Raw genomic sequence first — 123584 nt, forward strand, 5'->3', positions numbered from 1 at the left:
GAAATGCAGTGCTGAGCTGCCTCTGGATCAGAGCAGGCTCCTGCTGTGTCAGCCCAGAGCATGGGCAGAAGTCCTCTGCTGTCTGCACTCAGCTGCCAAACAGATCTTAGACTGGCCACAATCCATACGGGTTTTTGCTTTAATCCTATCTGTCACAATCTTTTCAAGTTTCTTTGGATTTCTTGTGGGTGGAGGCAGAAGAGGCATGGCTGCATGCTCTCCTGAAGAATGAGGTGTGTGTGAGCAGAAACTATTTGCTTTGTTGCCCTTGAAGATGAGTCCTCACCCACAATGGCTCGTGTGAGAACAGAGCTCTGTCGCCTGCCATGGAGAGCTTAGGAGGTGAGTTTCACTAGAAATCCACTCCCATAAGCATTCAGGAATACTCCAGACCTGGGAGAGCTCTTCAGCACTGATGTCTTGCTTCGTTTACCTCAATCAGTTTCTCCTGCAGTTGGCTGAGCACCAGATTCAGACACAAATACAGAAGCTTTTGTGTGCAGGCTTACAGGCTCAAATTTCCTGTCCCACGTGTAATACTAAGCCTCGGGAATCCTGTTTGAAAGTGCTGCTGGAACTCCAGTCTCATGGGCTTCTAGCAGGAAAGAAACATGATGCTGACTTGAACACCATGTTGAGCAGAGGAGCCTAACTTGTTGCTGGTGAAACAGAGGGCATGTAAGGGAAACTGAACAAGACAAATGTTTGGACCATGAAGCTTAGAGTCCCCAGGCATCCTGAGCTGTTCTTGAAAGGTTTCCTGAATTAATGATGCTGATTAGATTACTAGAGAGGAACTTGGAAGAACCCACATTACTGCTGAATTTGCAGTCTCCTATCAGCGTAGCATTGCCAAAGTTTGCTCCTGAGCCAGGCTTGCTCCTTTCACAGTAATTTCCTGTAAAGATTATTGATAGTGAGGAAGTTCCTCTGATAACATGTGCGACTCCTTTTGCTATTTACTGGCTGAGAAATCATCATTACTTTTGGGTATAACACATAAAATAGTGACTACACTGATGACCCTTAACAGTATGAAGGCACCTAAGTCTGTTTTATATGAATATGATTTTAAGGTTCTCAGCTGTCCTTGGGAGTGACTGACTATGCAATACACCATGGAATATTTAATTCCGTCCCAAATTCTTTTGCCCATCGTTTGCATGCTGCATTACTTAATTGGAGCAGATCTGCATTCTGAGAAGCACTGCTATGGGCAGGGCTCAGCAACCGCAGCATTTCCCAAGAGTTTCATGACTTTGTCTCTGCCAGGCTGATGTTTTCCTAGCTGAGTACTCATCTGCCACACTTAGGAAGCCTTCAGTGAAGATGATGTAAGCTTTGCAGGTGCAAATCAAAGATGAATTGAATTTGGCCATTTTATTCCTTGTTGTTTAGGACTGACATGACTGATAAGCTGAGGGGCAAAAAAATATTGGAGAAAAAAAATTAAACACATCTAAGCTTTCTTCCAGTCAGTCCAAGCACTCAAACTGGTGCTGTCTGCCTTTACAGAAACCAGCTGTAGTAGGCTGGGAAGTGCTCTCATGTTGCCTAGGGCATAGCTTTGATCAAACAACCTCAGCTTGCCTTTCACAAAGCTTTTTTAATGTACCTGATATGGGATCCTGCCTGAGATAATGAATCATGGTGCATTTAAAAGAAATTAAAGGATTAATGTCAAACTCTGCCTCTAATCCAAACCAGCACCTTAATCATTCCTCCAGCGTGCAGAGTGGTGGGACAGCAACAGTCCTGGGCATCAGCTTATGGGCTGAGCACCCACAAATGTAGGTCACTGCCATCTGAGAGACAAAATCAATATTTCAGGGTGTATTGCTTCCTCTAGCTTGCGAGTTTAATGGAAGGGGTAGGAGAACTAAAGTAAATTTTTAAACAACCTGACTGGAGGGCAAACTCATCTTAATTAAATCTCATTCACTCTTCCTCTGATCCTGCCTGCAGATGGTGTGTCCCTCCTGCACTTTGAAGAGGTTAGCCCAGAAAGACTTGCAGAGAGAGCAGATCTGAGACTCTCAGAGTTTACTTTCAGACAGGTTTCGACAGCAGAGATCACTGATGCTGTCTGTAGACCGACACAGAATTTGAAGACAGCAGGGAGAGGGACATGCTCCCAACTCTCTCCTTCCATGGTGAAAATAAAGGGGGTGTCATGTATTTTTAGGTTTTTTTCCTCTTGTGTTTGTGCTTCTGTTTATTCACTGAGTTTTCAGCATAACTGTTTACACCCTGGGCTGGCTTTCTCAAGAGGAGGTGCTGGTGAAAGTCCCCAGGACAGGGAGCTGCCACACAGCGCTGGCAGTACCCAGCCAGCACATACACTCATGATACCACTTTGCATTTGGCTTTGTCTGTGGTTCATATTTTCAGGCTTTATTCTCTGAAGCTAGAAATAGGTTGCTTTTTTTTTTATTCTATTAAAAAAAAAATCTGTGTGTTTTTCTCCTTTACTTACCTGCATGGAACTGGAATTCCCAGGGCGGGGGGAAATCCAACTGTTAGGAGATTTGTAATAAAAAAGGTTGAGAAAACAGCTTAGTTCTCCCATCTGTTCCAGCTTAAGTGTTCATTCTGTATTGCAAACAGAGCTGTCAGCCTGGCTTCCCCGAACACCGTGTCCTCCTGGCCCCAGTGAACCAGTGGGGCAGAAGTCAGCAGCAATACCAGAGTGTCCTGCAGGGCTTCTGGGCAAAGATACCCTGCCAATGCACCCTGCCTCTCTGCCAGAGGCCCCTGACGTGGTGGAAACGAGTGGGGAAGGAGGAATACATTAGTCCTAACTCATGCTGTGAGGTTAAAGGCTGGAGGCTGAAAGGGCAGCTGCATTTCAGAAGAGAGAAAAGAACGCAATTCGGTGGAGGAAAGGGAGAGCCAGGGAGGAGGGAAGCCAGGGAATGCTTCCCCTCTGGGGGCAGTAGCAACTTTCTTTTGAAGACTAGAAGCAGTGCATCTTTGAAGTCTGTTTCAAACTGAGTACATAAGAGCTCTGAGGGTGTTCACAAAACAGAGATGCCTGGCAGTACTTCCAGGGATTGTGCAAGGGCTGCCATGAAGTCAACCAAGAATGACACGAAGGAGCTGCTCTGCAGTTAGAGCAGTGGGATGAGACTGCCAGCCAGGGACCCATCCCTCACCATCTGAAAGGGTAATGTGGAGCAGCTGAAAAACCACCCTTCCCACTGCAGAGAGCCCTCATTCCCACTCCAGAAGAGCCTGCCCACAGCCAGGGGAGTGGCTGCCCACCTTTAGCAAATCATTATAGTCAGGCTCCCTTCAACCCCTGGATCACAGGATGTTAGCCAGCATTGTATGGGCCCAAGAAAATCTAAATGCTGCTTTTTTAACCCATTTGTAGGACATCTTTAAGCCCCTGGTCCTTATGGGACACCAGATGCCTTCAGGAACCTCTGGCCACATCCAACCATGACCATGGAAAGGCCTTTCTGGCGTGCTATAGTTTCTCTGTCTGACCACCAGCACTTCCAGCCTCCTCCTGTCATGCTGGAAGACACTCATGCCAGGCCACTCACTGGGTCCAGTGATATGCATGATGAGCATGTGGGGCCAGGGACAGACTGCAAGGGCCACCTAGTGCTTTGTGTGTGGCGTATGCTGGCATGAGTGCCCAGAGCAGCCAGCTCCTCCATCACCCTGAGGAGGGGACTCTGGCCCCAGAGTAGGAAAATAGCTGAACTGGGTGACTGTTCTGTGGGTGGGACACAAAGCAGTGCATGAAGGCTGTTGGTAGATCGCCTGCCAGCTCGCATGGATGTGAAATTACTCTTTATTTCCACTATAATCAAGATTTACAAAAGCTATTGATATGTCTCATGCAGATGCAGCATCACTCAATATTGCCAGCACTGACTTACACTCATGCACATTGTTAGGTATGTTTACTGATGCTTATCAAATGTGTCCTGAACATGATGGCAATATTGAAATGTTCCTAACCTGCTGATTGCTACAGCCTGGGAAATATGTGGGCAAAATATGGTGTTTCTGCCTTTTCTGTATAGTTTTTACCTGTATCCAGTAGATACTGCTTTGATATGGCTGTCAAGGCATGCCACATGTATTGTGTAAATGAATGTGGAAAATAGCTTTTCTGAGGAGTGCTGCCACACGTGCCACAAACAGCTGGACCTGCGAGTTACGGAATGTGGTGAAATGTTTCCACGCCTGTTCTTACCTAGAGGTATTTCAGTACCATTTCCCTGGTGATTCAAAACCTGTTTCTTCATGCTTCAAAACTAGGTTCTACATGCTAGGGATGGCTTGCACAATCTGTTTCCAACTGCAGAGTTCAAACATTTCTAATGCTTACATGAAGAAGAATGGAGAAGACTTTCATGTTTGCCAGTGCCACACCTCAAGCAACTTTGTTTAAAAATAGTGATAATTTTACAAAACAACAAATACTGGATTGTTGTTATCTTAGTAATTCTGATTTCTGAGCCTTCAGCATATGGCTAATCTAAATTTTCCTATTTGCTTTGTGAATATGAGTGCTGGATACCTTCCTATTAATCTGAAAGGATTTTACTCTTGCATAACTGTGGGTGTGCAGTGGTTTAGCCTTTATGGAAAACATCACAGCTTTGAAATTCTTGATAAAAGGACAAGATATAGCACAACTCTAAAATAAAAAAAAAAATCTTTATGTCATCTAACAAAACAAAACAAAACAAAAAGATCATTTTATTTTTCTTTCATGTGTATACCTTTGAACCGAAGCAAGCCAGGAAAATTTGAGTCTTTCCAGAAAAGAATTTCATAAGATTTTACGTGTAACGAAAAAGGGGGTTGTATCATAGTACATAAATGACAGTATTTGCTGCCCAAAAACTTGTTGGGTAATAGTAGATAGCTCAGTATGTGGTTGATGACAGTGACATAGGTTAAAGTTCAGATTCATTTCAAAGAATATGACCCACAGGTTAAAAGAAATACTGCAAGTAGTAGTTCAGTTAGAAAATATACAGAAAAGTCTATATAATTAAGGATGCTTGATTGAGCATTCTACAGAAATACATGCAGTTATACTAAAGACTAAATGGTGAATTAGATAGTGATGACTATTGAGTTTATGAGTAGATAGATGGATTCCATGCTTATGGGCTTTAGGCACAGCTCATTGATTATTCTTGTTGCCTTCTAACTTAGGGGCTGGAGGGAAAAGGCAGCACAAAGGCTTTAATAACAAATCTTGTCTTTCTAATGGCATGGCTGCACACATCACTGCCCGGCCAAGGGGAGGTAGGAATTGTCTCTTGAAAGTAGTATTACTTCTGTTCCTTTGGCTTTTATTTAACTTCAGACCAAACTTTCTGTGGGTCTCTAGTGGGTTTGTGAGGTGAATGAGCTGCCACATTCAACTTGATCCATGTTTGAATGGTTTAGCTTAATTTGAAAGACAGTTCAGGAGCTGTATGGACACATACCTGTAGTGGACAATTATATAAAAATTTACCCATAGGGGTAGTTTGCTGTAACCCCAGTTATTCACAACGTGCCTTGGACTTTGGTATGTGAAGGGTTTATTTATCACTGGTAATTATCACTGTGCACAGCAAAGTACAGGCCACCAGCACCACTCATCTGCTGTACAATCAAGGAGTACCTTGCCAAGGATAGAAAGATCTTGGTCTCTTCTGAGTATCAACTGGGTATCTTGTGGCAGGGATGTCACAGATCAGTTGGACATGTTTCCTGGCCTGCATGTACATCACGTACTTCATGCTTGAGCAAAAAGAGAAGCAAGGTAGGACTTTGTCCCACAGCAGTAAAATGTGGTCACTGTTTCACCAGGTAAATAGAGTAATTCAGAGTACTAGAAATACTCTGTATATAGCCCTGGGGCTTCTTTGTGTCCTGCTGCCACCATCTACTACATGAGCTAACCACTGCTTAGGTAGCAGGTTGGATTTACTGCATTTTGCTTTGTCAGTGAGGAGCACAAATAGTACCCATAACAAATTCTCAGAAAAATTTCTGAATCACTGCTCAATCAACCTACTGGGGAATTAGAATGAGCAAGTCTATGTAGAAATAAGTAAATAGGAAGGATAAATATCAACATATATTCCCTATAGATTTTAGTCCTGTGCCTATAATGATAGTTACCTCTTCTTTTGGCTTGAGCAGCAGCACTGATTTCCAGGCAGGTGAGCTCCATCTATCCACGTGCATGTAGGGCAATGATTTGCTCTTCACCTTAGTTTTTAAGTGTCATGATTTTAAAATCACCTCCAGGATCCTTCATCGAAGGCTTCTGTAACAGAGTGTATATCAAGTTACTACTATAACAGGAGTATTGAGAAGGATTACAGAGTCCTGGAAGAGGCAGTAAGGGACTGAGGAGTAGAGGTTTTTTTATCAGTTCTCCTGGTCAAAGGGAAGGGTGTTGAAAGGACCAGTCGAAACTGGTGACTCTACAAATGGTTACAGGAGTGGTGCCACAGCCAAGGGTTTGGCCACTTAGACCATGGTCCCACTTTGAGAAACCTGGGAGCTGATGGGGTCAATCTGTCAGAGAAGGGAAAGAGCATCTTTGCTCAAGGGCTTGCCCAGCTGGGCTTTAAAGTAAAGGTGCCAGGGGAGGGCAACCTCAGTCCTTTCCAGTCATACCAGTTTGATGTCCCCTACCGGGGACAGCAGGAGATGCCCAGAGCCTGGAAAGCAATCACAGGTCAGCAGGAGAGCACATGGAGAACAGCACAAAGAAATTCCAGACACTCCAGCCAGTGAGGCAGCTTCATGGGGACCCAACTTCACTGCCTCTCTATGCAAGTGCACAGAGCACCGGGGATAAACAAGAAGGAATTAGAGACAAGCACATGCCTGCAGGGTTGTGATCTTACATCCTGGGATGGCTTCTGTGGCTAGAGTGTTGGAATGGAAGGATACAGATTCTTTAGGAAAAACAACCAGGGAAACAAGGAGGGTATGTCATCCTCTGTGTCAATGACCAACTGGAGTGACTGGAGTTCTGTCTGAGGGTGAAAGTGGAGCCAACTAAGAGCTCATGGGTCAGAACTAAAGGGAGGGCGGGCACAGGTAACATTATAGTGGGGGTCTGTGACAGCTGCCTGGCCAGGAAGGCTGAGCATATGAGGTCCTCCATGGGCAGATAGGGATGTTCTCACATTCAGAAGCCCTGGTCTTCATGGGGGACTTCAACCACCCTGATATTGGAGAGGCAACACAGCAGAGCATAGTAATCCAGGAGATCCCTGGAATGCTTTCATGTTAACTCCTCTAAGTGATAGAGAAGACAACAAAGACAGGTTCTATGATGGACCTTGTTCTTACCAACAAGTAGGGGCTGGTGGAGCATGTGAAGCTCAGGGTCACCCTGGGCTGTAGTGACCGTGAAATGGAGAGTTTGAGATCCTTGGACTAGTGAAGAGGGTGCACAGTAAGCTCAATACCCTGGACTTCAGCAGAGCAGACTGGTCTATTCAGGGATCTGCTTGGTAGAGTGTCAGAGGATAAAGCCTTGGAGGGAAGAGGGGTCCAAGAAAGATGGTTAATATTCAACGGTCACTTCCTCCAAGCTCAAGAGTGATGCATCCTAACAAAGAGGAAGTCAGAGGAACTGGGAAAACGAAGAACTACGAGAAGATCAGGTTTGACACCATCTAAGGTCATCTGAAGCTGTGCAAGTCCATGGGACCTGATGAGATGCATCTGTGGGTCCTGAGGGAACTGGTGGAGGAAGTGGGTAAGCCAATATCCACCATATTTGAGAAGCTGTAACAGTCCAGTCAAGTTATCACTGACTGGAAAAGCAGAAACATAATCATCATTTTTAAAAAGGGAAAAAAGGAAGTCCCAAGGAAGTACAGATTAGTCAGTCTCAACTTGGTGCCCCGGTAGTGTTCAAGACCAGGTAAGGGGCTCTGAGCAACCTGATCTAGTGCAAGGTGTCCCTGTCCATGGCAGGAGGGTTGGAACTAGATAATCTTTAAGGTCACTTCCAACCCAAACTATTCTATGACTCTGTAAATAATCTTAGGACTAAACTGAAATATAGTGATGGCTCTCAATTTGCAACATGTGTACTTTGCCCTGCTCAAATATGAAAAGAAGGATTTATTAGACATCTGTTAAAAATGATTGACAGTTAATATCTGTATCTGCATGGATATAATTCTAATCCGTGATCTTTAATGTTTCCGTGTTTGCTATAAGGAGGGGCTATGGTTAGTTAATCCAAGAGCTACGAAGTGCCCTGTCAATGCAGGAGGTACAATATGTCACTTTTTAAAGTTCTAAAACAAAACAGTTTTCTGCAGAGGCCTCCCAGACTGTGGGTTTGGAAGCTGTGCTTGGGAAACAGCACCTCTCAAGTCATTGCTCAAGCCAATGAGAACCTGCTTGCTCAAGGTGTGTCTTATACACACCCTGTTCTGCTATATAATTCATGGTAATTATATGCTCGCTGAAAACACAGAACAAAACCGTAACTAGGAACAAACAGACAGTCTGGGAAAAAAAAACCTTTGGTCTGTAACATTTTTAAATAGATGCCATTTGTTTGCTTCTGCAAAAGCTATCATCATAGCACAGCTGGACTCTGGCTTTCTGCCTGCAACTAGCCTCGCCTTTGCTGAACTTTCCTGGACATGTGGCCATGCTGTCAGGTTATGGGAAAAGACAGAGGTTCCCAGAGGAAAACTTACCCTCCCAAATTGCATTAACACAGGTATATTTTTTAAGAGGTGGGGGCTTGCTTCCCTAGACCCTGACAAGATGTCTGGCTTGTGTGTGAAGCAAGCAGGGGGAAGGAGGCTTGAACAGCTGCCAGGCACAGCACAGCAGGGCTTGCCCTCTCCTTGCATGGCTGTAAAGGGAGTCCAGCACCACTCAGTTTGAAGGGTAGGATTGGTGACCTTGGCTTCCTTCTAAAACAAAAAGCCAAGGTGCCAAACTGGGGAGGGCAGAGCAGCAGGCCCTTGGTGACAGCAAGATCTTACCTACCTCTGGGTGTCATTAACATATGGCTATACACTCTTCTCCTCCCATGAGGCCATAAACCTTTATGCAGTTGCCAGAGTCTCTTATTGCTCTTGGTTTACTCATAGCAAAGTATAAATTTGCTTTGAATTGGTGGGTTTGGTTTAATTTCTCAGGAGTTTGTTTCCTGAGGAGAAAAAGCATAAACTTATAACTCTGTTAGAAGTACACAGGCTATTTAATTTACTGCAGTTGCAATACCATATTTTTAACAATTAGCCCCCACTAATTAGTTAATTACCCCATCACTAGTGTAGCTATGAATAGATGTTAAGTTCTATTGCTGAGTATGATGACAGAATTAAACCCACGTGCAATGAGATAACACTCCCTAGAGACTCTCCCATGCTCCCCACAGTTGTTACTACAGAAAAGATGCAAAACCAATGCCAGCCCTTTCCAAAGTATTTTACATCATAACCTCATTTTAAAATTATGCCCCTTAAAGAGCCTCGATGACATCCACTGGTGACCCACAGCAAGCAGTGCAGACATGGACATTGGTGTTGCTTGGACACGCCAGGACAGGATGGTGTCTTCAGCAAACCCCCAGCCCAGCTGTGGATGTTCATCTCTGCACAGCACTTGTATCATTGCAGGATCAGCTCTTGGAAGTCCCTTTGCATATCTTGGGTGTGTGCTTGTGGAGGGAGCACTGCATCCTTGGAATATGACACAACATACCAGGCTGGTGGTTCCCATGAATCAGAAACTGATGCAAACAGCTACAGGTGTAAGTCCTATGTATCCATAATCAGATGAACATGTATCCATGCACTATCATGTTTTTACTTCAGAGCCATGGGAGGTTGAGATAAAAAGTGTGCCTTTCATATGATAGTATACAAGTATTTTCAAAAGACTGGGAGGAGAAAGTCCCTTTGTCTGCTGAAATCTGTACATGGTGCAGGTGAGACTCTAAATCTCAAGACCCAGAGAACAGAAGATACAGAGCAGTTTTACTTCTCTGCCAATAAGCAGCTGAGACCTGCCCAGTAGGAAGGGGAACCAGCATGGCTACAGATGCCCTGAATCAAGCTTCCCTATCAGACTCCATGTTGGTATCCATGGAGGCCCAGCAGGACCCAGGAATGATCCTGCCATGTCTCTAGGAGAGGTGGGCACCAGCAGTCCCCAGACTGCAGCCTTTGCAGCTACAATGGTAATGGTCTGCACCCCTGTAGCTTTAGGGGAACTAGAGCCCTGCAGACATGTGGTGTTTGAAACATTAATGCACACCAGCCACATACCACACACAGGCACCGTGGCTGTTTCATGAGTACACACACTTTGTACCACCCTTATTTAATGGCCTGTGCATATGTGTACTAGAAGGACTATAAAGGGCAGAAATATAAAGCTCTGTGGACTAAACCATGTTTTGCAAATCAGAGGATGTGGAAAGAATTTGAATAGCTCAGTTTCACCATCTTCCTGTTGAAATGGTGGTGAATGCTGAATCATTTCAAGCAGAGAAGAAATAACTCCATTATTACAGAAATTTAATCTGGCCGTGGTAGCATAGTGTCACTGAATATCACAAATTTAGATGGAGTAACACATTTAAATGGCATTTTACTATAGACGTCCATATGTAAATTAACCCACATAACCGATGCTACATGTATCTTCAAGTCTGGAGCTATTTAAATAATACATAACGATAGCTGATGCAGAATCATTCTAAGTTGATTTACCTGTTTCTTACCTTCTTTTGAAATTCTAATTACATTATGACAGAAAACCCAATGCTGTGATATACAATAGAAGGCCTTGAAGACCAAAAATAATAACACTAACATAATGTAGATTGATAATCAGAAGAAAACAAAGCCAACAGTACTGGATTTTAACCATAAATGCTGAAAAAAATAATTAAGGTTACATATGATCTATCATCATGATAATGAAGGCAGCAGTTACGTAAAGCAATGTGTTTTTTTCAGACCTCCCTCCTGGATATTTCAACTCAACCAACCAACCACCCAAACCCCAATAAAATAAAACAAACAAACAAAACCACAACAGGCAAACAAACAAAAAGTGTACAGCTTTCACATTTCTAAGAAAATCTTGAAAGTTTTATGTGAATGCAGGATCAGAGAGTAAATGCAATGAATCCCCTCTTTTTATAAGTGCAAGCATTAGAAGTTTGGTCTTCTGGTTTCTTAAGCCTGTCCTGTATTGATTAACTTTCACTCGACTGAAAGCAGGGAAACTTATCTGTGGAGCACATAACTCCACTGTGTGAGTAAGGGTAGTAGAATTTGGCCTGAATTAATCAGATAAATAACCATAATTATGTTAACTAGGTGCCTAAGGCATTACCTTAGTGTGCACAAAACTCTGAGGGATGTTGAGCTCTTGATGAACCAGCTACTCTTATTGAGCCAGGATGCTCACTGATGCTAAGGATTAATTCCTCTCTTGGTGGATAAACTGCAGGAAAACACTGAAATCAAACATCCAGAAGATTAGAATATATGGAGACACCTCAGCATTAACAAATAGCATTTAGCACTAGGTGGTGCTCTTTTCTCTACTAAATCACTATTCAGTTGTGAGGGAAATGTGGAGTTTTTTCATGACACTGCCCCATTTTTTGCAGTAGGACTTCACTCAAAGAACAAAAAACTCAAAAGCAAAAACATAAAGCAAATAAGAATCCTTTATTGTGTTGATTAGTCATCATCCATAAGCCTAGAGACATAAATAAGGTCACGCAGTACATTTCTGTGAGTGTTCACTGCTGTTGCTCCTGGTCCTCTTTTTGCCAGTACTATTTGCAGCGCCCCAGCAGTAAGAGATTTCTTGCTTCCCGAAAAAGATTTTCTTGGATATGTACGTAGATCACTTTAATGAAATTTATTCATGAGATCCTCTATGTTCCCTTTACTTTTGTATTCTCAGTCACAAGCTGTGTCCCACCATAAGTCATGCTTCATTCATTCCTTTCATATATTTCTGTTCTTTAGCTATGTGCTCTGTGGCTATTAGTTAGCCAGGGATACACACACATACATAGGAATTTACTTTAAGTCTTTTCCCTGGTGTCAGTCTATCACATATTATATGTCTTTCTCATTCCCGTTATTTTTCTACAAATGTCCTCAGATTAATGAAGGTTTTGATTAGCAGAGCCTCATAAGAATATCTGCTAAGATCTACATTTTCCATGAAAAGCCAGATAATGGAAAAATAACTTCAATAGTTACAAAAAGGTCTAGAAGAATCTTCTAATACAGAATGACTCAGTGATAACAAGTGGTAAATTAAATTAGGGCACAAAAACAGAGGAGAAAATGGTCTTTTATTTTACAGGGTAAACAAAACAAAAAAATGTCATTATTACCATATAGGAAGAAGATGTTAGAGGGTGGATAACAAATGTCAGCTCAGTGCCAGTCAAACAGACAAACATAACTCAAGACTTGCAAAAGAACTAGGAAAAGCTGAGCACATCCTTGTGCTAGGGGAAGAATACATGGGGCAGCATAATCTTGAGTGTAGCTCCAGTCCAGTCTTCTGATTTTAGGCTGGAGGTATCAGAGATGGAAGAGTCCAGAGAAAGGCAGTAGAAGTACTCAAGAGGATTAATCAAATGGAGTTAGAGTCTTCAGCTGGAAAAAGAGACAGTTGCAAAGTCATGGCTAGTTTGACATCCACTCTTCCTTTCAGTGTCACCCCTGACTATATGTTTTCCTGTGCTTTTTGGAGAGTGAGCCCCTTTGATGCTATCCCAAACAATTATCAAACTCATACTGTATTAACATAATTTTTTTTCTTCCCCCATCTGTATTTTCCTGAGCCTTGGTGAATGGTTTGTTAAAGCCAGTTCTTTATAACTCCTTTCCAACTCCACCATGCTGTTTGCCAGCCTCTTTGGTGAGAGCAGCACCACCTATGGCTTAACTCATCAGAACATTAAGAAATGTTCTGCAGGTGCTATTGCTGCCCATGATGGCACTGGTGTAGCTGCATGGGTGCTGACCATGTGCCCTGGTTGAAGAAGACCCTAGCAGTGCCTTCAAGGTCCCCCATATTCCTAGCAAAACATTGACTGAGACAGGGCAGGCAGATCCAGAGAGCAAAGCCTGGGGAGTGACAACAGGAGATGCTGTTTAGGAAGAGCACGTGTACCTGGCCTCTTCCTCCGGTCCAGTCTCCTAAGTTCACAGACATTGGTACTGCCTGTTCCTTTTATTATCTGTTAATAGAGGCATTGTTCACAAATCTTGTCTAATCCCTTTTTATGCCTGCTAATAGCCTGCTTTCCCAACCTCCTGTGGCAATGAATTCCGGAAGTTCATTACCCACTGTGCAAAGAAGTGCTCTTTCATTTCAGGAGCAACTGTATGCTTCCTGTCCATATATATAAATTTAAATAAGATTCAGCCTGTCACTGTGGTATCATCTTTTAGCCTAAGTATTTCCAAGTGATATGAACAGAGTAAGTGGTACAAAAATGAATTCAAATAAATATTAAAGAAAACAAGGCTCAGTCTGTTGCATTTTTCCAGGGGAAGGTGAGAAATGGTTGCTTAACTATGGCTACTACCTGGATAAGTGAACACTTCTTCTCCACCTTCATGTAGACAAGCCCAGAGATGGAAGTACTAGTTTTCTTGTGGGAAGGGGGGGTGACGTTGCAGCCTGCTGCAGAGCTTGGGACTGTGGCCCTGGCTGCTGCTGCCATGGTAGAGCACGTGATCCTTCTGCAAACCTTGTTTGGGAACTTCTGCTTCTCAGTTCTCCCAGCTTGTTATATCACCATTTCAACTAACCATCTTTTTTCATGAGTCTGTGTGACAGTGCCAAGCCAGGCTGCACACAGAGAGTGTAAAGCAACCTGTGCCACGTTTAATCTACAGCTGTCATCCCTTAATTTATAAATTCCATGATGCTATCAAAATACAGACTCTCAGTTTTGTCTTGCAAGACCTATTCTTTACCCGCCCAGCCCTCTGTTGTTCAGATGACTCTCCACCCACTTGCTCTTCCCCAAGCTCCCTTGCTGCCTGTGGCTTGTGGTCCAAGTATTGTCTAGATAATTAGCCATGTCTTCACCCACCTTCCATCCTTATTTTTTTGTTATTACTATTTATTGTTTTAATTGCGGTAATGCCTAAGGATGCCAGTTAGGAAATCGGACTTCATTGTAAAAAATTGTACAACAAGCTCTAAGCCAAAGAACTCCTACCTGGGTCTTAGGCACACCATGTCTAGTGAATATGTAGAGAAGTGGGAGGAAGCCTGGGAGAACAGCACAGGAAAATAAGGTGTTTACACAGAGTAATCAAAGAACAGGTCAGCAACTTACCTCTGCTAGTAGTCATTAGCAGGCTCTGTAAGGAAACAGAAAATTTCCTGGCCTCATTGGAATTAATTTCATCTGGGTATCTTACCAGAGATGGGGAACTTAATATTGATTTAATCTGAAATGTGCTAGGGTTTTGATGCTTGTCACGTAAATATGTAAAGTATTTTTTTTCTCTCCTATGTAGGGCAGATTGGCAAGGCTGCCCAGAGGAGGCTGCCTTGCAACTGTTAATGCTGTCTGTGCTCACCACAGACATACAGAACTCCTATCATTCAGTACCTTACACGAGGCTGAACCAAAAACTGAAATCATGGTGGTGATGGGGGAAGTGGGAAGGACAGGGGAAGGATGAGGATACTCTTGGGAGGGACATTATGAAAAATCCATCGTGTTGGGTAACTGTATCCTTAAGGCAAAATTTGTGTTGTGCAACTGTGACACGTTCAAGTCTGAACAGCTGGTTTGGGTGAGAGGCAGCAGAAATTAATTTTCCGTGCAGCTTTTGTATTAATAATTCATCTCATTAAGGTGTGGTCTAATAGTGTTTGCACAGGCACAAGAGTCAGCCCTAATACAGTTTTTGACAACCATTTCTTCTACAGGCATCTGTGACTCACGTGTCCCTCTTGCCTCAATTTCTCCATACAAGCTTCGGTTAAGATCTGTAAAACAGGTGGCTACTACTCAGTTACTTTGGAGATATTTTGTAGTCCTTTGCAATAACATGAAGAAAGCATAAAACTCAGCCATCCTGATCATGTTGGATTTATTTCAAGGCATTAGGGAATCAGGGCCAAGAATCAGGTTGAAGGACAAGATTCTGACCCACAGGATTAAGTTCCTTGCAAAAAACTACAGGATGTGGCTAATCTCAGGAGATATTTAACAAAGACCCAGTAAGGTCTTGTCCTGCTAAGACTTGAGCTATTTTCTTCTTCATACTCTACTGAATAGTGTTATCATAAATTATTAAACTAAATTACATTATTGTAAAGGCTACTTTCTTTTGGTTTTTTTGTCCTCATCTCCATTATTCAGATTGTTCCTTTAATACCTGAAGAGAGTTCCAGTTGCCAGGGTGCACTTGGAAGATTTTACTGCAAAGCAACTGATCTCAACTTTCAGTTAACCAACAAATTCCTAAAACACAGTGACATAAAAGGGATGTTAATCCTTGGTGATATCCACTGATTTGAGTCATGAGTCTGATTAAGATCACATAGGGGAAGTTTTCTCCAGAGATGTGGTTTAGCCCTGTTCTTTTTCATGTGTTTTCTTCTAGTCTAGCAGTGTTTATTCAGTGGGGATCTAATGTATATGTGTGTTACATGGCATATAATACAATGCATATATTCATATCAGAATATTTACCCTGATATGACCATATTAATGCAGATAGCAGTTACAGTAGTACAAACTACAGCCGTCCTTGGGCCCAGAAGAAAGATAAATAAATCTATGGGTATAAGCACATTTTTGTCATATAACACAACCACTCTGGGCTGCCAGGAGCAGAAGAAAATGGTACTGCTTTGTTAACAATGATATAGTAAATACAGTAAAATTTTCATGAGTAAAAAGCATTGGTACAAACCGAAATTTTTTCTTTCTTCATCAAGTGTAATAGTGTAGCTAGCAGCTGTATTCACATTGAATCCTCTGCTCAGCTCCAGATATGACCCCTTTATTGTGTGTTTTCTCCTCTACAGTTCATTCATTTTCTGGAAGGTACTGGAAAAAACCCACCTCCTTTCTTCTCACTTCAGAGGTGTCTGATGCTACTTTTCCTTTTGTGCTGATCAGCTCCAGAAACAACCCTGCAGAGCCATTGCTTGGCTTTGACTCCAGAGATCCCTCTTCCTTTTCCATGCTGTGCTTTCTGGTTTCTCTGCCTTCTCTCCACACACATCTGTACTAAACCAGTCTGTTTCCTTTCCCTATCTAGTGTTATTCTGATTACATAAACATCACCTTATACTCCTTTTTTCCTGCTCAACTTTGAGGTTACTCCCCCCCATATTGTCATGAGCCAAGTGATGATTTCCTTCAGCAACTTGCTTTCTTTTCCACAGTTATTGGAAGCAGAGGCTCCCCTGTTCCACATTTCAGCCTGCTGGTTTAGAGTAGCTTAACACTTCTCTTTCCTCATTGTTATTTAATCAAAAGTCTCAGTGAGTGATGGGAAGAAAATGGAAAGCATTTGAAATGTCTTTTTAGGCTTGACTGCTTTTCAAGACCTGTAGTTTGAAATGAGAAGCCAGTCAGAGAAGAAAAAAACTGCTTCTAGAAAGTTGCTTAAAAATCAAGATGTAACAGCTTTTAGTTTTGTTCGTAGTGAAGATCTTTTAAGAGATTATGGAAACTCCTAGGTTTCTTGTAAGCTCAAGGCATCATACAGAAAATGCAAACAGAAGTTTCACTGCCAAGTAGAAACCTGGAAGCACTGTATATATTAATGTTTCTTAGATAAAATGGAGTGATTGTTGCTGAAGCATGAATGTTGCTGACTTAATTTCCATAGGCAACAGCTCATGAAACCCAGTTGCATAGGAGTCTGGTTACCTTTTCTGTGTCAGAAGATACTGGAATACAAGGAGTTATCAAGTCACAGAGTTCATAGGACAGACATGGACAAGCAAAAAGCTATAGAGAAAACCTGTGGTCACTTATATGAGCCAAAATATCTAAATTTTTCAAACTATCATGTGAATGAATATGACATAAATTTTTCCTCATTTTAATGTATATGTTATATCATATTTGTATATACATTTAGGCTTCACAGTGTGTTATTCCAGAAATCACTGAATAAATTGTGGCTTGGCTAAAAAGAGTTTATTTAATATATACATTCAAGAAAACAATGGTCACTAATATGATGGTATGCTAGCTGATTATGTTGTGTGTGTGATTTCGATGAAACATCATGAACTATGCAGACAATGAGATTTAATGACATTCAGAACAAGACATCAATATTGTTCTTTCATAGCATTTGAATATTTCATGTTCCACTGTCTGTATCTGAAAGAATATCTGCCTCCCATAATGGTGGGCAGGTGCCCAGGTCAGGTGCTTAACTTGTCAAAACCTCATAATTTTCCTTGAAGCCTTCTAGAAGTCGTGGAACAATTAGTTTATTTGACACAGATTAATCAAAAATTAGTGATTAATATATTATTGCCCATCTTAATGAAACAATGTCACCTCCATTACTCAAAAGAATCTCTTCTCCCAAGTAAATGATATATTTAACAGGGCAAAGAAATAAGCAACTAACAAGTCAAATCTTTGACTAAATTGGCTTATTTAGCACTGGTAAACTATCACAGTTAAAAAAAATGAAGTGAGGAGTCTTTTATTTTAAGTGGTCTATTTTAATTAGATATTTCAAAACCAACTGGTACAGCATAGCCACAGCCAACACAACTTGTCTGCAAACATACACAGGTCAAAGCACAGGGCTCTGACTCTGGAGTGGAGTCCACTTGGCTCTCTCAGGTTGTGTACAGCTCAGTGATTTTAGGCAGCTTCTGATGCTTAAAGGAACTCCATGGGCAGCTTCACCATCTGTGCAGTGTGTGCGTGTGTGTGTCAGTCAGAGCACTCACCCTTCCAAACACAGGTTTTTGTTTGGTTGCCCAGTGAATGAAGCTCATGGTGCTGAGTCATATGGCAGGGGAATGGAGGCGGTGAAAGTGTAACAGCAGTCATCAGGGACAGCTGCCAGGGAGGGATGTTCTTAGCAGTCCTCTTCTAAGCACAGAGCAGGGACCAGAGCTGTGAACTCCCTCCCTGCTTCCCTGCCTTGCTGTTTGTCCCCTCTCTGTGAACATCTGCAGTTGATCAGGAGGTGACCAGAGGTGGTTGTTACCTTGTGGTATTGGAGCCACAGGAGAGACAGGGTGCTCTACTGCAGGCCCTACCTATAGATGTGCTGACTGAGGAGTATGAGCAGAGGGGACCTTTTGAAAAACGTCATTCATTAGCTGGGAGATTGCCCAAATCTGCAACTGTTACCATTTAGCTTATACAGCTTTATATATAAAGATAAACAAGACATTGGCAGTTTAGTTACATACTTGGACAACTTTTTAAAAGAGTTATTGTGCCCTTATTTATTCAAGTTAATCAAACAAGGAGATGAATAGGATGTTGGAAGGCAGAGGCCACTCACGTTATAAGAAAGGAAAAGCAGGAGATTTAAGTTTCTTGGTGCAGCCAAGTTAACAGTATAGCACACTGCTTGTTTATACCGGACAAGTTCGGAAAAACCAAAAGAAAAGCTCATTTGACAGAGGGGTTGTATGCTTTCTGGAAATGGGGAACACAGAGAAAACTTTGCTATTAAAGAAACAGGAACTTTGTCTTTTATCTGCTTTACATCTAAAGAGATGCAAATGAGGCAATTTGCATAAAACATGGCAAGAAACTAAATGTCACTTGCTATATCAATTTCAGAGGAGTCTGGAATTGGAGTGAAATATTTAAGATAGAAAATATGTAATACTGTAGGACTGAAATAACCATAACTTAGAATAGAATAGTTTTACTATAGCACCAAAATTTATTACTTCCTGTTTAAGCCCAATGTAGATAACAAATCTTGTCATTAAGGTCTGAAATCTGTGAATACCAACCCATCTATGTACCTAACATTAAACTCAGGAGGACTTCTGCCAGACTTTTTAATTTGCTAACTTCATTTTCAACGTGGAAGAGAGAGGTCTGGATGTAGTCAGGCAAAAGCAAATGTCTAAGGGCATACAGAGGCCAGAAAAGAAATGGCCCTGGAAAGATCTAGGGTATGATCCTGGGTTTGAGCGTCCTTTGGCTGTTACTCCCCACTGAGTTTTCAGCACAGCTTATGGCAAACTGGAGACACTGACTTAGCAGGATTTCATGGGCATGGGCAGTGTGATGTGGATGAGCTTTGCTGTATTGGGGCCCATCCAGAAAAAGATGCTGTGAGAAACAAATGCAGGAGGATACAACCAAGGTATAAATTCGGCTTGAGTATGCTTATTACGTTAACCTTGTAACTAACTGTGTCAGCTGAAAAAAATGCATTGGATACTTTTGGATAAGAAACAGCGACCTTTTCCATAGTTGTTGAAGTTTTATTGTTAGCTTGATTTGTAAATCTGGTACAACTAAATTCTGAGAACCTAATTATGCCATAGGATTCCACTCACTGTGAGTGGGTTGCAGGGTATTTTCAATACAAGACCCACAGATGCATGAGGCAGTCACGAGTGTTCAGTCCCTTCTAGCTGGAAATGCCCTTGAACTATGAGACTTCTGCCACTTTCATTTCAAGGCTATTTTGTATGAATGCCAACACAATTCACCTGCAGGAGCTTTTTCTTTATTTATCTTGCCCATTCCATAATACATTGAGGCAAAAGGTGGAACAAAGCATCTGGCCTATGGCATTAAATTAGAGAATAATGAGCTGAGAAGCCCAAGGAAATGTAGTCTTTGCTCTGCTTGTATCAGATTCCCTCAGTGATTTCATACTGAGCTATCTGGATCTCCATTTTTCTGCCTTTTGGATAAATATTATCTCGGTGTACCTCAGCAATATGATATGTGGCTTAAGTTCCCCGTATTTGCAAAGGTTGTTGGAGATTTGTGTGCTGATGCTGTGTAATTCAGAAGAAAGCAGAAAATCATCAGTTTGTATAGCAACTTCCAGGCAGGCCATTTTCTAGAAACAATCCAATTTCTAAATAAATAGAGAAAAATAGAAAAGACAGAGAATAACTATGAGAAACATGCAGAGTTACTATAATACAGTGGGTTTCTGCTGAGAAAGAGAGACTTTTGAAAGATTCAGGAGCATGGTTAGAGGCCCCAGGAGATCTCACCTGCCCATCTGTGACCAAGGCTGGGGCTTGGGCGTGAACAACCTTTACTAACAGAAGCAAAACAACTTGAACTGCAAGGCTTTTAGCATATCATTACAAATTCAAATCCGGGCCTATTCTGATGGAAAATCTTCCCTAAGAATGTGAATTGTTTTGGGCAAAATAGACGGGCTTGTTTCCTGGGAGGGATACTATTTGCATCAAAAATTAGTGTCATCCGCCCACTCAGTTTCCAGCTAAAACCCAGGCATTTCATTAGCGAAGTGAGAACAGCGATGCCTGGCTCGAGCAGCCAGGGCAAACAAACCTGCCGGCACAGCCAGGAAGGTGGGAGAGCTCTGTGCTCCTGCAGGCAGGGCCAGCACAGGCCAGGGGAGGAATGAGGAGGTCTCATTCCTGCCCAGGAGAGGGAAATATGTGGAAGGGCAAACGGCCCGGCCCTGGCAAGGGCTCTCTCCCAGGAAGGAGGCCTCGAAAGCTGTGTGCAGCGCTGTGCGAGAGCCGCGCATGTTGACCGTGCGAGTGGAGAGTTGCGTGTGGGCGAGCTGTGCAGTTGTGTGGGAGCGCTGAGTGCAGGCGTGTAAGTGCCACACGTGTGTCCGTGTGGGCGAACAGGCTCGTGTAAGCCGGGCACCACGATCGGCCCCATGTGCGCCCACAGCCGCCAGCGAGGGTGTGCGGGCCAGAGGCGCGTGTGGAGCCCACACGCGAGGGCAGGAGTGAGAAGAAGGGCTGCGTGCGCACGGTGGGCAAGCGCCACCCGTGCGTGTGTGCAGAAAAATGCCAGGAGTGCGTGTGCAAATAACAGGTGCGTGCGGAGACCGCACTGTGTGTGTGTCTGTGTGTGTGTGTGTGTCTGTGTGTGCGTGTCTGTGTGTGCGTGTCTGTGTGTGTAGCTGGGGGGGAGGCCCGTGCGGGGCGGCGGCCGCGCGTGTGCGCAGGGCCGTGTGCCCGCGTGTCGCCGGGCCCCCCGCGCCCGCCGCGGCGGTTGCCCGGGGCGGGGCCCGCTGACGCACTGCGGCTGCAGCGGGCGGAGGAGCCGGAGCCGCCCGCCCGGGCGGCCACTGACCGGGACCGCGGCTCGGCCCGCCGGCGGCTGACTGACAGCGCTCCCCGCCCAGCGACTGGGAGGGCCGGGCCGGGAGGGAGGAGGAGGAGCGGCGCGAACCGCTCTGCACTGCCGCGGCTCGCACCTATTCATTCAGTCACCTAAAATGGCTGGAGAGAGGAGGTGGCGGAGCAGAAGGAGGAGGTGAGGGGGCAGCTGCAGCGGTGCCCCCACCTCCTCCGCGGCCCGGCAGCGCTCCCGGCAAGGCTCGCGGCCGCCCCTCGCCCGCGGCACCATGTCGGGCGGCCCGGACGAGAGCTCGGTGCGGGTGGCGGTCAGGTGAGGGCCGGGGTGCGGGTGGCGGTCAGGTGAGGGCCGGGGTGCGGGTGGCGGTCAGGTGAGGGCCGGGGTGCGGGTGGCGGGGGGTGACTGTGCCCGTGCCCCCGCGGAGGTGCGGGCTCCCCACCCGCTCAGTGACACCGTCGAGGCACATCTTCCCTGCAGAGAGGGGTCGCCTCGCCTTGGCTGCTCCTGCTGAGGCTCTTTTTTTCCTCGCAGCAGTGGGAAACAGCCAGAGGAGCGGGGGGAAGGACCGCCACCATTCTGAGGTCTTTCTCACTCGTTTCTCTCTAATTTTGAGCAGTGACCCTAAAAATATTCCGAGTAATTATAGCTCGGTGTTGCTAGTGCTTACTCATGGAAGCTGGGCAGCCCTTGAACTGTAGCGATGCCGTTTGCATCACGGAGCTTTGCGGGAGTGGATCCTGGCAGACTGATATTTTTAGAAGGATAAAGGCTTTCATCCCGCGGAGGTTGTGTCTAACCTCACACACTAGAGGGATGAACTCCCATAGGGCTGCTCACAATGCATAGGAATAGGTATACATAGAAGTCTTAGTGGGAGGGGAGCTTAAATAATTTTAAAACATCAGTTAATTCAAATTACTCTTTAATCAGAGATAAAAATCTACTGTTCCTCGGAGAACTCTTGTCTCTTGTCGGTTTTCTTTGTGAAAATACTGTTTTATTGTTTGGAGAACTTCCAGATTAGCACACAGATGCCTTAATTTTCAAGATGTCTTTACATGATTCAAACATGAGGAGAAACATATATGTGTGTGTATATATCTGTGTCTATTTATGTATATGTATGTCAATATTTGGGGCTTAATTGTGATACTGAATGTTGATTTATGTCTTTACTTTTAAAAAGTTTCTTTATGTTATATGCTGGCACACTTGGAATATTATACCACAAGAAATCAGACTTTAGGGGAAAGTCTGTTTCTTCCAATGGGTCTTTGGAACCATTTCATACATCTTACCTTAGAGACTTCAAGGGTTGTTCAGGAAGACCAAAGAGTGGTGGTTTTGTTTTCTTTCTTTTTTTTTTTTCCCCCCGAAGGATGTAGAAATAAGTGATGTTACTGTGTGCTATGGTTGGTACTCGTGTGTAGGGGGAACGGTGCAATAACGCTTTCAGTAAACAGAGGAACACCGCCCCTGCATGATAACATGGGGAGTATGCTGCAGTTGGTCATTAAAGTCTGATTGCAGTAGCATTTTTCTATGGAGAGAGATGCTTTTGTGAGTAGTATCTGTTGAAGCATTTTTCACATGATGTACAGGGAGGTATTATTCCAAAGCATAATTAAGTTGTATTTTTAAAAAGGAAAATATGAGATAGGTGTGAACCTAAAAACAGGGTGTGTTACAGGTTTACAGACTGCTCTGTTGTTTGAAGAAAATATTAAATATGTTCTGAGCCAAGAGAAATAGTGATGTAGAAGTTAATTTACAAATACAGAAAGTAGTTGCAGCCTGGAATTAAAAACCTACTGGTAGAAGTATTTTTATAGTTGTGTGTGATGATTAGAAATAATATATGCCAAACAATTTGTAGAAGTGAATTAAAATCATGCAGCTGTAACTCTTGATAACAAATCTCTAATGTTACAAGGTGTATTTCTGCACTATAATTGTCTAACATCTTGTGTCTGAGTGCAGTTTGCTAGTAATAAAGAATTGCATCTTTCCTCCTGTCTGCTTTCTTCCTTTTGGCAGATGAACTATTCGTGCACAAGATTTCTCCCTCTCTGTTTAGCAGTCATGAACAAAAGCATGCGCAATTATTTTTTTTTCCCACCAGTAGCTCTTTATAGATGGTTTTATTTTTTTTCTGATTGTGTATTTTGTACAGTCCTGTAATTCAACTGATTTTGCAGCTCACTATGTATGGGTGCCATGCTGTACCATGCATTATGAATATTACATTATGTTTCCTTGTTGGTTTTGTTCTTCAGTTCTTTCTGGCAACTTGAGCTTAGTTCAGTGATGATCTGCGCTGTTGTGATGAATTAGTCGTTGTGTTTTGTATGTATGTTTCCTGAACAAGGCTTGCTCTACAGCTGGACCAGCTTTTAGTTTGCAACCCTCGTGTTTGTTTGCAAGATACTGCAAAGGTAGATTGCACTGAGTTTACTATGAAGATGAATTTGCTTAAACTTTAAACATGGGTTATAGAATAGACATCTGAAATTAGCAAATTGTTTTTCCAGAACCTGATTATCTCACCTAATTGTATACAACAGGGTTCAAAAATATTTCATTCTTTCCAATTAGCACCACCTTTAAGCTATCATCTTGTATGCTAATTGCTCCCCATTTTCTTCAGTGTAATAATGGGTTTGTGACTGATGAGCTAAATACTCTGGTTTAGTGAAGCATGAAAGCTGAAAATAGCTTGGCAGATAATCCAGCAACTAATGTTAAATTCTCCAATTAAGAAAATATTTCTTTCTCTATTGTCACCCACCACTGAAAGACATGTGGGCTTAGTTTTGATGATGGTGTGCAACTTCAACAAAGAACTTTGCTCTCTGTGTGACTGTGTAATGTCTGCTTTCAGATACAGAGCCCCCACTATAGTTATCTAATCAAATGACTGTTTTCTTTCTTTTAAATGTGAAAAAATATCCTTTTCGTAAATCTAAAATAACTGTCTTTTGCAAGTGTCTTTTCATATGAAAAGTAACTTTTGACAAGGCTATGAAATAGTATCAACATCATAGGGAACTGTTTCAAGTTCACAAAAGGATGTAGATTATAGTTTCTGATTCTTGCCTCTCTTGCCACTTCAGTGATGTCCGCAGTGAAAATGCAGCAGGTAGGCTGCTGGCACGTTGGGTAGACGAAGTTCTCGCCTAAGATTTAGATCCCCACCAGCCAGTGGTCTGTGTCTGTTACTGAGTTTTAGAGTCCTTGTGCTACCTGAGGAAGGGACTGGATGGGTCACGGCAGTCAAAGGTGCACTTGCTTTTACCCTTTAACCAACTAGACCTGAGCTGGGTTTCAGGAACTGAAATGGCTCCAACAGTTACTGCCTGTCCTTGCCCCATGTGGCTTGGAGCCATAGGGTTAGGATGTCCTAGGGGTGCTGATCTAAGAAGATAAGACAGTTGGATTTCAGTCCTTTGGATACATGCTGAAAAAGGGAACTTTTGGAGAACAATAATGTTTGGATAGAGCTAACCAGAAGCCTTGCATGGAGCTCTACTATCTGATAAAGCATGGAAGTATGTCTGTTATGTCTTCTCCGTAACAGGATCCAGATAATAATGTAGACATTGAAGGAAACTGCCTTCTAGTCCTCCAAAGGCAAAAGATGGCCTTGATCCACTTTGAGGCAGTGGAGATGCCAGATGTATAGATGATAAGCTTCAGTGTTGATTTGTTTGAGATGCTGTGTTAAAACAGAAGAAGAAATAATGAAGTACAATGTGAAAAGATGAATAGCTGTGAAAACTGACCAGTAGTCAAGAGGAGATGATTGCTTCAATATGCTTGTGTGACACCTCAGATGGAGTGGACATTAAAGGACACGAAATACTAGCTGATGAAATGAAGAGCTTTGGCATTGATTGTGTTCTTGTGAAAGATGGAGCCCAGCTGAAACTGTGTTAATGGGCAGAACACAAAGAACCAGGGGAGAGAGAAGTTTTAGGGGATGATGTTTTATAATCAAGTATGTTTAATTAACATCAGTAAAGAACAGTTGTGAAAGTTCCCTCTTTTCATCATCCTTGGTAGTCTCTCTATGTGCCTTCTTCCCTACTTTAGCAAGAGTACTTCACTGCTTTGCGTGCTTTGTGTTTCATCCCTCAAACAAGGAAGGGGAGTGTTGCTACTGTGCTCACTTGGGTAGAGAGGCTCTGAGATCCAGCCACCCACTGCCTTGAATTGTCTAAAAAGTTCCCTTTTCATACCCACCCTGGGTGCCTGCCACATGTTGTGACACTGCTTCACAAAGGTGAAATGACGTTTGCCAAGTGTGGAAGTTATGTGTGCAAAATGTAATGGAACTACTGCTAAATTTTTTTAATAACAGGTGCAGCTGATGAATGGAAACCACCCAGCCTCTGTTTCTGGTGTTCCAAAAGGGAGATGAAGTATGCTAGAAAAACATATTGATTACTAGTGCAATTTAGGAATAGAGGTTTTTTGCAACTAATCAAGCTGATTGTGGCAGGACATAAGGATATAGTGTTGACTTTTGATTAGGCAAATGGGATATGTTCATCACTTGTAGCCTTAGCTTTCCACTGCAAAGCTTTGTTCTGGGAATGCAGGATTTCTTTTCATACCCCCAGTTTTTGAACTGTGTGATCAGTTAGACATCTATAGTTGTTTTTTTTTCTCCTTTGTTAGTTTCTGTGTGGTTTTTTTCTCCCCATATGGAATCTGCTGTTTATTGTTGTCTTGCCTCCCTCTACCTTTTCAAAGTTGCATTCTTCTTTTTAAGGATTTTCTTCTAATAGCTTTTATACTGAAGTTTTCCTATGTCTTAGATCCAGCTACTGTTAAATACACTAGGAAGGAAGCAGCTGAGTGGAAGGAACCTGTCTTTAACAGGTGTGTTTTAAGGCACTTTGATGGCAGCTGAGATTGATTTTCTTTCTTGGGCTGCTCTTTTGCAAACAGTTACAGCTGTGTTTAAGCTATCCTCCATGAATGGCTCCTCAAATGTCAGATGAATGAACATGTATGCTGTGGTATATATTATAAGCTCTGGAGGGCAGATACTCATTTCATACTTCCGATACAGTGCTAAGCATTCTCATAAATCATTCTGTAACTAGATAAGCAACAACAGTAGGCTACAGTACTGTCCACTGGCTCCTTAAAATGAACCAAAGTTTTCCTTTTAATAGACAGTAATTACTACCTATCTGTAGTCATGTGAAGCTGGGACAGTTTTTTGGGGAAAATATCTCAAAGTAACTGTGTTAACAAAGTTTAGCAGTTTATAAGTATGCAAGCATGCCCCATCAAAGAAAAGAAAATTATCAACAGTATTAAATAGTAAGGTGTTGGAAAATAAGTCTTTTGCCCAGAGTCTGTTAAGGGAAAACTACAAAAGAGATCTTGTTTTTGGAAAGCTCGAGTTGCATATCTTTTTGTTAGTTTTGGTGTTTTTCTTTACTCCCTGACTTAAACAAACATTCCCTTGTCCTTCACCGAAACTTTACTCCATCTGTATGTTTTGCATTTTAGCTGAAAAAAAGACACGGCACCATCTGCTGCTGAATTAATTCTGGTTTCACAATATCTAGCTTGATCATCCGTTACTGATATTGCTTGGGGTAGGCTGAAATCTGTCATCTTACTTTCTAGGAAATAAACTTTCCACCAGTCCTGTTGTAAACACAAACTCATTCTTTGATGGAGGGGAAAGAAATCCTACTTGGGCCTTGTGTCTTGAATTTAGGAAGAAGAAAAAGCAGTGAGTGGTGTACATGGGTGGTCTGTTCATGCTTGCGGGTGAATTATATTTTTAACTTGCCACTTCCCAAAGTTTGTAGAAGACTCGGGAGTTTACTTTGCTTTGAAAATCCATTGAGTTAGTCACCAATTTCCATTTAATAGTGTTGTCTTTGCTACTTACGATCTGTGACAAGTTAGGATTTATATTGTTGGTCTAGACATGCCTTTATTACTGAACTCAAGGCTTCATATTTTCAGGTTTACTGTGTGACTTCTGTAAATTCTTCTACAGTAGTTGAATGACCCTTATGCTTGGGATCAAGGGATCCTTCCCTCTGCTTTCCCTTGATTTGCTTTAAGTGTTTTATAGATTGCCCTTGCTGCCCACTCAGAGATGGCTGCTGCAATTCTTGCTTTAATGTTCTGTTGCCTGATTAGTGATGGGGAAATAAAGCCATTTTAAGTTTTTAGGTGCCTTTTTTTTTTTGTACCTAAAGAAAATATTCAGTTTTCTGCTGTATTGTGGCTGCCAGAGCAGAGAATTTTTTGTTATGCTAATATTATTTCCATGTAAAATACTTGTGCAAAGTTAAGTGTCATTTGACCTGGTGAACAAGGAAGTTTAATTAGAAATCAAACCTGATCTGAACAAGTCTAGCAAGAGTAACTGCATGAGCTGTGCCTTTTTCTTTGCTTGTGCTCTTTCTCTTCTCTTAAATTGTTTTAAATTTTGTTCATTTTCTTCCTACCCTTCCTTGGTTTTTTTGTAGTTTTCAGTGTTTATTTCCACTTTTCCTTGGTGAAATATATCTGCTCCTGTATAACTACGGGGAGAAATGCTGCCTTATTTTTCAAAAATGGTCTTGTTTGATGTGTTTACTATAGCAACAAGATACAAATGCAGAATAGTAAAAAGATTTTAAGGTAGTGTCACACTGAGTTTGATGCATAGAGAAGCAAAATGTTCAACAGGTATTTTAATATGTGAAAAACTGATTATTCAGAGCTTATGATTGATTAGCATAAAATATTTCCTGAATAGACTCTGAATGGAAATAAGGAGTGAGTACCATCTGGTCCTTTATTCTAGTTAGTGTCCTCAACAGATTTGGCAAAGTTGGCCACTGCTGGAATAATTAATTTTTGTGTAAAGAACTTTTTTCTTTTTAAATCAGCTGACAAATGCTTGGCTTGCTGTTTGGGACAATGCACCCTTTAAGCATCTTTACATCTTTAAGTCTGCTTAACAAAAATGAATGACTTATCCCTTCAGCTTGTTTACTCTGGAGCTTCAACACAGAAAACTGAGAACAACAAGACCCTAGTAAAAGGTTATTATATGATTGTTCTATTATACACAATGATTTATATGCATTCAAATGGAATAGTGCACTTCCATTGTTGGCTTTAAAAATGGATTAAAGGATTTGTTGTTTAGGTAAATCTTAGTGTCTTAGTGGTTCTTGCATTTGTGCTGCTGTAGGAACTCTGCATAGTTCTGTTGGTTAGCAAGTATCTAACTCTTTGCAGGACATTTTAGATATAATTTTTCCATACTAGCTCTTAAATACTCCAGGTTTCTTGAAATCTTTTCCTTTGTACACTGTAACTTTGAAGGATACTTATTTTCACTTTCATCTACATTCAGCATAATTGATCCTTTAAAAACATGACTAAAACATTATTTTCAAGGTGAATAAGACTTAAAAGACTGTAGCATGCTATAGCATTAGGGTTCAGCTACCAGAGCTGAACACAGGGAACGTTATCAGTAATAGGACGAGACAGAAAATGTTTCCCTTTTGTGAGACATCTCAAAGTCTGACACTTATCTTTTCTTCTGTGTTCCCTTTTGATAATGGAAGAATTTGATCAAAGAGGCTTCTCTGTTTACTGGTTCTAATCTCGTCTGGAGCCTTGGAAAAAAGTATTCCACATCTTGAGTCAATTGTCCAATCCCTCAGTTACTGTCTTTAAGCTGTGTATTTTTTCATTGACTGTTTTTTCCTTCCATTTATAATCATGTTAGTTGTCTTTTGCTTAATACTGCTAAGACAAATTTAAGGAGACATATTAAGCTGAAAAGCTACATAGCCATGGAGCATTAATGTCAGTCAAGAGACCGTGTTAAATATGGGACTTGTTAGTAGTGTTGCTTAAGAAGTTGTGCAAATCATCAGTAATAGGTTAAAACACAAAAGAAAAGAACATCTTCTAGAAATATATTGCAAAAAATGAAATACAGTCTTGCATAATTGTGGGGTCACTGGCAGGATTGCTAAGAAATGTCCCATGTACAATATAGCCCTTAGGATTGCGTAGAATGGAGAAAGTGGCTTATCTGGGTTCCTTTGAAGCATTTGGTGAGAGGTTGCATGTGAGACTTCTTGGAATAAAGTGATTCGAAGGTAGACTGACTTAAGTAAGATGTGTGTTTATATAATTTATTCAAAATACTGAAAATTGAGAAGTTACTTTTCTAATTAACTTTGCTTTTCCAAGTCAGTAATCCTTAGCATTCATTTTGTTGGACATTTCTTTTCTTTGGCATGGGACTAATTGAGAGATGAGTCCCGAGACCTTTTGTGTCATTCCAAGTAGCTCATTATCCCAAGGTCTTAGAGTTGTTAATCTCTCTCTCAGTAGTATTGATTTGCCAGCTGCAGCTGTGCCTCTTAGTTTGTGCTTGATTCTGCCATAGGACACAATCTCTGTGCGTCCCCATCTCCACCCTTATGAGAATATGAGAGGGGTATGAGTGTAAGTAGTGAGTTGGGTTTTTTTAATGTTCTTTTCCTGCTTTTACCTCCCCATGGTCCACTGGCACTTTGTTTATTGTCATCTTAGAATTATGTGATAAGGTCCTCAGGCCGAAGATGTAGCATCAAAGTAAACACGATATAAATAATACACGGAATAATATCATGAGAAAAGCAACTGCTACTAAAACATCTGAGTTAGTCACTGAAAAGTCTTACAATTAAAAATTCTATATGTTTCTCCCTCTCCCCATCACTTGTTTTTATGAAGGGGAAAAGGAATTATGCCTCTACCAAACACTTTGATCTCCAGGAAATAGCTGACTGCTCTTTTTTTTTTTTACCTGCTAAGCAAACATTGCTTTAGTTGTCACTCTGCATAAGTTGTCCAGGTAAAGTTTATTTTGCTCCCTAGTCTGAAATACATTCTTTTTGAAGTCTGATCTTTAATTTTAAGTACATGTGAAATAATTATTTTTAGACTCTGTCTCTGTGATACCTTTTGAATTTTTCTTTAAGAAGTGTTATCTATACACATTACTTTGCAGGCTAGGGATGTTGATACCATTTAAACTTCTGTATTTTCCTAGTTAAAATTATATTGTGAGTGTGAATTACTGGTATATTTGGGAAAGGTTGTTGTGAGCAAACTGTTTGAAATGCATTGAAAACCAGAAAAATATTTTCATATTGGGTTAAGGGCGATTAAATATCTGAATGTATATTTTCTAGATGTGATCAAAAAGAGAAGGATTTTACTTGTGTTTGAAGAGGCAGTAGATCAGAGAGGAGGCCACCTGTTCAATCTATATCACTTAGAGCACAGCTTATGCTTCTGTCTAATCTGATCAGTCAGTCCATCACTCAGGAACAATAAAATTGCCAATCTGATCTTCATTTGCAGAACTGTGAGTTCAGCAAAAGTGGGTTGGTGTTCAGTAAACTCTAAAAATGAGATGTGAGATAGGGCTGAATTGGTATTTGCAAGTAAACTATTTGGGATTTAAACATCCGTATAATTAAATGTACTTTTTTCTTTTTTTGTACTCCTAAAAGCTTCAGACTTTCAGACTTTAGGGTTTTGTTGGGATTGTTGTTATGGTGTGATGGGTTTTTTTGGTTTGTTTTTTTTTTTGTTTGTTTGTTTGGGTGGTTGGTTCATTGGTTTTATTTTTTGTTGATGTCTTTTTTTGTTTGTTTGTTTTGTTTGTTTCTTTTTCTTCCCCACACAATCCTCAAAGTGATCTGCATTGGCTGGTCAACCCACTGCCTTGGCTCTGCATTTTAAAATATAGCTGTAGATCTGTTTCATTATCATTGTTAGCAAAGCTTTTAGGAACAGATGGACTTTTCCCATGTTCTCTAAATGTCAACAAATAAAACTTTGGTAGGCCCCAAAAAGGAATCATAGAATTGTCAAGGCTGGAAAAGACCTCCAAGAAACATTGTACAGCTGAGAGCTTCAGATGAAAGTGCTTGGTTCTGTGCTTGCAGCCCTAAAAGCAGTGCTTCTGTTAATTTTTGAACTCTGACTGCTGAGTGCAGAGATGCCTCTTTGGGAAGAGGAAAATGGTGTTGCATAAAATGGTGTTGACCTACATCTTGGTTGCTACTTGACTGAACACAAAGGGCTGGTGCACTGTCTGCTGCTATTGTAGGCAGGTGTTCAAGTGATTATGAATAATGTGTAAATATTAAGTATGAAACAGCAGTGTTGTAGCAAAAGAGGAAAATTAGTGTAATAGAAATTGGAGACCTTATGGAAAGTACAAAGAAATCCATACACTTTGTTCAGTACTGCTGATATCTAGTGTTAGGTTTTGGGTCCTCCTGTTAAAGAAAAATGTGGACTAACTGAGGGGGATTGAAAAGAGAAGGGAAATGACTGTCTAGAAAACACGACCACTTCCATAGTGAGATATGAGGAGGGAAGATTGGTAAGAGACTTGTACTGAAATACGTAGAGTCAAATATGGAGTGGAAGGGAATAAAATGTTCTTCATGCTCAAGGTGAGATCTATAAAAAGTAGTAGAATTAAATTCCAGTAAGAAAAGTAAAAGGAAGAAAATATTTTCCTATTGTAAGAATGTATGTCCTGGAATGATTAGCCTGTGGAGATACAGAATTGCCCATATGGGAGACTTCTGAAAGCAGTTCAAACTGATAACTGCCAGGAACGTTTTGGATCAAGTTAATGGCGCCTTGGTCCAGAAAGGTAGAGTGGGTAAATAAACTCTGACCCTCTCAGTGTTTTTTCCACCCCAATTGTCTGTGAAGCTGCATGTTGAGTGCCAGGACCTGAATTCAGCACAATCGAGTGATCCCATTCAAATGTCAGAGTGTGTTCACAGAGGTGTGACGGTGTCCTCGTGAACAGTAAAGCCTTACGGCTTTGGAGGGGTAAGCTTAGGTTAATCCAAGTTTGAAGTGACCTCAAGAGGTCATCTGATCCAACCTCCCACTCAAAACATGGCTAAAACTAAATTCAGGTGAGATTTCACAGGGCTCTATCAAGTTAGATCTTGGAAAAACCTCTGAGGATGGAATTTCCCCGGTGTCTCTGGGCAACCAGTACTTGACTGTCCTAATGTTTGATGGTCAAATTCTTTTCCTTATGCCAGGCTGGGAAATTTTGTGCTTTGTTTTATGATCAGTGCCTCTTGTCCTCCCAGTGTGAACCTCAGATAAGAACTTGGGCCTGTTATCTTTGTAACCTTCTGTTCTATATTGGGAGAGAGCAAACAAGGCCTAAAAGCCCTGAACATATTGAAGAACTCTGTGCCTATGATCTGTTGGAAAAGCGAGATACAGGGGACACCTTCAGCAAAGGAGGTGCAGTCTCTTCTCCATGTAAGTTCAAAGATGATAGACGGGATTCTTGAGGGACTGACCAGTAGTGCTGGTGATGCAGCTGCTACTAGGAGGAAATGTGTTGTAAGCATACACAACGTGAAGTACTGGCAGCTTTAGTTTGTTTGTGTGGTATCTATAATTCTGTTCCAAATTCTGTACATTCACCTCATATGATCCTCCCCTACTTGCTTTGAAGACTCTTTCATCGTAAATGTGATGTTGCTGCTGTGAAGGCATTTGGAGTGTGATTCAGTTATTGATAAGTCTGCTTTCCTCTTCTCCCAGGAATATGTGGTGCTCACCTTCTGCCTGTGTTTTCTTTGCCACAGTTCAAGCTTACTTATTATTTTGACCAAGCTGACTAATAAGAATAATTAATCTCCATCACTGTTTAATGTTTCTTTGCTTTTCAGATGTGCTCTCCTCAGCCATCTTGTAGAATAATCGTGTCTCTTTCTCTGTCTCCTGCTGTTCATGTTTCATTCTTTCAGTTCTTCTGGCTTGTTCAGACAGTAGATTCTGTATGGCAGAAAGAAATGCGTACAATAGTCAGTGGTTCATCACATGAAGCATGTGATAATCTTGTGAATACAACCCAAAAGCATCAGTTACTTACCTTGGAGTGGTTTCTTAAGACTCTTTGGAAATTAATTGTAATTTGTGCATTATCTGTTTTTGTCTTGTTTTGTCAAATGGGTTAACTTGCTTTATTTCTTTAGATTTGTGTATTCATAAAAATGGATGTGGAGCACTGGGCAAAGTTAACATTTAGCTTGGTTTGCATTTTTTGTATTGTTGGATGTCTGCCTAGTATCTGTAAGAGTTGTCTGGTTGAAGTTCAATCTTTTTAAAAGAGAGAAATGTGTTGGTAGACTGAATGAAATGCTTCAAAGCTCATATGTGTCTCTCTTGAATTTATATACTTTTGTTTTCTCAGATTGTAGCTAGGAAATGTTACTAGATGTGTCAAGGAAATATGACTAATTGTGGTCCAGCTGGACAACTGACTGCTCTTTCTATGTATGTATTCTGTAATTTATACATGCAGTTTTCACCATAAGATTAAACTTTTGTGCTAGGCTATATGTCTATCCAAGGAATATCCAGTGGGGCAGAATGCTTGTCATCTACTGCACTGTTGTAGTGATAATTGCTCTCCTGTTTTGCCACCTCCTTAGTAAAGAGGGGGATTGTCACTCCAGCACAGCAAATGTGTGTGAGGTCCTCTCCTTTGCTCACAAGTTACTTGAGTTGGCATCATGTTTTTTTTCACATTGTGGTAATAAAAAAATAAAATGTAGGAGATACTTTCATGTTCAAGGGGTCTCTCTCTGCTGCAGCTGTTACCAGTACTGGGAATCCTCTGGATATACTTTAACATGTAAGGCTGGGTGTTGCCATATACCTTATGTATGTGTCCTTGCTTCTGTGTGCCAGTGTGAGCAAATGCCTAGTTAGGGGACCCTGGCCCCCTCACTTCCAAGATTGGAAATAATTAAATAATCTGTGTGACTTGTTTTAGGTATTGGCCTTCAGTACAGGGTTAAGCTACAAAGACGTAGACATCTGCTGCTGTTTATAGGGTCAGCTCTGGTGTTGGAGTAACAATGACCCCATGGGAAGGCTCCTATTGCTTATTGATCTAGGTACAATTGGAGCACAAAGGTATGGTATATCTTCAATTACTTTGGACATAGCTGAAAAGTTTTGTTCTACCTTTCTTCCTTCACAGGTAGGTAGGGATGATGAGGGGGTGTAGGCTTTTCAGTTTTATTGTGAAGTCTGAAAGGTTCAAAGAGAGCCGGGATTTTTTTCTTTTCTTCTAATCTGTAAGTCCTTCTGGATATTCTTATTGTGTGCATTGCATATTGGACTTTCTCAGTTCAGTGTGCTTGTGAAAACAAACAAAAATCAGAAGAGCTACACAACGACCTCTCTTATGTGGGGTGTAGAGTTTTCGTCTTTTTAAAAGGAAAAGCTATTTTTGGCTATTTTTTTCTCACTTGAGTGCTGGTGTAGTTTGTTTAAATTGTTAGCTAGGATAGGTAAGAAAGGACTACACTTATCAGATTTCATTGCAGTGTTTTTGGTGTTTTCTTTCTTTTGTTTGTTTGTTTTGTTTTGCTTTTTTGTTTTTCTTTTTTTTTTTTTTAAAGGAAAAAAAAAAGCCACGGTACCAGCAAGAATTGCTAGAGGTACTGAAGCTAGCAGTTTCTTCTGTCAGCAAGTTTTAGGTGGAGTGTCACTGCCAGACTATTTTTCAGCTGCTGGGTCTTTGTGTTACTCCATTTTTGCTGTTGTTGCAAGGCCCTTCTGCCAACAGTGCTGCTGCAGATTAAACAACTTAATGCGTTGCAATGGCTGCCTGGGAACAGAGGGCTTAAGTCTTGTTACTCTGAGCTGAAAACTGTATGTGGTAGCTCCAGATCAGGATGGTGATGGGTAATACAGGAAAAACACAAGAGATTGTGTTCAGTTTTTTTATTCGTTCTGACACTGATCTGACGTATTGTGTAACACCAGTCAGCTGGATTTGATTGAGAATCCATTTATGTGTTTAGTTATAAACACGATTGTGTTTGAAGTGAAACCAGTCCTGGTGTCCTTTAATTTGTGCTAAGCAATCCTGCTCCCTGTCCTGAGTCTTTCTCACTTCACTGGTTTCAATTTGCCTTGATTCCGTTCTTCAGCCACTGGTTCTTTGTTCAGTGGTCTAGAAACGGTTAACTCTAGGAAGCAGAGTTGGGAAATAAGCTATTTGTAGTTTCCTATGGGCCTTGCTAATTATTCATGTGATAGGGCTTATGTAAGGGCAAGGGCTGCACTGCAGTTGCACTTCATTTGATGACAAAGTTCTGTATTTCTGTGTAAACAAAAGTCTGTTGATAAGGCATGGGCAAGCAAAGTCTATAGTTGAAACTAGGGAGAAAACAAACTTTTCTGGGAGGATCTTAAGGTGCTACTACCTGCTTATCTGTCATATTTCTTAAAAAAAACCCCAACAACACAAACAAGAAACCCCCCCCATAAAACCCCAACCCTGACAGGATTTTATTAAAAAAAAAATTTTTTTAAGACCTTCATTGCTATCTTCCTTGTATTAGCCTTTCTTCAGGTTCAGTGTTGAAAACACTTAAATCATAAAATTAACATTTTCTATAGCATGACTTAGCAAAATATTAACATTTAAAACAGGGCAGACTGTTTTCTCTCTTTACCTTTGACACTGAAATGGTAAAAGCAGACCCTATTAGAAAAAATTAGAAGTACCTGTTTTGGAGAAATCTGGAAATTCTAGGGAAAAAAGTATTGATCTACTAACACCCTTTTAAGCCCATGTTTAATACTTGCCAGCAATTTCTTTAGAACACCAATTAGCTTGAGAAGTTTTGTCTACATATTCAACCTTTTTCTTTCTAAATATATTACCGTAGCATATGCTGGAATAAACAGCCCTGTACCTCTTCTCTCCATCCCCCAGATGTTGTCTGTAGTGCTGAAGAAAATTCTTTAAATGGAAACAAGGTTGGCCAAAACACTAGAGCTTTGTTGTGGATGAATTATGGGGGTTTTCTGTTGTGCCTTTTTTTTTCTTCTTAAGTTTACTGTAAGAGTGGAGGTAGTATGTGGTTGAAGCTGAGTGCAGCCATGGAGTGGAAGTCAGTACAGGTGTGAGAGACAGCTGTCTGATTCATAGCAATTGGTGATGCAGAGTATGTGGCTTGTGTTAACATCCAGTCTTCTGGCTTCGTGGTGCTGGTGAGGAAAACTGTCTGAAACAGCCTTAAAGTTATGGACTAATATATAGATATATCTGTCTCTATATAGCTTTTAATAAATGCGTGACCCATTGTGAAAACTTTATATAAGCCTTAGTGTAATACCCTCCCTGGCCTTGAGGCATTACCAGTATGCCATTAACACATTATTTCGTGAGAACTCGTAGCTTTCTGTTTCCTGGTGAAGTTCCTTCTTAGCTTCTGGAAAACCTTGTATGCACCTCCCTTCATGCACTGTCCTGTTAGGTCTCATTTAAGCTAAAGGAGCTCTTCTCTCATTGGATACTAAGTGCTCCAAGGAAAGAGATAAGTTTAATAAATTTTGTGGCATGGACTGTAGCCATCTCAAATGGTTTTACTGTAGTCCTTATCTGTAAACAGTTACCATGAGCTTAAATTTCTAAGGCAATTTGAAACAGTTTATATATGAATACTTGTTTAGAAAGCATCTGTGCTACCTCCAGTGCATGAGGGACTATGAACTCTGATACAGACAAACCACAGGTAATTTGCATTGATGATTTCTGAGAGCAGCTGGGAAATGCCTGATTTAGAAGTATCAGGTGCCAAGAAGAGCTGATTTAATCGAGTCAAGACAAAGAAAAGGGTTTTGACCCTAAAGAAGCTTGTCAGGACAGACTTTTCTCTATGTCCCCAAGGAGCTGCAGCCGAGTGTTCAGCAGACAGAAATGATCCCAGGATCAGGTGTTGCTGCTTTCTGTGCACTGGCACTGAGGGAGACTGGCAGGGCAGTGCCCAGGCCAGCAGCTGTGCACAGCAGAGGAGGACTGTTCCAGAAATGAAGCCTCCCCTGCCTATGATGTAAAATGGAGACAGTTGCTTTTAATTTGTGTGAGCTATCCTGCTTCATGATTTTTTTTTTTTTTTTTTTTTGAAGTGACTTTCCATTAATAGCTTTGGAGTTCTGTTTGGATTTGTAATCAGGGAACCTGAGACCTAATGAGAAATTAAGCCTACTGGTAGGACATGAAATAGAAGGTGCTTAGCCTTGCTGTTAGGCCAGCATAAATAATGGTTGTTTAAAGCAGGTATAAGTAGTAAGGAAGTAACTAGTTCTTTCTAGATTTTATCAGAATTTATGCTGTGAGTCCTGTGCACCTGTCGGTTTACATTGTGGTGCGTTACCAGGGTACACTTGTTTCGTGGACCTGCTCTGTCCTGGAGCTAAAGTTTTGGTGAAATATACTGGTATTAATATTAGTGGTAATTCCAAACTATAAGCTTGCTAACGCGGTGAGGTTTGCATGCCAGTACCTATTAACCAGGAGAATGACTATTTTCACACTCAGTTTGTTTAGCCTAGCCAACAGGGAGTTCCTACCTGCCCTGGAGTTGGAAGCTAAACTGTTAGAAAATAAACCAGCCTTTTCTGTTTTGTATATTATCAAAAGTCATGGTATTTGTTCTCAGACAACTGCAAGAGAAGTGTAGGGAACAGAACAAAGGTCTCTATGTAACCTTTGTCGACCTCACCAAGGCTTTTGATACTGTGAGCAGAAAAGGTCTGGGGCAGATTTTGGAACGTTTAGGTTGTCCCCCCAAGTTCCTCAAAATGATCATCTCTCTCAACGAGGATCAGGACGGCCAAGTCAGATATGACAATGCACTTTCTGAGCCCTTTCTAATAAAGACTGGCGTGAAACAAGGCTGTGTTTTCACTCCTACCCTATTCACAGTCCTTTTCAGCATGATGCTCCAAAGGGCCACAGCAGACCTCGATGATCAGGACGGTATCTACATTCGATACCGTACTGATGGAAGTCTATTCAACCTAAGGCGACTGAAGGCCCACACCAAGACCTTAAACCATCTTGTCTGGGAGCTGCTTTATGCTGATGGCGCCGCCCTTGTTGCCCACACAGAAGCAGCCCTGCAGCGTTTAACATCCTGCTTTGCAGATGCTGCTGAGCTCTTTGGGCTGGAAGTCAGCTTAAAGAAGACAGAAGTTCTCTATCAACCTGCACCTCAGGAAGTCCCCCATCATCCCCATATCACCATTGGCCAATCGGAGCTCAAATCAGTCCAGCAGTTTAATTACCTAGGTAGCCTCATCTCCTCGGATGGTAAGATTGACAGAGAGAGAGACAACAGGTTAGCAAAGGCGTACAGTGCTTTTGGAAAACTCCACAAAAGAGTATGGCATAATAAACACTTGAAGAAAAGCACCAAGATCAGTGTTTACAGAGCCATAGTGCTGTCTGCTCTCTTATATGGTTCAGAATCATGGGTCATCTACCGCCACCACCTGCGAGTCCTAGAACGCTTCCATCAACGCTGTCTCTGTACAATCCTAAACATCCACTGGTCAGATTATGTGACCAATACATCTGTTCTAGAATAAGCAGCAGTCACAAGTATAGAGGCCATGTTGCTGAGAACACAGCTGCACTGGGCAGGGCACGTCTCCAGGATGAAGGACCACCGCCTCCCCAAGATCTTGCTTTATGGTGAACTTGCCACCGGCTGCCGCATGAGAGGAGCCCCGAAGAGAAGATACAAGGACTCCCTGAAACAACATCTCAGCCTTGGCCATATTGATCAACATAACTGGTCTACTCTGGCCTGAAATCAGGAGGTCTGGAGACACACCATCTATAACGCAGCTGTCTCCTTTGAGAACGCACGCAGGATCACTCTCGAGGAGAAAAGACAACGCAGAAAGAACTGTGTCTTGCAGAATATACCACCTAAGGAGTCTTTCTGCTGTGCCTTTTGCAGTCGGTTATGTCTATCTTGTATTGGCCTCATAAGCCACCAGCGTGCTTGTAACAAATGTGGATAGAGCCTTCCTTAATCTTCCCTCGCGAAGCCCAGCCATGATGATGATGATTATCAAAAGTGAAGAATATGAAATCAGCCCATACTTTCCTGACGAGGTAGCAGAGCATGCACTTTCACTTTGTTAGGTTTAAGTCTCCAATGATATATTGTAGGGTATTGTAGTCAGTAAGTTATTTGAATAGTTTTAATGAAGAACTAGTAGAAGTGATATGGAAGCATCATATCTTTAACTGCAGTCAGGTTAAGCATCAGTCAATCAGTTTTTGAAAGTTTTCTTCAACTTAAGGCATTCTCTAGTGTATTTCTCCCTCTTTACATAGAGGATGTTCTTCTGTACTGGCAGTGAGAAAATTTAATACCCTAGGCAATGTGGAAGAAGCCAAAGTACCTGCAGCTTTTTTGCCCACTGTAGATATCATTCTCTAGATCAAACAAATAAGAGATGAAAAATTCCAGTTATTAATATACTGTTGTGGGTTGACCCTGGCTGGATGCCAGGTACTCACTAAAGCTGTGCTCACTCCCCTCTGCAAATGGACAGAGGAAATAAAAAACAGCAAAGGATTCATGAGTTGAGGTAACAGCTGGGAGAGGTCGCTTAGTGATCACTATCATGGGCAAAACAGACTCAAAGTGGGGATATGAATTGAATTTCATTACTAACAGGGTCAGAGCAAAAGAGTAAAATAATTGTAAAAACACCTTCCCCCCACCCCTCCTTCCTTCCATGTTCTCCCTCCTCCCCCCCCAGCGATGCAGAGATGTTATGGTCAGTTGTTGTTTCTGCCGCTGCTCAGAGAGAGGAGTCCTTACCCTGCTCCCATGGGGTCCCTCCCACAGGAGACAGTCCTTGATAGACCTCTCCAGTGTGAGTCCATCCCTAGGGCAGCAGCTCTTCCCGAACTGCTGTCCCGTGGGTCACTCCTCCATGGGGTGCAGTCCTTCCCGAATGAGCTGTACCAACGTGGGTCCCCTACAGGGGCCACAAGTCCTACCCGGGAAAAACCTCCTCCAGTGTGGGCTCCTCTCTCCACAGGCCACAGGTCTCCAGCAGGACCCTGCTCCATCTTGGGCCTCCCACAGGGTCACAGCCTCCTTCATGCATCCACCTGCTCCAGCATGGGCTCCTCCATGGGCTGCAGGTGGGTCTCTGCACCCTGATGGTCCTCCATGGGAGGGGCACAGCTGCTCCACCATGGTCTGCACCACAGGCCACAGGGGCCGCAGCTCCGGCACCTGGAGCACCTCCTGCCCCTCCTTCTGCCCTGACCTTGGTGTCTACTTTGTTGTTCACATATTCTCACTCTGCTCTCCCCTGGCTAGAATTTTTCACTGCGTAACAACCTTCTGTTCTTAAATATGTTATCACAGAGGCGTTACTGTTGCTTCTAATTGGCTCAGCCTTGGCCAGCGGCAGGAAGCCCATCCTGGAGCCGGCTGGCATTGGCTCCACCAGACGGGGGAAGCTTCTAGCAGCTTCTAACAGAAGCCACCCCTGTAGCCCATCCCCCACTACCAAACCCTAGCCACAGAAACCCACAACATATATTTAGTAGAATATGAAAATGTTTAGAGAAGACTTCAGCCAGAAAGTTCTTTTCCATGCAGGATCCACATTTAGGCACGTTTTAGGTCTTCATTTTAAATCCAATTCCCAATTTTCTGCCAGAATTGTTTTATTAAAAAAGCTTTTGATTGTACTGGTTTCTTGTCTTTCTTCAGGGTAATACATCTATGTATGCTACAGACATAGAACTGGAGGTGTGTAATTGAAGAGATTTGAAGATGAGAAGTTACTACCCTGCACTTACACAGTCCCTGTGTAGTGTCATGTAAGGCCGTCTGGACTGGATGAAAGGATGAGCAAGTGAAATGGCGACAGCTCAGCCCCTGCTGCAAGTGTTGTTGCAGTGGAGAGCTCTCTGTCTGCTAGCTTTGGGCTGTGAATTTGTGTGTGGAAACTGGCTTTCCTGTGAGGTTCCAGATTCCACTGGATTTCTTGCACAGACAATGTTGAATGAGGCTCAGATATAGCAGTACCAACTCCAAACTTATTCACCAGTCAACTGTGATAAGTTCCATTCTTTTGACTTCCTGTTACTTAAGCTCCATTTATTGCAGCTTTCCACTGCTATTCCATATAAATGCTTAATATTGTCTTGCTCACTAACTTCCAGTTCCTTCTCCACCACATCTGAAAGTCAGCCTGAGTTAGCTGAGGAAAAGATTATGGCTTGTAGATAACTCGAGTTTTGCACCTGGTTGAAACTTCAGGGATTGTTTTTAGAATCAATACCGAGAGACTTGCAGACTTCTCAGCTTCGTTGAGGATTGAAGAAGGGAGGAAGGGTGGGAGTGAGTTTGGGGACTGTCAATTTATATTTGCTTGAAATGATCACTTTCAGCAAAAGAGCATCCGGCATCGTACTGAGCAATCAGTTTGGAGCATGGCTCAGTGTGGGAAAATGCTACCTACTGACTTCTTAGCATAGTTTCCTGAATTGTCCTGACTTTTATCTAACTTTTTGAGCTTTTCTTTTAAAGCCAATAAAGAGCAGCATGGTGGTCAGGTCTTCAGCCTGCAGCTGAATACAGTGTCACTGCATAGGAACGGAAAGATGGAAAAATTATCATTGAAGTTTGATGCTGACAATGATATAGAGCCTTGCAAATAGAATGAATAGACAGGAAGAAAAGAATTAAAATTTTTTTTTAAAACATGTAACACTGTGTAGCCAAACCAGAAGGACTGAAGAAGGTGGATGATACTGTTTCTTTCTGGTTTGCAAGTTTAAAAACAGACAGTACTAAATAAAGTACTATTTCTATTTTTCCTTATTCCAGAGCTGGGATTTGCCAGCTCAAAGCTTTCAGTCACTGCTTGAACAGTCTACCTTCTGTTTTGAAACAGAGCAACTTCTGTTCATTAGAAACAGTCAACAATAAATATGAAGAAATTTTCTGCAGTTTGCTTTGGAAGTTGGTGTATCGGGTGTTATGGATACAGTGTGGTTTTTTGTGTTGTTTTTGTTTTTTAACAAGGAGTGGCAGAAAAGTCATACAGTATTTTTTGTTCTAAGAATGTTGCACTGAAATTTAAGAGAGTGAAGGCACTATACAGAGCAGATTATTGAAACACTGTTTTTAATTGTATTGTCCTATTGTGAAGTCTCTGGTTATTTTAGAAGTGTTAGATAAGCAGTCATTTCAGTAATGATTAATGACAACTTGTGATTTTTTTAACTGATCTGACCCTCCTGTCCTTTTGTTGTATTATTTTACTGTAATTACTTGGGAAGTGGCTTGTAGCTTTACCTATAATAAGTATGTTGGTAATTGTGTTTGTTTTGAGTTGGTGAAATGTAATTGTTGGACCTGTGGTTCAGAGGTATAAAGCAACCTACTGCTCTAAACTTGAGAATATATAACTGGGAAGATCAAGTTTGTGTATGGAGAGGAAAGAAATTAAAACAATTTTCAGAGCTACAGTAGTCTTGACATGAACATGTAGTGATTTCTGGACTATATCTCTAAGAGCTGGGAGCGTAAGTGAATATGTGTGGGTGTTTAAAAAGAAAAGGGAAATCTGGGTTACAGAGGCAATAATTAAGAGTTCTTTGCTGCAGACATAGGAAACCCTTTTAAATTTGTCTAAAAATAATAGAGTACCTATTTTTAAAAATCAGGCTGTTTGGAAGATGTAGTGAACTTCTAGAACAGACATACGTTTAACTGAAGAAGATTTAACTGAAGAAGAAATTGAATTAAGCCTAATGTTGGCATGACTGACAGTTTTTTGGTCATCTGGATAATCTTGCATTACATCTGTTTTTCCCTCCTATTCATAAAATATTTTTTTGGAGTGAATAAACATTGTTTTGTTTGCTTATTTCTGAATATATTTGTGGTACTTATCCCTGATTTCTTAAAGGTCTTGATAAGCTGTAATGTGAGGAAGTTCCTGAAAGTATGTATTTATTCATAAAATATGTCACTTAATTGCATAATAAATAAATAATTAAACTGTTTTGCACACTCACAAAATAATGTCATTGCTCTACAAGTAGGAATATTCACCTTTTAAAACAAAGCCACTGTCATTTCTGTGCATTCAATTAAAAATACTATATGGGCATTATTAGATCATTTGTTGATCTAGTGATGCTGCTGGCAATATTTTTTTAAACCAGCTGTCTCACAGAATTGTGTTTTTAGTAAAGTTTGACTCTGGTAATTAATTACAACAGTAGTTACAAGTGTGCTTTATAAAAAGATTTGACATCAACCACATTTTTGTTGAGTGATGTACTTTTCACAGGCTTGGTGCGTTTGGATGTGTTGGGCTTATTGGTCCCTGGTTTACAAGAAGTGCCTGAATTACCTCAAAATCCTTGAACTCTAAATGTGACTGAATTTATGTTTCGAGGTACTCAGACTGTGGTTTTGTGGTTTGTTGTTGTTGTTCCTTCCCCTTTTTCCATTGCACCTAAATGAATGTTATTCTATAGCTTGATAAAGCAGCAGTGACTGCATTGTTTTGGGTGGTAGGATAGGCTACATTCACCACATTATTTTTGACAGTGCATTACATTGTCAGCTGAATTCTGACACTAAAATTTCTGGAAGCAAAGTGTCTGTCTCTAAGATACTGGCAGCACTTGTTATCATGACTCATTACTAGGCTGCTGGGCTGTGCACTCTTCAACAAGCCTTCCTTAAACTTTTTTTTTAATTCTTAGGGTACTTATAATGATATTTGTGTAGCACATTTAAACTCTGTTAAGCATTCAGTCAAAGAGCAGAAAGATGCTACAGCAAGTGTATTTCTTTTCCTAGTACTGCCCTTGTTACATAATTAATACCAGGCTCTCTCAAGCAACGTGACTCAGCTGCTCCTTACAGCTGTGCTTCCCAGAGCATTCCTTCCTGCTTCCCAGAGCAGGAATGATGACAGCTGCTAACTTTTGCGCTAAACCTACATTTTGGAGGAAAAAAACCCATAATTTTCAAAAGAAATATAGGTTGCCATGCTCTTTCTTTTGTATATAGAGTTGCTTTCTTCATGAATCCTTACCCACGGAAAGATATACTTGCTGGCTTAATTGGCCTCTTAGTATCCATGAGCACAGTAGTTGTAGACACTGATCTGGGGCCACACCAGAAGACCTTTCTTTCCCCTTTTCTTTTGAATTTGTGACCTTTACACTCTATAAGTTGTGTAACTGTCAGGTAATATTGCCATAAATTTTTCATAATAGTAATCTATACTGGTCTTTATTATTGTCAGTGCTAGTGCTTGATGTGAAACACTACCAGTGAAGATGGTATTTCATATTTCTATGCATAAGCCTATTAGTCATAAAAGCTAAAACGTATTTTTCAACAGAAAGCTTTAACTTAGAAAAAGCAAGTGCACTCCTGTAAGAGAGACAGATTTAATACACAGTTTAAGGCAGTCTTCCTGACCTTCATTTGCTTTTTGGATATTTGACTTGGTATATAAATATACCTGGAGCACAGCCATCAAATTGCAGATTGGTTGAATCCTCTGGTAACCTACAGCTTTAGTGACTTGGAACACTCATCCAAACCCAGAGCCACGGGTGGTTCTGCTTCCTTGTTGTAAATTTTTTGGTTGCAGTTTCCCTTGGTTGTGTATTTCCTGTGTTGGCTCAGAAGGCATTTCTTTGATTTCTGATGAGCCTTTGGAGATGTTAGGTTTCCCAGACCACCTGGGGAAGAAACCTGTTGTTTGTGTCTGAACCAGGTGTTTGGGATGTCTCTGCTGTTCTGTCAGCTGTGGGGTGATTTCCAGAAGTATAAGCAGATGAAAAGTTGGAAGTAGGGTTTTCTAAGACTAGAAGCTACCTCTTAAAATAAAAATTGAAATAAGCTAGCACATTCTGGAGTTTCTTTTTGTTCTCTTATTTTAAAGGTGATAAATATTCCCAGGGATTATATTTTGAGGGTTAATCCTTACAGGAGAAGTAGGCAGTGAGTGACTATTTTTTCAGTGTATGTTCATGTAAACTGTGCAACGTGGTGTCCAGACCTTGAGCTAATGCTGACCACACTAGTAGTATAGCTGAGCACTGTGTTCCACTGTGCACCAGCAATGCTTATTTATGCTTCTTACTCTCTAAAATTACTTGTTCATACTCCTTGATGGGGAGAGGCTGTTGCTTCAGGCTAATTAGCTACATGGAGATCTGATGTTTGTAGTCCCTTTCAGCCCCAGAGTATGTTTGACCCTTTCAGCACTGAAGCATGTTTGACCCCTGATTGCTGTGACTCAGGTCTCTATTCTGCCACTTCATGGCACAATGGAGGTGTGCCTGCATTCCTATATGGTATGAAATTAATTTAGAACTTTACTTTTGCTTAACTCCCTGTTTAATTTCTTGCTCATAAATAATAAATACTTTGTCTTAGTTCATAAATTATACTTTGCTGCATTTGCTTATATCTCATTTTATCTAAGATATTGGATTGTTATTCTAGCTTTCTGAGAGTGGTGAGGCATATAACAATAGATGTTGATAAGAAAACTAAGGCAAGTAGCATAGTAGGACAATTTAAAAAAATCTGTTTGCCTTTGGCATTGGAAACAACATTTCTGTTTAGTTCTACTCAAACTGCACTTGGATTTGGAGGTGTGCCCATTCTGTGCTTGGCAGGCACGTGGAAGCTTATGGTAATACTGCTTTTCCATCACAGATGACCTTGTCTTGAACTAGAAATAAACAAGGCCAGTACAAATCCTGAAACACAGTTCTCCCTTCTCTCTTTCTCTCAAAAGTCAAATTGTTCTCAAAAGCTGTGGATTTCTTTGCTCACTAGAGAGTAAACTACTCCATGAGAAACCACACGAAGGAGCTTTGGATAAAAGCATTCATTCATGTTATGGAGAAAGATGTTGGAGGTCATCTAGATCTGCTGGAAGTTCTGTTAGCCCTCCTGTGGGAGGTGTTGTGAGGAAGGGAGCATGTGGGGCAGTAGGAATTCTTGAGAGAGCAGGCCTGGGTGTTTTCCCTTTGCGTTTTCTTTTCTTGGCAAAAGCACAGGACTGTCCCTGTCAGTGTGAGGATGCCATCTGTGTTGCACAGCCTGCTAGGCTGTTACAGAATTGCACAAGAATTAATCTGGAATCATACTGCTAAACTGTGTCCTGGCTGGCTGTAGTGGCTGCCTGGAGATGCAGCTATTATATGGCACTTCAGGAACCAAGGGAGAGCAGCAGCCTGTGGAACTGCCTCATCCTGGCACTGCAAATGTCATCTCCAGCATGAACAGCTAATGGGGAGATGAGCTGACCAGACACAAGCTACTGAAAAGGGTAATTGTTTTATGAAATTAAATTTGCCTGTAAAAATAAAAAAAAAATAGCTGAAGAAGTAGAGTTTGAGCGTAGAGGAGGGGAACTGGACAAATCTAATTATGACAGTGGTATATTTCCTCAATTTAATTTAATTCCAGTTTTCCATTTGCTGCCTTCTCATTAAGTGCAAACTGGAAGTGACAGTCTGCAACACTGAAACAAAATATTCTGTGCATATATTTTTGAATAGGAAAAATTTTTTTTGTTTGCAGTAAAATAAGTTAGCTATTGAAAATGTAATATCAGAGCCCGTTTGGTCATTTAGTGCCTGATTTTGTTGGATGTTTTAACTTAAGGGTTTAGTGGTCATGTTTTCATGGCTACTCATAGTTTGAAGGAACGCTATACCTTTTTGTAAATAACTTAATAGGACTTTGGAATAAAATCTGGACCATGTAGGTCCTGCTTAAGCTTTTGCCACAGTCCTTACTGCATTTTTTATGTCCAAGACCTATCCAGGAGGTTTTATCCTCTGGTGTTACCAAACTTGTATCAAGATACCTACTTTACGTACCTGAAGGTTTCTTGGTATCTAAAGGCAAGAATTAGTAGATGTGCAAAACATCTGCCTCACTTGTGCTTGCCAGGAGGTGTAAGTTTAGGCCGAGTAATGCCTGGACTCTGCCTATCTTCTGTGGGCTCTGGGCACACATACCTGCTGGCAGGACTGAGCTCAGTCTAGACCATGGCAGCTTTAGAGAAACACTGATGGGAGCGGTGCCCAAATCTTATGTAAGAGTGATCGAGTTACAGTTGCAGCAAGGTAGTGTCTTGCCCTGGCTGGGTGACTGGTGTGTGGCTGTGCCTCTTGCAGATTCGAGGGTGGGAGCTGACCCATGGAAGGGGGAAAAGACTTGGTGATGTGCTGGCTGGCCAGTTGCCGCAGCTCAGTTGCTGAGCTGTGTCTTGTGTGGTCACTGTAACTTGTATATCTGTAGTTGCATGTCCTTTTTACTTCTTGATACCAGTAAGTGTAATACCAGTGATCGATACCAGAACTGTACCGTTAAGTGATACCACTGCACAGAAACTCTCTGTGGGTGATAGTTGCTGGTGGGAGCCTAGAGGTTTGTTTCTGCACCCTTTTTGATATGTTAACAAAAGGTAAACCTGGGATTTGTCATATGCCAGACACTCTTGTATCCTTAAAGCTCATTGCATTCAGATGCTATCACTGTGTCTTTTGGAGGTGCTGCTAATTATAGAGCAAGATTCCACTGTGTGCTAGCAAAAATACTGAAAAGTTTATGCATATCAGATGTCTTAGAGATGAAATCTGTTCAGTTTCTTTACTCCTTGCTTGCTGTGAAGGGAGATTAATGGGAGTCATTTGATGAACATAAATGGAATAGAAGGGTGAAGGAATTCTGATGCTGAAGTAAGGGCAGGAAAGTGTTTTCTTTTGGTTTTGGACAGCATTTGTTTGTTTGTTTCCCAGTTTATATTGCCTGCTATGCTTCAGTAAATATTTTAGAAGGTGCTTCTGGATTTAATATTTCATATACCCACATGTGAAACTTAATTGTGTGAAATTTAATAGACTTAGTGTAGTAAGAGAAGCATTGAAGAGCCCTGGGTTTACAGGTTAACTTGTTTCTTGCTCATCACAACACGTGGTTTGAATTCATGCTTTTCTGAGCAGGGTGAAAACAACCCTTTCCCCATGGAGTTTTTTAATGAAAAAGAACTTTACGGGGGACTTCAGAGTAATCTTTCCTTTCCAATGCACAGCTTCTGGATAGTCACTGCTATCTGAAAGATTAACCTGTGATTAGTTTTTTTCCACTTTTCTTTCTGTAAAACAAGAATAATTTGATGCTTTGCCTTTTTAGATCACTCTTAGATGTTCTCATGTTCTTATTGCTATTCTGTAGAGGTTCCGAGAAGGCATGTGGTAAACATTTTGATTATTAGCATTTGTTAGAGTAATATTTGCAGTTCTTCACATGGAGATGCAAAATTAAAATATTGCTGGTCTCATTTAGTGTATGAAACGAGATTAAGGGGTGACTTAATCATAGATGGGCGGAGATTGCTGGGTTAGAATTAGGTATTGGAGAGGTTCTTAAATGAACAGGCACAGAGGTAAAATTGTTTAGTAGTTGAAAAGGGATATGTGTGTATGTATATCTATATCCTTATATATCCAGATAGTTATTTATATAAATAATATATATTTAAATCACTGGGACAATTTTTCATCCCTAGAAATAAACTAAGAGAAGATGCTTTTCAAAGAGATATTATGATATTATCTAGTTTAAACAGGAATCAATTCTGTAAAGTCTGATGTCTTGCATAACACAGGGTATTGACCTGATGATGGCTGTAGTCCCTGAACTATATTATCTGCATCTGTTTTAGCTGACAATACTTTTAGCAGAGACATTATGCCCCTGTTCTACTGAGGGATTAGTTCCAGTACAATACAGTGTATTACTGTGCAACTGCTGGCTGGTTTAGCACTCCCTAATTTGACAACTTGTCTCAGTGTGCTGAGGCAGGAGAGATTTAGGGGATTAAGTTTCATGTGTGTGGCCTGGAGGTGCTGCAAACTACACATAAACAAGAATTGGGTGTGTTCATGCTTTGGAGAAGAGGAGAGGGAAGGATGTAAAGCAAAATGTTGTTTGGGAAGTTGCCACATCTAAGGAGATGTGATTGGAAATAGGTAGAAAACACCTGATAGTATACAATTAAGTGAGTAGCCTGAAAAACCGGTGAGGTGGGGCCATGTAGAAGACAAAATGGTGAAGTCAAATTGGTCTTGGAGAAAAATCTCTGTGGCAGCCTGCCAGACTGCAAGCTGGGCAAGGAGAGATGACCAAAATGAACTCTTTCACATTTTTAAAGCGTGTGTGCTGCCTGCTTTGCTGACAGAAGTGACCATATTAAGGCATGAGAGTGCAAAAGGTTTGGCTGTAAGCAGAAGGAAAAACTCACTTTCCCAATTGAACTGTGGGGTGGAGGGGGAGGAAATGATCCTATAGCCAATGCTGGAGCAGAATCTGACTTGCATGAGGACTTATTTGCTGGGCCACACCTTCGATACAAACAGTAAGACTTCGAGAGCCATGAGGTTCAGGTAATCCACTCACACTGCTCGTAAGTGGCCAGAAATCAGATTGAAGGGGAGGCATCTGTTGCTTTCTCATTTAAGGTCATCATATTAGCTTGGTGCTAAACTTATCAAGAGAGCTATGTAGATTTCAGAGCATGAAGTATCCCTTGAGCAGACTTCAGGTTAGGTGATGAAAATCTCTTGTCTGCACATCCTTTCTTGGGGAAGGTGTCTTTCAAACCTGATGCAGCCATGATTTCTCTCTGGTTGCTCTCTCCCAAGTACATGGCAGAGTGGGACATTGTGGAAGAGTAATCACAAAAGGAGAAGGGCTATCTTTGGGCTGAAGCTTCCCTGATGTGTCAAGTCTTGCTTTGTTTTTCCTTTGTGCTAAGTGCTAGTAAAATGTATTTTTGTCTTAGCACTGCCTTCAGATTTAGTGGTAAGTTAGGGAGGAAGGACACCATCATCACTGCTGGGTCTCTGAATGTTGTGTTACAACGCAGGGGAAGCAACTGAGCCGATAACAAGCTGCTAATAGTGACACAGATTTCCTTCAGCTTAGCTGCTTTCTGGAATGGTGTTTTGCTGTGGGCTGATTACTTGGGCTGATATGTATAGGCTTGCTGTTGTGCAGGGTTTTGTAGCAGCTGAGCTCTGGGAGGTGCTGCCTGGCTGCAAGGCAGGGCCCTAGCTGGGACGATTCTCATGGGAAGTCTCTGCAGGGCGACATCGAAACTGCTCACTTTACAGTGCTGTCATCACTGTAATAATTACCATGCAAATCACTGATATTTTAGGCATGCTGTTCCTCTTTGTGGTCACTCTGAGCCTTTACTTAGCAGGAGAAAGGAGAAATTTATTCGGCACCTGTCATAATTGAATCAGTTCCTCAGTGTAGAAACTTAATTAATTTTCGTAAGCACAGAACAAAAACATATGAAGAAAAACTTATTTTTTTTTTTGAAGTTGTCAACTTCATTCTGCAAGTTAGTGGTAAAAGCCCTTCATAAGTGGAGGAAAGTTGGGTTTCTGGAATGCTTGATTTTGGAAATGTGTTTTCCATCTAGATTTTTAGAAAAGGTCTTCCTTGGCTTTCTTGCACTGTAAAACAATGACATACCTCTGGAGTTCTAAAAGCCCTCAGAATTTATTCTTGTAAGGACAATTGATGGCCTTTGTACTGTCTGCACTGGATTAGTGAAAGAATAAGAGTACTTAGTCTGAAAAAGAAGCTTACCCTCTGACTGACTTCACGGCATTAAAAGAAAACAGTAGAATAACCTACCGAGTTGGCATTTTCTAAATATTGTTTTAGACAGCATGCTACAGTGTTTTATTTGCTCAACTTTCCAGTTGTGTAGAATGCTTTTAGAAAAGGTATATGATTAATTTCTCTTTGAAGACTTTCTACCTAGAAATAAAAGCTATTTTATTACCAAAAGTTCCTTAATTTAGAAGGAAGTAAATGTATTACGAGCTTCTGTACATATTAATCAGATTTTGTGTTTAGTCTTCACAGGTGCTAGTGGATCAAGTTTGTTGTTATTGGAGGAGTCCTGAATTACTTTTAACATTCTTATTTCATTTAAAGAAAAAACTCTTATGATAATGATGTAATTAGAGAGAATGTCTGTGACTATATTACACACTTTGTGTCCTTAAATGCAAATTTTATTTTACACATGATATGATCTTTCCTTTAATGAAATTTTTCAAAGGTTTACTTGATTTCTGCTCCACTCTAGAGGGTATGCTGACGAGGGTGGTACCTCCTGATCATAAATGAACTTTCCATAATGGAATTAAATGTGTGGAAAACCTTACAAATAAATTATGGTTAATCTCTAGTGTCACACATTGGGATATAATGAAACCCTTAGAATAAAAAAATCTGAAAAATACTCCTGACAGCAATGCACATCCCTGGATGAATGAAAAATTCAGAATCTGCAATAAAAAGAGGATATATAATGTTTTGTGATTTTTTTCCTTTAAGTAAGATATTTCTAACTTGATCTAAAGTGTACGTGTGCTGATGTAATTTCATTTAGTCTGCAGCAGTCCACTCAGAGCTGTTGGAGACTTGGTCTCTCTGCATCAGCAAGTGTTGGCATGGTCGCAGTAGATCAGCAGGTAGCTTTGGGCCCTTATGCTCCCATTAGATTTTGGAACAAGTTTTGTGTGTTTGGAGTCAAGCATTTTGGCTTAGTTTCCTCTGAACGGGGTGTAAATTGTGCACTCTGAAACTGCTGTGTGATCCAAACCAACATGTGATAAGTGAAGATGTTGGGGAATCTGCTTCAAGACAGCACAGCTACTCTAAAATGTGGAATATGAGATAAATATGTGCTTTTAAAGTATATTCTGCATAGATCTTTGATACTGTGTAACTAAAAGTAGCCACACTGAAGTAAACATAGGTACTTAAAGCTTTATATAAATGGATAATCTATATAAAATATTTCATGATTTTGTTTGTATGTAGCTGTATTGCTGATGTTTTATCACCCTTACCATAGCCGCCTTTGTCCTGTCTTTTAACCTGCACACATTTACACACATTTGATGTGGGGTGGGTTTTTTTTTGTGTGTTTGGTTTTTTTGTTTGTTTGTGTGATTTTTTTTTGGTTTTTCTTGGGGGGATTTGGGGGGTTTTCTTTGTGCTGCTTTGGGAACTTGGAAATACTTTAAAAAAAGGTAGTTTTGTAAACAAATTGTTAGTTAATTACAGCTAGAATAATGTGTTATGTAGGCCAGAGTTTTCCTGTTGATAGTTAATCATTAAACCAATTGAATCACTAACTTCCACAGTCATTATTAGTCATGAGACAGTACATGAATTCAATTTTGACAAGACTGCAAGAGTGTTAAGAAAGCAGAGGAATTAATAAAATGATATACAAAGTCCAAGGTAGCTATATTCTACAAAGTATTTTGTCAGAAACAGAACAAACTGAAATAAAAGCTGAAATTTGTCTCAATTGGAAGATAGTGAGGAATCTTACCTTTAGAACTTGTTAGATATTGTTCTTTTTTTTTTTTTGTCTGAAGATATGCTTCTTCACTGAAACCAAACATTTCACAAAAGTATTCTGGCTGTGACAAAGCTCCTTTCCTGTCAAAGGGAAAGAAGAAATGTGAGCCTTCTCCTTGCTGTCATAGTTCTCATAGCAGGGAGGCTTTCATTTAACATGACATGTAGGCTTTGGTGGGTCCCTGCTCCCAAATTGCTATTTAAAATATCCTGTATTTTTTCACATTTATCTTTCTTGTAAAAAAAACTCCTATAACATTAAAATTTCTGTTTTTATGGTGAAAACATGAAGAAGAAGGATAAAACTAAAAAGCTTGACTTGAAACCAATTATGAAAGTTACTCTTCAGTAATGTATAGTATACATACAGAAATATTAAGAGTTTGAGGCAGGTTGTCAACTTGAAGTAGGTGAACCTTCAGAAAAAATGTTATTTGCATGGGTAGTTTTATGACTGGTGTTCTGATACAGTCAGTTCTGTGGCTCAGACAACTGGAAACCTCCTGGCTTGGTGAAAAATTCTGATTTTTCAGCCAGTAAGGACTTCTTCTCATCCCTTATTTTTATTGTTTGTATATTCCTTTTTGATGATGAGAATCTCTAATAGTTCTTTTTATCTCTTCGAAAACAGAATTAGACCACAGCTAGCCAAAGAGAAGATTGAAGGATGCCATATTTGTACATCTGTCACACCTGGTGAACCTCAAGTGTTCTTGGGAAAAGATAAGGCCTTCACTTTTGATTATGTCTTTAACATTGACTCGCAGCAAGAAGAGATCTATATACAGTGTATAGAAAAGCTGATTGAAGGCTGCTTTGAAGGCTATAATGCCACTGTCTTTGCTTATGGCCAGGTAAGCTTTATAATTTTATTTTGAAGTGTTAATTTTGGAATAAATAGTTTCTTGCAACTGATTTTCTCTGAATTTTGAAGTGCATGAATCTGTTTTTTAGCATCTTGGATTTATTTTCAATGAGTTATCCTGTAGGAGACTCATTAGGATTTTATATAGATTCTGTGTAAACTGGCAGTGAAAACACAGAATATATATATAGGCAGTAGATCTGAAAGTAATAGTAATGCTGAAAATAGTCTCAGTCCATATACTTCCTACATTCACCTCAATGCAGCAATACAAATTATTGACTTAATCAGTTGACATTTAGAGATATGTTGTAATGAGATTCTTTTCTGAATAACTATCCAACCCTCTGCATTTCCACACATTTTTTGGGAATAGGAGCTTTTTAAAAATAGATCCTGTGGAACTTTGGGTCACATTGTTTGTTTGTGGGCAAAATGTAGAGATCAGATTCCAAAGTCAGAAAACTTTTCTTAGAGAACACACCCTCTTAGTACACTTAGCACACATTTGACTTCTCAAAGCTGAGCACATTGTAGAGAATGTGTTACTGTCTTCTGAATATTCCTTTAGGAATCAATTGCATAAAATTAGGTCTTGCATGCTGAATTTTCACCACTGTTGAATGTCGCATCTCAAGTTAGCTAAGTGAAGTCTAATCCTAGTGAAACAAAGCAGTTTGCAGATCCAGTTTAGCAGATTATGTTCAGCTGTGTGATCCTATCTTTGTCTTAGACTTGACCCACTAATTAAGTGAAAACACAACACTACCTTGTCTTCTATAGGACTTCACATTTAATTAAATTAATTTCCCAGTGAAGATTCTTTCAGTATAAAGTGAGAACAATGGGAATATAATACCTGAGATATTCCGACATGGTAATTAAGGGAGTAATTTGATCTATTTCAGTAAAAAATTGCGAATACCACTTCTACCTCCAAAATACATGCTTTAATTAACAGCCTTGGTTGAAAACATTAACTCATCTTTTGACCTCAGAGATGATAGCTCAAGGCTGATGAAAGCTGCTTAGGGGAAGTTTCCAGGGGAAAGGTTATGAAAGATTGAACTGGTCTCTCCCTTCTTGTATGTGATCTGTGGATAAACAGTAGAGTTGGTCCAAATTCTGCTGTTCATCCATTTTTCAAAATGACCCATTGTTGTGTGTGTTAATATTGTAAAGATGAGAGACTGATTAGTGTTCACAAACTGCATTTCTGTGATGATTTGGTGCTATTCATGCATTCTAGTGACTACTCCTTTTTCAAATTAGACAGGTGCTGGCAAAACATACACCATGGGCACTGGATTTGATGTCAACATAACAGAAGAGGAACAAGGCATTATATCACGTGCTGTTAAGCACCTTTTCAGATGTATTGAAGAAAAGAAGCAAGGTGCTATTAAACAAGGACTTCCACCTCCAGATTTTAAAGTGAATGCACAGTTCTTAGAGGTAAATATGATCTGTGTTTTTGGGTGTAACTTTGTGGGTTTTTTAGAACACCAATTAAATATTTTTTCTGGTTTCTTCTTTTACATTTTTTTTCTTACAAGATGTTTTGAATTAATCTTCAAGTTTTCAAAAGGAAATTTTATAGGATTTGCTTCAGCTCTTCAGTTTATGAAAAAGATCCTTATTCCAGTTATTTTCATACTTCCCTTTATAGCATTATTTTGAAGCACAGAAATAGTTATGTTAGTCAGAACTTATCCTTTTCCGTAGCATGCCTTTGTTTGTGTTGCCTGTTGCTCAAGCTTGTTTGTAATTCTTTGCAAAACCTTAAAGCAAGAAACTATAAAAAACCCCCTCAATTATACTTTGTGGCTTTGAATAGTGAGCATGCTTTGCCTGCTTTTGCCACTTTGCCATAGATTTCTTTAGCTTACAAAATCTGTTCAGGAGGCTTATATTTCTTTCGCCAAAGAAGAAATCTAGCATGAAAATACTTCCTTCTGCAGTTCCCATTAGTTTAGGATTGGGTCACTATTCTAATAGTGACACTTTTGTGTCACTATGCCCTTTTTCCTTAGACCCAGAGAAAACCCTGGTCAATGCTGTGGCAAAACTGTTCCCCTTGTGTTTGCTTATAGACACAGTTACTGGTAAAGAGGCTGTAACATCTGTGACCTTTCCGACCTGCAGCAGCTGTTGGTTTAAGTCTTGCTGTGTCTTTATGCTGTGTCTCCTGACTATGAAACTACTTTTTAAATTGATTGATTTGGGTGTAACACATTTACATTCACTACCAAGCTGCAAAATCTGATACTTTAGGCACATGGACAGGAAGAATCAATTTAAGGAAGAGCAGGTGTAAATTTGTATTGCTTAGTTCAGTATTTACGATTTTATCTACTTTAGGGGTGGAAAAACTCCATTTTTATTTTACCAAAGAGAAAATCTGTTGGTCTTATTACTTTTGAAGTAAATTAAGTCCTTTAGTCATGTGTTCCTATGACTGTTCTAAAGATTAACAAGCTGGCAGTAGTTTTGCACTGGTATAGGTTTGTCACTGCTAACCTTAAGCAGAACTCTGTGTTGCTCTGACTAATGTTTGCCATTGAGTTGGGTTGAGAACGTGCTGTGGGAATGCTCTGCTCTTCTCTCTGTTTGCACATCAGGGAGCTGCAGCTTTGCTTCTGCTTAGGCAGCTGCAACATGAGTAGCATAAGGAGTAGTAACCAGTGTGGTTTCTGAATTTATTATGAGTTTTGACATAACATTACAAATGTGGCTGACTCCCAAAATACAGAGCAGTAATTAAATGCTACAGGGGGAATGGTATGAAGAATTGCAGTCGTTACCACGTATTTCAGATGAAATGTGCATACTGAAACCTGTCTTATCTAATTTAGAGAAAGGTTAAATGATGTATATAATAGTTTTCTCCCTTAATAAAATGTCATTTTTGTTGGTAGATTTTTTTTTGTTCTACTAAGGTTAAATTAGAGCTTTCCCAGAAAGAGCTTTTTCTGATTAGTTAGGTATTATACACTACTCTTGTATCAGAAAGTGTCCTCTTCCTCCCATCCTATCTACCATTAGAGCTGAATTGCATAAACTATAATTTACTGATTGAACAAGTTGAAGCAAGATTATATTTTGGAATAACTTCGAAGTCTTACAGCTGGATAACTCTAGGGAACGGTGGCTTTTGTTTGCTACTTTCTTGCCTTTCTTTAGTTTGCTGCAGTCTGCCTCCCTTAGTTCCTTGCTTTCCTGCTTTTTCAAAAGATAGGCATATGCAGTCCCATGCAATTGCAGGTGCATTATCAGGATCTCTAAACTGTGGCATAAGTTTGTTTGCTCTCATCAAGATAAAACATTGGTAAGATGGTTCCTGCTTTGAATTCCATGCTTAATAATTAAATACAATTCCTTTTTCAATATGTAAAGGATTAAAAGCATCACATTCACAAACACTGAGCCTTTTCTTCTCAGGTAAGACTTTTTGCTTGTGAGAGGAGAAAGTCACTTTCAGTGTATGAGAAAGTACTCTGGGTGAATACAGATCTATTGTGATGGTTCTCTAACTTTTACCTAATGATTTTCATCAGGAATTGAATTAGTCTGACCTGAGCTCTGCTGAAGTGAGTTGGTATAACTAAATTAAAGACTGGAAATGTTTCAGTGTACATCAGCAGAGACCTGAGCCATGAGATTCTCAGCAGGATAGTGCTTTGTTTTTCCCCCAATATCTTCAATTGGATCTAAACTCCTTTTGTAAAACTCAGAACATTCTTATGTAGTACAAAAGCCCTGCTCAAGAAACTATGCCATAGTATTTTTGGACTGCTGCTTGGTTGTTTTTTAAGAAGCAGCTTGCACAAAAACTATTCTACGTCAAATTCCTTTGAGAGCAGGAAGAGTTTATCTAAACGAAAGAGAGACGTAGAATTATTAAGGTGTGAGAGAGGATATGAGGAAAGGTGTGATGACAGGGAGAGCAAGTGCAGTGAGTTTGGAGGAGGGTGCAGTCAACTGAATCAACAAAAGAAAAGCCCAAGGTCAAATCTGAAGACAGCAGGTGCCTACCACAGAAACCACTGCCACTCTAGTTCTGCTGGCATCGAATGCCTTCTCTTCCCTAGTCCCACCGAAGAATTACCCCTCAGATTTGGCAACATGGAGGAATTTACTGCTTCTTTGGGTGGCATAATAGAAAGTTGTGCGGATCATTTAATTTACAGCTGCTCTTGTTATGTGTTGTTCTTGTAAGTTTGGATGTTTCACAGCACTCTTTTTTTGGGAGCTGAGACATTTGGATTTTTATGTCTTTTGGTATGTGCCATGCACAGATTTGTTAGTCTTTAGAAGAATTCCTTCCTAAAGTGATATTTTTTTTTCCTTCTCCTCAGCTTTACAATGAAGAAATTCTTGATCTGTTTGATACCACACGTGATATCGATGCAAAGAATAAAAAATCAAATATTAAAATACATGAAGATTCAACAGGAGGAATTTATACAGTGGGTGTTACAACCCGAACTGTGAATGGAGAATCAGAGGTGATAATTGAAAATAAATTACTCTGTAGCATACCAAATACATTCTAAAAATGTTGTCTTTATGTTTTGATGGGCATTTAAAAATAGAGGTTATGCTTGCTAGTATCTGTCTCTTGGACAATTTAAGTGTGAAACCTAGCTAAATTTTTTATTTTCTTAATTTCTGTAGTCTTGAATCTGGTAAGTGTCTGATATTAAGTGCATGATACATTCATTTAAAGCTAGGAATAGGCTTTTGTTAATAATATAGTTCTGCTGGGAGAGAAAGTTTTGGCCATGTAGTAAATCTGATCTTCCAGATCTTATATATGTTACTTTTCCTGACTGATATGAAATAAACTGCTCTTCATATGCATTGCAAATCTAATACAAATGTTACTGTGCTCCACGTTTTTATATAAAAGGTACAAACCCCATACATCTGTCGCTACAGGTCAATGAAGATAACTTTGTTACTACCAGGGGACAGTAAAAAGAGGCATACAAAGATATAAGGGTTTTCTTTCAGGAATCACAGAAAATACTTTTAGTTTGCTTATTTAAGAATCTTTGTGCTTTTTTGGCTTGTAGGAACTGAATTCATAGCAAAGAGAAAAAGTTTAATTGTATATCTGAAACAATAAGTGTTATAGGAACACGTTTTCTTTAACCAGCAAGCAATGCAGTGTACTTCTTGTCTGTTTTCTAGATGATGCAGTGCTTGAAGCTGGGAGCTTTGTCTCGAACCACCGCCAGCACTCAGATGAACGTTCAGAGCTCACGGTCACATGCTATCTTTACTATACACTTATGTCAAACCAGAGTCTGTCCTGCATTTAATCCTGTATGTATTTTTTTTCTGTTATTAAACTTACCTTTAGTAGCCATTTTTCAAAATGGGGAAAATTTTGGCAACCACTGCTATTTGAATTGCGCTTAATAAGGATGCTACAGTCATCATAATGCTCGATGAATTTGCTAAGCATTATAATAATTTGATTTAATCTGTGCATATGTAACCATCCTCTAGCCAGAGGCAACCATAAACTGCAGCCTCTTACATGAACCTGCCTATTTTCCTCTAGCATTTTCTACGGTCTTTTGTTGCGACATACACAAGCGAGAAAGTTAAAATGTAATTTGTCTTTAATTGGGAAAGCACTAAGACACTTAAGTGTCTTGGCAGTTAGTGGGTTTAAACTTGCAGTCAGCTAACTGAACTGCTTGGATATTTCAGAGTAAGTTTTTTGTTGATATCCAATAAGGCACAAGTGGAAAAGCATTAAATTCCAAGCCTTAGTGTATTTATTTTAAATAGATATATATTTGGGGTGCAGGTATTCTGTTAAGTCTATGTGCTTAGCTTGAAACTTAGATTATGAATGAACATGGTGCTGTTCTGTAGAAGTTAGTTGCTCTTTGTGTATCTTGTAAAGAGGAAAGTTCTGAATAAATCCAAATTACTGAAAACTATGGTACCTTCAGGGGGACTTGATTATTCTTAAGGTAACAAATTTTTTAAATATTAAATAATGCCTAGCTTGCATTTTACCCATTGGCATGTGGAACAGTGAACTGGATTTTCAGTTCTTCTTGGTGGGGTTGCCTTTTTTTTTAATACTACAAATAATCATTTGCAGGCAAAATGAGGGTCCCTTCCTGGTCCTTTGTGGTATGTAGACCTGCTTTATACATGTGCTAAAAACACTTCTTCCTGCTTTCCATGCTGAAACTCTGGATCTGGTGGTGTGGTCAGCTGTCTCCACTCGGGAGGAACTGGCATCACACTCAGGGCCCAGACAGGGCACCTCAGTCACTGTGTGGTGACACTGTCTGCTTGGAGGTTTTTGCTGAAAACTGTCTATGGAGAGTGAGATAAGTCATCTTGGAACCTCATTTCCTGGAGGCTGTTGGCACAGCAGTCCCTTGTGCTGATGCACTCGCAGCCTTCCACATCAGCTGAGCCACTTGCAGGACTGTTGCCTCGCTCTGCCTTTTTTCTTACAGAGGCTTGTGTTAGAGGAATAGGTAGCCACCTTCTACCTTATGTCAAACTATTTTGTTTCTCCTTTACTTGGAAGATATGCACAAGATAATTTGACTCCCTGGAGCTATGTGTTTCTATATCCTTAATCTGTGAAGACAGCACCCTCTTCTTTCCCTCTGGAGTTTAGGAGAGTAGAGGATAGACCTGATGTTGGCCTCTGAACACTCCTAGAATCTAAATTAATACAAGCTATTATTGGGTGGTCAGGGTAGATGTAGCTCAAGTTTCTGCAGACAAGAGTTTTGGGAGACCTTTGTTACCAGGGCAACGCAGTTTCTCGTTCTCGGATGACAGCGCTGGCTGTGTCCCTTCTGTGCATAGTGGCTGGTGCCCGGTGCTGGCAGGCAGCCAGGGCTGCAGAGCACAGTCACGCTGCTCCTTGAGCTCTCTTCACATAATCCATGCTTCTTAGAAGTTTCTAGATGTACATTTCACTTGCTAAATAAATGAGAGTGACAGGGTGCATTAATCATTACTTTGAGGGCTGGGAGTGAGAGTCTGGGTAAACATCAGAATAACAGAAATAATGATTTCTGGTCTTGTGGAAGTAGCACAATTCCTGTTCTCTTCTGTAACTGTGGCTAAAGGAGACCACTTTAGAAGCATGAAATATTTCACTACCATGAGAATAGTTTGGTCTGCAGAGACCTGCATTATCCCTTGCAGTAGTGAAGGGAGCCGTGGGCTAGCTGAGCAAGGCCATTGCCACAGAATGAATACCTGAGGGTTTGTGGTTTTGTTTTGATTTTCTTTTTTATACAAAACCCAGAACAATCTGCCTTACTGCCTTACTAACAATAAAACTTGTTATTTGGGCTGTGAGAGTATGTTATAAATCCATACACTCATTACATGCTTATTACGTGACACCATGACAAGTTAGTAGAAGTTGCCCTGCATTGGATATCTTACCAGAAAGGTCAAGAAGTGAGTGATTTAAAGATTTTTCTTATTGTTGCTTTCCTGACAACAAATCTAACTACACTTAAAGTAAAATAAAACTCCACCGTATATGGTACAACTACACTAATCGGCAGGAAAAAAGTTCGGGATTATCTAATGAAAAAGGATAATTTTGTTGCTGTGCTTTGGGACATGAAGTGGAAAGAGGCTGAGGCTATGGTACCTGCCCCTAGTGCAGTGTGTTCCTGGGGAGACTCCCTGGAGCCTCTCATGGAGTGCCAGTCATTACAGCTTACCTGGGGGAGGAAGGTGGAAGAGAGAAAGGAACCTTTTCTTCCTCCTGTGTTCCTCCTGCTGTCCTTATTTTCTGGTTAAATCAGAAGTGCTAGTGGAATACTGACTGCTAGGAAAAATGCCATTAAAAATGGCTTCAAACAATAATTCCTAAAGTGAGTTGAAGAATCATGCCACAGGAAAGCTGATGATGGGGTTTAGAGTGGTATAAAATCAAAATATCTTTCAGTTATTTGGCAGGTTTATGAACTAAGTGGCTCTGGTAATTTTTTGGGGTAATAATGTAATTAAGGTTTTGTTTTTTTTAAATCAGTTTCCTTTGACAATTGATGCAAGACTTGCATTTCTGAGGGGAACAAAGTTTGTTGCCCACCTTGCTGCAGACTTGTATACTTCAGTGTATGTATCCCCCCATTTCTACATGAAGAAACAGTGGTAGCTCATACTTAAAGTAATTTGTATTCACATACATCTAGAGCTGGGTCTTCAAGAATGTTAGTGTATATATATTAACATGGAGATAATATTTTGAAACATACTGTTGTTAGAATGAATAAGGAGATGGTCATGACAAAGAAGGTAGTCTTGTAATTAATTGTTCATTGAACTTTGCAAATGTTAATACGAAAGATCTTACCAAGCCTTATGGGTTCTCCTTTACTTCAGGATAATGCCACTGATAACAGGATAATATCTGAATCTTCTGAGATGAATGAATATGAAACTCTTACTGCCAAGTTTCATTTTGTCGATCTGGCGGGATCTGAAAGGTTAAAGCGAACAGGAGCTACAGGAGAAAGGGCAAAAGAAGGCATTTCCATCAACTGTGGACTAGTAAGACTATACAAATATACAACATAGTGTAAAACAACCCTAGGCAAAACACTTTGAAGTAGGAATAAAATTTATAATTTATAGCATCACTATTTTTTTCTTGTCTATGTACTGTCTCTCTGTAGTTTTTTATTAACTGTAATAAATGTTTTACTTAAGATTTACTAAACTGCACTGAAAAGTAGAGCTGGTTGATTATCAGTGATTATAGATATCAGTGATATTAGAGATTATAATTTCATTCCTTTGTTTTGAGCTGTTTGGCTGTGTGGAGGCTCTGTGCAATTCTCTTTTTAAGACACAAAATACATGTCTATTTTATATGTGCAAACATGTCTTTTGCTGTGGGCTAGTGTGCAGTACCAGTGAGGTATTCTGTAATTAGAACTTGCATAGTGATTCTCTTGCCATCATGACAGTTGTTATTTTCTGTAGTTATTCTGCTTATATTATATGGAAGAGAAAGAGAATTCAGTTCAATTTCATCATTAACATAAGCACAAAGCCAACAGGAATTTGGTGATTTAGATGACACAGACGTATCCTTAACAAATAGGATACAAAATGCATGAAGGTGAAAATCAGTGTGATAAAAATATTATATTGCCACAAAACTTAATTTACAGTGAAGTCCAGCCCTCAGTTTTCTGAAACAGACTGAGAGTGCTTTAAACCCTTAAAAGCAAGCAGCCACAGCATGGGGTGTGCCTGCAGTTCTCCAACCGCTGGGCACAGCCAGACCATTCCCAGTCCAAGAACTGGCAGGACAGGGCGCCACCTGGAGCCATGTTTTTCAGTTTGGCAAATGAATGAAGTGTGTGCAGTTGCACATTAAAAATAATTCCACAACCAAATGCTAGCTTGTTTATAAACATGAATTAGACCCTCTTAGCAATGAAACAGGATGGTCCCGGACTACATAATTTCAAGCCTCAAATGCTTACATCTTTAGACATTTTTTATTTAATATCTGTAGAGGTAGTATATTCTGGGTTTTTTCATATAAATGCCCCATATTTTATTCTAAATGTAGCATAAAGCAGATGGATAAAATTAATTTGTAGCCCCTGCTAGAAATAGAGATCAACTTTTATCATCATAAAAAGTAAATGTTTGTTAGATATGAAGTATTTCTAACTTCAGTTTGTGACTGAGATATCAATAGACAGTGCATAAAATTGTGCTAAACACTTAGCATTTGCAGGTACTAGCCTGCAAGTCATCTGATGCACTGTTGATAACACAGAAGTTTCTACATGTCTACTGTAAATGTAAAAATCTTCAGAAATATTTTTATCTTAACTTCCATGAGTATATTCATTTTCTCACAATGTGCTGACCCTGGTTTATACTGTTTTTGAAATAAAACTACTCAGGAACTGATTCTGACTTCTGCATTACATGATTTGGTGTCTTATAGCTGGCACTTGGCAATGTAATAAGTGCATTGGGAGATAAAAGTAAGAAGGCAACTCATGTACCATACAGAGATTCAAAGCTTACAAGGCTACTTCAAGACTCTCTTGGGGGAAACAGGTATGAAAATTGGAACACTTTATGTATTTTATTGTGAATGAGCATGAACGAGTTTATAATCTTCAGAAAGTAAAATAAACATTAAATAACAACAAAAATAACCACTGGAGGAAGGTTCTGAAGATAAATTGCTGTTGTGACAAAAATGTTGTCAATGAAGGGGAAAAGATTTTGAAAGAGGATTTTTGCTTTGTTCTTTTCAGTGCTGTTATAATTTTACTAGATATGAGGCTTTGAGGTACTTAGAACTTACATTTCCAGACATGTTCTTTCCATGAAGACATCTTTAGATTGTAGATAGTATAAATGGTACATTTTGTTTACAGCATATTTTAAAGCTGCGATGAATTTCTGATTTAGAGTTGTGGGTGATTTTGGTCTTTGGTTTTGTTTTGTTTTTTTTGTAAGTGTATTGTTTGCCCTGACTGCCATGCCCAGGAACTTGGAGTCAGCTTGCCGCTGGCACTGCCATCTCTTTAAAGGTTATATATTTCAAGCCATGGTGTATCTGTCCAGTTATCTGATGTTGGTTTGTAGCCTAATAAAACAAATTAGCGTATCACCAGGGTTGTTGGTATGAACCTGTCTTTATATATTCTCCATATATACAATGAAGAGAAGTTATGGCCTATGAGGGCTTTATCTAAGAAAGCATGGACAAATTTATAAATAATAATACAAATTTTGTATCTGTAATGTTAACATGTCCAAATAGAAGAGCGACCATAGCTGAGTATATTTTGGTAGGGTAAGTATTCTTATTGCTCTATGTGATTCAATATGCCTGGCTCTTATATTTAGGAGGGTAGGCAGTTTTCTGAGCATTCCACAAAGGAATACGGAGAAGTGGAAGGAAATTCTTAAATCGTTGCTCTGGTCTTCAGAGAGAGAACTTTAATAACACCTTGAAGCACTGCAGTGTGAGGAAAAGCAGAGCCAGACAAAATAAGTAAAATAAAGGCTAGAATTTTCAGAAATATATAAGGGCAAAAGAAACTCAAGAATTATGAAAAAATCAACAGAAAGCAAGAGCATAGCTCTTCTGCTTCACTAAATTTTATGTCAAATACACCAACTAGTGAGCATTTTTTCAAACCACTTCTAAAATCTCACTTTGTGGAAGCATTATTTGACTCCAAAATATTTTTTTATTTTACAGCTCCGCTGCTCCCCCTCCTGTTCTTCAGGAGAAATTGCAGAGTTTAGTGTACGGTGGTGTCGGGTTTAACCCCGGCCACCAGCCAAGCTCCACACAGCTGCTTGCTCACTACCCCTGGTGGGATGGGGGAGAAAATTGGAAGGGTAAAAGTTGAGGGTTTGAGATAGTTTACTAGATAAAGCAAAAATCGTGTATGCAAGCAAAGCAAACAAGAGAATCACTCACCACTTCCCAGGGGCAGGCAGGTATTCAACCATCCCCAGGAAATTAGGGCTTCAGCCTGTGTAGTGGTGACTTGGGAAGACAAACATTATCACTCTGAATATCCCCCTCTTCCTCCACCTTTATAAGCTGAGAATGATGCTGTATGGTCTGGAATATCCCTTGGGTCAGTTGGGGTCAGCTGTCCTGGCTGTGTCCCTTCCAACTCCTTGTGCATCCCCAGCCTCCTTGCTGGTGAAAAGTGTCCAAGCACTGCTCAGCAGTAACTGAAACATATCTGCATTAAGGACACACAGTAGGTGATTTCAGCACAAGTCCAAAACAGCACATACCAGCTACAATGAAGAAAATCAGGTCTATCCCAGCCCAAACCAGCACAAATGTACAGATAGCAAATGCTACCCCAGAACATTTTTGATGATAGTTGTATATTTTCTTTCTGTTTCTTTGTGGCTGATGTTAAATGCGTGGATGCTCCCCTCCCCTTATTTTTTATGTATGTGAGACTTCTCAAATCAGCACTTTGCTGTTGAGGAAGAGAGTTTTTTATATTTATATATATATATATACACACACACACACACATAAACACATTTTGCATGGTTTCTTATCCCTGCTTTGGCAACCAAAATGTGTGAGAAGCTAAATTTTAACAAATATGCAGTTTTTCTTCCAGGGAATCATATTTAGATTTCTTTTAGCCTGTTCTGCAGCCTTCCAAATTCCACCCTAGGTATTACAGTCCAGATTACTGTTTCTCTCTTTAAAAATATGTATCAAAAATGTACTAGTAGTGATTTGGGTTAGACTGTAATAAGTCCTGAGTTAACAATGATAAAAGCATTGTATCACTGTACTATTCTCAGCATAATCCTCATTTTAAGTATAATGCTCTAACAGTTCTGAAGCAGCATTTAAATATTAATGTTTCTTGAATTATTCAATAAAGAATATAGAGCATTGGTGTTTTAAAACGAATTTTATAGTGTATAATATGAAAGATAAGAACTTTCATAACTTCAGGAGCTGGGAGAGCAGTTTAAAGAAGTGGTAAAATAAAGGGAGTAGAACAGCTTTAAGAAATCCTGATCCATTACACAATTCAGATAGGAAAGTGGAGTTCAAGTTGTTCAGTTTTCAAGATGGAGACATAGCAGAACCAGTCCTCTGGGGTGTAGAAATGTAAGCTCATTCTCAACTGGAAACAGAAGTATTCCTCATGTCAGAATTAAAAAATTGTTCTTAATCCTGCATACTCTTGTCTTGAGGACTAAACTCAGTTTGGAGACTGACACAAAGATACCACCAAGGGCTGAGGAAGAATTGCTGAAACTGAATGGTTTTTTTAGTCTCAGGCTAGTTACTTTTTCTAGTTTAGTTTCCCAGTGGGTGCAGTGAGGGTAACTGTTTGCCTCACAGAGGGTTGCAGGGATTCATTTGTTTATCGCAGTCTAAAATTATAGAAAGTGAAGATCAGAATCTAGTCTGCCTGATGTAGATATTGCTCATTTGCCCTGGAGACAGTGCACTCTTCCTAATGCTTCACCTAAGCTGTGATATACAATGGAGAAGCAGGTTCCTTTAAAGCCTGGAGGGGCATACTCAGTCCATCAAATGCAGATGTTTAGCCCTGTCTGTTGAGAATTTAGGCCATGTATGTACCTTCAGAGTGATCTGCAGCTAGAATTCTGGTTCTGACCCCCCTAGGCTGTTCTCATCTAATGTGAAGTGAGTATGCTCCAGGGAGTGTGAGAAGGGACCTATTAGATGATGAAACCACTTGGTTGGAATGAAAAATTGTTCTGCTTTTTTTCTGCTTTTGTCCCACCTGAGATAGACAATAGGTACATTAGGCATATATGGACACCCAAGAGGAGCATTTGGGCAACCTGCAGATGAAGTAGGTAGGCACCTCAGGAATTACAATAGGCAGTCCTGATGGTGGCATGGTCCAAATCACTGTGTAGGAATTTAGGCTGATCTTAAGTTCCTAAATCTCAGTTTATGTAGGATTAGGCAAAGTGAGTGTAATTTGAAAAATATTTCTGGAAACTGCTCAGCAGTAACTAAAACATATCTGCATTAAGGACACATATTGGGTGTTTTCAGCACAAATCCAAAACATAGCCTGCACTAGCTACTGTGAAGAAAATACTCTACCCCAGCCCAAACCAGCCCAAATGTACAGATAGCAAATGCTACCCCAGAATATTTTCAATGATACTTGTATATATTCTTTGTGCCTCCTTCTGACTGATGGCAAATGTGTGGAACACTTGATGACCTAGTATCTCCTACACTATACTGGGGTGATGCAAGATGTAATAGTGCTGACCTTTGTGGTTCACAGTCTGCTGTGAGTTAGATCAAGAAATATTTTCACAAATGTTACGAAGTTGCTATTCTTGTTTCACCTTCTACCTCAAGACCTGTTGGCTTCTCTCTATTTTCTTTGTGTAATGCTGACTTGTGTTTTTTAACTTCCAGTCAAACCCTCATGATAGCGTGTGTAAGCCCTTCAGATCGAGACTTCATGGAAACCTTGAACACATTAAAGTATGCCAATCGGGCACGGAACATCAAGAACAAGGTGATGGTTAATCAGGATAGGGCTAGTCAACAAATAAATGCTTTGCGCAGTGAGATTGCACGGCTACAGATGGAACTCATGGAATACAAAACAGTAAGTTTGCCCTCTTAGGATTTCTTCTGCTTTAAAATGCTTATAATTTCACAGCTTGTTTTTCTGTTGACTACTTCCACTTCATACACGTTTGAATACCAACCTTGATGTAAACAACACTTCTAATTCCAGTGATTACCAGATATTTTTAGAAAACTTAGATTATGTCCCCAAAGAAAAGATACATCAGTAAATGCCAATGATGTTAACAGATGCTGCATGCTGTTTGCATTTTGAAAGGCAAAAATTGACCTTGCCATGTTCAACAATGAGAAACAATCACCTCCAAAGCAAAAATGACCACAACTTAGACTGCTGTGTTAAGTGAATGTGTACAGTTCCTGTGTATTGCTTTTGAAAACTTACTAGATAGCTAAAACAATGTGTTTTAAAAATAAAGTTTTATATAAGGAAAATACTCATACTACACAATGTTTTATTTCTTCCTGAAAGTTTAAACAAATAATGGTTTCTGCAATAAGTGTTACCAAAGAGTGTTGTACTCCTTTGTTATTCTTGAGATAGTATCCTGATTTGACAGAGTTGTCTTCTCATTTCTTAACCTCTTCAAGAACTTGTATTTCAGACTAAGATGGAGTTACACAGGACCCAAATGCTAAGGTGTTGTCCAACTACCAATGTTTTGAAAACTATCCATTTATCAATGTTCTGAACTTTATGAGAGAAGATTATCTTTTGCTCTGAGCATCTATTTAGAATTTCAAATAATCTGTGGATTGCCTTTACTAAGTTAAAATTTTGTCACATGTAGGTCAACCCTTTACTGGTAATAAAATACTTTTACTTTCTTAAAGGGTAAAAGGATTATAGATGAAGAAGGCGTTGAAAGCATCAATGACATGTTTCACGAAAACGCGATGCTGCAAACAGAAAACAACAACCTGCGTGTTAGAATTAAAGCAATGCAAGAGACTATCGACGCACTGAGAGCCAGAATAACGCAGCTCATGAGTGATCAGGCCAACCAAGTGTTAGCCAGAACAGGTATGCTGTGGGTGTGATGTGTGTAAACTGCTTCATAAGTTCATGAACTTTAATCCAGTATATGCTCTTGCTTCATGGATCCCTTGGAATGAAGTGATGCCTTTGTATCAGTAATGTAAAACCTGCTTTGGCAGGAATAGGCCTTCATCTGATTATTTCTTCTGTTTCTGGAGATTTCTGTTAGTAGTTGGGTACCCTGATTTGACCATTCATTTAGGACTACGAGCAACATGAGATATGACATAATACCTTTGGATAGGAATTATTTATATGCTTAGCCCCATATGAACTTACATATTTTGCTTTGGATGGGGACCTAAACAAAGATGGGTGAATGTTGACTTGCTTGTCACCTCATAGAATAATCAACCAATTGACTTACCATGACTGCATTGTTTTTTCTGTGCACGGTTTGTCAGGTTACTTTTGATTTATGCATTGTTAAAATGTGCTAATGTGGCAAACAAATGAAATAGAAAAGGTTAATGGTAATCACATGATGATCATATGACGGAGGAACCAAAGACTTAATTCAGTTTAAGCAGGAAAGATATTATACAAATCAGATAAGATCTTAATGTGTAACCCATGTTACTGTTTATCTTTGCTGGTACCTTGTGCCTAGTAGCTGTATTCAGATATTTATATTGTACCATCCTTCCTTAATCTTTCTCTTCCCCTCATTACCTCTTTCTCTCTGTCCTTCAAAGGAGAAGGAAATGAAGAAATTAGCAACATGATTCATAATTATATCAAGGAAATTGAAGATCTCAGGTATTTGCCTAAATATTTGAACAATTTTTATTAAAAATAAACCCAAAACACTAGAAGTGCTAGCAAGTAAATGCTTCACCTGTTTTCCTCTGTGGGGATTACTTTAGTAAAGTGGTCCTTCAGCTTCTAAGACCATCTGGTGTTGCTCTTGGCTACAAAAATGTAAAATGTTAAAGATGAAACTGACAACAGAAATGAGACTAAGATGTTGCCTAAATAATGATGATGACTTGATATTGTTGCACAAAGGACAGCAAAACTTGGAACAATTATTTAATAACTTTATAGCCTTGTGTATAAATTATAGTACTGAGAAATTATGTGTAATTTAATGTTAAAAAAGGCCCCTGCTTTCATTTTAAATTTAAAAAAACCCTCTAAATATTTTAGATATTTTTATTTATCTATTTCTTGGACACATATCATGCAAAAAAATTATCTGACCTATCCCCACTTAGTGCTAGAGCTTTTGTATGGCATTCATGTAACATGTATATACATATACCATATGCAGATATGTATGTGTACATATATGTGTGTATGTTCATACAGACATTTGTATTTTCATGTATTCCAAAGAAAATGTGTTGAAGGTACAGATGATAAAGAGTGTACATTTCATGTATAGGCAATACTTGTAATTCATGGTCTAAATTTTTTTTTTTTATTAAGAGCAAAATTATTAGAAAGTGAAGCAGTGAATGAAAATCTTCGACGCAACTTGTCAAGAGCTTCATCAAGAGCCGCATATTTTGGTGGACCATCAGCATTTTCTGCTTCTATGCTTTCTTCAGAGAAAGAGACAATGGAAATTCTAGATATAGCCAAGAAAGATCTAGAAAAGCTGAAAAAAAAAGAAAGGAAAAAGAAAAAGAGGTGGTGTACAAATTATAATGCTATTTCTTTTCTCTTTATTAGTAAAGAGGTGTATTTTTTAACGATTGAGACTTAAATATTAATTTATTGTTATTGTCTGGGTTTGGACTCTAAACTGCTGTTCCTTCAAACCCTTTTATGCATTGAAGTTATAGATGTTTTTCTTTTGCATCTTTTCTTCCAGTGAAGTATGCAATATTTGTAGAATTAATGTCTCTGTTATAATGAATTTTTATATATAATTATGCACAATGGTAAAAGCACAGGTGCTCTCTATAGATTTTGATATTTTAAAATTTTTTTTTAATGCATTTGAAATTCAACAGAAGTTTTAAAAAAAATGATAAACTTTTTTTCAACTCTGTCAAAATTGAAACCGCTTTCTGAAGAAAAGGTATTCTGAATAGCTGGGAATTTTTTGGTGATTCTTGGAATGGCTTCTTTTGCTTTATCTTCTGCTTCTATGAATGTTTTTAATTTGAGGTTTCCTAATTCTCTGCAACATCATGCTTTGCTCTGTTTTGCTGTCCAACTTCTCATCTACTAAAATCCTCATAGACAATGACATAAATGCCTGTTCAGACAGCAGTTAATACAACAAGGCTTTGTTTGTGTACTCAGAGACTTTGATTTCATTGAAAATCTCACCCTTTTATCTGAATTTTCCCCATACTTCTAATCTATTACTCTTTTTTATAATGGTCCTTCAGACTTCTACAAGTTCAGAGTAAAACTAAAACAGTATAAACTGGAAATACAGTCCAAGTATAAAGTAGGTTCTGTATCTATAAATCCATTCACCACACAAATGTCTGATACTTGTAGAGAACACTCATTTTAATAACAATTCGATTCTTCATTTGCATATTATTTTTCAGGAAGCTCTTATACTTTTATGGGGATTTTGATGGATTTTGTCTCATGTTTGTACGAACTTGAGAGCAAGATGGAAGTATTAAATAAAATCAGCAGAATGTTCTGGCCTCTCTTAGGCCAAGCACTTCGTATGACCTGTAACTATAAATGCAGGAACAAAGAGTTTTGATTTTGTATGTTTTAACACATTTTAAAATCAAGCATGCATTTAACTACATGCTTAGATAGAGCCTCAAGTTTTAGGTTGGGGCTTGAATATTAGATAGAAGACAGGATTGTGTCTGTATAAAGGTTACTAGATACATTGAGTAATATCTCTTATTGTAAGAGATTATGATTTAAAAAAAAATTTTTTTTTGAAAATTATACTATACGTACAGTAGTAAGTAAAACAAATGGTTGTTCATTTTGTTTTCTTTTGTTTTTTTTTTTCTGAAAGAAATTTCTGCATCTAGTCAAACTTGCTCATACCAGGACAATCATCTTGTGATGGGGTAGCCAAGTAGTCTGATCCAGAAGTATTGACTACTTACCATAAACTATTTTTGCTATCAGTTTTCTATCCTACCAGTATAGAATTAGAGAACCATAGAAAAATTTAAGTTTGAAGAGATCTCTTGATGGTCCAGTCTCTGTCTTAAAGTGGGTCTTGCATTCTGTAGAATAGGATCATAATCTTCAAAGTGCTGGTGAGGTTTGAATCTATATACTGGCCTATCTGCAGACTGCTTTGCAATAAATAATTATAAATTTCTGAGGTGCATATGTTGAGAGAAAAATTCCTTAGATGCTAAGAAATATTAGAATTTGAGGCATTATATGTTGTCACGCTTGTTACTTCTGAGTGCCTCTATCTAATTAGTGAAATACGGTGTCTGTGTTCAGGTTTTATAACTGTGAATTTTTATTCTATTGAAATTTCAGGAATCGGCATTGAGTTTGTTAATGTATTGCACAGACACAATTTACCCTGAAGTTTGGTAGGGATTCTTTGCTCTACTTCTGTCTTCTACAGGCATTTAGTTGCTTTTACTGTACTATTTCTTTTTAGGGTTGCTGTTCTTTGGAAGTTGTCTAACTAGCATTTTTCTATTAAAATGGGATTGGTAAGCCTAGCTACTAGTTCTGCCCCATCTGCTACCTTTCTTGATCTTTTGTTTCCTGGTTATAGATCAGTACAGTAAAAGGTGCATAATTTTAAATACATGCAACTTATCTAAATTGTTGTGAAGTAGCCTGAAGATCTAAGAGCCAGTTTCTGAATGAGCAGCAGGCATGTACTGCTCTATATCTGTAGCCTTTAATAAGCATCTGTCATAAAGTTTAACAGAAACAGTTTACATGGCAGTAATGTTTTGGCTACTGAAAAATTGACATGCTTGACTGGAGTGTCCCACACTGTGACCTACTCACCAGAAGACCCAGAGCAAACCTTCCACATTCCTTTCAGTTGTTAGTCAGCCTTACATACTTGGTAACCATCTCTGACTGTTGTCTTTTGACTTCCCCAACCTTTATTAAGCTACATGAGTGATAAAATTACATGGGGTTCAGAGTGTTAGCTCCAAGCTGATACGGAAGGAAGATGAGAGGCATTATAAGGTGGAAAGGAAGCAAAAGCTCTTGCTCAAAACTTTCTCGTAATGGGAACATGAGGAATTTCAGTAGTTGATGAATTTTAAACCACCTCTCTGCTTACATAAGTCATCCAGACATTTCTTTACTGATGCATCCACATTCGTTCAAGAGGAATAAGTACAGGGAGAAATACTAACATTTTTGTCCATCTCATTGCTTCTGGTGCATGTTTTTCGTTAATTTATTAAAAAATAACAAGCAATGATTGGCATGTATTTTTTTGAATCCCAGAAAAACAAACTGCAGTTTTCTACTTTGTATTTAAAAACAAACAACAAAACCCCAAACAAAAAACCATGAATGCAGTTTGAAGATTTTTTATGAGTTATATTCAGAATATATTATTTAGAATATTAATACAAAATTTTTCTTATTTCTACTTTATATTACAATATGTTATCAGCATATATAAAATCAGTGTGTATTTTTTTTTCCTTATATATTCCTGGGAATTTATAACTTCAAGTCAATGGCAGTATTTGCAATTTTCAGTATTTTAACTGCCAGTTTTAAGTGGCAAAAGAGGAGAAAACTTTTTCTAGAATTAGGAGATTTTTAAAATTCATGATTAGAAAGAATTCTCCAAGTGAAATATATTGTCTAAAACTTCTTCCTTAGTGTAACTTGAATTTACAGTTGTTGACAGTGGTGGATTAGTTAATCTACAAATGCTTCTTTGTTTTCTGTTTACTTTCCAACTGTGCAAGATATATTGCCTTTTTACTACTTGTTGTCTCTTGATGGTATCTTTTAAAATTTCATTTTAAACTCCACAAGCTCATATATATCATTTTTTTACCTTCTTATCACTTTTGCTTTTCACTGTCTGGTTTGTCCTTCATTGGCTTGGCCTTCCAATACTGTACCTCGTGCTTTTGAAGGCTACAGAAACTTGAGGAAAGCAGTCAAGAAGAAAGAAGGTTGGAATATTTCCCAGGTTTTTAATTACCTGTCATTTCAATTAACTGGTTGTCATACATGAAAAGGAGTTGGGTAGATTCATAGGTACTTCAGGAGTCTTTAATTTGGGTTTTCAAAATTCTTTCTTGTGTTTTCACTTTCAACAAGTGTTCTAACTGGAAGAAATCTCTGTTGTGGAATTGAGGTTGACTCTGGGATTGCAGCGTTGAACAAGCTTTTGTGGGGAGGTGGTGCCTTTGGGAATTCCTGTAGAATTAAGTAAATCTCTTTTCTTGCACGGCCTGTATGGAATGAAAGGCAAGAGGAAGGTGCAGTAGCGCATACAGTATGAAATGTCTAGCAGGCAGTATATGACAATAATAATAATTTTGGCATGTGAGATCAAGAATGTCTTGGACCTTCACAGCTCAGTTGTCTGCTTCTTTTGTTTCTGAAAGCATGTGACTGAAGCCTCGATCATTCCTTTCATTCAGTTTCAACCAAACCAGTAGATAAAGTAGTAAATCATAGAAAGCAGTTAAATTGAAGACTCTAAAAAGAGAAATATACTGTGATTAAAAGTGAAAGTAAGGGAGTTTTTATTTTTCTGCTGTCTTCTTTGATCCAAAATTCATGCAGACAATGTGAATCCACAGATTAGTATTACACACATTAAGCAATACAGTTCTGCCTGGGAGAGCTTCTGGCTCTACTTCCTTTTGTCTCTCCCCTTTCTTAGGCAGAACACATTCTCTGCAGTGATGAGCTCTGTGCTATCTGCAGGTGGAAGGGAAACTGTGAATTTGCCTCAATCTGCATGAGGATTGCAGCTAAGATCCATCATTACTTAGTCTTAACAACCGACATAAAACATAACATGTTCTTTGCTGAGGGAGATGAGAATCTATGGAAATGAGATTGTCTGGCTCAGTGTTTCCCATTTGGCATTTTTTTGTGTACAAATCTGGTTAGGCTTTTTAATTCCAGCATTCCCAGCCTTCTGGGGTCCAAGCAAAAATTTTCTGCCTTGTGCAGCTCATCACTGTAATAAGTGGGGCTGAAGGAACCAGTTAGCACTGAACAGGTTAAAAAAGTATTATAACAAAAAAATCATAGGTGCACAAAAGAACTATGTTACTCAACTGGCACTTCTGAAATTTGAGCTGTTTTAAGGGTGGTTTTAAAAGTGTCACTTGACAAATTGTAGTGTCTCAAATGTACTGAATATTTCTTCTCACTGCACTGAGTATTGGATTTGTCCAAGAGTTAGATCTCGAGTCTGAGCTCCTTTTGGTGTCAGTGGAGGAAGATGTGCATTTCTAGTTACAGTGCCTGATCAGTGACAGCATGTGACTTGCCAAAATTTTATGCAACTGAAGTTAGTTGAGGTGGATTCCACATTATGCAATCCTAACCACATTTTTTCATTATTACCCCCTATGCGTGTAGCCTTATTCTGTCATGATTTCCCATCCACTGGAGATTTGGGTTGTGCACATGTATCTCTAGAGTGACTGATATCTGGTCTGTGATAATTTGCAAAGTGACATTGGTTTTTTTGTTTTGTATTTGCATGTGATGTCTTACATGTGCACTTAAAAATGTTAAAACTTGCCGTAATGGCTAATACACCAAACCTTTAAAACGAAACCAAAAAAAAAAACCCTGCTGTAAACCCTTTTTGTTGCATCAATGCCTATTTTGAGCATTCCCTTGATGTCCAAGTAGATAACTCTGATCAAAAGAGTAGTTAGTTTCAGAATGATAAATTAGGATATTATTTAAGGTTTATACGTACATTTTCAGACTATTCTAAGCACAGTAGGCTCTGTTATAGCTTGAGAGGGTAGTAATACCCGTAATGTATGTTGTACTTGCACACAATGTTCTTTCTTTGTTTTCTAAAAGCTACTCTGGGTACACTGCAACTTCCATGCAAAATGAGTGCTGCTGTAGTATATGGAGATGGGTATTACAATTGTCCCAGTTGTGCAGTATGCTGAACAATGTGCAAATCATTGCTATTACTTTGCAAGCCAAGATTAAGAGTAATTAGGCATTATTTTATTATCTGCAGAAGTTTGGAAGTTGTATTTTACCCATGCCCAACACCTGTATCTTTTTCTAACTACACTTTTGTTTTCATCTTTATTTGGAATTAAAACATTGGTTGGGGGATGGGAAGCACATGTCATTTCAGTTTGTGAATATTTTGTGTCTGCCTCTTCCACTAGTGTTAAAGAGGATAACACAGATAATGAGCAGGAGAAGAGAGATGAAAAAGGCACTTCGGAGAGAGAGAATAATGAATTGGAGGCAGTAAGTACTTAGAAGTGTTTGGTTTATTTGTTTATTGTCTGTTTAAAGATTTACAAGATTATAGAAAGGAAATTTGGAATGGATCAGGTGAATAACCGCGGCTTCGCAGTGATAGTCACAAGGGATTGGGAAATGGAAAAGGCTTGGGTGTGCTTCAACATCTTTGTATGTTTTTTAGGAGGAAATTCAGGAAGTAAGTGATCACGAGGATGAAGAAGAGGAAGATGATGAGGATGAAGATGACATGGAAGTTGTTGAAAGTTCAGATGAATCAGATACTGACTCTGATGAAAAAGGTGATGTCAGTGAAATATTCTGTAGAATTTTACAAATAATATCTGCCATACCTCAGGTTTTAGTAGGCAAGATAGCCTGTTGTCAACCAACTGCCCATAATTCTCTGTGAATTTTTTGTCCATTGAATAATTTTTTTGGTTATGTGATAAAACACATAATAGATAGCTGATGAAGTGTCCCTGTTACTGGCTTTAAAACTGACCAGAGGACATCAGGTGTTTGATAACATATTTCTTCCTTGGTTAAAATATCCAAAGTGTAAGGTTTAAGTACTGGATTATTTTTATGTCTCAGAACTAATCACCAAGGGGATAGCTCCTATCAGCTTATTTGGAAATGGTAGAATTTTATTTGAAAGGCTAAAAGTCCATCAGCCTTCCTCATTTTTGTGTAGCAAGAGTCAGAAACAGAATCATCAGCAATTCTCTCATGTGAATCAGGGCAAATGGGCAAACCAATGTTGGTTTCTTCTTGTCACATAAACCATTATTGGGAACCTGAAAAAGAATGATCCTTAACTGATATCTTTATTCTAGAGCACATAATCTTAAAACAAAAAGGGACCTAATTGGCTAAAGAAATTAATTCAACTTTTATGAATTTGTCATATTGGTTAGTCCTTTTTCCTTACTTTTTCCTCCTGCTTTTCTCATTCCCTTCACCATTTCACTTCCATGACTGAGATGGTTCCTGTCTTCTTAGAATCCTGGCTGTATCTTTCTAAGATCTAGAGAAAGGAAAGTCTCCCTTTGGAGTCTGCCAGAAGTCAGTTTTTCCTTTTATAACCTGCTGGGTTTAGGAATGACAGTTATTCACCAGGCCCCAGGTATGACTGAAATCTTGCAACTTTTTGTATGGGGAAGGACAGGTTGCTGTTATTGTGATTTAAATTACAACATAAGAGCCACTGTGATCCAGTGTGAGATATCTTTCCTTACCTGTTTCTCAGTTCTAGGATTGAGAGTGTATAAGAAAGAGACTTTAACAAGAATTGCAAATAGGAGTTTTGCTTGCTGCATTGTAATTTGTGTAGAATTCTTCTATGCACAATTTACATGGCAGCAAATGACTCTGAGATTGCAAGGAGTATCTATATTCATGTGATTCTTGCTGTTACCTTAACAGAAGTCTTTTTATTTCAGAAAATTATCAAGCTGACTTGGCAAATATCACCTGTGAAATAGCCATTAAGCAGAAACTGATAGATGAGCTAGAAAACAGCCAGCGAAGATTGCAGACACTGAAAAAACAGTATGAAGAGAAACTAATGATGCTACAACATAAAATTCGAGACACTCAGCTTGAAAGAGATCAGGTTCTTCAAAACCTTGGTAAGAAGCACAAAATAATTGATCTTGTGTAAGCTATTCAAGTTGAACTGTTTGCTACTTCCTTCGTTTTCTTTTTCAAATGTGATGAGAAATTGCAGAAAATAGAAATAGGTTTATATCCATAATGCCAGTGTATCATTCTTTACTTATTCTAGTTTCTACCAGAATTTGAGAAAAAAATTTTAGAAATATACTGCTACTGACAGGTATTTGATTTGGTTGAATAGGTATTTTTAGTTTTCTAGGAGCTCTCATTTTAATGTCATCCTTGAGATAGTTCCTGAATGAAAGGTATTTTCCTGCTTTCTACTCCCCACTCTCTTTTTATATGCATAAAAACAAGGAAGAGTGATCTTTCAGAGATGTTCTACTGCCCAAACCTTTTGAATATATAATAGTATTGAGATGAAAAACCATCTGTGACTCAGGAGTCCTAAGACACAAAAAACCTGAACTTTGGTAGAGTACTGAGGAAAGTACTTTGTTTTTCTTTTTTAAAATATACTATATGTGCTTTATAGTTATATACTTTATAAGCTTTTGCTGTTCCCTTACTCCTTCAACTTTCCCTTTTGATCAGTGTCGGAAAAGGAATACTTGGCTTGATGGCATTTAGGACTGTAGTTATACCCTTGTACACATGTGTGAACAAGGATGTGTATTTGTGTCTTCAGGTGCTCAGATTTGTTGTCTAATGCAAAGAAATCAGAGGAAAGTGTTAATACTTGATCTCTTATCCCAGAATGCATACAAGGTGGAAAGTTCAACACAATGAGAAGGAGAAAGGAACTAGAGACAAATTAGGGTTTTTTTAAGGTATTGCTGATAATGCTAAAGCAGAGGAAACAGTCATCTGCTGTGGCTGGCAAAGTGAAGATATCCTGAACAAAAGCAGATTAAGAATTCCATTTTGTTCTAGGTTCTGTAGAGACCTATTCAGAAGAAAAGGCAAAAAAAATCAAGTCAGAATATGAAAAGAAACTCCAAGCCATGAATAAAGAACTGCAGAGGCTTCAAACAGCACAAAAGGAACATGCACGATTGCTTAAAAATCAGTCTCAATATGAAAAGCAACTCAAGAAACTGCAGCAGGAGGTGACAGAGATGAAGAAAACGAAGGTATATATTAGTAAATTGAAGTGTACAATGAGTGTTTACTGAAAATTGGGTTGAAATCTCCTGTGTACCCATCTCCCAGATAACTGTTAGCTGCTCGAAAGTCTGAAAATAGAAAAGTTATGAGGACTAGGCTATTCTTGGAGGAGAGGGGTAGCTTTTAGGTTTAATGAACAGAAATTACGGTATCAAAAATGCAGAAGCTTGCACAGCTTATTAGCTGTTATTCAGCACTGAGTGAAAAAGGCACATTAGATGGAGGAGGTAAATTGCTAAAAGTATGTAATATACTGGAAAATGACAATTTGAAGAAGAAACTCTGTATGAGTGGGAGCAGGAAGCAGCACTTCAGTGTGAACAGCTTTTCTAAGTGATGACCTCTTTACAGGTTCGCTTGATGAAACAAATGAAAGAAGAGCAGGAAAAAGCAAGAATGACTGAATCTAGAAGAAACAGAGAGATTGCACAGCTTAAGAAGGAGCAACGCAAACGAGAGGTGATTTGACAGATAAAGAACTTTCGCTTCGAACAAGCATCTGTCATTATGATGTGCGTCTGTTTGCAGGCACACGCCCTGTGTACACACACTGAGGCAGGCATATGCCTGTATATTTTCACCAGCCAAAATGCACAAAATTTGCTCTGACTTCTATGATAACTCAGTTTCTAGCTTCAGGTGATAAACCTTCTATTTTCTGTTGTGCTTATTGTATATGTATATCAATGTTATTTTATTAGTGAGTCTTCACAAAATTCTTCCTACCACCTTGCTTGCATGTAAGTATTCTTCTGATAGAGAACTGATACAGTGAAGCACTAACTTTCATTCTCACTAGAAAGAACAAGAAGCAATTGTAACTTGACCGCTTCGTGTCACAGCACTTTTGCAGATTTGCATTCGTGTGTAAATGTCTGTTTTTAATACAATACAACCCTTGTGGCAGATAATGGAAAAATATCATGTGCTGCTTGTATTTTTTCACAGCATCAACTCAAGCTTCTGGAAGCTCAGAAAAGAAATCAAGAAGTGATCTTACGTCGCAAAACTGAAGAGGTATTGTGGTAAAACAGCAATTAATCTTTGAAAACAGAATGCTATTGTATTGCTGTAACTTAGAACACAGTTCTGGAAAGAGTTAACCATGCCTTTGCACTCTGTTTCAGGTCACGGCCCTTCGTCGACAAGTAAGGCCTCTGTCTGATAAAGTGGCAGGGAAAGTAAGTCGAAAGCTGAGTCTGCCCGAGCATTCAATGCAAGAAGCAAGTTCCAGCTTAGCAGCCGAGCACGATGGCTCCAGAACAGCAGCACAGCAGAAGATGAGAATTCCTGTTGCTAGGGTTCAAGCATTATCTGTAACTGCAACAAATGGAACAGGGTAAGGATTCAAACTCTTTAGTACTCTCTTAGGAGAACTGAAAATTGCATGGATTTTCTGGCAGATAATGTTTAGATGATACATGTTGCAGCAGTTGTTATTTGTCAAACTGTTGTCATGTAGTGCTCATAAAATGGGCACTCTAGCTTTATCAAAAGCAATGTTACTTTTCTGGGTTTAAGACAATGTAGAATAATATAAAATGGCATTAAAGGACAAGTCTCATAAACTGGGTTTTGAAATTTTGAGGTTTTTTAATCTACTCCTCAAGAAAAATGCCCTTGGTGGTCCAATGCCAGCAGCATTCTTAGGTACAAAAGAAACTTGTTGGAAAATGCATTTTAATGTATTAGGTTTATTTGTGCGCAGATCTCCTTTTTAAGTAGGGAATAACTCCTAGGTGGCATTTGAATTCAACAGTGTGTCATAAAAGATGCTGTGGTGTATGATACCTGTTTTTCAAGTGCAACATATTAAGGTGCAATACAGTTCAGGGCTGGATGGAGGTAGCTGTCTGGTGCAATGAAAAACTGCAAGAAATTCTCTGTGAAATTTTAAAGTTGTCTGGGAAAAGTACTCTGGCCTGATCATTTCCATATTCAAATTTATAACTGGACTACTTTAGACTTAACTGTATGTTTCTCTTGAATTTATCACAGAAAGAAATATCAGCGGAAAGCAGTGACAAGCAGAGTTTACTCCTCAAAGGCAGCCAGGATGAAGTGGCAGTTACTTGAACGCAGAGTGACTGATATTATTATGCAGAGGATGACTATTTCCAATATGGAGGCAGATATGAACAGGTTACTTACGGTGGGTAATCTACTGTGCACTGTTGGCTGTACCACTATATTAAATAGAGAGCAGTGCAAGCATGCCTGCTGTAAATGAATTGTTGTGGTGGCATTGGCAAAGTGGCATGGAATCCATTGCAGTGAAGACACTCTTGACTCCAGTAAGCATTTGAACCATGGGATTGCTGTGCCTAGTAAGAAATAAAAAGCACATTAATGTGATCATCTGCAAATACATTACTATATTCACCTGTGTAACTTCTTCCCATAGAATTCATGATATGTGATAATGAAAACAAAACAAAAAGGCACTTAAATACCCTAAGGTCTTACTAATTCCTTTTTATGTTATATTATGTCTTTCGGAAAAATAGCAACGTGAAGAACTTACAAAAAGAAGAGAAAAGCTCTCAAAGAAAAGGGAGAAACTCATCAAAGATGGTGGCAGTGAAGCAGATAGAAATGTCCAAAACATAAATGAAGAGATGGAATCAGTAACTGCGAATATAGACTACATTAATGACAGCATTTCTGACTGCCAAGCAAATATTATGCAAATGGAGGAAGCAAAAGTAAGTCAAGAATTAATGCAAAAATGGTAAAATGGGGATAAGAAACACAACTGTGTTAGCCTTGAAAATGTTCTCACTTAAAAATTATTTTTGGTTTGTCTGTGTAATTACTGAACCAGGAAGTGAAAATTGGTGAAAGCTTTCGTGTGAAGTTTAAAATAAGACTGTTTATATAACTGAATTTTCATATCTGAGTTCTAGTGTCAATAGTGTAATGCAAGTTAAGATTGCAAAGCATTTAAATGTCAAAATCTGATGCTTTCTAGTCTGCTGGCATCAATATAATTCTTGGGACTTTTTCACAATCTGACTGTTTTTATCGTTGACCCACAGGAAGAAGGAGAGACCTTGGATGTAACAGCAGTGATTAATGCTTGTACTTTGACAGAAGCTCGATATTTGCTTGATCACTTCCTCACGATGGGTATCAATAAGGTAATGTGTTAAGTCCCCTGTGCCAGGACTGTGGAATGTGCCAGGAGCAGAGTTGTGCCAACATAAAGACTGACCAATATGCATTAAATAAAGCAAAGCTGGTCAACACTACTGAGTCATGCTGGTTGTCAGTGTGAAGGCCCTTGAGATCTATCATCCCCTTCAACTTGTTGCCTGATTTTCAATCTGCAGTAGAGCCAACTTCACTGTACTCGTTATCACGTATTGTTCCTATAAGAGCACTAGCTTTTTGTAATCAAATAAATCACTTTCTGTGTTTTTAAACAAACTTCTAAAGAATGCTCAGGATCTCTTTTTAAAAGACTGGCTCAGGTGCTTTTGTAAAAATATGAAGCTTTAAAAACTTAAGTTATATATTGATGCATGGCATACTTTACTCAGACTCTTTTGAGTAGAGCAATAGGGACTTTTTCTGAAAACCTTGGGGAGTAATATTTTCAAAATGAGTGTTTGGCAGCTTATAGCCCTGTGCACACATGTATCATATTCTCTTGCTGCTGCTTTTGTTTTTGTCTGGAGAACAGTACTCAGTGTCATTGAATCAAATGAAATATTTCAAGGGTATTGAAATGATCTTTGATCAGTCCCACTGACCAATTCTCTGTTCTTTTTTTGCATTCTTGATTCATCACTATGCAGGTAATCACAAAAGTTTGTGGAGAAAAAAGATAAAAAAACTGCCACAATCACATTGGCTTCGGGAAATTTCAGTCTTTTGATATTTTTTCAGCCCTTGGATGGGTTTGAATGGATCTTACAACAGAGTTAATATGAGAAAAGTGCCTCTGACTTACTGTTAACAATTTTTGCTTATTATGATGGAAGGATCCATGATATGAAGGTTTCCATCATCTTTTTAATAAGTATCATGTAGAAATACTGAAGTTCTGTGTTTGTTTTTTTTTGCAAAATTGGTCATGCCTGCTGTCTATTCTGTTGTTTGTTTTCATATGCAAAATGTGTCTATTGATATGCAGTTTTAGTTGAATCAGAATGTAATATGTAAACTGATAGGGCTACACTTGTTTCTCAAGTGCTAGCACTCAGAGGCCTCTGTTGCCCTACAAATCTTTGAGATGTGTTGTACCTTCATTTTTCTCTTCTGTTTCTTTTGGAATTTGAAATTTGGAGATCTATTTGGAAACCATTCTCTGTAAATTTCTTTGGCTGTGTTTTCTACAGCTGAAAAATTCCCACTAATCCATGGGTCTAGGGAAGTTCCCTTAGAATGGATTCTGTCATAAGTTAGGCCATGAGATCTTTCATCAGAAGCTGAAAGTTCATCGAGTGATTGTGTAGGAAAGATTACAGTTCTGGGTCCCACCCCATCCCACCTCCAACTCCCCTCTCATTCTTTATCATAGAGTATCATGGTAATAATTTTTTTAAAGAAAGGACTTATTTGACAAAAGTGAAAATATGGATTTTTCATATGCTTGCTACTCTTAAATAAATGCCAAGGCTCTGAATTGCCCTTGGGAGTCATATCCAACTAGATGCATATTTGCAAGGCAGTCTGAGGAATACAAGTTAACTGAATGGTTAATGAGTCTCTTTAAAAGAAGAAAGAAAGAAAAAGACCTTTAGTTGATGCCTGATCTTTAGGATATTAAAAGAAGGCTGCAATATACACATTGTTTGTGCTTGCAGTTTTTAAAAAGTTTTGACAGTTCTCATTTTGTAAAAAAAGAGTTGTGACAAAACATTTACCATCTTTCTTTCTTTCTTTCTCTCTCTCCTAGGGTCTCCAAGCAGCTCAAAAAGAAGCTCAGATCAAAGTTCTTGAGGGACGCCTTAAGCAGACAGAAATTACTAGTGCTACTCAAAACCAACTGCTGTTTCATATGCTAAAAGAAAAAGCTGAATTAAATCCTGAACTTGATGCTTTTCTGGGTCATGCTTTGCAAGGTAGTTTTGTCATCTTGTTTTTTTTGAATAGTCAGCTGCATGTCATGTTTGCCTTTCATGCATGCTGTACTGGGAGTTCTAGACTATTTCCTCTCTGAATAGATGCTGTATTATAACACCATATACTTCACAATTGATGAGCATGGATGACATTTTTAAGTATACCCTCTCAGCAATGAAATGTAGGAAATTAAGGTTTTTTTACTATTGAGATTTTTTAAAATTCAAATGATCTGCTTGTTATTTTTACAGAAGACAATGCATTTACAAAATGGAATTGTTTTAACATGTGAATGTGAAATTCTAAATATTCAATGCTATTCAGTCATCATATGCTAGTGATTTTGAACATAGCATTTTATATCTGTTACGGCATCTATTCTACTTCTCATGAGATGATACTAAGAGAAGTTTAGAATACATTTGGGTACTTTTGTTTTATTTCTTTTTATAAATGGATATGTTTTGATTGGAATGTTGCTTTTTTTTCCTTGTTGCTGTATTTACACAGACCTAGATAGCATACCATTAGGTAAGTATGTTTAGCTTTCTGTGTACTGTACAGCTGCATGAGTTACTAATGCATTCACGTTCACTAACTGGTGCACCTTAGAATTTGTGAGTGTGTGTGAAGTTTGCATGAACTATTTTGTAAATGTACTCATTATCATGAGCTTACAGAGCATTTCTTCCTTTCTGAAACCGTCCTTAGCACTTGTGGTAGTAGCCCTCGTGGTAGTTAGATTTGCCACATAAGAAGTGAAGACAGTAAGCAGAACTGTATTTCAAATTTATAACTTGCTGCTTATGAACCTAAAGTATGTTCAACCTACATAAAACTATTTCATGATATACTACTGCTCTAGTTGTGACAAATTCTGCTCATCTTTTTAGGACCAAAAAAAGGCAATTCTTAACATGCAGGTCATTGTTAACCTTATGCAGATAGCTCATTCTGTAATGTAAATATTATACAGAATGCAGGATTATATCTCACTTTTTCAATTGGGATTAAGTTACTGACTTCACTGATTTTGAGATGTCTTTTGTTGTTGTTGCTTTAAAGTTATTCCCAAAGGAATTATGCTTATTTTTCTCCCCTCGACAAAATTGGCTGTGTTTGAAACTTGAAAAAAATATTCCTGGTATCAGTCTCAATTCCTTTTGTATTGTCTTATGCTGCTTTTAATCACATTATGCTGTCCTGTGCTAGTTTGCATAGGCATCTGAAACATTTCAAAAGCTCAAAACTACCTGAAAGTGTATAGCTTATCATCTAGAGATGGTGAGAACTTTGCTAGCTTCCTGTCAGGTGACACCAGAAGATCTGTGTCAGGGAATCTTGCTGCATGCAGCCAGTTATTTATTCAGGAACATCAGTGGTTTGTAATCTCATAGTGCATTTAGAATAGACCTTCAGTGTGTCTGCATGTTCGCTCCTGTTGGAGCAATGTTTCTCCAGACAGCATTGTATTTTCTTTAGCTCTGGACAGTAGCTCTATTATCAAAGTTTGTGTAGAGTATATCTCATTAAAGAAACTTTTTAACACTTTGCAAGCATGAACTAAGACTTTTCAAATATCTAAACCACTCAGGATTGTTCTAACACTATAGGAAGGAAACTTCACCATGGCTGAATGTGCCATACTAACCTTGGTCCAAGTTGAAATTCCAACTGTCGATAGTTCTGTAGATCATTAGTGACCCAACCTTTTGAGCTGCAGGGAGTTCATGCCATTGTAGTGAGGCTTTGACGCTGGGATTCCCAGCTGATTAGCTGGCACTCTGTTGCAGGGGCTCCCTGTTAACCTGACACAGTTCACACAGGTAGAAGTGTGGGTGGCAGCAGATCCCGAGACCAATTTCACCAGGATGCCTGACTGACATCTCACTGGTAGTATGCAGCCAGCCCCATCCCTAGAGAGGAGTTGCACTTCCAGGGGTTTTGTGAATCGCTGTTTTGATGCTTACTTTCAGATCTGGTACCTTCAAAAGTTCTTAGCCATTTGAATACACTTGGCTTGAAAAAGTTTGAACATTCCTCAGTGTAGTTGTGCACTTTCACTCAAGTGTAAACTAAGAAAGGGTTTAGTCTGCAGGAAAGTACATCACAGACTCAGATTTTGACCTGAGTGGGTTTTCAGTGCACATCTACCTTGTTTGTGGTTGAACTAGCTGCCATTCGCTGTCCTGTCGACTCCTGTGAAGAGTTAAAATGACCATGACATTGACTTTTGAGTGTTGCTGAAGTGACTCCTTCCTGAAGAGTTGTGGGAGCTGCTTTTCCTTCCCACCTATGACATATGGACATTCATGGATGTGACTCATAACCATCTATGTGCAGATCTTAAGAGGGCTGGTCAAATGTCATTTCCTCTGGATGAACTGTGCTGATGTATGGCATTGTACTGGTAGTGTCCAGTTGCCACTGCATGAGGATAAGGACAAATCATCAGAAAAGTTCTCCACTGTTCTGCAATTACTGGTTTACTAGCAGTCATCCCTGCTGCTCCTTGCAAGCAGCACTGCCTTTACTAACTTTATTGCTCCTTTCATCTCTTCTCACTCAGGACTTCTTGCAGAATCTTGCTCTTACCTTGTGTTGATTCTGTGGACTGGTTTCTATCTTGGGGCTTTGGCAGTCTTCCTGTGCTGAATTGCAGACAAACTGAAGAAACACGTCAGGTCACATGAGTGTGAGCCTACAAATAAAATCCCATCTTTTGTGGTCATTCCACACTTTCTCCTTAGTTACCTGTAAAAAGAGATTGCAAGTTCTTTATGAGAAGGAGATGAAGTAACATCATTCTAACAAGAAACCTATATTTTTTTAAAGTGCCTTTATTTTATGGATGCTGCTTCTGTCTTCCTAGAAGGAGCAGTACTCTAGATCCCCTCTTTTGCAGAAGACTAATAATAATAATAATGATAATAATGTGTATTGAAAATGTTTAATCTGGACTCAAATCCAGGATGGAACAAAAAAAAAAGAAAATCCAGAGTGCTATTCCTGTGACCCTGCTTTCTTTATAATATTGTTGTATTTCTGATAATTAAGGTTACATTACTAAGATTAATACAGCAGTTGAGTACCTCTGAAGTGCATTGTTGGTGTTGGGTCTAGATTGATATATGGTTTTGACTTTTTCAGAAAACATGTTTAGATGCAGCATACACAAACAGGCAGTATTTTCCTTCTCTTTTCTTCATTCCTTCTCAGAATTCAGCTGAAAAAAGTATCTTCCCTCCCTTGCCTCACAGCATGAACTTGCACTTAAAACACATACATGGACAAACATGTTTTAATATGGGGTACACATATACTGGTTCTATGCATTGTAAATGGTATCTGCTTTCTGGCAGAAATGAAGTAGAGACTTAAAAGTGTCTCTAATAGTAAAGAGGAGATGTAATGGAAGGTTATTTAATCCTTCAAATTTCTGGAGTATGTTCAAAAATAAGGGACATACGTAACACACTTCTGCAAGCAATGTCCTTAAACTGTGCTTAAAGTGTATTATTAGAATAATATGCAAGTTAAGGGATTGGCTTTCCCAGCAGTCCGGAATCGATTGTACATGTGCCCTTGACTCATCGTCTCAGCCTTATGTTTTGCACTGTTTGCATGCAGACGTGGTAATCATATGTTTGACAGCGTTAGTGTATGACATGCATGCTGGTTTTGTCTTTTGTGACAGGTGTGACACATTTTTACTTCAAGAATATTTCTACTGAACAGCTTCCATTTACATTTAATCCCTTTTAAGGAAGCAGTTCTATAGTAGTAAGTGGTAGCATCATCCTCTTTTGAAACATAAATGCTTATATACTAATAAAATGTTTGCTTCTTGTCAGCTCAAATGGTGGCACTTTGTATAAGCTCAGGCTGAGCCTCAGCTCATTAGCTAGTTAAAAATACAATTTTCTTTTTTATTATAACCAGGCTGATTCTGTCTTGCAGCAAGAAGATTAAAAAAAAAAAAGGAGAAACAGACATCCTTACTGTCCACTGATTTACCTCTCATCTCGTCCTTGTTTTGTAGTTCGTTTTATTTGCTTTATATGCTTTCTTACAGATTTTCTTTTAGAATTTCTGTTTTTCTATCATCTCTGTTGTCTGCTACAATAGATAGAAGACCACATTTGGCACAGTGTGCCTAGATGTATGATTTATTGAGATTGTGTGAAAAAAATTAGTTTAGATGCCAGGAAAATTCAATGGGGACTGAATAGAAAATAGCCAAGATATTTTGAAAATCCCTGTCTCTTGTACTCCATTCATCTACATTCAACATAGTCTGAGCTGTTTTGTATAACACTTACAGCCTTCACCTCCTGACGTAGATGGACACATTAACGTTATTCTTTTGGAAATTTTCCAGAAAATTTGGAAGATAGTACTGATGAGGATGCCCCATTGCATAGTCCTGGGACAGAAGGAAGGTGAGCGAATCTTTGTTATCAGGTAACTGGATCTTATTCTAGAAAAATTACTGTAATTTCTTCTTTTGTAATGCATTGCGCATCTGTTAGAAAATACCTCTGACATGTTTTCATTATACTTTGCCCACAATTTCAGTAAAAAGAAAGAAAGAAAGAAGAATAAGAATACACATTCAGCAAAAATATGGCTCCTTTCTAAATGTGATGCAATTTTTTTCTTTTAGTTCATTATCTTCAGATCTTTTGAAGCTTTGTGGTGAAGTCAAACCCAAAAGCAAGGTAGGATGTACAATGATGATAATAATTCATCTAAATGACTTCTAAGTGGTTCTGTGGTTCTATAATAATTCATAATTACCTTCTGGACAATGTTCCTAATGTCTTTAGGGCAAAGCAAGAGCGAAGAGATGCAAAAGTTGAACTGATGTATTCTTCATTTGATTTGTGTGCAATATGATTTTGTGTGACACTCCTCTCTGAGAAGCAATGTTAAAAATAACTTTTTCAATATTTTTGGGCTAAATTTTTAGAATTTCAGAAAGAGATGTAGTCTTCCAGTTATGTATGTGCACTCCAAACTGGTGTAGTTTTGCAGATTAGTATTACTTAGACCACAGTTCAATGTCAATGCCAGTGGGAACTGTGAACATGCTTATTGTTTGCAATTTGCTTGTTTATGAAACAAATAAAAGTTTGACCTCCAGGCTCTTAATTACAGTTGACATTGGAGGAATATCTCTAGGCTGGCTGCAGTTTAATATTAACGGTAGTGGGAACTGGAAATGTGCACTGATTGCAGTTTTGCTTCTGTGCTCACAGGAGCATAAGCCAAGTTTGCAAAGTAAATAGAAGCTTAGCCTCCACTTTTCTAACTGCAGTTGGCTTTGGAGGAAAATATCTATGTTGGCTGTTGCATTATTGGTAGCATTCATTGGTGTGAAGCTATTTGGGCAGTTAAACTGAGTGAGTTTTGTCTGAAAATGTCACAAAATAAACATGTCATTTTTGTAATGGCTCTGTTCAGACTGGATCTTTGTCTTCCCCACTGGCCTTTCCCCGAGGAGTAGATATTAATTTCACGGTATAATCACACCTAACATGTACAGGCAAATCAGTGTTTTATGCCATTGAATTTGACTTGCCTCCTCTGAAATCATTGCCCAAGAGTAGAGGTGAGCTTCTAAATTTAGTTTCCAAAGGCAGTTGCCAAGTTATTGAGGGGGATGCTAATTGCTAGCTAATGATAAGCTTAAACATAGCACTCCTGACACATGTTTAAGTGGCAGTTTGGTTTTTATTTGTCTCCAGGCCCGCCGGAGGACCACTACCCAGATGGAATTGCTGTATGCAGCCAACAGTGATTTAGTCTCTGACAGTAGTGCTGCAGACTCTCCTTCGGCTGGCTCTCTTGCATCAGTTGCAGAAACCCAAGAAAGCGGGATGACTGCTGACACAAATGATACTTCTGCTAGGGACAGAGAGTTTATACCCCCACCATCTGGCTTACCTTCTAAGATAGGCAGCATGTAAGTTTGGCCATGCTGTACTAATTATCCTTTGCTTTTAAAAAATGCATGTTGCCAATTTCTTGTAATCTGTTATTTTAACTTTACAAGTGAGGTTGATATACTTGAAGCCTACTAAATAATACTGACTAAGCTGTTTCTTTTCTACCATCACCACTCTAGAAGGTATAAATACAGTGTTGTAAGTACTGTGGTTGTTACTGAAGATGTAAGTTTTGTTAAGTTGCTTTGTAAAATTACTGTAACCTTGTTCTACATAGGGGGAAAACCCCATCTAATACCTTGAATACTTTACTGTATTAGTGCTATGGGAAATGCACATTCTAGAGAGGTAGGATAATCTGCTTAAAACAGAAGAGAGATTAAAAAAAACCAAAACCCCACACCCCAAACCCCAACCCAAACACTTATATAACATAGTATTTCTATATGGTCCTAACTATTAGGAAAAACCTTTCTGTGAATTGTCTTGTATGGACTATGCTTAAAATGAAGAAGTCCATGCAGCAATAGTGTATGCAAGTGAACAGTTGAAAGAAACATAGTCAATATTATGAATCCTCAAAAATCCTTTCTGTTTGCAGGTTGCACTTACCTGCAGAACAATCTAATTGCAAATATCACTTGATTCGTAATAGAACTAAAAATATTATTTTTGTCTTTTTACTTTGGGGCCAGCAGGTGTCTCTCACATGCACTCTTTTTTCTCACTTGCTGTTCTTTTTATATCTACCAATATCACTGCTGATTATTAGCCATTCACTGCTAGAGACCTTTTCTTGGCTTTTTAAGGTACTAGCTCCTATATTGCACAAACTCATATAGATTGAATGTGCTTGCCACATTCAGTGATATGGAAATCTGTGTCCCATAGCTATCTTCATGTTACAGGTTCTGAAATTAGGCATCTTTCAATATTCATCTGTCCTATTTGCATATTTTACAGCAATCTCCATCTAATGTACACTTGCAATTTGTATTATTTTTACTATGTATTTCTGGCATGTGCTTGAGGTGGCAATCAAGAACAGTAAAACACTGCTGACAGCAATTATTAACCCTTGCTGATGGCTTCAGTGCACTTTACAAGTAGAATGTGCTTGGGAAGAATGCTCTTGAGGGTGAGGTTAGGTGGAAAAAACCCACTTGTTTCAGCAGTTAGTGTGAGATGCGTAAAGACTTTTGAAGCTTCAACATCTGTAACGTCAAGTGTTATGACCTGGCATCCAAAACTCAGGTAATACAAACTTTTGCCTCACTCCATTTTCTAGAATGTATCCATGTATGAGAGTGAGCCAGCAATGAGGCAAAACAGGATTTTCCCAAAACTGTGTTCTGCAAACATTTGGGAGTTAGATGCTGTCAATAAATCAATTCAATCAGCAGTAGGCCTCACCTTTTTTCATTTTTTATTGATCATGTTTTAGTATATAAGTGCTCCAAAATTCCCACAGTCAGTCTGCAGTGACTTTGTCACTGCAATGTAGATGGTTTTTCAAAAATAGAAGTCCGTGTACTTTATACAGTATTGCTGGTTTTGCTTGGTCACTGCTCATAGTTGAAGAAAGCTTGTCTTTGTGAGCCATCTGGCCTTCCCGTATGGACCTGTGGTGCTATCATCTCTCTTGTAATAAAATATATTACAATATATTGTCCAAACACTTCTTGAACTCTATCAGGCTTCATGCAGCTTCTCCTCAAGGACCTTCACCATCGTCATTGCCCTCCTTTGGACACTTTCTAGTAGCTTAATATTTTTCTTATATTGAGGTCCCCAAAACTGCACACAATATTCAAGGTGAGGCTGCACCAGTGCAGAGCAGAGCACCTGTTCTTTACAACTATGCTTAGGAATTCCATTCCAGCAAGACAGCTGAATAATTTTTATTTTTATAATTTTTAATGATAATTGTTATAATTTTTTAGAAAATATTTATATTTTACAAAATATTTATATTTTATAATAATTTTTATAATACCTGCCTATCCAGGCTTTCAAAAAGAATTCATAAAATGATCATACTCTTTATACCCTCTTCTGAGGATGTTCCACTGTGGAGTCAAAGATGGAAGACTCAAGGGGCAGGTAGTGAGCAAGTGAAAGCTGGTTGCATGTTAGAATATGCAGGATTACAGTGTGAGGAAGAGGAGCTTGGGTTCCAGTTTCTGGTTTGGTTTATTTAATCTAGTAGCTGCACAGTGGACACATAGGCAACCCTGGCAGTAGACACTATAACCCATTTGTCATCCTTGTTGAAAGACCTAGGATCATCCTGATTCATAGGATTTGCCTTGTTACCTCAGGATTTTTGCATTCCCAAATGCATTCTGGTCCAGCATAAAGAGAGGAAGGGAGTGTGTCCTGTTCCACCTTTTTTTTATGTCCTTTGAAGAGTATGCCTAGAGGCATACCCTTCTCCAGCCGTGAGAAGAGTTAAACCCACCTTCTCCCCTTTTTAGTAACTTAACTGCTAGGTTTTTGTGCAAAACCAGACAGGTTATCACTTATCCTCCTTTTTCTGTCACTTGAAGACCCCTGGGAAGTTCTAGGGTTGGCATGCAGTTCTTGGCACTAGGTCCTACAGGTCCTTCACATTCCAGTTAGGGTTTGTGATCACTGGAGGCAGTTTCATCTACTTAAGTAGCTGTTCTTTGTTGTGCTTTCCTTGGTAAAGGATATTATTCTGTATTTCAGTCCCCAGGTGGATTTTATATAGCACAGATTTCCTCTCAAGGGAAACTGATACAGCTTTTCTCATGCAGAGAAGTTGCAGCTGTACATATCCAGAACCTGTAGAGCTCTGAGACAGGATGGTAGCAACTATGTCAGGCATGTGGCTTGCCAGCTGAACTTTATCTGCTTAATGAAGTTCTATGGAACAAAAGCACTTCCAGAATCTGCTTTGTCTCTTTTAGTGAGTGTTTCTGGTCCTCATATTCATAGAAAAAACTCTAAACACACAAAACTAGGATAAACCAAGGCAAATACTGCTTTTGTGATTGTTCAGCCACTGAGAAATAGGAGTTCAGAAGAATGGAAACCATTCAGATGTCTGTCTTTTTTTTTTTTTTGGCTTACTGTGGTGAAATGATGACATTTGAGTGTCAGCTTTAATATTGCCCTCCTGATATTTTTGTTAATTTTAATCAGGGAATAAAAGGTTGGGAGAAAGACCACAGAGACTGTGAACTGGAATTATTTCAGAGTAAGAACTAGAGAGGCAAAGGAGGGATGGAAAGCAAGGGAGAAGGAAAATGGGGGACAAAGAAAAGCAGCGTTATTATAGTCAGGTTGCCAATGGGAAGTACATTTTCTTCATAATTTTGAATCTTATATTGAAACACGAACATATTAATGGAAAGTTTCATTCATGTATAAGAATCAATCTGATTTCTCTGTTCTTCCTGTCTCTAAATGGTCTATTGTAGACGAAAATGTGGAATCTGAAATTTAGAATTTCCATGACCATAATTTGAGATGCATGTTCCACTGTATTTCTTTTAGTCCTTCTCTTTTGAGTTAGTAAATCTCCTTTGTATATTCAGTATCTGACTCTATATGTTGATCAACTGTGAAAGTTAATAAACTTGGTATATTTTTATATTGAAATGTGAGAACAAGTTTATAATCCTTAAATTCAAGAAAGGCAATAATTAAGCATGGTCAAAGATTTGAAATCTTACTGGGAGAATGACAGGTAATGTAAGAAAAGCAAGTTGTGTGAAAGGGCCTCAAAGTAAGATAACAACTGCTCTTGCTTTAGTTCCAGACAGGCATCTCTACCAGAGAAGAAAATACCTGAGCCTTCACCTTTAGCAAAGAGAAAAGCCTATGAGAAAACAATGGAAAAGCCAAAGACAAAAGAACAAAAACTGTAAGATTCTTTCAAATTTATTTACTCTGATGTATTTTAAACCTTGAATTTTCTTGAAAAATAATCTGTATTTTTCTATTTCTTTAAATCTAGGACAGGTTTTATTGTTGGCAGTGTTGGCACTCATTGCTCACCATGTGTGTGGTGTGGTTGTTTGTTTTATTCCCAGATTGCTTTTCTGTACAAAATAACTCAGGAGCAGAGCCCTGAGAAAATGTCCTTTGGAGCATTTGCAAATAATTTTTTTTTTTTTTAATTGAAGTCATCAATTTCTCTAAGACTCTGCAGCTTTATAAGAATTTCTTCATTTTACATATTGTATGTTTTCTGCCTGGAGCTTTCACTTTTAGCATTTGAACTTTGAACATTGTGCCACCTTGCACTCTGCAGTCTTAAGCTTATTGCCTTCTTTGGGAAATATCTGTAGCTAGTATTATAGTTTTATTTATTTGCTTAAGAAAAGAGCATCTAACGTTTGAGGCATGTTGCATTTAACTTCTCTAACCATTCATAACCTCTTAAAGAAGATGTTCTTTTTTTTTTGTAGCTCAGATTCTGGAGCCCCAGAGGCTAGTCTGTCACCTCCTACTTCCCCACCAAGCCGGCCCCGTAATGAAATGAATGTTTTTAGTCGTCTTACTGTTTCTCAGGGAAACACATCAGTTCAGCAGGATAAGTAAGTCACAAAGGGAAGCCTCAGCCCCCAACCAGGGAAATGCAAAGTGTGCTCAAGTTATCAGTGTAGTGTCTGGTAGAAATTTTGCCCTTCTGCAAGACAGGAGGAGATATTTCTCATGTTTTTGAGTAGTTTTCAAAGAAAATATTTTAAACTGCCATGGAATCACTGTAAAAATTCAAGAAAAGAAATTTCCTGCTGAACCTTGTTTCCTGTTTTCTAGGCCATGTCTGGTATTTATAGTTTTAAACCCAAAATAGAAAAGAATGGTAGAATTCTTAGATGCATGTGTATTTGTGTGTGTTTACATTTGAAAGTAGGTTTTAGGTGATAATTTAGAAAATAGTGCTTTTAACAGTTATTCGGTTACTCCAGCGTTGCTTAGAGTGCCGTCCCTGTCCTAACAGCACCCTGGAGGATGGGATGTTGAAATGCCTAGAACACAGTTGTTTAGAGATTATGCAAATTATCAAACAGACTGACTTTAGGAGATGATCTGCAGGAGTAGATGATATTCATATCTGGTTTAGAAGAAGTAGAACTCATTTTCCTCATATTAGGCATCTGTTAGGAGCCCTACTCCAAATGGCAGTGGACTTCACTTGACTAGAATCTTTATTGCAGGTTTCATTACTGGTACAAGTGTCATGCAGTGCTTATGAACTACAACTCAAATTTGAAAGAAACCTTTAGTTCTAGCTGTAGCAAAATAAGAAATTACTCTTGTCTGTTTATACTGTTGGGTTTTTTATAAAACTTGGGTTTTTTCAGTGGTCTATAGCCACCACATACCAAGCAGTGGCTTGCAAGACTTTCAGTAACTGTGCTTGTAATTTCTTTATCTTAGCTATGTTGCCTTTATCTTATTGCTAACTTCCACCTAACCCTTTTTGTTTTCTCTGAACTGACCTTGAAGTTAAATTGAAACTGCTGAATCTGTTTGATTTGAGTTGAAAATGAAGGACGTCTTAGGACATACTGTAAATGTTCATATCTTGGGGAATTGTCTTGTATGTTTTCTTGTTTTTTTATTCTTAAACGTTTTTAAAAATGAGAGGTGAAGGATTTTGAACTTAGGATTGTTCGCAAATTGCTGTTTTTATTTGAGTGGGCTATCATATTTAATATTTATATCTCTATGACTAACATTTTACACATTTCTTCTACACTTAACAGGCATTGATGTTCTGAATTTTTTTTCCTTTTGATAATTTCAACAAGCAGTATCTTACAGAGGTTAAATTATGCATCCGTCTTCTCCTTTTACTTTTTTGCCTTTACTTCTGTAAGAAAATATTGGGGAAATAGGAAATGGCTCAGCTGGTGTTACTCAGCTTCTGGAGCTGAAACAGTCTACCAGTGTACCTTACTGCTGAGAGTGATATTTTAAGATAACTATTCTGTCCCCCTACCCTGCTATATACCCTGAGCAATGCTGCATACTGTATGTGGATTTGCATTGCTTTTCTGAGTTGGCCATGCTGTTGTTTGTTCTTCTCATATGGAGGCGTTACTTTGCTGATACCTATATTCTTTCTCCTCACAATTCCACCACTGTTGATTGTAGGTCTGATGAAAGTGATTCCTCTCTGTCGGAGGTACACAGGTACTCTCTTTCTCTTTTCTGTTTTCTTGGCATCTCTCACTGAAGTTATTACAGTTCTTAAGAAATTTCATTTTGCTGCATGATTTTTCCTGTTACTTGTGCATTGTTTCTCTTTGCTTTTGCCAGGACATTAAGAATCTGAGATTTTGGTCAAGCATGTCTCCCTCTCTCCTTTTTAGGGTGGTTTTTTTTTTTTAATCACTGTTGAGCATGTCAGGTTTTTTAATTTTAAGAGAAGTATCATGTAAACGTTTCCTTAGACATATTCTTTCTCTCTTCATTTTCCTCAAAAAAAGAGAAGCTGACATTTTCTTATGTTTTATCTGCTTCTCTCTTTCTTTTTGTTTTTCTTTTTCCATTGTGTGCTTTGATCACTAAAAATTAAATCCCAGTGCAAATAAAAACGAGTACTTTTTTTATTATGCCTTTCTGACAGAATGCACAGTGGCTTAAGAGATAAAAGGAACATCCCCACTCATGTTCTTGTGGCTTAGGTACTCAGTGAAAAATTAGTTTATCAAGAGGAGGGCAGTCAGAAGAGTGCTAATAATGTGACTTTGTCTGGTCATTGTAGCACTTGTAGCTTTTTTTTTTTGTCTTTAGATTTTAGAACACTGCACATAGGTAGATAAATAGCTCCAGGACACTTATTTTACATGGCTTGTCCCAGAAGTGACTGAGTGAGGACAGCAATAGCAGTAACTCAGTTTAGATGGTCCACTAGGGAATACTATAGAGAAAATCATGTTAGTTTTGTGTGGTGCTAGAAAACAAAAGCATAGAGACCTAAATTATTAAATAGGAAATTTTTCCTGTTTTCTTGAAAACATAAAAAGGTGCATATTGAAGGGTGAATGAATGCCTTTCCAAAATGAGGAGGTTAATGTTTCACAATTTAAGGCACTATTAATATTAGCAAAATCTATGGAAGGATTGTTAAAGAGTAATTAATTATATGAAGATATCCTGAGCAGTAAAAATGTATAAAATAATAATTTCTAAGACTGTACTAGATAAACTAGTGAGTTGTCACAAAGTTAACTTTTATCATGAAGGATTTTTTCCTTTCTATAGGAAACTTCTAGGCAATATTGTGGAATTTTTACATTTCCCTAAAGCACCTGACACTTCTTTTTGGTGAGATAGGGCTATGTTCCCTTAGTTCCCTTTCCTCACAGTTATGTGTGTAATCCCAGAAGAGCATGACAGAGTCTTAACTGCAAGCTGGCCAGGTCGCAGCATTATGTTGCATGTTTTGGGCATCTCCTTGAGGCTTTTCTACACTTCACAGAAATTAATGGGATCCCTGTGTGTGTGCAGTTGTATGCATGGGATTTTAGACTGCTAATAATTTTGTTTGGTGATGAACTGTGAGGGTTTCTTTTCAGGCTGAGTTACTCTTTTGGCATCACCATAGAACTAGTTACAAATCCCCAGGAAGATTGCTCTGGGGTGTCAGCACTCCAACATTTCTTTTTGGCCATTTGAGCATGAGTGTGTTGTCATGTATGGGGTGCAGTGGGAACCTTCCTCAGATACAGAAGTTTACGGCAGTTCTCCAGGTCTGCACGTAGAAGGCAGGTTATGTGAAATGCATGCTGAGCTTGGATTTGACAGTGTACATTACATTTGCTCCATTTTTCAGATGTGCTGTCTAGACTTAGATGTCTTATGGTTGATCTTAGGCATCCTAAAGCTTTAAGCATCTTCTTATTTTCAGCATTATGCGGAATTTCCCATGTACCTAACATTCAGTATCTTGTCTTTTCATTTGTTTGTTTTTGTATGTGATTTCCTTTAAGTGGTAGTCCAGAGTTGACAGGTGGTGAACCTAAACAGTAAAAATCCTTGCGTAGTTTATGAAAGGCATTCAGCTGTTCTGCCCTCACATGTAAGAAAACTAGATTAATTTTTTCCCTACATGCAAGTAAATTAGTTTTATCTGTCTGTTACTATACCCAACTCACATTCTTTGTTTTTATTTTAGGGGGATAATTAACCCATTCCCTGCTTCAAAATGCATCCGATCATCCCCGCTTCAGTGTATCTATACAGCTGAAGGACATACCAAGGCTGTGCTTTGTGTTGATGCAACTGATGATCTTCTCTTCACTGGATCTAAAGGTTAGGCAACCTCTGCTGCCTACAGAGGCTGCTTGGACAAACTTGGTGTGTTGTGAAATTCTCAGTTTGTGCTTAGTGCTGTAAACACTGGGAAACTGTAAGGGTCCATTTCTGAAGAAGGATTTACAGTAGTTATCTACAGGTTTTTAATTCCAGTGTGTAGTATTTGGCTGCTTATTTGTAGTGGAAAACTACAAAAAGAAGTAACATTAACATTTGTTGAATGATACGATGGAACCAATCATGTTAACGTGTGCACACATGATGTGCAATGCAAGGTAATAGCTTCAGGGTAGGGGTAGAGGTGTGAATTAGCATAGTTTTGCCTGTACTGCACAGAGATTGAATAGAGTCCTCATGTCATAGTTGGTTCTTCAAGCCATCTTCTTCATCTGAAGGTATTTTCTGCTTCCTCTGTGCATCTCGTTGCCTGTCCTTTGTGGTTGTAAGAGCCGTATGGCTGTTGTGGGAGAGCCCAGATTTTTAGTAGTCACTAAATTCCTTACTGGATAGTGCAGTCACTGAACTTTTCAAACTGGTAAAAGCAGTGTTTTGAAGAGAACCTTCTAAAAAACAAACAAACAAAAAAACCCCCAAAAAATCAAACAATCCCCCCCCCAAACAAACAAACAAAAACCCACAAAACAAAACACCTCCACCACCCCCACTGCTAATATTCAGGTATGGTTTCTGTGGCTATTCTGTTTGCTGGCTGTTAAAAATACCAAGACACACACTTTGAGCGAACCTTTGGTCTTGTAAGTTTTAAGCCAACATTTCAACATTTGGCAAGTGTATACAAGTGCAAAAAGACATTTATTTAGATTTTGTAAATGTTGTCTAGTTAATTTCTATTGAGATTTTTGAATTTGGTGTCTATGTGAGGAGAAGAAAAAAGCACTTTTAAAGATTTTATTTTACATCTTGATTTTTATTCTAAAATTTTGGATTTGGGATTTATTTTTTTTTTTAATATATGGATGCTTGCAGATGTTGCAAATATTTGCTTTTTTTTCTAGCTTCCCATACTTATGGAAGAATTTTTCCTATATATATTTTCGGAGGGCAGTTTGCAAAGTACACTTCTACTCAAGAGTATAGACAGCTGTTAAATTAAATAAGGTTAAATATTTTGAAATAGTTGCTGAAGCAGAAAGTCTCAGCTCACTGACATCAGATAATACTTGCAGCCAGTGCCAAATTCAGAAATTCCAATAAGCTCTTCTGTGCATTGCAGATATTTGGCTTGGTCTTGATAGTTGGTATTTTTAAAGGGGCTGACAGGTCTTGGTATACTTCCCTTCTTCATGCTCTTATAACTGTTGTCTATACATGAAGCTTTCTCTTCATCTTTCCAGTACTTATTTCAGTATAAATGTATGTCTAAAATGTATGGAGTCATACAGATGTGCAACAAGGAGAGTTTTCTGTGCTCATGGTCAGTGTTGTAAATTTCTTGAAGACTTCTATTCATTTAGGAGTTTAGTACATAAAAGGTCGCAGCACTTAAATTCCTTTGCTCCTGAATGAAAACAGTGACTGAAGCACTTACAGTGGAATTTTCAGAGGTCCCTAAAATATTGAAGAGTTTAGATCACTTCTCACCTCTGTAGTTTTGTTGTGGCAGTCAGAACTCTGTCATACTAAGCCTCAAAACTCTTCCTGAACTACATTTTTGATGATGAATTCTTGAATTAAAAACTCCGTCTATCATCATCCACACCTTACAGCCTGTAAACTGTATTTTCACTTCCCTTTTAAAATTCTATGGGAGCTCATATGCAGATCTTGAATGCACATTTAATGATTAACCTTGCTTAATTTTGATAGTGATAGATGATGCCTATATGTATTCTTTATGACCTGTTTTAATTTAACTGTTTTTTGCAATGTCTACATAAACAGAGAAAAATGTATGAATGCGTGTACTTTTTTTTTTTTTTAAATAACTGAGTTTAGGAAAACTATGGGATTTTTCTGTTTTGTTTTTTTTTTGTCTTTATTTAGATCGTACCTGTAAAGTCTGGAATCTGGTAACTGGACAAGAGATTATGTCTCTAGGTAGTCATCCAAATAATGTTGTTTCTATTAAATATTGCAACTACACTAGCCTGGTCTTCACAGTCTCAACCTCCTATATCAAGGTGTGGGACATCAGAGATTCTGCTAAGTGCATTCGGACATTGACGTAAGTATGCTGAACCTCAGATGCCAAGAGTTCAAATGAGTCTTAATTTTAGGTACATTTTATTATATTTATTCAATAGTGCAGTACAGTGTAATTTAAGTACACTGTCTGTTGGGAATGGAAGCTATCTTTATGTGTTCAGGCTAAGTCGGTAATGGGGCACCAGTAATATATGGAAACAAAAAGCAATTGGCATTCATGCCTATAGTGTTTTATCAAATGTTCAGTATTTGTAATTGGCTTATAGCCTTTCTGCCCAGTGAAATAGGTTTGTTTTTAAACTGTGTACAAAGTGTGGAGAAAAAAATGTAGTATTTAGGGGTTTTTTCTTTTTTTTTTTTCTCCTTCCTCTCTGTACTCAGGTCTTCAGGCCAAGCAATGCCTGCTGATGTGTGTTCAGGAAGTACTAACAGAACAGTTGCTATCCCAGCTGGAGAGAACCAGATCAACCAAATTGCACTAAATCCAACTGGCACATTCCTCTATGCAGCTGCTGGAAACTCAGTGAGGATGTGGGACCTGAAAAGGTACTGAACACCAGCCGAAGAGAATGTTCTTTAGGTTGTTACATGTGCATAGAAAGCAAAGTCATGCATACAAAATGGTCAGTGAAGTGTTTCTTCTTTATGGTAGTGTCCATAACCTGGCAAAACGTGGTCAAAATATGGATCAACTAATCCATGCTGTGATGGTCACTGAGATAATGATTTTCTCATGTGTTAAGGTTGTGGTGAATTGTTTCAGTAAAAATGACTGGATAAACAAAAGGTTTTGTTTGATAGGCACTATAAAACACACTGTTTTAAGGTGACTGTGTGAATCCTGACCAGTAATTGTTGATAAAATGATGAAAGCCAATAGATGTAATGTAATATGGGACTATGATTGCTGCACTGTAAGAGCACTTTTCCAAACAGAACCTGCACCCAAAGAGTGCATTCAAAATACAGAAAATACTTAGGAGGGGACTGATTTGTCTTTATTTTCAAATTTTTTAATTCTTATTTTACATAAATAGAAGTTTTTGTTGCATTTAGCATAGATTTAACATTTACCTATGGATATGAACAATAGAGTATATGTAAAATGTAGGATGAGTAGTGAAGATGTAGGGAAAAATAAAAAGATCTGTTCTGTCAGAAACTGTGTGGTAGACTGTATTGGATATATAAAAAATTAACAAATCCTTATTTCTTCCCTTATCCTTGAAGATTTCAGTCTACAGGAAAGCTAACTGGTCACCAGGGTCCTGTTATGTGCCTTACTGTTGATCAAATTTCCAATGGACAAGATCTTATTGTCACTGGTTCAAAGGATCATTATATAAAGGTAAACCATTAGTATTCGCTTATTTATTTTAACTCTTCACATTAGCATGGGATGGAGGCTTCAGCAAAAGTGACTTACATCTCCATATTTGAAATGTAATAGCCAAGATGGAAATTATTTCACCAGTCATGGATCATGAATAATGTTCAGTCTTGGGACTTTATGATCTTTAAGGTCCCTTCCAACCCCTTAACATGGTATGATTCTATGATTCGCTGCATGGGTAGGTCTGCTGGGAATAGTAGGTCTGGCCACGGATACTGCCATCCCCTGCCACTGAAAACTACGGTCTTGTCTTCTGAGTCAGTCATATTAGTCACCTCTGTCTAAATGCCTGATTTTTCTGGTTTATTGTTGAATTTTTTGTTACAATTGAAATGATGCATGTTAATTAAATGCAGTAACTTTTAAAATACCTTTAACTCACAAGGTATTACTTTACACTACCAGCTCTCCCTTTTTTACTATCAAGCTTGTTCATTCTAAAAGGCCAATAAAGAACAAATAATAGGGGATGAAGTCTGACATTTGCTTGTGAAACAGAGGTAGTGGTTTAAAAAGTTACGGCTCATCTGTTCCTTTTCAGCTCAGTCCCAATGGGTGAGTTCCGGCTCCCTACAATGCAAAATGAAACAGCATTGCTTGCACTGCTGCTCTTGGGACAAAGACCTGATGGGATTGATTATGCCTTAAATTGTTAAAACAACCTGACTTAAAGAATCTAAGACCCTATTCTTGGAGCACAAGCCAGGAGAGGGGTGTGTCTAGTCTGTAAAAAGCATCAGCATGTAGTGGAATGTAACCCTTACCAAAACAACTTATCCAGAAAAATATATTAATGCTTCTTCCTGAAGCTGCCTGTGCGATTCTCCCAGCATGAATCATGTTTCCCAAACTCACTCATGAACTTTGTTTCTCTAGTCCATCACACAGTGTACATAGAGGCCCTTCGTATGATGCTACTGTGTGTATCATATTCAAGTAGTAGTATTTCTTCCCAGAGCAGTCTTCTCTGAAGTCAGTGAAGCATTCCTGATTTAGACAAGAGGTGGAAAAAGAGAAAGGAGTGGTTCTGGTAGATAATTCTGTGAAATATACATCGTGATACAGTGGTCTGTAATAAGACTTCCTAAGTTTTTTCCCTGAAGTTATCTGCTGCATGACTTTCGAGCACGTTAGATGGCAGAAAATTTCACATAACATACTATGTTATTTATTTTAGATGTTTGATGTGACTGAAGGGGCTCTTGGAAGTGTAAGTCCTACACACAATTTTGAACCTCCTCATTACGATGGCATTGAAGCACTTGCTATTATGGGTGACAACCTTTTTAGTGGATCCAGAGATAATGGAATTAAGAAATGGGATTTGTCTCAAAAAGACCTTCTTCAGGTAATGGAAAAAATCATGCAGCTACTGCGACAGTCATGCTGTAGAACAGTTTTCAGGCTGTGTAAGTGTTCAGGCTCATACAAGGACTATTCATGTAGACACTAATGTTTTTAATGGGGAAGGCATAGAGCACTGACTAGGAAAGAAATCAATAATGTACTTGATCTTTACACAAGGAACGCAGTTGCTTTTCTCTTCTGTGTATGTAGCGTCAGGAAATTCTGGTGAAGTGATTATTCTTCTATTTTAGCTCTGAGTGTGTGGGGTTTGTTTTTCTACTTCAGAATGAAGGCAGCACTGCCTCATCAGTGGCTGGAACTATTGGATATCATCCTTATCATTAGTAAATTTTGGACTGGGAACTCATTAATGAGAACCAATGCTTTAGATCAGACTAGAGAATATTTTCTTGTGAAGAGGGTTTATAACCTACCTCGCTCCACCCAGTCTTACCCCTTAGATCTCCATTCATCTTGCATACAATGCATATGTTATGTAATGTATACAACACATTCATAATAATGTTTACTGATAGAACACATTTGCTGTATGTTTTTTCTTATGCAAACAAAAAAATAAGGGAGAGGGGTGCAAAAGGACCTCAAATCCAGGGGATTTGCAGTTTGTTTGGCATGAAGAACTTTGATTTTTGGCTACTTGATATAAGCTGGTCTGTTCTTTTAGGTCCTATGAGAGGTTGTTGAGGTACAGATATGATTGTTTAACTTGAGACTATGAGAACTGGAAGGCAGAAAAACAAATACCAGAAAAGAGTGCTGTTTTTGTAAAATCTGTTTAGATACCAATCATCTAATGATTTTGGGGGTGAGGAGGAACATGTCTTTTATCTACATTTAATATGCAGACTGATAGCAAGGAAACAAATAGAATTTTAAAGTTTTGGAACATGAAAAAGTAATGGACTGGTCATTTTAAGAAGAAAATTTCAATATGGACATACTTAGTATTCCATAAATACACAAACTTTCTTGACCTTCTTTCAAAATTGTCCAATTGGGTGCCAGTTCCTTTTCAGAATAATACGAAGACTTCACAGTTAGAATAAGAATTCATAAATGCAGCTTTTTACAGACAATTTTATCTTGGCCATATTTGGACATCTACCCTCGTATCTTTCTGTCCAGAGAAAGGTACTAAGCAGCTTATACCAAAACCACAGGAACAGGAAAGATCTTGTATTCTCAGAATGACTTCATTAAAGTTGTAAGAAGTGTTTTTGCTCTTGCATTTTAGGCTCATTAAAATATTACAAATATGCATTTTTGCTGTTGCAATTAATTTAACATCAGACAGAATATGGAACCAGGGGTGAAGTACTATGTAAATTGGACTAATTATATTCCTTTTCTTATTTTCCTTGTGGTATACGTGCATTTCATAATTTATATACTTGGTGTCCCCCTGTTTGTTCTGTTGGTTTTAAAAGTAGAACTTGATAAAAATTATCTCACACTTCCTTCTTCCTTTTTATTTCTATAAAATGCTGTATATGTTTCAAGGAGGTAAGACCAAAGCATTTGACAAACTATAAATAATTTTTATTCACCATCATTTTTAGAAAATGTAGGGAAGTGCTGTTACTTTTGCTAATCATGTGGTAATTCAGGGTGGAAGGACGCCCTGGAGGTCACAGTGTGAAGTTGACCTGCTGGTCCAAGTAAGGCTAACTTTGTAGTTAGATCTGTTTTCTCAAGGCCTTGCCCAGCTGAGTTTTCAAAATCTCCAAGGTCACAGGTTGAACGTTCTTAATCTACTTTCTTAATCACTCTTCTTAATCTACCAAGCAACCAAAACCTGAAACAGCTTAGTTGCTTTACAGTATAAATGCTAAGTTGCATCAGAAGTCCTAGTTTGGCATATACAGGTTAAACATATCTGATCTTCTGTTATTGATGAAAATCACTTAACAAGTATGCTATTCAAAAGAATTCAGAGACCATTTACTTCAATTTGGTGTTATACATCCCAAACCACAAAACCTTGCTGTGACAAAACTAAGATTTGTAAGAACCTCTCCCCTTCCCAGTTTCATGAAGTGCTGCAGAACAAGACTATCAATGTTGTGGTAACAGTCTATATTATAGATGAAACACTAAGATGATCCAAGAAGGCTGAGAGTACTCCATAATATGAGAAATGCAGCAAAGTAAAGGAGTTCCTACCAAACTGAACTGCAGAAGAGCTCCTCTTGGTCCCTCTAAAAGACAGAAGACTCGGGCTATTACTTCCCTACTATTGGTACCAAAAGGATGCTGTTCTCAATCGGTCTGTGAAGCATTTTGCTTTCTGAATTGGAAGTAAAATGCTACTGCCCTTCCTCAATAAAGAATTAATGCATTTTGTTAAGTGCAACATCACAAAATCTATTTATAATGTGTAATGAGAGAAGAAAGGAAGATAGCAAATACAGAAACAGTTTCTGTCTTCCTGTTACATTTTTAAGCAGTATTTTGGATTTTATTTTTACGTGTTTTATAGCAGTTTTATGGACAGACTTGAAACATATACAGAGACCATATGTTTGAAAATGCATTCAAATATGCATTTTAAAATATGCAGGTTTATCATTATCCTAAACTGATTTCTGTTCCACATTAGGTCAGTCATATTTTGGATTTTCTTCTTGTTTTGCAGTACTATTTCACAAAAAAGAAACAAACTCATGGTATAGAAGTAGCCTTATGGAAGTTATCACCCTCCTTACTCTAAAGATGGAGGATCCACAGGGCTGGGATACACCCAGAGTCATGTAGCAAAACTGCTGCAGGACAGGAGTCGGGCATACTTTTCTGTTTGTTCTTCCAGAAGTTTTTGAGACTTGCCTGTCTTCTCTTTTTCAGCAAGTTCCTAATGCTCATAAGGACTGGGTATGTGCTCTTGGTCTCATACCTAGCGCTCCAGTTCTGCTCAGCGGCTGCAGAGGAGGCATCCTCAAGCTCTGGAATGTGGATACCTTTGCACCCATTGGGGAGATGAAGGGACACGACAGCCCCATAAATGCCATCTGCACCAACTCCAGCCAGATTTTCACAGCAGCAGAGTGAGTTATTCTCCAAGAATCTCTCTTTTCCATCACTCCTGCTAGAATTCTGTACATGCAAATGCATTAGAACATTTTCAGTTGTGTATGTCACTTCATAGCAAGGATCAGGAGAACTGTCCAGTCCATGCCCCTCAAAGCTAGCAATCTATCACAGCCATCTCCAGAGTGGTGTGCATGCACCCAGGGGATGCACAACATGATCTAGTGGGGTGCTGGGAGAAATTCAGTATTCAGTAGTACATGTATATAATTTATAAATTAATAAATACACATGGCAACGTGGGCTCAAAAAATTTTAGTGGTAGGGGGGTCCATGATCAAAAAGGTTTGGAGACCACTAACCTACAGGATGGCAGGGAGAATTTGGCAATAGTTGGGAACTTTATCAGCTTGTCTGTAAGTTGGTCTGTGTCCTGTTGGGACTCATTCCTGACCTGTGTGGATTTTTCTAGAAGCCATGGTACGTGGTTGTTTGTTGGTTGGTTGGTTTTTAAGTGCTGACATATTAGCAGAAGCTTTGCAAGCCATCTTGCTGTCCTTTAAACACTTTAATTTGAATATTTGTTTCCTCAGTAAAAGTGAGCAAATTGAGGATCTGAAACCTCAGGGGACTTGACCAAGAAAGAGCAAATTGTGGAAGCTTCTGGCCTTCTGAATTAAAAGCAGATCTTTCAGAATCATAACAGGATTTTAAAGTTGCCAAGTTGACCTTTTTGGTAGTCCATTTTTATGTTTAAGCACTAATAGGGGTAGAGATGTCAAAGCTTATGTCTCTGTTTGCCTAAAGATTATTAATAAGTTTAGAACATACATACATCTGAAATTTATTCTATTTTTACCATAAAAAAAGAAAATTACAGCCTTTTGGCACTTCTAACAGTGTGCCTAAGGTCTATAAAACTTAGACTATTTCTGGCAATTTACAGTGAAATGAAAGCACAAGTCAGAAAACACTTAAAACTGTCACAAAGTCTGCCCTGCCCGCTGGCTTCTTTTGTGGGGGTTGCTAGTCACTCAGTTTTTATGAGATTCATAACTTACCTTTCATGGAATAAATTGCTATTTGTTTTACTTTTAAATTATGATAGTAGAGCTCTGTAACACATTCAACGTGATATTTCACTTACACATACTTTAAAATTGTGTAAATAGTGATTGTTTTCAAAAGTACAGAATTACAGATTGCCTCTCCTGGGCTTCTAAACACCAGCTCATGGGTTTATGCTTTCCAGCCCCTCACAAAGGTGTTTGGGTTTGTTGGTTTTTTTTTTTGTGGAGGGAGTTAGGACTTCATGTTGTCTTGTGGTTCTGAGCTTTTTTTACTTTTTCCTATAATGGACTGACACCTCTTGTGTAAATGGAGCCTGTTTCAGGTTTGATATTACCTGTTGTAACATTTCACACTCTTTTAATGGCAGGAATTAGTTCTGTCCTATTGAGTCTGTCTCCCTAAGTCTGTAGTACACTGGCTGTTTGCCTGTGGTCTGCTGAGTTGCAAATAGCTACATGATGGAAGCTCTTCTCTGATGTCTACCTGAACCTATTACCATTGCTTGTATTTTAGAAAATTAGGTAGTAGGAGAGTAGGATTTTACTTTCCTTAGACATAAATCTTTATACTTTCCTAGATGGTTAAAAGTAATAGCCAATGCTGTGATAAGGTTAGGGAATCTTAAATGTTGGACATCTTAGATTATAAAGTCTCCTGGAGGTGGAGTAACTCTTGCATACCCATTAAAGAAATGTTATTTTGCCAGCAATACCTTTCTCATTAAGACACCCGAGCTTTTAAGGAAGCTTCCCCCTGCCCCCCTCTCCGGTATCTCTCCTTCCCCAGTTTGATTAACTAGCACTAATATTGCTTTGTTTTGGTTTCCAGTGACCGGACTGTGAGGATCTGGAAAGCTCGAAATATAATAGACGGACAGATCTCAGACACAGGAGATGCAAGTGAAGATCTTGCCAGTAATTGAAATTATGGGTATAAATGAATATATTGATCAATTTGAGGTGCACTCTATGCAGTTTGCTGCATGTTTATTAGGTAAACACTGATGATTGGAACAAACTGACAATGTGTGAACTCTTCTACTAGACCTGCTGTCCTTAAAATATGTACTGTATTTAATAACCTCTTGGTAACACGCTCGTGTCTCAACAGTCACATATGTATCTCTATATATTATGGCTGAATTTGTGTGCATATGTAATACTTGCAGTTTAAATTAACTGGAATTCAGTCTTCTCTAATGACCATCTCAAAATTATAACCTGGAATATATAACAAAAGCGCTCTGCTGTATTTCACTCACAAGTATGATCAGCTGTTTTGCATTTTAGGGTAGCAGGGGAAGGATGGCATCCCAGGAATCAACCTGTGATTATGAGAGGCAGTTTCAAGATTCTAAAGGTCACTTACACTGTTGTTAGGAAGGTGGAGTGAATAATAGATGGGAAGAAGCTGTTAATGATACATCTACCTGACATGGCTGTATCCTGCTAACAGCAAATGCCATATGATTTGTGTAATGTTAGCGTATAATCTGTGTTGACCAAAGTTGTGCAGCTGTGTATCTCTATGCTCAGGACTAGAACTCAAATACTCACAAATTGGTATGTTTTATTTGTGTTTTGCCTATGTTCTGCAATGACTAGCTGTTCTTAAGGTCATGACAAATATATCTTAATCTATTTTTCTTATGGATTTGTTTCTATCATCTCACATTTTCTTTTTTTAAAGCAAATTGTCTTTCCTTTTTATCTAATTTTATATGCTGCTAAATGTATTTTAAATACACTGTTTTGCAAACCTTGGCAGTTACTTTGAGAACTGAACCACGTGTATTGGAAAAAGCTATGTAAATAGATGGTTGTATAAAGAAAATATCCTATCTTGTGCCTGTATGACTTTTAAAGCTCTTGGAGCATGGATATTGAGGGAGGATGTATAATTTACCCAACTGCTCTGAATATTAATTTGTAAATTCTGCAAATTTTGAAGTTTTATGTAGATTCAGATACAGTGTTTGGATATTGAGGTTTTTTGGTTGTTTTGTTTTTATTTTTCAGAAATACCAGTCTGTAAATTATAGCTTGTGTAGGTAACACTTAAATAAAGATGTGAATGTGAACTACTTTTTTGCCTTTTTCATCATACTTCCTTATAAAAAATTCACTTCCCTTGCAGAGGTCTGCAATGTAAAAAGCACAATTTTACACAATGCAATAAAGTAGCTTGATGAGTAATATAGCCCATAGGTTGTTCTGGTATCCCACATCTGTGTTCTCGTTGTATTTTGATAGTACTGAGAAACCTACTGGGATTCCTTCACACTAAGTACTGTACAGACTTACAATGAAGCAGCTGGTTCCTGTTCCTGTGAGATGACACTTCTTACCTTACTATGTATAGTCTGTCAAACAAAGAAGTTTTGATGACTCTTACTGATCTTGGAGGAATTATTTCTTTCTCTGCTCAGCATGAAAGGAGATGAAAGTACTGCTTGTGATTTGCTTGTGAATTTATTCCAAGTTTTGGCAGAAATGGGTAATGAATGATATATATTGTTAAGAAACAATGTATAAGTTAGTTAAACAGCAGCAATACCAGTTAGTGTTTGTCTATCATGCTTTTTGGGCACTCAGAGGGTGTACACACAAATGATTTGGGTCTATATCACAACTTCGAGCAGAAGTCCCAGTGGAGAGTGGATTTACACACAAGACTCACGTGGCAGTCATTTTTGTGCCTGGTAGAGGGTCCCTGTTCCCCTTGGCCTAGTAGGTAAAACCCACCCATTGTGTTGTGCCAAGCTACACAAATGATGGCAACAGCGTGGTGATCCCTAGTTTTGGGTCTGTCATCTGGAAACTCTGAGTAGTTGTGGGCTTTTTTAGTGTGTGTTTAAGATTCATATGAATATTGTATTTTCCAACTAAACCAGGTCTTACCATAGAAAACAGCTTTACTCTGAAAGCTCTTGCCATCAAGTAATTGGAAGAAAAATGTCATTTTGTAAAGGTCACAGTATCAAGTGTCTTGTTTTAATGGAGAATTCTTCGACTGTTTTTCTCCAAACATAATTTTTGCTGTAAAACCACATAAAAGATAATATGAAATGAGAAAAAGGTAAGCACTGGACTCTCATTGTCTGAAGATGCTTGTTTCAAAAAAAAAAAAAGACGGTGGTCTCTGAAAAATTAATTATCTAAGAAGTCATGGGAAAATCATGTTCTCTCTCGAAGCTGGAATTCAAAAGTTGAGCAAAGTTTGTGGACAAATTACTGACTACATCTTATCTGCTTAGACACGTTCTTGAATACAGGCAAGGTCATATTCTTAAATACAGGCAAGGTCATGTGTTACAATTAATCTCATGAAAGTTATGAACATTGAGAAAATATTTGCAATGTTTCTGATTGTGTATGGGAAACAGTGCTTACTGTGCCCCTGCCTTGTATAAAAGGCTCCAGGCTGCCTGCACAAGTCCTCCTTCGACCATGGCAAGGATGAGGAGCCTGTGTTTCTTGGCCATTGTACTCGCAGGTAAATATATGGCACTTGTATTTTGTCATAGGCTTCAAAAGCAAAATATACATGGGGTAGCCACAAAAGAGCCATTAGAGGAGGTGATCATATTCCATGTAAAAGGAGATAACAGGCATGGCACTGACTCCACGTGAGGTGACTGTGGGAGGACAATAGAGCTGGCTTGTTTAGAAACATACCCCAGTCCTACAGTGTATTCAGCTCTTGGGCACCAGCACAGGCACACGGGACTCAGTGGGATCATTCAGCTCCTGAAAGTGACCCATTGCTTTCCTAGTGTGTTTTCTCTGATTTTACCCCAGCATACCAGAGGTTAATTTGGTCCAGAGTCTAATAAAGGGAGAATACATATTACTGTGTTGCTAGAGGAGGGAACCTGAAGCAAATGCCTTTGAAACACATGGATGAACCCAAAATATAAAGACTAATGCTGTTAAATTAAAAACCATGTGGTAATACTTTAATTCCTTCCTTATACCTTAATTTTAATCTTAATTTTGCAAAATTGAAGTCAAGGTTTTTAAAAATCAATGAGGATAGTTTTTCATGTATATCTTTTCAACTACCTTGCTTTAGCTTCTGTTCCCATGAAAATTATTGTGGAAAAGCAGCAAGTCACCATAGCTGTTTCTATATATTCAACTGCTTGTTTGGATTTCATCTCTTGTGTATGTTTACAGACATGGGCCATAAATACAGTGAAAATGATGCAGAGATTTTTTAAATTATTTTAAAAAGTAGGGAAGGAAAATTACATCTTCCCAGTTGCTACTACCACATTTGTACTACAATAGAAGTAAATCCAGGAACAAGAGATGAATGAGATTGCAGCCTTGTTCAGCTGCTTATACCTACAAGTGTTTGTTTTTAAAATTTCCTGGAAAATGTAAACTTTGCATTAATAGGGGGGAAAAAAAACATAAAGAAACTTTCTGGCTTCTGCTGGGGCAATATTTTTTCCCTTGAATTAGTTTTGCATTCACAATATCCTTCATAAGAAGTATTTTGAAAGTATTTTACTATACAAGTGAGTTCATAAAAGTCTCCCACAAACCTATGCTATGTAAAATGAATGCCACATTAATAATCTGCTGTACTATGTTCACTCATACTCTTTGATTTCAGCAATGAAAACGCCGATGCTGCATTTGACTCCCATTAAAAAACACACCCCAAAGTAAAATGAAATGTTATGGGTTTAGTTTATTTTGTGCTCCAAGAAGAAATAATTTAGGGATTGCAGAAGGATGCTCATAGTCCTATTATGCTTTAGGTGAAAAAGAGGATCAGAATTTAGAGCTTTCCTATGTGACAGATCATGAGGGGTGAATACTGGACAGAGAGCAGTCAGCCTGTGGGACATCACTCTCTGCCCCAGAAAACAGAAGTGGAAGCCAGTCCTGCCTGCCAAGCAGCTGGCAAAGGTTTTCAGCCAGATAATTCCTGTTAATTCCTGCCTTTAGAGGAGGATATGAGGTGCTGTGGCAGCGAGTAGCGAGCTCTGCTGAGCATCCTGGGAGCATCAGACCTGCGTGTCAGATGTTCCCATATAGAAGGGAGGATGAGAGTTTTCTCAAAAGAAAAATGTAGATGGCACTCAGCTCCTGCTTTTCAGCATTCTCATCCCCCACTTGGAAATCAGCTCTGGCATTGCAGCATGATGGCATTCTCTAGTGAATCTACTAGATTTATTCTGTAAATTTTTCCAGTATGTATAATTATTGCTTGTGCACATCTGCTTGTAAAGTTCATTCTATGGAGAAGCCCAGACTGCATCAGCAATCACGTTTTAGGCTTTCAAGCACACAACAGTCCACATGAAAGAAAAATTAAAGCAAAGGTGTTAGTCATTTTATATCAAAGAGCAATTATTGTTCAAGTAGATTTAATCTTTAAATATTGCCGTAATGACTAAAATGACATAAATTAGCATCAAAATAAGTATGCTGCCTGAAGTATGCCTGCTCGCTCTCAGAATATTTGCTAACAATGGTTTGTCAGCATGGCAGAGAGCTGGTCTTGTGGTCCCTCTGCTCTTGAGAGGCTCACAATGTGCAGAGGAACTACAGGACTTGACCTTCATCTGTAAAAAAGAAAATATTTAGCACCTTACTAAGGTTTTTTTTCAGGATGATTCTGCAAATGACTAATATATGCCTTTTCTTTTACTGCTGGCATCTCCCCTTTACTTGTAACCCTACTGTATCAACGCAAACTACTAATACTACGTGTATATCATAGTCGTATGATATAGAAAAGAAACCCAATACAAACGTATATATAATCAGTATTTTCTATTTATATCATACAAGTACATGTTGATATCACATATTTCTATCTCTAAAGATAGATACCCTCTGTGTATAACACAAGAATAAATAAACAGAAAATATAACATTTTAATATCAATAGCAGTCCTTGCCAAAGCATCCCTCCTGTTCAGCCAGCCTGCAGAGTTGCTCTCACGCCTCACCAGGAGCTTCCTTACCCTGCTATTTAACTTTCCATGCGTATTTCAAGCAAGTCGTGCTTTAGCTGAGCACAAGCAGCTTTGAGAGCTGAATAATACAGACCCACTGCCTCAGCTTGTAAAAGAAAGTGGCTGTTGCTCTTGCTCTGTCACGAGCAGGCTGCTCTGCTGCCATCTTAGTCCAAGGGACCATGGGTGTTGGCCCTAAAACAGGGGAAAAAGCACATAAAAAACAAACAAACTGAAGAAGTTTGTATTGTTGCGGTTTTTTTTTTTAACGTGGTTCTCTGCTGCTCTGACTGTTTTTCCCTGAGCCCAGCCCTAGGCGGGTGCCTTGGCTCCAGCCAGGATGCCCTGGGGCCATTGCAGTGAAGAAGCGCATCGACTGCCACCCCCAGCCGGGCGCATCCCAGGAGGCCTGCGAGGCGCGGGGCTGCACCTGGTGCAGCACCGATGTGCCCAACGCTCCCTGGTGCTTCTTCCCTGAGGACAGTCCCTACGGCTACTCCCGGGCTGGGAACATTGAGAAGACAGACAAAGGCTGGAGGTGAGTGTGTGTGGCTCCTCAGGTGCTGCCGGCTGGCACTGCCCCACCGCTGCTGCCCTGGGGGCTCTCGCTGAAGACCTTCCCCAGGCTGCTCCGATACTCACGCTCAGCTTGTGACAAGGAGGGTAATGGGCACGTTTCCCTGTGCATATGCCATGGAACTGGGGCTCTGTGCTCTCACCACACCACTGGTGAGGAAGTCAGGCAGGGGCACAGGCTGGTCCCTCCCACCCTGGTAGCTGTGCCCCAGGAGACTCTGCGGTCTCCTTGCTTTGGTGGCACCTACTTTATCCATTAACATCAAGGACAGCATAGGCTGACCTCAGGGATAATTTCTCTTGACAATGAAATAATGATTTATTTTGAAAGAGCTGACAGAATAGCTGGGTTGTTCCCCCAGCTCTCCCCAGGGTGGTCTCAGCCAGTGATCAGTGTTTCCACTCCAGGGTCACACTGAACAAACGCCAGTTCTTGTCCCTGTTTGGAAATGACATTTCCCCGATCGTCTTGGAAGCGGAGTTCCAGACAAAGGATAGACTCCGGTTCAGGGTGAGCATTTGAGGGGTTGGAATAATTTAACCAAAGCAGTGCACACTGAGTAGTGAGTTAACCTGCTCCCTCCTCACCTTGCTTTAGCTCTATGACCCCAACAAGCAGAGGTTTGAAGTCCCGCTCAAGATCGATGGTCCCGGGGTCAATGCCAAGGAAGCCAACTATGAGGTGGAATTCTCGGAGGACTCCACGCACTTCACAGTCAAGAGGAAAAGCACTGGCACTGTGCTGTGAGTACTAGAGGTGATTCATGTTGCTTTTTGTAGAAATTAGGTGTCATGGGGCAAGCACTGTTTCCTCACACCCTAGTGCTTGGGTCTGTGAGACAAATGGGTCAAAAGCAAACTGGATGTGTTATAAATGCAGATTTATGCCTTGTCCCTGAAGGACATTCATTATTAATAGGAGTATGTGCCTGTATAACAATCATCTACATATATGTATAAAAAGCAAATAACAAGTCAAATAACTTTTAAGGCTACAATATCATGGCTTGGGAAGCTGGTAGACTCAACTCATCAAAGCACTGAACTATGATTTCTGAAATTTGAGGTTTCAGGAGCTGAGCTTTAAATCTCCTGATTCTCTCCAATAGGCAAGTCTAGGTAACTAAACCTCAAAGCCACAGAGGCCATAAGCCTCTAACTTCCACTGATGTCAGTGAATGGCATTGTCCCTCTGCAAAAATATCATTTGTATTCTCAAGTTGGTACTGTAAGTTTAACTTCAGCAAAAGCTCCCCTCACTGACAAATGTCAACAGGTGCCATAATATCCCCTTCCATCAACATATCTATAGTGTGTAATGCTACTTAGGAAGAGAGTCCCAGTCAAGGTGCACTCCTGCCAGCTGCTTTTGGGAATGGTACAACGAGCAGTGTAAGGATGGCTTAACATGAGTGATGTAAATAAGACAATACAGCCTCTAGAACGGTCTGCAGATGGAACTGCCATGCTGGGTTTTTAATGAGCTGACCATCCTTTTAAGTTACAGTCTCATGGCATCTCCTTATACATGACATAGTCAATTCTGTAAAGTTTTCCTTTTGCAAGCTATTGTAAAGGAATGTGTTATGCATTACTCCAATAACACAAATAATTTAATTTCTCATTAGACTTAACAGTTCTGTGTAAACAGTGAACTAATGTTAAAGGCCCAGTTTTCTTCTCCTCATAATAAGAGGTTTCTGTAAAGGCTTATTAATTGGAATGCTGATGAAAGAGGTGAATGCAAGAGGCAGAGGAGCACAAGTTGGTCCCCACTGAGCAGGTTTCCAGGGGGGCACATTCACTGGCCTGCCATGGGCCCAGGGAAGCCTCTTCCATAGCCCTGGCAGTGGGGCACCCCTTGCCCCCCAAAGCCAGGGCTCAGCAGTGGCACAGGTGTGGGGTGCAGCAGTGCTGTGCTGCAGAGCCTGGGGAGGCAGAGGGCAGCCTTGGTTAGCAGCATCTGTGCAGCACTTGGCAGCAATGCTCCGCTCTCAAACATCCCCATGGAAAATCATACACTGCCTTCAGGCAGCTAAAAGAGTGCTCCTGAAAGCCAGATGACCCCCAAAAGAGGAAATTGCGGATGAATACAATGCACAGTTAATAGGCTTTATCCTGCAAGCAATAGCAGGGCTGCTACCAAAAGATTCTCTTCAGGAGAGACACAGGATTTTCCATATATATGTTGCTGGGAATTTTTATTTCATGTGAAATGGCACAGCAAATACTATAGACTGAAGGATCCTGTCAGGGAACCATTCCCCTCGCAGCTGAATCATATTTAGAGTTATATTCCCTGTCTGAGTAGCAAAAATGCTTTCCTTTCATTTGCTTGCCTGTCCATCCTGTCAGAGTGAGGGAATGCAAGTGCTCAGGGATAGCTCCACAGCCTATCTTAGAGGGATTTGCAACCTCCTTAGCCACTAGAAGTGCTGTGCAGATGGAAACCTTTCAAAACAGGAAAGCAGGTTATATATTCTGGCCTAAAAGCCGTGGCTGGCTGCATTTGCTTCACTGTGGAGGATGAACCCTCAGCAAGCAGCGTTATAGGAGCATCGCCATCAGTGGCTGCACTTGGCTGGCTGGGTGCAGAGGAGCACTGGTGGCATATGGCATGTTAAGTACATTTTCATGTTACTTCAACCTGCCCAAAGGCAGGTTTGTATGCTAAAACCCAAATCTTTTCCTCTGGGCTCCCTCCAGAGTTGGTGCTGCAGGGCACCCAGCCTGCCTGGGCCAGGCACCAAGATGCACAGCTGGTGGTCTCTGTGGCCACACCAGGTTAGGGCAAGTGCCCCTGAGAAACAGGCAATTGCCTAACACCTGGAAAGACTTCAGCCTGCTATTTTAAGATGTGAATGGCCATGGCCTTGCTGTCTCAATGAACAGCTGAATCAATCATATGCACACAAATACTGCTTAGAACAGTTGATTTGATGTGGGCAAATAAAGCCTCTTAACAGGTGCTGCAGTTGCACTCCCCAGGTGTGAGTGGATAATAATTTGTGTCTGCACCAAGTCAGGTAGGAGTGCTCTGCTGGACCTTTTAACATCCCTGAGGAACTCTTTCTCATCCTAAAGCAATCCCAAATCCTCAGATATCTGTTTTATGTGATGCTGCTTATCCCTTGCTAGCAACTCCACACTGCTGGATGATGAACCCCCCAGAAAAGCCTAAATTCCCTCATGATCCCCAGTGTGCTCTGGCCCAGATGACAGTCCACCTGGGGACAGAGCAGTCTGTCCCAAGTAGAAACATGGGTTTGGGCTGTGCTTTCAAAGTCCACGTCTGTATTTCCCTACTCCCCTTTCCATGGTACAGTCTGTCCTGACATCCCTGTCTTTGTGCCGAAGGATTTGAAGCACTGGGGTAGCTGATGGCAGGCTCCTGTCTGTCAGCTTGATAGAAAACCCCATCTCTGCTCTACCACTCATGTACACAAAGCCTCCTCCTCGTGAGGAATGATTTAATTCCACATTGGAAATGCTAAAGGGAAGAGGCAGAGAAGGCTTTTTAGTATTCCTGAATGTGCTTTACTTGCTGCACATGAGGAGACTTTGCCATAGCTGAGCTACCCAAGGAGGGCAGGACAAACTTAGAGCTCCTTGTAATCACAATAACAGGAGAGAGGAATAAATTATGTGAGGGGAGAGACATTAACAGCTGATTGCAAACCTCATGCAGAGCCAGGAGCAAGAATAAAAGGCCAAGTCCTGCTATATTTTCAGCTTGCTCCAAGATAATCAAGTGACAGCCACTGCTTCACCTGCATGGGGTGAGAATTAGACAGGGTCAGGTAGGGAGATGATCCAGGTGCTGCTGGGGGCTTCCAGAACCAGGACCTCTTGGGCTGTCTCCCTTTCTGCTCCCAGTAATGCCTCCTTCTCACCTTTTTCCTTCTCTCCCACTGCTGTTCTCTGTCCCATCCCACCCCCCCTGCTCCTACTCCTCTTCTTTACCCTCTCCAATGCTCCTGCTGTTTCACTGGTAGCCAGGGAACATCCTTTTCTGTGCTAGTAGCTCTCCAAAGCCATGGGGATGAAGAGGTGCTAAGAGGCTCAGATGAGACTCAGGGGCAGACAAAGCTCCCACTCCCATCCAATGTCAGGTATTTCTGTTTTTTTCTGGGGAAAACCAGAAACCTGAATCTGATTTAAGGTTGCAAGTAACAGTTCTGAACCATGAGAGACAGGGACTGGGGACTCAGTCTCCTGTCCCAGAGGTGAGGCTCCCAAACTAACATCTTTGTGGGACAGCAAAGGCTGCAGGGAGCCCCTCCCCACTCCCATCATACTTGGAAAATAACTGTTTTGGTAAATTGGTGTGATCAATGGCAAAACGCTTTGTCAAGAGATTGCTTTAGTTTAGCAAATCCTTGCTCACAATATCCTAGTTGATCTCGCAGCTCTAACAGGAAACTCTCCTATTGTCAGCCAGGTTTATTGTTTACAGTAGTAAAAACAGGAGAGAAAATACTGTGTTGTAGTAAGGCAGAGAGAGAACTAAACAACCTCTGTGTTGTTTTGTAGCACATGCACTCAGGTTAAGTGCTATTGTCCTTCCTGCTCCTGCCACACTAACAACAGCAACCACTGGAGGAGGTAGTATCAAGAGTGAGCATGAAGGCTTCGAGAAAGCATACACTTCCTCAAGAACAGAGAGTGAAAGACTGGGAACTGTTTGCCCTAAGACAGTGATAAATAACAAATCGTTTTGCAGTGTGTGATTACTCTGTGGGACTCGTTGCCCCAGGGCAGCACTGACATGGGAGGCTTAGCAGGATACACATTCACGCACAATAAAACATCATCTGTAGGGAAAAAAAGCAAAACAACCCAAACTATTTTTGACTCCATGTTTCACAACATCATTTAATCCTATGAAAACAGCCAGAAACTTCCTCCATAAGCAGATTATTGCAAGACTGGCTCTGAGTGACATCTTATGCCTTCCTTTGTGATATCAGGCCTGGGCCATTGTTGGAGACAGGCTGCAGAGGGACGAACTACTGATTTGATTCTCCACTTTAATATCCTGACTTTTCCTTCATGATGTCATACAAATAATGGAAGGCAGACCATTTTTTTCCAAACCAGATATGGGCTACTTTCTCTCTATTAAGAGTTTGGAATACCTTGTTTGCTATCATTTGGGAATATATGGCACAAATAACCAAAATCTAATCAAGATTTTCCCTAATTTCCAAAAAGGCTGCTGCAGAGTTCAGCTGCCTTTTTTATTGATTGTGATAGTAAGCACAGACACCACTTACCATGAAGACATTTTTACATAGGCAAGGCTATTAGAATGATTTATAAAGCTATTGTCTTAAACTGCAGTTTTGCTGAAGGCCACAGGAGCAAATTGTATGCATCATGGGTAGCTTGGGTTTGTTCCTAGTTTGTAAGAGCTATTATTTTAGTCATCTAATCATTAAGATTTATGTTACATAGGCAAGAAGTATTGTAGGGCTATCACTTATCCAAGTGTTTTTCAGAAGAGAAATAAAGCATTATATATCCAGCCACTTATAGGACATCCTGATATCACAACAATGAATACAGTAGAAGTAGAGCAGAACTGTGTCAATAGCTGTAAATATACCCTGCCGTTCTTTTTTAAAAAAATGTCATGTTTATGGAAAATCTGTTGGTTACTCATGCTGACTTTCTCCACCTATTTGATAAATCACCTTCAAAGTAAGATATGCAAGTAAAAATTCATTCTTGGTGTGCCTTCTGCAGTCCAGTGGTGTCCCAAGAATCACAGCTAATAAGGAATACAGATGTTGTGAAACAGTGTGTTATGGTTTAACCCCAGCTGGCAACTAAGCACCACGCAGCTGCTGGCTCACTGCCCCTCCAAAAGATGGAGAGAATTGGAAGAGTATAAGTGAGAAAACTCATGGGTTGAGATAAGAACAGTTTAATAATGGAAAGAAAATATAATAATGATAATAATTATAATGATAATTATGATTATAATAACAGCAAATGCAACAACAATAATAATAATAATGAATTAAAAGGAAAATAACAGAGAGAAAAATAAAAACCAAGAAAGAAAAGTGATGCAAATGAAAACAATTGCTTACCACCAGCAGATTGATGCCCAGTCAGTCCCTGAGCAGCAGTCTGCCAGCCAACCTAGTTTTATTGCTCAGCATGAAGCCATATGGTGTGGAGTATCCCTGGAGTCAGCTGAGGTCAGCTGTCCCAGCTGTGTTCCCTCCCAGCTATTTGCACTCCCCCAGCCTACTCACTGGTGGGCAGCATGAGGGGCAGCAAAGGCCTTGACTCTGTTAAGCACTGCTCAGGAATATCTAAAACATCCCTGAATTATCAACAGTTTCCAGCACAAATCCAAAACACAGCCCCACACCAGCTACTATGAAGAAAATTAACTCCAACCAAAACCAGAATTCAGTGTCTCAAGTCTCCTAATTCTGGAGGTTTTGTAAGACCACTTTTAGAAATGCCACCAGCTGCTTGCTCACAGCAGGTGAGTCAGTGCTTTGAGCCATTGTACACATTGCTTTTATTGGTCTCAACAAACCTCAACAGAGCAAGGTTGTTCAACCAGGTAAATCCTCATGTCCGGTTCATATTACAAAGGATTGATGATTGCACTCCTGAAAACCATTTTGTACTGCCTGACTAAAAGTCATGCCCCTCTAACATTGTGACAATGTCAGTCATAAACTACAACATGAACAGGATGTTTTATCTATCTGCCTACCCACTTTCCTTTAATACTACTTCCTTGGTCTGCTGCAGTTATGTTTCATCCTGGTGGCCAGTGGGTTGACTGCTGGATATGAGACTAGTTCCCTTGCTGGCCAAAAATGTTAATTTTTACACAATCTTTTCAATCTGAATCATTCTTTTTTTCCTGATAAGAGGTTAAAAATGAGAGAGATTTCCTCTTGAGTGTAGTGCACAGTGTTTGGAAGAAAATGTTAACTTTCATCAGTCAGACTCCCTGGACAGGCCTCAGCTGACTGTTTGCAGGCAACAGACCAGACAGATGTTAAAGAGGCCAGTTTGTATTTTCATGGGCAGGAGTGTCCTCACTAACAGACACACTAACAGGTTAAGACTTTCAGCAGTGAACATGTGTGCACCTATTACTTCTTGTGCAAAGAGAAGGATTCTTGTCCTCTCAGGCTTTGCCATGTCTAACTGCTGGTAGGGGTTGAATTTTTGACAGTGAATGACTGTTCAGTTGTATTTTTAGACTTTTTTTAGATCCCTTCTGTTGTCCATTAGAGCAGTGTTATGGTTCATAGGACTCTTGGAGGAGAACCACGCAAATTCCTGCACACAGGATGTCATTTCATGCTCTCTCCTGTTTTGTTCCTTCTGTCTGGTTTAAACCAGCAGGAGGGGAGGTGGGAGAAATAGAATATTTTTGTTTATTGTATCCAAATGTTTAAGGAATGACAGACATAGTGTTTTCATTTAAATGATCACTCTTTGCCAACACCACACCAGCAAACACATAAAGTAACACAACAGCCTACCACAGTGCACTGCAGAGCAAAAGGACTCTGGAAGCTGCTTGGGAGCGGAGGCAGAGAGAGGTGCCAGGGGAAAACCTGACCATGCTGTCCTCTGGATGGAGATAACATAATGATGCCCAGAAAAAAAGAGAGAGTCATTACCAGCCTTTTTATGTCCTGGTTAATGCTATATTTAGTGCATAGCCGTGCTGGTGCATGGAGGTCTAAGGAAAGAGGAGGTTGCTGGGGAGCAATGGCTGGTGACACCACATGGGGAGCTGCACTGGTGGGGGTGGCAGCCCTCGGAGAGCTGAGTGATGGAGGGGTGCAGAGCAGGGCACTGTTTTGGCAATGTCATGCAGAAGTTGGGTACGTGACAGTTGCCTGAAGCAACGCATGAGTCATAAAAGAGTGTCTCCATGACATATAAAGATATGGTGGGGCAGAGAGTTTGTTCTTAGGATTGTGGTTTGCACCACCCCAGTGATTCTACTGGTTAGGGAGGGGAGCTGCTGAGCTGAAGGAGTACTTTAATGCCATGGTAACACTAATTGCTCTCATGATGAGAAATGTCAGTGCTGTAATGTGGATACTACAAATGTACAAAGCCTCATGTCCTCTGAACAGACATCATGGAGAGTGCTCAATGAGTTAGGACAGATATTTAAGCTCTTCCCAAAGCATTTCCCCTCTGGCAGCCTTTGCTTTTTGCATAACCCTGTGGTCTGCTCAGAGCAGTGACCATTCCTGCCTTGGCACAGGGCAGAGCTGTGTGACAGCTCTCCTTTGGACAGGAATATAGCTCCAGAGCCCACCCCTGTTCCAACACAGCAGCAGCCTCTTGCAGAAAGGCCTCTGTTTGCCAAGGGCTGGATCTAATTTTCAGGGATATTTTGTGTCCATAGCCCTCCTAAAAGAAAACAATCTTATTTGGTGCTGCGTGTAGGTGGAGAAGCTGATGGAAGGAAGGGAAGGAGGGAGCGGTTCCTGCTGAAAAAAAAAAAAAAAATCAAGAGCTAAATAAAATTCTTATTTTTCCTGCTTGTAAGAAAGGCCAAATAGACTTTTAAAAACATACGTGGACCCTTCAGTATGTGTACTTGACTTTGGATTTGTGTGCTTGACTTCAGATTTGTCTGGGACAATCTAGGGATAGATTGTGCCTGCTTTTTGCTTGGAGAGGCAAAAGAGTGTCTTGAGCGTCCCAGTGAGTGGCTGTCCTTGCTTCCTCACTGGGGGAGTAGGCCAGTGTAGTGGGAGCAGTTGTGCCCTCCCAGTCCTCCCAGCAGCAGGGACTTGTCCCCAAGCAAGGGTACTGGTGGCATGGGTGGCAAACCACTCATCAGGGAGTGCTCCCCTCATGGGGGTAGCCCTGCTCCCCACCGACACAGCCCACCTTCCTCTTCTCTGATTTACCAGTCAGTTTGATCACCCATTTAATTTTGTCAAAATCATTGACAGAAGACCATTAAAAGGAGAGTTATGCCACTTCTATGCTCCATGGTTTGGGCTCATTTATTTTAATTAGCTGTTAGAAATTCGTGGTTAAACAAGGCTTGGGAGGGTACTACTTAAATGTGGTACTCGTGGCATACACAGGACCATTAATAAAACACTTCTCCACAGCTTGACTATTTTGTCCCCCATCTAGCTCGCAGCTTATCATATCACTAGAGATAGGAAACGGAATGTAACACCTAATTAAAATGTGAGCCTGTGTCCACAGATGAGTCAATAGAAATAAAGGCATTAAGCTAGTGAGAGAAGCAGGAGAGAGTCATCACAATAAAAACATCTTGTTCAAGCAGACCCTGGAGGAAGCTATGCTCCTACCTTAGGCACCTGCATGAAGTTAGGGATAACATGAGGTATTCAGGTCCTGATACAGAAAAACATTAAAAACTAAAAGCTGATAAAAAGTAAATGTCTGTTTTTCTCATTAAGAATTCTGAACTCCACTGTGTAACAACAATTTTTAGCCGTTACCGTTGGTTGTCATAGAAATATCACAAGCAACCACTTATTTTGGTAATAGATTTATAGATAGTGTCTTCTGTTATTTTAGTTGTTCTTTTTCAAAATTATATTGATGCATTTTTTGAATAAGTAGATGAGATATCTGAACCATCACAAGATGAATTTAATGTATGTTAGGTTAAGCATTTCAGAGGCATGCATAGAATTTAATGGTTTTTTAATATTGTTATTCTCCAAAAGACATAAAAAGTAAAACTAACCAGGCATGAATTTAAAATTATACGTACCAAAGA

General features: G+C 39.3%; 2 protein-coding genes across 12 annotated transcripts; one reads left to right on the top strand and one right to left on the bottom strand.

Moving 5' to 3' along the window:
- Positions 1 to 19435: 19435 nt before the first annotated feature.
- LOC127478917 (uncharacterized) lies at positions 19436 to 21451 on the bottom strand. Of its 2 annotated transcripts, none has more exons than XR_007907403.1 (2): positions 20233 to 21451; positions 19436 to 20090 (listed from the first exon to the last, which is right to left on the bottom strand). XR_007907403.1 is itself a non-coding variant. In XM_051805231.1 (2 exons), exons 1-2 carry the CDS (start codon positions 21431 to 21433, stop codon positions 20073 to 20075), a joined length of 912 nt encoding a protein of 303 aa, XP_051661191.1. In that variant the 5' UTR covers positions 21434 to 21451; the 3' UTR covers positions 19436 to 20072. The 2 variants fall into 2 exon arrangements, 1 of the variants encoding a protein (XP_051661191.1); XM_051805231.1 differs by having other exon boundaries at positions 20540 to 21451.
- KIF21A (kinesin family member 21A) lies at positions 21432 to 109336 on the top strand. Of its 10 annotated transcripts, none has more exons than XM_051805221.1 (37): positions 21432 to 21484; positions 53345 to 53567; positions 54851 to 55033; positions 57937 to 58086; positions 58775 to 58909; positions 61976 to 62143; positions 63564 to 63679; positions 67548 to 67743; positions 68559 to 68748; positions 69459 to 69522; positions 70195 to 70398; positions 73794 to 73832; positions 76047 to 76131; positions 76310 to 76427; positions 77571 to 77759; positions 78679 to 78878; positions 79264 to 79371; positions 79861 to 79929; positions 80040 to 80251; positions 80911 to 81064; positions 81420 to 81617; positions 81951 to 82052; positions 83816 to 83981; positions 84493 to 84513; positions 88364 to 88424; positions 88649 to 88703; positions 89733 to 89950; positions 93715 to 93825; positions 94373 to 94501; positions 96069 to 96107; positions 98095 to 98231; positions 100239 to 100419; positions 100782 to 100946; positions 101631 to 101748; positions 102971 to 103141; positions 106003 to 106202; positions 108085 to 109336. In XM_051805221.1, the coding sequence occupies exons 1-37, from the start codon at positions 21447 to 21449 to the stop codon at positions 108176 to 108178; spliced, it is 5007 nt and encodes a 1668-aa protein (XP_051661181.1). In that variant the 5' UTR covers positions 21432 to 21446; the 3' UTR covers positions 108179 to 109336. The 10 variants fall into 10 exon arrangements, with proteins under 10 accessions (XP_051661181.1, XP_051661180.1, XP_051661183.1 ...); XM_051805220.1 differs by having other exon boundaries at positions 21438 to 21619; XM_051805223.1 differs by lacking the exon at positions 96069 to 96107 and having other exon boundaries at positions 21438 to 21619.
- The last annotated feature ends 14248 nt before the right edge of the window (positions 109337 to 123584 follow it).

The sequence above is a fragment of the Manacus candei genome, unplaced genomic scaffold (genome assembly GCF_025592945.1).
Source record: "Manacus candei isolate 608988 ecotype Guabito, Panama unplaced genomic scaffold, ASM2559294v1 h1tg000063l, whole genome shotgun sequence".
NCBI classification, from domain to species: Eukaryota; Metazoa; Chordata; class Aves; order Passeriformes; family Pipridae; genus Manacus; species Manacus candei.

Coding starts and splice junctions, on each gene's coding strand:
- LOC127478917 (XM_051805231.1), bottom strand. CDS start 21,433: ATGAATAGGTGCGAGCCGCGGCAGTGCAGAGCGGTTCGCGCCGCTCCT.
- KIF21A (XM_051805220.1), top strand. CDS start 21,576: ATGTCGGGCGGCCCGGACGAGAGCTCGGTGCGGGTGGCGGTCAG. Junction 81,618..81,950: donor TGCAAATGGAGGAAGCAAAA/GTAAGTCAAGAA, acceptor GTTGACCCACAG/GAAGAAGGAGAGACCTTGGA. Junction 100,947..101,630: donor AGGATGTGGGACCTGAAAAG/GTACTGAACACC, acceptor TTATCCTTGAAG/ATTTCAGTCTACAGGAAAGC.